The sequence below is a fragment of the Hevea brasiliensis genome, chromosome 13 (assembly GCF_030052815.1).
Source record: "Hevea brasiliensis isolate MT/VB/25A 57/8 chromosome 13, ASM3005281v1, whole genome shotgun sequence".
NCBI lineage: Eukaryota > Viridiplantae > Streptophyta > Magnoliopsida > Malpighiales > Euphorbiaceae > Hevea > Hevea brasiliensis.
Window position 1 is genome coordinate 76,741,114 of NC_079505.1, and position 144,179 is coordinate 76,885,292.

At 33.5% G+C, this 144,179-nt stretch overlaps 10 protein-coding genes, 1 long non-coding RNA gene, 2 other non-coding genes and 2 pseudogenes across 20 annotated transcripts; 9 read left to right on the forward strand and 6 right to left on the reverse strand.

Annotated features, from left to right (window-relative positions):
- The first annotated feature begins 2,954 nt into the window (after positions 1-2,954).
- LOC110663096 (uncharacterized) lies at positions 2,955-5,869 on the forward strand. The gene is made up of 2 exons (XM_021822317.2): positions 2,955-4,545; positions 4,685-5,869. The coding sequence occupies exons 1-2, from the start codon at positions 3,269-3,271 to the stop codon at positions 5,565-5,567; spliced, it is 2,160 nt and encodes a 719-aa protein (XP_021678009.2). The 5' UTR covers positions 2,955-3,268; the 3' UTR covers positions 5,568-5,869.
- An 869-nt stretch (positions 5,870-6,738) lies between these two features.
- Positions 6,739-8,199, forward strand: LOC131171930 (uncharacterized). Its single transcript, XR_009142580.1, has 2 exons — positions 6,739-7,007; positions 7,736-8,199. It is a non-coding gene; the product is annotated as an uncharacterized LOC131171930 (long non-coding RNA).
- LOC110663097 (elongator complex protein 2-like) lies at positions 7,638-15,347 on the reverse strand (annotated as a pseudogene).
- A 2,640-nt stretch (positions 15,348-17,987) lies between these two features.
- On the forward strand, positions 17,988-23,279 carry LOC110663095 (uncharacterized). 3 transcript variants are annotated; one of them, XM_021822315.2, is made up of 9 exons: positions 17,989-18,344; positions 18,438-18,515; positions 19,193-19,870; positions 20,129-20,231; positions 21,473-21,573; positions 21,663-21,837; positions 22,313-22,483; positions 22,572-22,672; positions 22,785-23,279. In XM_021822315.2, exons 1-9 carry the CDS (start codon positions 18,039-18,041, stop codon positions 22,836-22,838), a joined length of 1,767 nt encoding a protein of 588 aa, XP_021678007.2. In that variant the 5' UTR covers positions 17,989-18,038; the 3' UTR covers positions 22,839-23,279. The 3 variants fall into 3 exon arrangements, 2 of the variants coding, with proteins under 2 accessions (XP_021678007.2, XP_021678008.2); XM_021822316.2 differs by having other exon boundaries at positions 19,223-19,870; XR_009142581.1 differs by lacking the exon at positions 22,785-23,279 and having other exon boundaries at positions 17,988-18,344; positions 22,342-22,483.
- Positions 23,280-26,214: 2,935 nt separating this feature from the next.
- Positions 26,215-27,937, forward strand: LOC110663094 (auxin-responsive protein IAA32). 3 transcript variants are annotated; one of them, XR_009142373.1, is made up of 3 exons: positions 26,215-26,373; positions 27,324-27,765; positions 27,859-27,937. XR_009142373.1 is itself a non-coding variant. In XM_058131632.1 (2 exons), the coding sequence occupies exons 1-2, from the start codon at positions 26,229-26,231 to the stop codon at positions 27,584-27,586; spliced, it is 408 nt and encodes a 135-aa protein (XP_057987615.1). In that variant the 5' UTR covers positions 26,215-26,228; the 3' UTR covers positions 27,587-27,937. The 3 variants fall into 3 exon arrangements, 1 of the variants encoding a protein (XP_057987615.1); XR_009142374.1 differs by having other exon boundaries at positions 26,476-27,937; XM_058131632.1 differs by having other exon boundaries at positions 27,324-27,937.
- A 1,179-nt stretch (positions 27,938-29,116) lies between these two features.
- LOC110663093 (receptor protein kinase-like protein ZAR1) lies at positions 29,117-32,063 on the reverse strand. Its single transcript, XM_021822312.2, has 2 exons — positions 30,324-32,063; positions 29,117-30,163 (listed from the first exon to the last, which is right to left on the reverse strand). Exons 1-2 carry the CDS (start codon positions 31,801-31,803, stop codon positions 29,469-29,471), a joined length of 2,175 nt encoding a protein of 724 aa, XP_021678004.2. The 5' UTR covers positions 31,804-32,063; the 3' UTR covers positions 29,117-29,468.
- A 6,045-nt stretch (positions 32,064-38,108) lies between these two features.
- Positions 38,109-43,315, forward strand: LOC110663092 (probable phosphopantothenoylcysteine decarboxylase). Of its 3 annotated transcripts, none has more exons than XM_021822309.2 (3): positions 38,109-38,266; positions 41,593-41,940; positions 42,769-43,315. In XM_021822309.2, the coding sequence occupies exons 2-3, from the start codon at positions 41,596-41,598 to the stop codon at positions 43,060-43,062; spliced, it is 639 nt and encodes a 212-aa protein (XP_021678001.2). In that variant the 5' UTR covers positions 38,109-38,266; positions 41,593-41,595; the 3' UTR covers positions 43,063-43,315. The 3 variants fall into 3 exon arrangements, with proteins under 3 accessions (XP_021678001.2, XP_021678000.2, XP_021678002.2); XM_021822308.2 differs by lacking the exon at positions 38,109-38,266 and adding an exon at positions 41,339-41,481; XM_021822310.2 differs by lacking the exon at positions 38,109-38,266 and adding an exon at positions 41,385-41,513.
- LOC131168722 (pentatricopeptide repeat-containing protein At5g66520-like) lies at positions 38,291-41,485 on the forward strand. Its single transcript, XM_058132252.1, has one exon. It carries the CDS (start codon positions 39,679-39,681, stop codon positions 41,335-41,337), a length of 1,659 nt encoding a protein of 552 aa, XP_057988235.1. The 5' UTR covers positions 38,291-39,678; the 3' UTR covers positions 41,338-41,485.
- Positions 43,316-44,391: 1,076 nt separating the features above from the next.
- Positions 44,392-48,716, forward strand: LOC110663091 (uncharacterized). 2 transcript variants are annotated; one of them, XM_021822305.2, is made up of 12 exons: positions 44,392-44,582; positions 44,684-44,782; positions 44,888-44,972; positions 45,223-45,292; positions 45,629-45,689; positions 45,794-45,847; positions 46,133-46,289; positions 46,371-46,467; positions 46,539-46,648; positions 47,373-47,479; positions 48,060-48,170; positions 48,275-48,716. In XM_021822305.2, exons 1-12 carry the CDS (start codon positions 44,484-44,486, stop codon positions 48,389-48,391), a joined length of 1,167 nt encoding a protein of 388 aa, XP_021677997.1. In that variant the 5' UTR covers positions 44,392-44,483; the 3' UTR covers positions 48,392-48,716. The 2 variants fall into 2 exon arrangements, with proteins under 2 accessions (XP_021677997.1, XP_021677998.1); XM_021822306.2 differs by having other exon boundaries at positions 44,444-44,582; positions 44,671-44,782.
- Positions 48,717-52,318: 3,602 nt separating this feature from the next.
- Positions 52,319-55,210, reverse strand: LOC110663085 (reticulon-like protein B14). Its single transcript, XM_021822298.2, has 6 exons — positions 54,844-55,210; positions 53,868-54,061; positions 53,509-53,689; positions 53,109-53,238; positions 52,948-53,017; positions 52,319-52,840 (listed from the first exon to the last, which is right to left on the reverse strand). Exons 2-6 carry the CDS (start codon positions 53,977-53,979, stop codon positions 52,671-52,673), a joined length of 663 nt encoding a protein of 220 aa, XP_021677990.2. The 5' UTR covers positions 53,980-54,061; positions 54,844-55,210; the 3' UTR covers positions 52,319-52,670.
- Positions 55,211-72,188: 16,978 nt separating this feature from the next.
- LOC131168798 (putative glutamine amidotransferase GAT1_2.1) lies at positions 72,189-74,157 on the forward strand (annotated as a pseudogene).
- Positions 74,158-77,963: 3,806 nt separating this feature from the next.
- Positions 77,964-84,719, reverse strand: LOC110652152 (uncharacterized). Its single transcript, XM_021807682.2, has 6 exons — positions 83,965-84,719; positions 83,312-83,523; positions 79,820-80,108; positions 79,645-79,730; positions 79,473-79,564; positions 77,964-78,842 (listed from the first exon to the last, which is right to left on the reverse strand). The coding sequence occupies exons 1-6, from the start codon at positions 84,289-84,291 to the stop codon at positions 78,607-78,609; spliced, it is 1,242 nt and encodes a 413-aa protein (XP_021663374.2). The 5' UTR covers positions 84,292-84,719; the 3' UTR covers positions 77,964-78,606.
- Positions 84,720-90,509: 5,790 nt separating this feature from the next.
- LOC110632847 (sodium/calcium exchanger NCL) lies at positions 90,510-96,166 on the forward strand. The gene is made up of 7 exons (XM_058131633.1): positions 90,510-91,175; positions 92,482-92,673; positions 93,732-93,913; positions 94,050-94,195; positions 94,297-94,582; positions 94,672-94,989; positions 95,589-96,166. The coding sequence occupies exons 1-7, from the start codon at positions 90,776-90,778 to the stop codon at positions 95,835-95,837; spliced, it is 1,773 nt and encodes a 590-aa protein (XP_057987616.1). The 5' UTR covers positions 90,510-90,775; the 3' UTR covers positions 95,838-96,166.
- Positions 96,167-102,652: 6,486 nt separating this feature from the next.
- Positions 102,653-102,759, reverse strand: LOC131172251 (small nucleolar RNA R71). Its single transcript, XR_009142734.1, has one exon. It is a non-coding gene; the product is annotated as a small nucleolar RNA R71 (small nucleolar RNA).
- Positions 102,760-105,344: 2,585 nt separating this feature from the next.
- LOC131172389 (small nucleolar RNA R71) lies at positions 105,345-105,451 on the reverse strand. The gene has a single exon (XR_009142868.1). It is a non-coding gene; the product is annotated as a small nucleolar RNA R71 (small nucleolar RNA).
- Between the last annotated feature and the right edge of the window lie 38,728 nt (positions 105,452-144,179).

The window sequence follows — 144,179 nt, forward strand, 5'->3', positions numbered from 1 at the left end:
GTTATTGTTATAGATGTTAGCGCATAATGTTCATATAAAAGGCATGATCGCAAATGTGCTAATAATATGTTCAATAGAGGCTATGCATCGTGAGTTTGTGTTTACTTACAAGCAACAATAGTTTCAATGGAGAAAGTGTCATCTTTGCTTGACATAGCTAGAAGTTGAAGCGGCTCGCAATTATTCACAAGGACTCTCAATAACCTAAAAGTAGCTGGATGAGTCCCTTTGAACCTTAGGAAGATCCAAGATGGTCTTCCCAACCTAAAAGGGCGAGCAATCCTACAACATATATAGAAAACGCAGAAGAGCATTCATCAACTTTTGGAAGTTGATAAATGTCAGAACACTTTTGGAAGTACAATAAGGGTCTATATGACCTCTGGAAGCAGTACGATCTTATAGCACCCTTGGAAGCACTATAAGAGTTTTTACTAACGTTTGGAAGTTAAGAATGGAGAGATCATTAAGATCAAAAGATAAAGGAAAAACATAAAAGACTTAAAAGTCTGGTGAATTCTAGATGATTTTTTTAATGAAGTATAACCCTTTATATAGGGTCTTAGCAGTACAAGTACGTGCATGACTAACTCTTATCACAACAACAATGGATGGTGGAGATCTTATACAAAGATTATATACATGGTGGTGATTATCTACAAGACGTACAAGGTAGGTTTGAATGGTCATTTTTCACACCGTTTTATCTGTGGTAATACTCCATCTCAGGGTAGGAATGTATATGGTCGTGCTTTGCTTAAAATGGGCTTGCAACCATCTAAAGGGTTATAAGTGCTTCATGACTCTTATCCTTAGTTTAATGGCTTCTTCATGAGTCATTTTTTAGCTTTGTAGACTCTTTCTTCATGAAGTACTTGCTTAGTAATGATTAGTTGTCTTCTAGTAGCTCTTGTTGCTTTAGGTCTTTTCCATGATGCAAGTGCCTTTGAGTCACGTTCTTTAAGTATCCTTACATCACCAGGTAGAGGGTTGGATGCCTAGAGCACCATAAAAAGGCCAATCGACGGCATGCAATCCTTTTCCCTTCTTAGGTTTGCTCTAGGGCAGTATTCACAATTTATAAGTCGGACTGAATGCTTCATAGCCATTTATACTTGTTTTAAGGCTTCCAAGCCTTAGTTAGTCTTTCTTATGTCACATCAAGTCTTGGTGCCCCAAAATCCATTACTTAAGAGAAATGTCTCTGCGGAACGATTTTGCTATTGAATAGGCCTTAGGAGTTATTTTTACTCTTGGATAATACGTCGCAAAGACTAATTAGTAACACTTTCATCCCATGGCTAAGAAGATGGTTTATCTTCCATTTTAGCTCATTCCTTATTGAGAAGAATGCCAATCAGTCATTTATGATTGTTCCTAATTGTCCATCGGCTGCTTCCCTTTCTCAAGGTTTAGTAAGGACTAACAATGAGGCTTTTTAGCTGTTTCCATGCTTGGAACTTTATCATGTTGATCTTTAACTACTCTCAAACTTGGCATGATGTCAAAATAGGTCCTCAGACAGCCTTAGGAATTCCAATCACCCACTTTTGGAGCCTTTCTTAATCTATATAAAGGTTATTGCTTTTAGGGCTTCCCAAGGATTTTGGCGCTTGAAACTTTATTGCGCTTGACTCTGAATGCTCCCAAATTTTGCATGGTGTTGCACCACACCCTGAGGAACCTTAAGGAACTTCAATCGCACAATTTTCCCTCCTTTTTCATGGTAATCACCCACTTCTTCTTTATAAGCCTTCTTGCTTCATGGCATTGCTAAGGTTTTCGGGTTTGGCTCTCCCTTGTACTAGTCTACGATCACTCCCATCTCTTAACTCTAGATTCATCACATATAATATAAGGGGATATTTTCCCGTAGGAATTGCCCGCTTGTGGTTTATTCTTTTTAGCAATCGGCCACTTCCTCTGTGAGAGTTTTGTCGGTTGCTCCAAAGCACTTTCAAAGACTTCCATGCCTCTATGCTTTTTAGCTCCACTTTCTAATTAGTTTTAGCTTTGAGCTCTTGAACTTACGTGGCCAAAAGGACTCCTCTTGCATCACAATCAACCACTTAGCTCTCACTTTATGTGAAATTGACTAGTGCCTTCCCAGATATAGCAGCGATTGTCTTAAGGTGCTTTCTTGTAAGTTAGTGCCCAAAACTTAGTGATACTGAATTTTTCTTGTTATGAACCTTGATTAAGTAGAAACATAATGTGTCTATGATTCTTTAATTGTTGGAATCGATTAAGGCCTCATTCCTCTATTCGGAATAAATTTGAATCCCTTCAAAATTTCATGACTATCTCTCGAGATTTGACATGTGCTAGAGCGACTCACTTTGTTACTCGTATTTTCTGTCTTAAAATATGAATTTAAGGCAAGTATCAACAATTGTTCGAGAATCTTTAGGACAAGTGATGCTCTCTACAAGGAAGAAGTTGTGTGTATCAATTTATGATGCGTCTGTTGTTGAAGGCTTCGCAGTGCTTGTGGTCTCTCTCTAGCCTGTGATTATTGAAATCAGATTTCAAGCTTCATATTGATGATATCCTTTCGATGGTTGTTGGATTACAGCCGGCTAGGCTAGTGGTGGATGATATTATCCACTTTGAGCTGCAATTTTAATAGTATTTCCTTTGGTTTTGTGCCACGAATTTGTAATACAATAGCTCACCACTTGGCTCGATGAGCTTTGTTTATAGTTGATGCTACTGTATTTATGATGGATGTTCCATAGGCCCCTTCCTCATGTCTTGGGGGTGTTAATATATATATATATATATTAAAATTAAAATTAAATTAAAAAAATCAGGCCATAATTTTGGTTTAAACAAAGAAAATATTTTAACATTTTCTCTTAGACAATGAACTTACCATCAATATTTTTTTGCTACAAATTAAAGAGAATGATTCCAAAGGCATTAATCCAAATCTCAAAGGGATATATGCAAAAAATGAGCGAAGGGCAATACCCATGTCGCCCCCCAAATGGGGCCAATCAGTAAACAATCCATCTCACCTTACGCTGTTATCTTTTTCTTCTCTCTTTTCTCCACACACGCACACGCGCACCTTCCCTGATTTCTCTCCTCCCTTCCATAAAATTAAATTAAACTAATTTTCAATACAATAATAATAAGCAGCAGCGGCAGCTGGAGGTGACTGGGGAGACCAGAGACGGGGTGTGGAGTACCTATAAGAGCGTCAAGTCCCACTAATCGTTCCTCCTTTACTATCCCTCTCTCTTATATTTCTGCAACCTCTCCCATGGACCCACCACCGCCCCCTCAACCGCCGCCTGCTTCTTCCCTTTCCACCACTACCACCACCTCTGCCACCCCCACCAACACCACCGCGGCAACCACCTTGCCCCCTCACCTAGCCGCTACCAATACCTCCGCCGGAACCTACCCTGACTCCATTGATTCCTCTCCTCGCTCTCGCACGACTGATTCTTATTTTGATGACCCCCCTCCCCTCTCCTCAAAGCTCCGCCTCATGTGCTCTAACGGTGGCCACATCGTCCCTCGCCCCCACGACAAGTCCTTGTGTTACGTTGGCGGCGACACCCGCATCGTTGTTGTCGACCGTCACACTAGTCTCTCTTCTCTCTCCTCTCGTCTTTCAAATACTCTGCTTGACGGCCGTCCTTTCACTCTCAAGTATCAGCTCCCCAGCGAGGACTTGGATTCCCTTATTTCGGTCACTACCGATGAGGATTTGGACAACATGATCGATGAGTATGACCGGACTAATAATAACGCTGCCAATTCTTCCAAACCATCGAGGCTGCGTTTGTTTCTGTTCCCTTCGAAGCCGGAATCATCTCAGTCTATTGGGCCGATTTTGGAAAATAGTGCCAAGTCCGAAGACTGGTTCTTGAATGCGTTGAATGGGGCTACTGGGTTGTTGGATAGAGGGTTTTCTGATTCAGCTTCTGTCAATTGCTTGCTGGGTCTCGATGACGATGGCCTAAATGGGAATAATAATAATCTCGATTTAGTTGGTGGTGTTCGAGATGTGGAGGGGTCGCAGAAGAACGCGAAGCAAGGTCAGGATGTCCATTCTGTGCCGGATTCTCCGATGTTGGAGACTACGTCGTCATTTGGGTCTACTTCTTCTTCTCCTTCGCTTGCGAATTTACCTCCGATAAGAGTTCATGTGGAGGATGGAGGTGGTAGTGGAGGAGGTGGAGGGGTTAGAGGAGTTGTGCAGGATCAGAAGGTGGCGGGTATTGAGGATCAGTTTTCTCAGATTAATGTGGGTGGTGGTAGTGGAGCTGTTGGGCAGAAGCAAGATGAGGGTTTTGTGGTTCTGTCATCGCCACCGCCGATGCCAGTTTCTATCGCTATAACGGGTGTGCCCGTGGGCACTCCAGTGGTAGTCGGTGAGTATCAGAATCGGGTTTTCTCCGACGATGAGAGATCGGACCATGGGGTTCCAGTTGGTTATAGAAAGCCGCCGCCACCTCAAACACAGCAGAAGTCAAGTGGTGGTGGTAGTGGAGGAGCTGTTGATTTACCTTCTCCAGATTCAGTTTCAAGGTGCATATACATAACTCCTTTACATTTTATGCCTTTGATAAATGAAATGAAATATTTGAATGTTATGATCGCATTATTGGTATGGTGTAGAGAAATGATCAGAATTTGAATTGGGTTCTTGTTTGTTTTAATTTTTCAGTGATAGTAGCCTTAGCAATCCTATAAATCGACAAAAACCCATGATTTATCAAGATCAGGTTGTGCATATCCCATCTGGAGTCAGCAGGGTTCCTGCTAATCCTGTTGATCCAAAGCTCAATGTCTCTGATCCAAATCCTGGTGTTCAGATTCAACAACAGGTTCAGGATTCTGGATATTTATTTCAAGCCCTATATGAACAGCAGCAACAGCAACCACAACCACAACCACAGCAATTCATACCCGCTGGTGCTCATTACATTCAACATCATCCCACAGGGGCAGTGCCTATTTCTGCATATTACCCTGTATACCCTCCCCAGCAGCAACACCATCGCCAGCATCATCACCAGCTTGATCAGCAATACCCAGTGTACTATGTACCAGCAAGGCAAACCCAGGCTTATAATATGCCTGTGCAGCAATCTAGCATCAATGAGCCCACACCTACTGCCCCTTCCTCCCGCCCCCAAACACCTCCCAATCCCACAATGGGACCTCCTCCTGCAACTTATAATCCCATGAGAAATGCTCCCATTTCTAAATCTGAAATGGCGACTGGAGGCATGTATAGAACAACTACTGGCACACAACAACTAGTTCAGGTCCCTTCTAGCCAGCATCAACAGCAATATGTTGGCTACTCTCAAGTTCATCACCCATCTCATTCTGTCGCTCCTCCTTCTGCCGGCCCTGCTAATTATGCGTATGAGTTTGCTGACCCTTCTCATGCTCAGATATACTATACTCAGCCTCTTGCGCCCGCAATGCCTTCTCATTACCAAACTATGACTGCAGCTGCTGCTGTAGTACTGCCGGAAAGTTCTGCTCAGCTTCCCACTGACAACATCAAGCAGCAGGTTAGAACTTCACAGCCATTTTAGGCCCATTGGCAAAGGAGAAGAAGAAACAATTTTGAAAAAATGGTGTGGTTTACATTTTCAAATTTTATGTTTAGCATCTGTCTTTCTATTGGTATTGGTTTGTGGCTTTGTATTTGTGGTATATAATAAGGAACTCTGCTCATCTTTACCCCTTCTTGTATGTCATACTGTTACTGTCATAGGAAATGAAAGTGGTCTTGGATTATACTGTAAAAGATCAAACTTCATATATTGTGTGCTGTGCAGTTCATTATCAGTTACTGAATAAATGTTTATATAAGTGGTTAGAGCTTTCAATCAAATCTATGCGTCTCTTTGATTCATGAGGTATTGCATGCCCATTGCCTATGACCCTGTTACTGTGAACAGAGCATGACCAATTCAATCTGAAGCAATCCTTGGCTAAACCATGTAAGAAAGTTTTTGGGATAGCTGCAAGATGTTTCACCCTCTGTTTCTTTTATTTACTCATTAGAGTTCTTTCTTCCTTTTTTTTCTTTTCCATTTTCATATTGACATCTGAGTTCTCAAATTATTTTTTGAATTGAATTGAGTTATCAAATTCAATCGACAGAGTTGGTATTATTATTATTATTATTATTATAGCATTATTTTTATGATCTGAATTATTCAATTTACTTTTGCAGCCAACCTTTAGAGGAACATGCTTCATCTTATGCATATCTAGAGCTTCGCCTTCACCTGCTAATATTTATAAAGATTTTTTTATCGTCTCCCAATCATCTTTTTCTATGCTTAGGTGGGAATCATCTTGCCAAAATTTGAGACTAGCAGGGATTGTTCGAAGACGAAATGAGATGCATGTCCCGAAGTAGGGGACTCCATTCATGGTATGAAATCATACCCATGATTTCATTATTTGAAAATGACACTAACTTTATCAAAATTCTACATTATTTGGATTTGTATCCTGCATTGAATTATAGTTAAAATGAAAAAGTTTTGCCTAAGAAGAGAACAAAACCGAAATCGTATTTTTCAATAAGCTAATAAGATCAAATTTGGAGCTATTAATAATATTATTGATAATAAATCCAAAAACCATGCATCAGAAAGCACGTTGAGTGATTATCTCGTGTGAGTTTGCAAGTGCCAGGGGCCACAGCACATTAGATTCTCTGCGTTTTCTTTTTACTTTACAGGTTAGTGTTAAACCATGTACTAAAAGCGTCCAAGGTTATATGTTTACGTTTTCTAGATGGGATGGAAACCCAAACATGTGTTTAGCAAACTTTTATTTGTTCGTACCCTCTTAATCAGTTGCCTGCTGTTAACCCTTTAATGCCTTTAGACTTCAGGTTAAGCAAAAGGACTAGATGCTGATGCTGATGCTGACTCCCCTCTACGCCATCGTACATTTCTTGCCCATATTTTCTATAATCGAGACAAGACTAGTGAACTATTAACTCCGTGACTATGGTATCCTTTGCAAGTGGAGATGTAGTATTCTAGACCCGTAATTTTTATTTATTTTATTTTTTGTTTTTGGTTTGGTTCGTTGGTTTGGTTCTTAACAGTAAGAGGGATGGTTTAGACTTGACAATCTCAACATTCAACGTTCAAAACCTGAGGTGGTTATACCCAGGCGTGCTTCTAATTGTCTATGCTTGAATCTTATGCTAGACAAGCTTGGCGTTTAGTAATACTAAAATATTGCAGAATCATTGAAACGCTTCATAAGTCACGCCCACAATTACCGCCTCTTTCTGTGTCTCAAGGGCTGGCTGTTGCTGGTTGCCTTCTCTGGTTGACGTATGAGATTAGGACTCCTAGAAATTGCATGGTACAAAGTAGCAGTCTGTCTGCCTACCAACGGGACCACATACAGATACCTAGTCTCAAACAGCTGCTGTGTCTTCCCAAGTGCAAATTCATGATTGTTGATTTAAGGTTATTATATTGGTCTGGTAGTCTTTCTAAGAACAAAATTAAATAAGAAAGTGGGACTTAAAAATTATAATTAGCTACCCGAGTCAATTAAGATGATCTCATAGAAATAAATATCTCTAGTAGATATTTATCAAGCTGATTCATTAAAAGTGGTGAAGAGATTAGAACAAGCCACTAATTAATGGATGCATTACAAAATTGCCTATTGATTATACAAATTCGTTCATGTGATTACTTAACTCTCACACATTGATCAGCTCCACAAGAAGCTTGTTGCAAACTCTTGCTATCTTCACTCTTTTCGTGGTTTCTCCATGACATACAGTTCCCAGGAGAAACGTGGCACATGAGGGAATCAAGCCCTAGGGTAAGAGCAGCAGCTACATCTGGCACTGTGTACTCAGATCTTCTGATAGCAAGACTCCACAGTTCAATGAGTCTATCTTCCATTCCAACTGCTAAGAAACCCCTGGTTTCTTTTGATGATCAATTGCAACCCAAGAAAAAGGCAGTAACACTGCTTCTAAATTGTGGCAAGGTCGTCAACTGTTTAACTGAAGATTCTCTCTCTATGGCCCAGATTTCCACTGTCTTATCCCTTTGAGCCAGTTGCAAATTCATGACCATATAATTCTTTCGTGCACCTCCTGTCTTGCTAGAAGCTGATAACCAACCTCATCCACTCCTATAAAATATTGAAAAAAAAAAAAGAAAAGAAAAAGAATGCTCGATGATCAATTGTGAAGTTTCATCGTTCACGCCACGTTAGGCCAATTGATAGTGAATTAAAAATTAATTCCATCAGGTATCCAAGTCAACCTTGTCCATTCACTCACAGAGGATGATTAGTTTTATGCATTGCTGAAGGAGGAAAGCAGAAACTAATAGTCCCCTAACATGGATGAAAACTTTGAAAATTTACAATGATAATCATACAATCATCCATGCACACAAAAAGTGTAATAGTCCCCTAACTTGGATGAAAACTTTGAAAATTTACAATGATAATCATACAATCATCCATGCACACAAAAAGTGTGGTCGTGTTGGGGTCCAAAGTTCTGAAGCTACTAGATTCTACCGATTTCTGATTGTTCTTCAGACTTGGAAATACAACAATGATGAATAGTTCACACTTGCCATTCACTTCCTTGCAATCTCTTTAACCACACAAAATAAATGCAAATTGAAATATATTATAATCCTAACCAGGAATAGGAGAATCTTATTTTGTCCCAAACCCATCAATCTCTGACAGATCCAATGACAGAGGATCCAATAAAAGAATGCATCAATTCATTTTCTGAGTAAGGAGGACAAATAGCAGAATTTTAGCTCCCAAGAAATCCTCCTTATTTACAGATCCTCATTTTATATTTTTCATCGAGAAGATTCAATATGCTACAAGTGATCAACTTTTTGATTGGAAAGGCACATAATTAGGAAGAGGTGCATAAATGCACATTATGGAGTACCGGTTCTTTTGATTGTGAAAATGGAGAATTGGCCATCTCTTGAGACAGACAAAAGCACACTGTCATCAGGAGAGAATTCCATCTGTGTCACTGTTAAGCTATGAGACTGCAAGCGACCAACTAGCTTCCATGAACCCACTTGCCATAGCCATATTTCTGCTACTAATGCTGATTGGGCCTGCAAGACATACAGTCATCAGCAACAATTTAAAACTCCCAAACATATCCCAATTGCACACACATTGGGTGCCAGAGAAATAAAAAAGTTTTAGAAATAAAACATTAGGGCTCCTGGGAAACCATAGAAATAAAACTCCCAAACTGATTGTTAAATCATGACTGTTTCCTGCAAGACCATAACACCAGCCAGAGTGAGATGCAAGAAATGCTACTTTGCAAATCAATAATATCAACATCCTTCAATGCTTATTGAGTGCAACCATGAAGACACCTCTAAAATGTAATTCTTAGTATCTGATCAATATTGCGTTATTCACTTCCCATACATGCTTTACACCAGAAACATAATAGTCCAATGACAACAACAGATGACATCCAAAGCTGAGTTATAGAAACCAATGCAATAATAAATCTGCTCAAATACAAGAATGGTTGATGGTGAAATATTGGAAAAGAACAAGAAAAAAAAAAAAGATAGTAGCTTTGTGGCAACAAAATAAGAAATAACTATATGGTACAGAGGTTGAATTAAAGACAGCAACTAACTGCTGGCACATTTAGGAGACTTCCATGCCTAGAGTTCACCCAATTACATTTAAATAAATTAGCTGTTACGGTATTGGAAGACAAATATACCTTGCATGATGAAGCCACAAGCTTCCCTGAATCCCCTCATGATCACAGCATAAAGAAACAACTCATTTCCATGACCATAAAGTTTGTGAGACTCTGGCCACAGTGTATTGCATGCCAGATCTTCAACGAGAGGTTCAGGCAAGGGTGTCGAGATCATCATTCCCATTTCTGTGCGGAATCTCATGCACAGCTGCAAAAGAAAATCATTCATTGAATTAAATATAAAGCAGGCCAAATGGAAAAAAAAAAGGGTGTTTCTAATAGACTGAATTAGACACGTAAAACTAGATCAATGAAGTAGATACCTGATAATAGCTAGTAAGCTAAGCCAACCTAAACCAATAATGCATCAGATGTTTACCAAACTCACCTCTCTAGGAAGCAAATCATGTCTGAAGCTAAATGTGGCAAATGGGTGTAATGGATTGTGTACATGCATGGGGTGAAAATGATTCCTCTACCTATTCATGACCCATATGAAAGATAATATTCATATCTACCTAATCCAAGTCTACCCTAACCCTATCCTTTACCCAATAATTGTTAAATTTCAACTATGCAGTACTTGACCCATTATCCATAGTTACTAAACCTGGATCAAATCCATCAAATTTTTCAGTAATTTACCATTATTCTGCTATATGTAAGAATGTTAGTATAGTTTATACAAAATGATCTATTTGTAAAATAAAAAATCAATAATTATATTTATTAAAAAAAAGGTGAATCAAATAAATAGAAAAAAGAAACAATACAGGAAAAAAAAGATATGATGATAATAGGTATAGATGTGATCAAATAACAGATAAATAAGGCAAATAAGAACTGAATAATATAATTAGTAGGGAAAAAAGAAAGAAGCAGGCAGACAGGCATATGCAATAAGATATCAGTTAGAGAAATGATAGTGAAATTATGTGCCTTGTAACTTCTAATATATTGTAAATTTTAATATAGGTATTTAAGTATTGAAAATAAAAAAATAGAGATTTTGTTAGAGAGAGACTCACACTGCACGTAAATAGGTTTTCGTGACAGATCATGAGCAGAGATATTTGCTCCTAAAATTTGAACATCTACTTGGAGGTCTTCAGGAAAACTAGACCTTTGAGAAGTGGCATGATTCAATGTCTTCAAAAAACACAAAGGAGCTTCAAAAACTCTGGAAACTCTTATCTGCTCCACTAACAAATTGACTATTCCCCTTTCCACGGATGATCAACACACAGTTAATATCATGACCATGAACTTGAGGGCAGGCAATTTCATGCCAGGCCTCCCTATTTGGGAATGAAGCTTCATTTTGCCATGGGATAAAAATAAGAGTTGTCTGGATGAAAGATTGGGACATCAATAATTGATATGTTAAGTTCAGATGTAAGCTGTTCAAAATCACAACTCTTGTTTTTGTTCAGTGGCAAAAAAGCTATATCAAGTATCTACATTAAACAAAACTTTAAAAAAATTCCATTTAGACTACTTCTATTTTTCCATCATGACTGTCTGTATGGCTTTTGTAGTTTTTTTCCCACAATTATATTGTTTACTTTCTCTTCCATGAAGAAGCACCTTAACAGACTAAGGAATCACTTGCTTAATAGAATGCAGAAAGGTTCAGGGATGAGAAATGATATTGAATTGAGAAGTTAGTTTAATCATTTCAGGATAACCACAGGGGAAAAAACCCAAAATATACCATCAGATATGGCCTAACTTTAGCATGTTAAATGGCAATATTCACATCATAGACATCTAAGGTATGACATACCCACAAAAAAGAGTGACAGAAATGTGGATGTTAAGATGGATGTCTAATAACATGACAATGAATAATATTAGGAATGACCACACTCGTTATGTACCACTCATTAGGAATAAAATGAGAGATGGTCGATTCAGATGGCTTGATCATGTCCAGCATAGAACATCAAATGCCCTAGTAAGAAGGTGTGATAAGTTAGTAACAGAGAGAAGGAAAAAGGGGGGACCAAAAATAATGTGGAGGAAAGTAATATTAAAATATTAGTAATTTTTGGATATTGATGCGGAATTGGTTTTAAACAAAGCTGGATAGAGAAAAAGGATCTATATAGCTGATTCCAACTAGTTTGGAATTAAGGCTTAGTTGTTGCTGTATAGACATACTGTATACTTTTATAGTATGAACCTTAAATATAATCTCTTTAAAAAGCCTGTGACATTAAATGAATTTGTATACCTCCTCACTTGGTCTTTGCCACATTAAGAAGTAACAACAGAATTCAAAATTATATCCATCAACTGGTTCAATAAATGTAAGATGCTTTAGCTTTTCACTTTGTACAGTTTGTCAGGCAGAAAATAGACTATCTCTTTCGATACAACAGTTAATCCTCTAACTACACTCAGAACCATAAACCTGTAACTAGATACTTAATAAATGACAAGCTTACTCAAGAAACTACTCGGTAGCATGTGAAAAAAAAATCATCTGGTCATGACTAACTGATATATGTATTCACCAGACAATGCCCATTCAATGTCTGTCACAACAGCAAAGTGCCCAGATAGAACCTTTTGTTGTTGGCAATCATCCATGTTGACACCAACAATTTTTCATAAATGGAAAGCTCCACCATATCCATGTGCTAAAATTGATTTTCCATCTAAGCTCCAGTGATCCCCATAAAACCCTATAGCAGAATGAAGTAAATCCCCAACAGTGACCACATTCATTCAGATTACCAGATACCATTTTTCCTTTCAGGTTGCCAAATCATCATGGTCTTGTCCATTGAAGTAGATAAAATGTTTTGAGGTTGATGGTAGGTAATCCCTTCCACAGATGCAGTAAAAGGGGGTTGGCACTCTACTGAGTATACCCAGTCCTCATGTTCTATTAGAAGAGATTCTAATGATATCTGATGAGAGGATGAGCCAGCTATAGGACCTTCAGTATAAGATGCCAGACTTATTTCTTCTTTCCTGTATGCACCCTCATTATTGGCTATTGAACCTCGTAAAGCCATCTACCATATGCATATGCCTTTGTCATGAGATGAACTTACTAGCAGAATGCTATATGCTTCACCATCCATAAGTATAGGTAATGCGAAGTCCAAACTCTGGATCCAATTGGCATGTGCTTTCAACTCACAAGCACGAATAAACTGGACAAATAAGCATAAATAGTGTCACTATATTTTAGCAGCCAGCAGAAAAAAATATAAGGTAATATAGATAGGTATAAAAATTCAAGATTAGTTACGTTTCCTGTCCTCTCTCTGCAGTGAAGATGGACCCTGCTATCTAGTCCCCCCCATTGCAAGGACTATATACCCAGAAGTTCCAGGTACTTTTCTGCCCATGATAGAGCAACCATAGGCTTTGAACCAACAAAGTGGGTCTCTAGACATGACAATTTGCATTGACCTAAAACAAACAGAGGCTGTCACAAAAAATAGTATATTCAACTCTTTTACAGATGATAGCAAGCATGCAGCTTTTGCATAAACATTTTATGGAACCCAGAATCGGATATAAAATATTAATGCAGAATAGTACCAAATAACACGGGTGCTAGATATGTGTTAAGAATCCAAGCACTGTTAAGATGCCAAAGCTTGTAGTTCAGTTGCACTCTGCATTGCAATCATGATTCCTAGGTTCGAACACATCTTAACTTAAATTTAATGGAAGATTACAATTTTATTTTACATTTGTTACAAAAATATTTGTTACCTCAAAACAAGAAGAATGTTGGTATCTCTTGCATCATCACAGAAAACATCTTTTGTTATATACTCTACTTTAGTAGAGCTGAGAAGAAGTATCTGGATTGTCATGACATCTAACTTTGAAATCAAGAATATGCATGTCTCTTGTGCAGAAATCCTTTTAGCACAACATCATTAATTTTTAAACTGGCAAGCAGCAAAAAAAAAGGAAGTTCAGCACACTCAACTGCCCAAATTATAAGCAATTAGAAAACTAATTTTTCTTTTCTTTTTTTAAAGAAGAAAAAGGTCTATAACAAAAATAATCATGAAAACCGACTTCTATAACAAACTTTTGATCACATTTATGACAATATATGCCAAGAACCAGCAGGCTAAACATGCTCATATTTAAGTAGTAGTAGTGATGAAAGCAAACAAGAACAAACACTAAATTTTCACTCACCTCAAGGAGAAAAGGGAGGAGCAGTTCCCATAAACAAACTGTGCCATCTGAAGAAGTAGATGTAAAGATTGCTTTAGTTTGAGAAATCATAATTCCAGTGAAGCATGTAACACCCTTCTTGTGTAATTGTGGTTATTGTAACACCTGTCTCCACTGCAAAGAAGGCAAAGAGAAGATAAAACAACAACAACAACAACAACAATAATAATAATTATAATAATAATAACTTCAAAAGAACAACAGTCACCCAATTTCTTTCCGGTAAGTCTTTGATATTTTGAACTATAAATCCCTTAATAGTTAATACCACGTAGTAAGAAAGATTATTGCTATGATAGTTATGAGTCCAAGATATACATCCAAGAAATGTAATAAATAGAAAACTGCAACGTATTCCTGAAAACAAAGGAGCACCATTTTGATCAATTATAAAAACATTAGGATTCATTCAACTTTAAAAATTTTAAATTATAATTAAAACAGGCACCTTATTGTTAGCAAGAGATAATTTCCAAAGAATAATGGCATCATCAGCATCTCCAGACAGCAGATAACGCTGCTCCAAGTGTTCTGCTGCTGACAAACAACAATGTTCATTAAGAAGTAAAAATGAACCAATAGAGAAAAGAATGCAATGTTCTGATTTTTTGGTGAGGCATTTTACTTAATTCGTACTTCACCAAAAAAAGAACAGATATGTAATTTGCAAATTAGCTAAACTAAATAATTAAAAAGGAATGGATTTTAAAAATTCCCTTCTCATTTTTTCCCCATTTCTTAACATTTCTCAGCAACCAAACAAGAACAGTACTCGTTAGTGAACTTACTGAATTAAAAATTAAAACTTTTTCTAAAACTTTAATACTTAAACAAGTAAAACAAAGAAAAGGGTACCTCTAAAAACTAACATGTTGCTTGGAACCCAGTGGGTGCAGTTGTCGGATGCCTTATGAGCCGGAAGAGTAGTCAAATCTGAGCAGTCTGCTCCACAAAATTGTTGAAAGAAAGGAAAGAAGTTGGAGCACAAGATCATAGTATAAGTTTCAAAGACGAAAAAGAGAGGGGCAGGGACCTGAGGCAGAATATAGCTACGGCGTTCTAGGCACCGAAAGAAACCAAATCACAAGCGCCCCAAGAAACGTTGTTCACTATCCTGTTGCATCCTGCTCCTATAAACACTCTGTTTACATCAAATTCAACTTCACCTTCACTAATATTACCATTATTGTTTGTATACATGATTGTATGAGAATGTGGGAGAGAGAGGAGGAAGGAGAAAGAGCTCAAGTGACTGTTGCTTCCAGCAGAATAGAGCACCAATGGGGCGGCCAAAACTGTTAATTGCTTGCGTTCATCGTTCAAGGCAACGGAAATCGTTAATAGCACCAAAAGCGACAAGTGCTTGATCGTCATTGAGCTCGGCTCAAAATCGTTTTTCAAAAAAAAAAAAAGAAAACTTATTTTAATAGTTTTATAAATAAAATTTATTAAATTTAATTTTAAATTAATTTTTATATTCTTTAATTAATATATTTAAATAAGTATTTTTTTTAATAATTCAAACACCAATAGTCTATTTGATTTACTAAAATAAACAGTTAAATCGATTAAAGATAAAGATAAACAACTGAAAAAAAAAACTAATGCTTTTTTTAGTTTGAGAGAGGTGAAAAAATATTATTTTTTATATGTTATATATTAAATAAAAGAGAAAATAATAAAATTAATTTTTTTTTCTAAACTTTCAAAATTTTTCTTATTAATTTAAAATAATATAAAAGAAAATGAGAGTAAAAAATATAAAAACTAAATTAGGAATATAGTTTTCGACCATATATGTCATGACCTATTTTTTGGGCTAGACTGATATTAGAATTTAGGTCAGTATAAGACTCTCGAAACTCGTAGTAAGTCTAACTATTTCTAATTCAACCATAAAACTCATAAATATAATTCAATTTCAAAAAATCAAACGGAGTCTGACTATAAATTAAAATGTCCAACGGAAGCCTTAACTTATGTAGCTTAGCTCAAACTTGTAAATAAATAATCAAATGGGAGTTCAGCTCCCTCATTCAAAGGAATAAATATTTCATGCATCAAAACATTTCTACATAGATAAGGCTACAACTCTAAAAGTTTAATTAATATAACCCCATATAAGGATAATACACTATTATTATATGTAGAGTTTTGAAATTTAACAAAAGATAATAAAAGTAAACTGAACTTTTTTTTGTTTAACCTGTGAGAAAAGAAAGCAGGTTATTTTCAACAAGTCTATCTATCATATAAGGAAAAAAAATAGTTGAATAGGGGTGAACGTTGGACTCATAGAGTAAGATATTGATTTTAAATACAGTTTCTATAACTATTTAAACATAATACATTCCTATACATGAAATACAACGTTTACACATAATTTCAAATATTTTAAATAATATTTACACAAAAGATAATTTGAAGCACTCATACACCCGTGTATTACATTAACATATATACATATGGGAGTTGATCTCTGTATAGCTCTCTTAATTCCAATACTTGCCAGCGAAGTTAACTCAAACCGGATTTTCTCTTAATAATCAAAGTGCGGGGGTCAGCGAGATCAACTCAAAACCATATCACCCCGACTTATCCACATATAAGGATCTAGTCTCAACGAGTGAAGCTCCAGCAGCGACTATTCGTCCTGCCCATCTCTCTTCAGGTTACCTTAAGGCAACATCCACAATAATTTCATCAATAAAATATGCAAAACAAGGGCGTGCCTAACATTTAACTACACACACATACACATATATATATATTTATAAGTGAATATATAAGCATGCTTTAAATATATAATAATAATATTGAAATTATAAATAAAATCAATATCTACTCACAGATTATCCAAATGTCACCGGGGCAGCTGAGAACTAAATGGCCTAAGACACCCTAAGTTTATACTAAAAATCTAATAGAATTTCTTCTATACTTAGAATCTATTTAACTCGTAAAATAATTTAACTAACACTTCTCAATTCAAAAGTCCTCAGGTCCGCAACACAATACCCTTATTAGGCCTGACAAACTCGTTAATTCTCATGTAAAATAATTATTTAAAAATTTAGGACGTTACAATATAAATAGGAAAAATGTTACAAAAATAAGATATGAAACTAAAAATAAACTTTACAAACTTATATTCTTTTTCTATTTATTTGTTTATATAAGATAATCAAATAATATAAAGAAAAACAGAACTTTTTTTATTTATTAATTTTTTATTTTTATTACAAATTAAGAAATAAGAAAAAAAAGAGTAGTAGAATTTTGAAAAAATAATTACAAAAATGAGGTGGTTTCTATAATTACCATTTCTAAAAAATAAACTATTACTTTACTTTGTAAAAAATTTAAAACATACAATTTTTTTTAAAGGAACTTATACAATTTATAAATTTAATCTTATATATTTTTATAAATAAATATTATTTTAAATTAATTAAATATAGAATTGTTTATTTTTTTATTAATTTAAAATAATATTTTTTAATATTAATTTATAAAAATATTTTAATTACATATGTTTTAATCTTTTTTATAAAATTTTAAAATTTCGTAAAATAATTATTTTATAATGATTAAATATAAAAATTTATCTTTTTTGAGAATAAAATTTTATAATAACGACATTAGAATTTTTTATAAAATAAAAATAATTTTACTTTATTTTAAATGAAATGATTATAAAATTCAATTTTTTTATTTTTTATTTTTTATGTTTGTGAACCGCGCAGCTTTGTTTGCTTTGAGAAAAAAAGCGATGTGGGCGGCGAGTAAAGAAAGTAAATCTTCTTCCTTCTTCGTCGAATATCAGCCGTCGGATCTCATAACATGGACCACGTTTTGGGGATTTTAAAGGATTTTTTTTTTTTTAATTGATTTCACTCCAAACGAGATTCAAAGGAGTGGGCTTTTTAAAAGCGAAGCGGGGGAGTAAAGCAGACCCAGCGCTAACGGTCGGATAAAATTACAAAACTGACCTTAATTTCGTTATAAAATAAACTACAAATTAATGGTACCATAAGCTACAGTTAAAAACGCAAGAAATTTCGCAGAAATGGTAACCTCCACCTCCACAATCCAATCCGATTTTCGTTCCGCTCTCCACATCGCCAATTTCTTCATTTCACCACGCGCCTCCCGGACGCGCCGCCCTTTTACTAACCGACTGTTTCTTTCCTCTTCTAAAACTAAAGCGACGTCTTTTCCATTCAGAGCTTTCTCCACCGATTCTACTGACCCTGTGCTCCCCGTCAAGCTTCGTGAGAAGCCGCCTGTTTGTACTGCCGATGAGATCCACTATGTCTCCGTCGCCGATTCCCATTGGCGCCTCGCTCTCTGGCGTTATCGTCCTTCTCCTGAGGTCGCGTGCTCACTGTCAATTTCCCATTTCCGGTTTTCTTTTCTTTTCTTTTCTTTTTTGAATTTTTTTTAAGAAAACTGCAATCTTTTATAGGCGCCTCCGAGGAATCATCCACTATTGCTATTGTCTGGAGTCGGCACTAATGCCATCGGTTACGATCTCTCACCAGGGGTAATTGCTTTTTTTTTTTTTAATTTTTATTAATTAATTAGTTTTATTTCTGCCATAATTACCGGTTTTGGAATTCTTGGTGAGAATTTCCTCTGTACTTCACGAAACCTGTCCCTGCGTGGGATGGTAGTTCTTATTTGTTGGCCGCACATGAATCTTCGCTTATAATTATATATAAGGCTCACATTCCGTATTTGAAATCAATTTTTTGTGAGTATATAGCAAATAGGGTTTCTAGTCATGCTAAGATTAGAATGGCACTGCACATATGGAACTTGTGTCTGCTCGGGAACCAGAGGTTCCATTTGTAGTAAATTTGTATGCATATTTGGCTCATTGTCTATCACAAAACATTGTTTTACTTCTGGCATCATACTGCATCTTGACTGTTTGTTTTGCCTTTTGTCTGGTTGCAAGTCTGCTTTTAGCATAGATTTGATATCGTTACCTCTTTTTAGTTGAGGACAGCTTTCTGCATATAACTCTAGAAATGTTAAAACAATATAATCAGCTTTCCATTAAGTTACCTGCAGTAGTGCAGTTACAATGATCAAGTTGTTCTGTTCTCCTTTATAGCTTAGAGGGATCTGGATCTGATAAAACTTGTCAATTTGTGTTGTATGACTGTATATTCTCTACCATATGAAACTTCATCTTCTTACTCATGCGTGTGGCAGTGTTCATTTGCGCGATACATGTCCGGTCAGGGATTTGACACATGGATTCTTGAAGTTCGAGGTGCTGGATTGAGTGTACGGGAAACAAATCCAAAAGAAATTCAGCAGTCTGCGCATGCAGTCTCTGAACAGATGGAAGCTGTTGCTAAGACTGTAAATAATGGAGCCTTATCTAACAATCAGCAGCCAATTAATGTTTCCAGTGCCTTATTAGATTCTAAGGATTTTACTGTCAAGGAGGATCCAACAGTTATGGTAACTGTGTGGGATGAATCAAAGCTGGTATCAAAGTTGACTGAAACTTTTATGCGTTTGTCAGAAAGACTCTCTGGCTTCCTCAGTGAAGGCCAATCAAAGATTATTTCTGCTAAATTATTTGATCAGATAGCAAAACTTATAGAAGATTCTCAGTTATCTGAGCGCTTTAATGAGATAAGGGGGAAGCTTTTAAGCTTGTTAGAAACAAGACAAAACACAGTTATTGCTAGTCAAATCAGGGATCTGAGTGAAAGGCTTGTAAATATTTTTGAGGAAGGTCAAAGATCTGTTTCACCTCAGTTGTTTGACTTGCAAGAGCGTCTTTCCTCGACCATAGAAGATTTCCAGAAACAGCTTGACTTGATTGTGCAGTATGACTGGGATTTTGATAATTACCTAGAAGAGGACGTTCCTGCTGTGGTGAGGTGACATTTTGTCTTGCCGACATGCTATATTCATTGTTCAATTTTTTGGTCTGCACAATTAGCATATTTATTATAGTATGATACCATTCCTTGGGCTATCCTAATTGGTAACCATATCTCTCCTCTAATCTGGAGGTCTGTTATTCAAATTCCCTTTCCTAACAATTAATGGGAAAGAAAAAGATTATTCTTCTGTAAAAAAGTGATGAATACTCTTCATATGTAAATAATATATTCAAATATATCTGTGTAGATGGAATACATAAGGGCAGAAAGCAAGCCAAAGGATGGTAAATTGCTTGCAATTGGACACTCCATGGGAGGCATCTTGATATATGCTATGCTTTCACGTTGTGGTAAGATAAACCTCTACCATATTCTTGCAAGCTCACCTACTCGTTATGGATAGATATGGCAAGAATGCTTTGTTACTCTTTTTGTATTATCAGGCATGCTTTTGCAATAATGCTTTTTGCCCTTTTTGTGCTATTAGACTTGCTTTTCCATCACTATATTATGTCTCTATAGTATGGCATGCAACATTTGGACTCAGGTTTCATTTGGTATTAATATTTATATTCATTGATCTTTTTATATTGTAGAATTGATGATAAGACCAACTGTGTTTTAAATTGAAAGCTTAAGTAAGGAATTCAGGGGCTGGGTCATAATCTTTGAGGATTCAATCAAATCATGAACCAAAATAATCAAAAGTATTTTTAATTGTCAAAATCATATGAGCTCATCAACTATGTCTAATGGGAGAAGTTTAAAAGTAAAATATCATAAGCCTTCCTAAAAGTCTTTTCTTTTGGTGGTTGTGGATTGTATGGATTAACAAAAAGAAAAACATAGTTGTTTTGCTTTATTCTTATGTATAATGCATTATTTGTGTTGAAAATCCAAAACTTGATTCTGTCAATTTTGTCCCCACCTTTCAATTTTTTTTTTTAATTATATATCCAACTGTGGAGTGTTGGTGTCTACTGTTGCCATTGCTTGTATTAGACTTTATCTAGATGTGAAAGCTCTTCTAGGTATGCCATACTTATGCCAGTAAAACATCTTAAAAAAACATAATAATGTCACTTAAAAAAGAAAAAAAAAATGTCTGACACATGCTGCGAAGGCAAATGACGGTTATTGGAAATCTTAGCATTATATTCCAACAAAAATTGCTCCAGAAACAGCTCATCTCCAAAGAACTTTTCCCTCATTTGTCTGGTTGGAACTTCTGAAATAAATTAAAATAGGTCATGATAGGTTTTGGACAAACCCATTGTTCCAACTGGGGTAGCTCTTTACTATCTATCTTGTAATCCCCTTCTTTCAGACCTAAGAGGATTTTAAAATGAGTTTTCCAAGTTGTAATAACAAATTCAGGTAATTGGGTTGTCCTACTAGGAGCAAACAAGAATAGCCTTCATTAGTAGATTTGAATGCATGTGCAAAAAGATGAAATGTTTGTCATTTCTCCGGAGTGTCTATTCTCTGCTCTATAATTTTATATTATATTATCTTTTTCTTTTTGTTTTGGTGCAGTAAAGATGAAGATATGACCATGTTCATACTCATGTCCTATTTATCAATTTACTAGGTTGTGAAGGAAGAGACCCTGGATTGGCTGCTATTGTTACTCTGGCATCATCACTTGACTATACGTCTTCAAATTCGAGACTCAAATTGCTTTTGCCTTTGGTAGGTGGTCAAGATTATATTTGTGTACGCAAACTCTTTGTTTGCTATAACGGCTGTCTAGAAAGTAATATTGAGGAATTGTCATGCAGGCAGATCCTGCTCAGGCTCTTAGTGTACCTGTTGTTCCTTTGGGGGCATTATTGTCAGCAGCATATCCTCTTTCATCTCGCCCTCCTTATGTGTTGTCTTGGCTTAATTATCTCATATCAGCTGAAGACATGATGCATCCAGAGTTGTTAGAAAAGCTCGTCTTGAACAACTTTTGTACGTATCGGTACATTTGTTCCAGTTTACCTAAAATTTTACAGCTTTTTAGTTTTCAATGTATGTTTTTTGTATATGTAGGTAAGTTTAATTTAACTATAGGTTGATTCATGGATTGGATTTTGGCATGTTCTTCTGTGTACAGCGTGAATTACAAAGCCTAAAAATGTAAATGGACTAAGGAAAGAAGAAGACCAACTAACTTTTTAGTACATGAATGACCTGATTATTTTGTTGAGTAGGAAATATTTGTTGGCTACATTTGAAATAATTATGGAAAGGAAAAGGTTAATAAATATTTTTGTCGATCCCATTAAGCATGGGAATATTCTTTAATTAAGAAATCACTCTTTGCGCATCTTGGCTGCTATATTATTCTTAAAATTATTCCCTTTCCCCATTTTTCTTAATCTTTCTTGCACCTCTCTTCTTTTTGTTTTTTCGACAAAACATAAGGTCTGATCATTACTGGCAGGTACAATACCCGCCAAACTTATCTTGCAGCTTACAACAGCTTTTCGGGATGGTGGCTTATGTGATAGAAGTGGTAAATTTTTCTACAAGGATCATCTATGCAAGAGCAATGTACCTGTGTTAGCCTTAGCTGGAGACCAAGATCTAATTTGCCCACCTGAAGCTGTGGAAGGTATGTTAAACAGAGATGACTTGCATGTCTACCTTTAGTGGATATGAATCTTCCATGCTTCTTGCTTACAATTATTTGAATGCACCAGAAACTGTTAAGCTCTTCCCCAAGCATTTGGTTACTTATAAGGTTTTTGGAGAAGCTGGAGGTCCACATTATGCACACTATGATCTGGTGGGAGGACGACTGGTATGCACTTCCATTAGATTTTAAAATAGGAGAAGAGTGTAACATCTTGTTTGATTGTATAATTTATCTTCATTACTTTGCATAGTAATTTTCTTTCTATTGTCCCCCGCAGGCAGTGGAGCAAGTTTATCCTTGCATAATACAATTTCTTAGTCATTATGACTGACGTGATTGTCCAGGCAGTAGAACTTCATTACACACAACTCACTGCAGCACCAAGCATGATTTTACCAGTACACGAAATGCATGTCTTGGATAATTGCTGAAGTAGACATTTGCATTGATGATGAAGTGATTCATGGAAAAAGATTATTGGAGTCTAGATCTGAAGTTAAACACAAAAGGACTGAAGTTTAAATGAGCTTTGTTGCTGATTCTCAAAGTTGAACGAAAGTGCCAGCAGAAGGTCAAATAAAATAAATGCTTATGTTTTCTACATTCAATTCATCTGGATCAAGGTTAAATGTTGCTAACTTGCCTGTATATCAAAGTCAAAAAGAGGATACAAAATATATTCTTGAATAAATGAATTGTCCCTTATCCAAATTTTTGCACTCACTGTATCTTAGTGTTGCAATAAATCCTCAAATCAGTTGCTGTTGCACCATGCTTATATCCCATTAGTGCTAATTAGTAATTTCCTCTTGAGGAAAATTGTTGTTTCATTTTGAACTGCTGCAGCTATGATTTTTGTTTTTTTTTAATTTTATTTTTTTTAAAGGAGAAGGATACAGTCTAATTCGTTGAATATCCAAGCATGAAGTCCAAGCCGAGGGTATTAAATTTTAATAGTTGCTATAAGGTAAGATTAAAACCATTCTAGAAAGATTAGATCTTTATAAGTAAAGAAAGCACTAAGAGAATGAAAGTGGGTAAAGCCTGTGGACCCGAAGGAATACCAATTGAAGTGTGTAAATATTTGAGAGATATAAGAGTAACATGGTTAATTAAATTATTTAATAAGATTCTAAATTTAAAGAAAATGCCTGATGAATGGAGGAGGAGTATTTAAGTACCTCTTTTTAAAAATAAGGGAGACATATAGAGTTGTTCAAATTATAGGGGAATTAAACTTATGAGCCATGCTATGAAATTGTGGGAGAGAGTTGTGGAGCATCGACTACGTCATGATACTTTTATCTCTCTCAATCAATTTGGTTTCATGTTCGGTCGTTCAACTATAGAAGTGATATTTCTCATTAGAAGCTTGATGTAGAAATATAGAGATGTGAAGAAAGATCTACATATGGTTTTTATTGATTTGGAGAAGGCTTATGATAGTGTTTCAAGAGATGTTTTATGGAGTGTGTTAGAACAAAAGAGGGTATGTATTAAGTACATAAAGTATTGAAATTTATGTATGAAGGGGCAACTACTATTGTGCGCACAGTGGGAGGGAACACGAGATTTTCCGATCTCAATTGGATTACACCAAGGATCAGCTATAAGCCCTTACCGTTTTATATTAGTTTTAGATGAATTGACGGAACATATACAAGAGAGTATTCCTTGGTGCATGATGTTTGCGAATGATATTGTTCTGATAAATGAATGCGAAAAGGAGTTAATAGAAAGCTAGAGCTTTGGAGAAGTACTCTAGAGTCAAAGGACTTTAAGTTAAGTAGAACGAAGACAAAATTCATGCATTGCAAGTTCAGTGAAGGCCAAACTGGTGATAGGGAAGGAGTTAGTTAGGATGGAGTGGTACTGTCCCAAAGTAATCATTTTAAATATCTCGGCTCAGTCCTTCAAGTAGATGGGGGATGTGAGGAGGATGTTAGTCATAGGATTAAAGTCGGATGGTTGAAGTAGAGACGTGCCACGGGAGTTTTATGTGATTGCAAGATTCCTAATAAGTTGAAAGGAAAATTTTACCGTACAGCCATACGACTGGCTATGTTATATGGTAGTGAGTGTTGGGCACTGAAGGAGTCGTATGCATCTAAAATAAGAGAGAGTTGCAGTTATGAGAATGTTAAGGTGGATGAGTGACCATACTAGACTTAGATAAAGTCCATAATGAGAGTATTAGAGAAAAGGTAGGAGTGGTGCTAATTGAGGATAAGTTGAGAGAAGGGAGATTGAGATGGTTTGGTCATGTGAAGCGTAAACATACTGAGAGTCCAGTTAAACAAGTAGAGCACATTAGGTTAAAGGATAAAAAGAAAAAAAAAAAAAAAGGGTAAAGCTAAATTGATTTGGAGGAGAGTAGTACGATATGACCTAGAAGCATTACACATTTCTGAGGATTTAACTCAAAATCGTTTAAAGTGGAGAAAACGAATTTTGGGATAAAGGCTTAGTTGAATTGAGTAGTTGAGAAGGATACAGTCTAATTCGTTGAATATCCAAGCATGAAGTCCAAACCGAGGGTATTAAATATTAATAGTCCAAACCATTCTAAGCTGTTTGGGTATGCTTGTTTTGTGGTACATTCAGAGACGTTGGTTGACACTCACTGGAAGGATAAATGAATTAACATCTTGTAGATATTAGTTTCACTTTTTTCTGAGCTGAGCTCATTAGGCTTTAGTAGACTCAACGTGTACGTGCACGCTCAAATACAGCTTTTACTTACGGTATATATTCGTGGACTTGTCAGCAAACAAGTTTCAAAAGGAGATGCAGAAGGATGGTTCGCTGTTTTATGGTATATCATCTTACGGTATATACCCAATTTTATTTGCTGTTCTATGGCTGCTATTGTTGGCTGACATTAGTTTTGAAAAATGATTGCCATTGATTCTCGATTGTTCTTCAGAGTAGGTAAAATTTTTTTGTTTCTTCCCCTCTTGTTTCAAGTCATTCTTCGGATATTGAGCCAGCTGAAACAGTCCTAAACTTTTTATGTAGCTCGCTGCTAAGCCCTGGGCAAGCTGTTCAAAACTAGCTCAAGCCTTTGAAGCAATAATTCTGATTCATATAAGTGTGAACATCTCTTTATTTGGCTTAGCTTGATTTTTTTTTTTTCCTTGTGGAGGTGGTAAGGTATTAAATTCAGAGTTTAAACTTTAGAGATTGGATGGGAAACTGAAAATAAAGTTCCTTTCCCTCTCCATTCCATGGAGATCAATGGAATTTTTAATTATTTTTTTTTAATTTTAATTTTTAATTTCATTAAATTTTAATTTAATTTTAAATTAAAAAATAATATTTATATTAAAAATATTATAATATATAATATTAAATATTATAATTTTATTTATTAAAATAATATTTATATTTTATTTAAAATATAAAATAAAATAATTAAAAATTAAAAAAAATTGTAGTAGCGTCCAATCTTTAAATTTTTTTTAATTAATTATTTATTATTTAAAGAAAAGCTTAACGCTATTTTGAATAGCGTCCAGTTTTCCTTAAAAATTTTTGATACGGACATCCGGACCTTAAAAAAGTTATTATAGTTAGCGTCCCGTACTCATCTCGTTCAACTCAGCATAATTCACCTCTTTTTGATAATTACTTTCAAACTCATCTTTTTTTTGTATAATTTTTTTTTTATTACACCTTTTTGTCAAAATCCCTCATATTTACGCCTTTATGCAATATTATAATGGATTCCAACACATCAGGCTTCTTTCTGAATCCTTCTGCCCCTCACTCAGTTTACTATCAGGCAAAAGAAGATGATGGTATTATAGATCTGGGCCTTAGTCTCAGAACTTTGCAACTTGAAGCTTATCATCCATCAGCACATTGTACGAGTCTTGATCCTTTATTTATTATTAGTTGTTTCTCTTTTATTATAGTCAACAGCCAAAAAAAATCTCTCACATGAAGTTCATCTTAACACTTTGCAGGACCATCTTTTGAAGGAAAGATATCTAATTCAGGAAATGATTAGGAAAACATTAATAGATAGGAGGAATCGATTAACACAGAAGTAGCGAGAACATATAAAATTTCCCTGAAAGGAAAAGAAAATCACCAAGTTGTCATGAGAGAGAGATGCTTATTAGATGATGACAAAATTTGATTAGTGATGCATGTGCTTTGCTTACTTGCACTGTTCCTTACCATATATAATCTTAATAATTATGTTACTATAAAGCAATCACTTGTTTGGAGAGTTCTAAAGTCACTAGAGGTCCTAAAACGAACCAGTCATATTTGTTTAGATAAATGGGCCATTCATTCTAAAAGAAATTGAAACAAAAGGCTGCTGAGGCTGAGTCTGGCCGTGCTATATCATACTAAAGTTCAATCTGGACTAATCTAGTTACAGAAAACCACATTGTATTTGGAGAGCTTAGAACAAGCTAAGAAAGGTTAATGGAACAAATAATAGAAATACTAAACTGACTTGGAACAACAGAACAGATATAATAGACCACAAAGCTGAATCTAACTTCAGCAGAAAAATGACTGAAGGCATTGCAGGGAGACAATTATAGGTAGAGATAGGACACATTTGGAAATTCACTCCCCTGTCTCCGCAACTATCAATAACGTATTGATAAACTTCAAGTTTCGACCGCAAATTTAATACCAACGTAATTACGATATTGAAATCAGAGGAGTTATCACAGTATAGTAGGATTATACTGATTAATTACATTTTTCATTTCATTTGAAGCTTAAGAAGAAAATTATATTGTCTATTCACTAAGACAGGTCTAACCAGTGTTTTTTGTTACGTATGTATCAGTCATGAGTCAGGAGGGATATGGTGAACTGATGGCCTGGCCTCAGGCAAATCCGTCGATGAAACATTCAAATTCAGGATATGAAGGAACTACACGACAAGAATGCGATGAGGAGGCAGAGGGGCTGCAAAGCAAAGAAAGTTGGGCTTATGTAAACGTGAACATGGATGGGGTAGTTGTCGGCAGGAAAATTTGCATGCTAGATCATGGTGGTTACTCCTGCCTCGCAGTTCAACTAGAAGACATGTTTGGGCAAAATACTTAGCCTTGGGAGCGTGACATTTTTCTGACTATAAAATTAAATAAAATGATTCAAGATTCATTAATTGTTTTAGGAAGACATTCTGCAACTGGGTTAAGGCTGTTCCAGCCAGGGTCTGAATTCTGCTTGTTTTATAAGGACAGGGAGGAGAACTGGAGGACTGTTGGTGATGTCCCTTGGAAGTAGGTTCTTTATTGCTGTTACATAACTATGTTTCTTCTTTGTATTAGATAAGACATAGTAGTTCAGTGAGATATTTTTCTGAATCTTGACAGGGAGTTTGTGGAAAGTGTGAAACGTCTAAGGATTGCACAAAGAAAGTGAACCTTGTCTACCATATTCTTGTGCAACTTGTATTCATCTCTCTCTAATGGTTTTAGATTGCTATGATCATGAGGCAAACCTGATTGTCAACTTTTATCTTGAAAAGAAAGAAGGTAGACTTTAGGCAATGCTAATGTTTATGTTTTCAATCAATCTAGTAATACGTGTTGTAGTGCAAGAGATGGGTTCAAATCTTTAGCTTGAAAAATGCATAAATAATACTCAGGGAGTTGATTCTGTAAAATCTTCTTTCATGGGTGGCAGATCAATTCGGGTAAATCACCAAGAACTGAATTAGACAGGTGATAAGTGAGCTACAGCTGGAAAGAATTGACTAAAGACATTCCAACAAGAATCTGAGTTAAAGTCAAACAAAATTTAATAAACTTAATTATTTAATACCAATCAAATCCAAATAACAGCTAAGAACTTTGTCCTTGATTGGTGGAGTCCCAGTCTCTACGTTCCCGTCACATGGTTTGGTGTCTGTTTAAGCACGAGACAGTTGGGAAACAGCTTCAAATGTTAATTTAAACTTGATGTCTGAAGCAGAACAGGTAAATGTAAACAATAACAATAACAACAAACTTTTACCCTTTATTTTTTATTATATATTATCAACTTCACAACTGGTACTAATTAACTAATTATAGCTTAGGCTTCAGTTTCACTCTCCTATTATCTGCTTTCTTGAAGATCTTTATTATGTACAAATGGTATGATTGAATCTTGTTTATCTTTTGGCAAGAATTTTTTCTTTAAGAAAGAGAATGCAAATTCAGCACAGAAATCTGGACAAAGAATACCTGTACCACAAAAACAGAACTTTATGCGTGATAAAGATAGCACTTGAAAAAGATTTGATTTGACCAATCACCTAAACAACCGCAAGGTGCTTTTCCTAAATAATGGAAGAAATGAAAGAACGGTAATGGAAATATTCTCATTTTAATAGAATAAGCAGAAAAAAAAAATCTTTTTTTCCAGATTTAAATATATCTGGCTCCGCATTCACATGGAATCAGTTTTCAGCAGAAGATACAAGCAAAGAAAATTTTTTTCACGGCTCTTGATCAGTCTTTTATGACCTTCATAGTCAACTATAACAAGGATCTTTCTGTTTTTTCCATGTGACTGTGATGGAAATATTTAATCCATGCTCCATTACTCAATAATTATTGTTTCTTATTACAAAAAGGGAAGATGAAATAAACAATCAATTAACTTTTCATTGACAGTACAACAAAGAGACAAAGGTCTGCAATAAGAGCAAGAAGAAGACGACATCCTTTTCTTTCGCATATACATTGAGAATAAAAAAGCAGTTGCCGCCTCTCATGGCAAATTAGCGATAGCATGCTCCAAAAACAGACCCACCAACAACCATCTAGCCCTCATGCAATGACAAGAAGAAAAAACCTACCAAAGACAAAGCCATGAATTACACAGGTCTCATCTTTTAGTTTTACACACCTTCAACTGATAGGGGTACGTGTTTTCACTGTAAGTGCAATGAACAATTTATCTTGAAGCCCCTATTCAACGAAACTAAAAGAAGTCTTCAAGAATCAGTATGCCTCAAATTCTCAGTTCCACTCACAACCAATCTGCCCAAAGCATCAGAGACATGCCTCATTGTAGGTCTCCTTTCAGGGCTGCTGTGAACACAAGCCATTGCTATCTTTAGAACTGCAATAATTTCCTCTTCCTTGTCCACATCTGGAGATAAATATGGATCTAAGACATCTGCAAGTGGTTTTTGCTCTTCAATGCAAAGCTGAATCCAGTGAACAAGATCCATTTCTGAGGTACCCACATGGACCACTGGGGATCTTCCTGTTATCATTTCTAGTAAGATCACCCCATAAGAGTAAACATCCCATTTCTGTGATGGTTTTACCACTTTAAGTGCTTCAGGGGCCTGGTAGTAAGATCCCAAATTTGCGGATGAAACTGTAGCAACGTCTGAGCTAGGTGCACTCTTTTGTTGCCTTTCTTGCAGTTTCTCTGTGGCAACTCGATTAGATTGCAGAGTTGGGGACCCTCCAGCAATATTTGCAAGGCGTCCAAGTCCAAAATCAGAAATGTGTGGATCCATGTTATGTCCCAGAATTATATTACTTGGCTTCACATCTCCATGAACATACTTTTTAGGGCTGAATTCATGCAGATAAACCAAGCCATTTGCAATTCCCTTGATGATTTTCAAACGAACAGACCAAGATAACGCCGCGAATGAAACCATTCCAGGCTTCCCTAAATATATTAAGAAATAACAGAAACAGTCAAAAAAATAAAAGAAATATCAGGCCAGTAACCAAAACCCCATTTAAGAAGCCAAAATTACTATCATTAATGGAAATGAGTGAAAACAGAAATGTGTTTTATTTGCTGCAAAGGGATTTCTAGAACTTACCATGAAGCGCAGTTGCAAGACTTCCATTAGGTATATAATCATATATTAGCAACTTCTCATCAACAGACCAGTAATACGCTCTGAGTGTTACAATATTAGGATGCCTTAGCTTTCCAATTGCTTCTACTTCTGTCTGGAATTCCTTAAACCTTTGAGAGCCCCCTTCTCCCAATCTTCTCACAGCTAAAGTGAGCCCATCTTCAAGCACAACTTTGTATACAATCCCAATTCCACTCTTCCCCAAAACAAAAGCTGAAGCCTTAAGCAGCTCATCTAAATCAAAACCTACCTGCGTATCCAGTGGCACGAGATCATGCTGCTCCACATTCTCAGATAGAGAATCAGACTCATCCTTTCTAAAGCACAAGCACTCCTGCCTTACTTTCCCTCCGTTGCCAAAAACATAACCAGTTTCATCTTTATCCTTACTACAAGCACAAACCCTTGAATAACAATATGAAAATAACAACCCTACAAGGCAAATTCCAATTGCATCACTCACAATGATTGCAATAACAGCACTCTTACTCAATCCTCTTCCTTTCTCGGTCTTTCCACCATTGTTATTCAAATCTTGAGGCGGGTAGTTACTTGGCAAAAAGGGAATTGATGAAGGTGAACTTGCACTAGGAGTACTGGAAGAGCAAGGGTTTTTCAATGGAGGACCACAGAGCCCAGGATTTCCTATAAATGCCGTGGGTCCTCTGTTCATTAGTGCACCATTTTGTGGTATTGGACCACTCAAATTGTTGTAAGTCAGATCAATGTAAACCTTCTCAGGAAGGTTTCCAAGACTAGCCGGGATTGAACCAGTGAAGAGATTATGTGACAAATCAACAGTTCCTTGCAAACTAGACAAATTTCCTATGTCACTAGGAATTGAACCATTGAATTTATTGAATGAAAGATCAAGTTTTTCAAGAGAAACCAAACCAGTACCAAAACCATCTGGCAAAGAACCAGTGAAATTGTTTTGGCTTAGATCAAAGGTTCTAAGTCTCTTGCATTGAACAATTGACGTGGGTATTGACCCATTGAAGAAATTCTGTGATAAATCCAAGCTTTGAAGGTATTTAAGCTTGCCAAACTCATTTGGTAAAGTCCCAGATAAGGCATTCCCATAAAGGACCAGACTCTGTAGCCCTTGAGCTTGAAAGAGCTCGGCAGGTAAGCTACCAAAGAACCTATTATTCCTCAAATTTACATGCCTGAGGTTAGAGAGAGACCCAAGAGAAGAAGGAAGAAACCCATAAAGTTTCTTCTTTGGAATGCTAACAGAGACAACTTTTTGCTCCTTGCATGTAACCCCATTCCATGAACAAGGGGTCTCATCAGAGGAGTTCCAGTTGCTCAAAGACCCTTCTGGGTCTTGATATATGGACTGCTTGAACGAAATAAGTGCAAACCCTTCATTGTTCAAAGAACTCACTAGTCCATGAGAGTTAAAAAGAACAAAAACCAGCAAAATCAAGAAAAACATTTCCACAGACCAAAAAAAAGAACAGAAAAGTGACCGTTTAAGACCAGTGTAAAATGTTGCAAAGCTGAGGGTTCACAATTCTTACCTTTCAGTATCAGAAAACCAAAGAAGACTGAAGAAAAGCTTGAGGAAGACAACGAGCCTAGAGAGAGAGCGCGCGTGAATCGTAAAAGGTGAGATGGTGTTCAAGAAAGGTAAAGGGTCCTGCATAACTAGACCTTGGGAAGATAGATAATAAGAGTGAAATGAAAACAAAATGGAAAAAGAGGAGTTAGTGAGAAAAACCATACTTTATAGTAGCGGACAGTAATCTTTTTTCAATTTCTAGTCAGGCCAATTTATCGTGATATTTAAAAATGTTAGATTTCATATAATTAATTAAAAAAATACAATAATTTAATTTTCTTTTTTACTTTTTTATCTTACCTTGAAATTAAATATAAATATAAATTTAGATTCCATTGTTCCACAAAAAATAATTATATATAAAATAAAAAATTTTTTAATTATTTAATTATAATATTAAATTAATAATATTTATTTATTTCATATATATATAAATATGTTTACATTTTAATAAAATTTTTAAAATTTAAAAAATAAAAAATAATTTTCTTTTTTAAAAAATAAAAATTATTTTTCTTTAATTATAAAAATATTTTTTATTAATTAATTTTTTTAATGTTTTCAAATATTAAAAAATATTTAAAATTTTTCGTAAAATAAATGAATCTTAAACTAATTTAAAATTCAATTTCTTAGTTTATCCAAATTTAACAACAAAGCTTAAAGATAAGGATAGAAAAGCATGGAATGAAAAATAAGCGGTGAGGATTGAAATTGCCAGAGATAGTGAATTGGAGACTCATGATAGTCCCACATTGGCCATCAACCGTTAAGGGGACAATGCCATGATTACGGTAACCTTGACCCCAGCCAAGTCATGAGCCATTATATCTACGTATTATACAATCTTTAGCGGGCCCCACATTTCTACAAGTGACCATAGAATTGCAAAACTAGTGGTCCTGATCTTTCCTAATTGGTGCAACCTTATTACACCTTGTGAATGTACACAATGTGTAAACATTTTTCTACTCCTCAATCAGTGAACTGTCTCGCGATAAATTGGCCATATAAACTTACACGTGAACTACGGAAATTGCCCTTTTTGACGAGCGGGCAACGGCATTGCCGCATAAGAGTTGAGCCCCACGGACAATGGCCTCTTAGCACTTTATGGAAGACGTGAAACGAACGCAACTTAGGATTTACTTAAATTATTATTAGAGTTTAAATAATTATGTAATTTTTAATTATTTTTTAATAATATTTAAAAATATTTTTTAAATAATATTTAAATCATATTTTAAATAAATCTTAATTATTATTATTATAAATGAAAATTAATTGGTATAATTAATCACACTATGAAATCTAATGATTTAATTTGCAATTGTCACGACCCGACCTATGAACCGGACGGGCATTAGGACCTGACCCAGTCTAAAGCTTTCGAGGCCCGTAGTAAGTCATGTTATTTCTCAACTTAATTCTAAGGCCTATTTGGGCTCAATTTCAAGAATTTAACCTGACAGAATCCAACCATAAAATGAACCATTCAATAGAGAGTTTTTGACTCGTTCGATCTGTAAACACAATATATAATAAATTAGGGAGCTCAGCTCACTCTCCACATGCTCATAATATCAAAAGTCCAATGGGAGCTCAGCTCCATCATCTCATCTAGTCATACATACAGTTAATAATTTTACAGGTCCAACATAACTTTTATAATACAGATCTAAAATAAAAATAAGTACTTCTAACACATACGGAGTCTAAAATTTAACTCAATTGAATAAGTACATTATATACTATCAATGGACTTGCGAAGAAGAAGAGCAGGTTAGCCACAACAAATAATCCCTCTGTAACCTGGAAAAATAAATGAACAGGAGTGAACGTTCGACTCAGAGAGTAAAATACCAATTTTAATAATAATCTCTATAACTATCAAAAGCAAATGCACCCAGTGAAGTGAAATGCAACATCATCATAATTTTCATATCATAACAGCAAAAAGGTAATTTGGAGCACTTACACACCCAACATTGTCAAGCAATACATATATGGGAGTTGATCCCCCCATACAGCCTTCTTAATCCAACCTCTGCCAGCTAGTGTCTCTCAAGCCGGATTTTTGCTTAATAAACCAAATGCAAGGTCCCAGCGAGTGTCTTTTAAGTCATGTCTATCCCGAAGGACTGAGTCCCAGCAAGTGTCTCTCAAGCCGTGTCTACCCGCCCTGTCCATATCCAATACCATACCACGCGCACGCTACGCACGCATACTGCTCCAAATTACTACAAACAACATCCATTACACTTCAACAATTATGAATGTAATATAAAACGTGTAGAGTGTTTAACTACATAGATACATATTTATAAGTAATACATAGGCATACTTGAACATATAATAATATTGAAATTACAATTAAAATTAATATTTTACTCACAGACTTAATTTGAGGTCACTGTGGCAGCTGGATGGAGGAGGAAGGCTGTCCCGGCTCACCTGACAATTTTATTATAATTATTTAATACATTTAACTCAATGCAAACTAAGAAAAGATCAAATATGTTCCAAGTCGTATCGAAAATCTAGTAGAATCTCCCAAATACCTAGAACCTACCCAACTTGCAAAAGGGCTCAAAATGCACTTCTATATCCACAAATCATATATCTACAACTCAATGACATTACATAGCCTCTCCTGAGCCCATCAAAACAGTCAACAATCACAATGTGAAAAATTACAGTTTAATCCTTATAATTAACCCTTTTTGCAAAAACTACCCAAATGAACTCTAAAAATTCTAAAACTTTGCCCCGCGGTCCTTAGCATTATTACTAAGCTAATGCAAAAGGAATTATAATTTTCTAAGTTACCATGAATATTTTATAGATTTTTAAAATGAATTCAAGCACTAGATAATTAAGAAAAAGTAAGGTTCGGGTTTACCTATGCCGATTCCGACCCCGGGAACGCGCTCGGGACATCTGACAATAGTAGGGTAGCTAAAATTTTGACCAAATTCCGAGACTTTTTTGGTAGCCTATTTGCTCAGCCTGAAATTTACAAACTTGGGCAACCGTTGAATTTTTCCGAATTGAAGATACCTACACGAAGCCCACAACACGGGGGTTAGTACAAAATTTTTACGGAATTTTCTAAACTCATTTAAAAATAAAAATTGTCGAAAAATTTGAAATTTATGTCGTGCTCGAAATCTAGCCCAAAAGTCGAAATGGGCTAAAATCTTCAATGGATTTAGATGATTTCGATTCGAAATACAAAATTTTGAATTTTACTGAAAAGCGAGGTCAAAAATTCGGAAAAATTCCATAAAACTCGAGAAAAATCGTAGACTCCAAATATATTTTTAGTTTTGCCACGTGGTCTTTAAATTAATTTTTAAAAATCATCAAAGTTTATATTTTCGGAAAATCGAACCCGATTTTTAAAATCCGAAAAATCTCAAAAAAATTCCTAAAATTTAAATAAAATTTAAAATACCAAAAATACTCATAAATAATAAAAATTAAAATCTTGGGGTGTTACAGTGGGGTTCACAGTTTGCGAGAAATTTAGCCCAAAAGTCGAAATAGGCTAAAACTTCCCAAACAAAAATTGGGCAAACTGCTCGATGGATTTTGTTGTTCTAGGTGTCTATGGAAAGCTCTCGAGGTGTAGATGAGTTTTGACACAAGACCCGATTTGATCAATGGTCGGATCGGCCGGATTTTGACCGGGAAAGCGAAACGGCGTGCGCGCGCTGGGTGGGTTTCGCGTGACTTTTTCGGCTGCCTGGAGGCTTGTCGACGGCAGGGGAGGGGCGGGGGAGGTGCGCAGGAGTGAGGGGGAGGGCTGGGCAGTGGCTGGGCGGCGAGGGGTGAAGGGAGGAGAGAGAAAATGAAGAGAGAAGGGGAGAGGGTCGCTCGATGTGGGAGGAGAAAAGAAAAAGGGAAGGGCCAGTCCGATTCGACCTGTTCGATTCGGTCGGTTAGATTCAAAATACCTAAAAATTAAATTTTTACTCTGCATTGGGATCGAAAACGAGACCCAAAAATTTTAAAAAAATTCTAGAAAACTCAGAAAAATTCATAGAATCTAAATATATTTTTAGTTTTGCCACGTGATCTTTAAATTAATTTTTAAAAATCATCAAAGTTTTATATTTTCAGAAAACCAAACACGATTTCTAGAATCCAAAAAATTTCAAATAATTTCTCAAAATTTAAATAAAACAAAATATAAATAACTAACCATAAAATAATAAATTTAAAAATTATGGGTGTTACAGCAATCATCTCTCTTTTTCCCATTTATTTATAAGAAATTCATAGACTAATAATTTAGCAATTAAATTTCCATCTCATAATAAAAATATAAAATATTAAAAAATTTACTCATTTGAAATTTTGTTTAGAATTATATATATATGTTAAGCCTTAAAAATAATTTTATGAAAATATATACTTAAAAAATTATCGTATAGTATAGTTTTTTTATTTTTACTTTTTATATTTAATTATATAAAAAATAACTTATCATATTAAATATTAACTTTCATTTAAATCAGTTTAAATTTTAATTATTAAAATTTTATCTTCAAATTATTTTTATAATATATTTTCAAGCTCTTAAATTTCTCCTCATTATAATATAAATAAAAATTAATCTTTTTATTAAATAAAAAGACTAAATTATTTTTTTTAAATTTAATATATATTTCAATAATTATTTTAAATGTATAATAACCTTTTTATTTTTATTTATATAAAAATTAACTTATATATGTATATAAAATAAATCTTAAATTTGATTTTATAAGAATATGCTTCCTAATTTACTAAGACTACCTAAAAAAATCATATAACATATATATTTTTTTAAAATTTTACTTTTTATATTTTACTATATAAAATTAACCTATCACATTAAATATTAACTTTCGTCTAAAAACTAAAATCAAATTTCATACAACAATATTAATAGTTATTTAAATTTTTTTCACTACATTTTTTAAGAATTTAAAATTTTTAAATTTCTGATAATTATAATGTCTTTAGTTATTTATTTTTAATTTAATTTTTTATAAAATAAAAAAGAATGAATTATTTTTTAAAAAATTATATATATAATAATTATTTTAAATATATATTGACCTTCTTTATTTTTATTTTTATACAGCTCCTAGATTGACGACACATGGACATCCACAGCCAAATGTGACTGCACACATGGAAGGAGCTATACCCACTTGGTCAGAAAATTAAACCAGGGCATTTTGAAAGGCTATCGACCTATTTCCGAGCGCAACTTCTCAGAATTTTGCTCAAAAAAATTTTGATATTTTAAAGTAACGAAAATAATTATATAGTTTAATTCACTTCAAATTATTTCGTATATTTAATTAATATTTTTATCATATTGTTATTATTTCACATAAAAAGTAATAAAATAAAATATAAAATAATTAATAAATAAATTTAAAATATTTATTTATTTTCATACATTAAAATAAAAAATATATAAAAAATTATTATTGACCACGTACACCAATAATTCTCTAATTAATTTTATTAAAAGAATTTAATTTAGATAATTTATAAAAAATTTTATACGTTTAAAATAAATTTCAAAATGTAACATTCATTAAAATCTTATTATCTGAAATCTTTTTTTTTTGAAATTGTTATTTGCAATATTTAAAATAAAAATAAATGTGTTTATATTCAATTTTATACTTATTTATAAATAAATATAATTTACGCAATAATATTTTTAATTTTCATTAAATTAATTGAATTTTTATGAGATCATACATTTTTTATATAAAATTATTTTTGAAAAAAGAGTTTTTGTCGAATTAAATTATAATAATTTCAAACTTTTAAATGAAGAAACTTAATATAAATAGAATTCAGCTGAACTAAATTAATTTATTTTAAAACTTTTTAAACATATTTAATTTAATTTAATGATATTAAATTTATTTTTAAAACTATAATTTTTGAATTCAAATTGTAACCAAATCCAGGAAAAAAATTCTAAATCACAGTTTAAAACAATATAATATTTAAATTTAGTAATATTTAAATTATAATTTAACAATTAAAAATAAAATAAATTAAATTAAATTAAAAATAAATAATATAAAAAATATTATTAATAACGGAAAAAAAAAATAATACACAACTTTTTCTCTCTTCATCTACCGCCGGTTCATTGCGATCAAGTCCATCACACTGCTTTCGCACTTATTTAAAATCTCGGACCCCGCTGCTACCATCTACCGTCACATCTAACAAATTCAGCGCTTTCCTTGGGAGCGCAAGACTCGCTAAGAGAACTGGCGGCGACTGAGCGTCTCCTCGTTATTTCATCGAAAAGGTATGCTTGCTGGGATCTTGGTCAATTTTTACAAATTTGAGCAATTGATCTTTGCTCCATTTTAGAATTTTTGCAATGGATAACTGGTCTTTCTTTTCTCATTTTTCTTTTTACCAGTTTATGTGGCTATTAAGGTTTGTTTATCAAACTTGGTTTTCTTGATTTAATGTGGTTTCTTCTCTTGTTTTGGTGTTTTTTTTTGTCCATTTGGTTTGCATTTTCTTTTTTGGATAAAACGGAAAGAACCATTTTGATTTGTAATTGATTTCAATTTTCAAGAGGATGTGAGTTTATAATGGGCTTACTTGTACCTCAACAAGAGTTTCGTCTGATGGGGCACGATGATTTTTCACATAGCCATAATTATGAAAGGCTATTGAAATTGTTTGCTTGCTTAGCCCATCACCTGTTTGATCATTTGTCTCTGAAAAGTAGGGGAGGTCGCTTGGAGGCAATATTGTTTTTCTTTTTAACAGACTGAAAGGCTCATAAATAAGCTGGAGGTGCTGGTTAAAATTGGGTGGAAGAACTTTGATGAGTTGCTTTTAATTTTTGTAACGGTTCTTTAAAAACTTCATTTTGGCTTATTGGCGACCCGGTCAAATCTAGTGTATAGCATAGAGAATCGCTAAACCGGTAAGACCCGGTTCGTGCAAACTACGTCGTTTTGGACAAAGATTAAAGGAAAGAAAATTGGAAGGAGCTCTAAATCAAATCTGCGGATAGTCGCGATTTCTTTCCCGTCTTTCCTTTATCTACCTTGTCACTTCATGATTCACCGTCTCACCGAATCCGGCATCCTCAGGATCCGGCTACGGCTGGACGTTGAAACTCCGGCGTTTTTTTCTTTGGGACCAATGCCGCTTCTTTATTTTTGTTATTAAACCCTTTTCAAGTTCACCTGCAATTTTTGGTTAGTTTTCATGTAATTTCAAGAACTTTTATTGAGCTAATTTTGACACATCCTAAGAACAAGTACTTCATCTGTTACATTAATGCTCTTCAACTCTCAGCCTCAGCCCAATATGTCTGTCTCCTAATCACTAATCCTTTCTTTTATTACTTTGTGGATATAAAAAAAATAATAAATAGAGAAAATAAAAAGAATATATGTATTTTTCATTATATGAGGAAATAAATAGAAAAGATTTGCAGACCGGATTTGAAAACCTGATTGTGGAGTATTGGATTGGTGAGCAATTAGTGTTGTGCCGTCGTGCCAATTATGATGGGGTTCTTAAACTCAATTTTTTCCGAGATCAAGGAGAGGAGTGAGAGATTATAGGCATGAATCATATGGGTTTTGGAGAAGGTGGCGATGGAAAGGTACAAGCGGTTTCGGGTTGGGGGGGCATAAGAATGTGGAGGGTGGGTAATATTAGGGGCTCATTTGGCGCTTACCCAATTTTCAAATGTTAGTTGAAGAACCGATTCCTGCCAACTCAGTAACAACTTTGAGAGCCCTACAACAATACCTATTCCATCTATTACAAAGTTGCAAAACCCTCAGAAATCTATCTCAAATCCACACCCAAATACTTATTAATGGCTTTTCCCAGAAAAATTATGTTGTTGCTAAGTTACTTTCATTCTACATAGCCTCTGGTCATCTCCTCTCTGCACACGAAGTATTCAAAAATATTAAAAACCCAAGTGTTACTCTATGGAATCAGATGATCAGAGGCCATGCTCGAAGCGAATCGCCTCAAAAGTCTGTTATACTTTTCAATCAAATGAGAGTCGTAGCGGTGGAGCCTAATGGGTTCACTTATTCGTTCCTTTTGAGTGGTTGCGCTAGGTCAGGATTGTTGAGAGAGGGCGAACAGGTGCATGGAAGAGTTTTGGTGGAAGGTTATTGCTCAAATGTGTTTGTGCAGACGAATTTGGTTAATTTATATGCAATGGCTGGTGCTGACTTTGGAGTTGGATATGCACGTCGTGTGTTTGATGATATGGGTGATAGAAATGTTGTGAGTTGGAATTCGATGCTTGCAGGGTATATGAGGTGTGGGAATGTTGATGAGGCAAGGAGGGTTTTTGATGAGATGATGGAGAGGAATGTTGTCTCTTGGACGACTATGATTGCAGGGTACGCTCGAAATGGTAAGAGTAGGAAGGCATTGAACTTGTTCAGTGAAATGAGGAGAGCCTGTGTAGAATTGGACCAGGTGGCGTTGGTGGCAGCACTATCAGCATGTGCTGAACTGGGGGATTTGAGATTGGGCAGGCGGATTCACTCGTATATTAAAGAGACATTGAATGGTAAAAACCGGTCCTTACTGATTTCTTTGTACAATGCACTTATACACATGTATGCTAGCTGTGGTGTGATTGAAGAAGCTTATGAAGTATTTAGATGGATGCCACAGAGAAGTAAGGTTTCTTGGACAACCATGATCAGTGCATTTGCAAAACAGGGCTATGGACAAGAGGCGCTTGCTATTTTTCAATTGATGCAAAGCTTGGGAGCCGAAGGAGCAAGGCCTGATGAGATAACCTTCATAGAAGTCCTAAGTGCTTGCAGCCATGCTGGACTTGTGAATGAGGGTCGCCAATTCTTCATAGACATGATTCAGACTTGGGGCATTAAGCCCAGAATGGAGCACTATGGATGCATGGTTGATTTATTGAGTCGGGCTGGATTGTTGGATGAAGCACATGATCTCATTGAGAACATGCCCATGAAACCAGATGTTGCCATCTGGGGTGCTTTACTCGGTGGTTGCAGAATTCACAAAAATGCTGAGCTTGCTTCTCATGTGGCTCCAAAATTGGTTGCTGAGCTTGATCCTGACCAAGCAGCTGGTTATCTTATGCTCTTGGCAAATGCTTATGCCACTGCTAAAAGGTGGCAGGATGTTGCTACTGTGAAACAGAAGATGGTTGAGATGGGTGTGAAAAAGCCTGCTGGCCGAAGTTGGGTTCAAATAAATGGAGTAATTCACGATTTTGTAGCAGGTGACACGGCTCATAAGCATGCATCTTCAATCTCTGAGATGCTTGGCAAAATTAGCAGGCAAGTTACGTGTGTTAGCGACAGGCCAGACACGGATAGCATTTTCAGCTGTTGATGAGTAGGACAGTGTGGTGGTTTGGTAGTTATCCTTCTTTCATGATAGAAAAAAGCATGAGTGATAATACATGAGTGCAATAATGTTGTAATACATTGAAGATTTGTTTTTATGCACAAGTAACTTGGGCTGTTGTTACCGATAGTAAGTTTTTGCGTGAATTTTTTAAGTTACTAGTGAGTTGTGATTTGTTTTTTGGACTTCTAAACTCTGAGTTGTATTTTTTTCAAATTACTGCTTGCATTGGTTGGATAGGTAATGGCATGCTCTGATCCAGCAACCACACAAAGGGAGTTAGTCCAGGTAACTTCTGCTCCAAGGAAACCCAGGATTCTGCTTGGTGCTAGTGGAAGTGTAGCTGCTATAAAATTCGGAAATCTCTGCCATTGTTTTTCTGATTGGGCAGAAGTAAGAGCTGTGGCCACAAGGGCTTCTTTACATTTCATTGATAGAGCCTCACTTCCTAAGGACGTTGTTCTTTACACTGATGAGGATGAATGGTACAGTTGGAATAAAATAGGAGATAGCGTCCTTCACATTGAGCTGCGACGGTGGGCTGATATCATGGTTATAGCCCCGTTATCAGCAAACACACTTGGTAAGGTAATAAGTACTATGGGACTTTGAAAGTTTGTCTCTCACCCTTAGGGAATTTCACTGAAATAACAATGTTGACTAAATTGCATTTGAGCCCATTATCCTAGGAGAAATCCTGTTTTAGTTTCTCTCCTGAGAAATCCTGTTTTATCTGTTTGTTATTTCTGCAAAATTACAAAGATTTGAAGCTATTGTTTCTGAGATTTTCCTCAATAGACTTTTACTTGCAAAGTCATGTAGATGAAGTTGTTTGGCCTTGTTTGCACAGTCACATATGTTGTTCGCATCAATATCGTCATATATTCGAGTTGTTAACATATCAACATAATGTAATAAATGATTTGGATTCAATATCTCAGGTTAAACAATTTTGGTACTGTTGCTTTCTACTTAATAATTTATTAAATTGAAAGATTGGCTTGTTGGGATAAACGTTTAGTTGAGTTAAGCTGAGTTGAGTAGAAAGATTGGCATGTTCATGTATGATTAATATGCTTCTACGTTGTCTCTTAATTAATTCAAGTTGGTTTCGTGAACTGGCTAGAATGGGTTGCCGATAGTCACCAGAGAATGAATCATGGCAGTAACCCTTTTTAGGCCCCTCTGTGTTAAGATGTCATGATATGAGACAGGGCTTATGGATTATTGTCTATTTGTATATGTCGTACATACGAACTCAGTTCATCAGAGTAATAGAATCTTTGAGAATGATTTTCCCTGTATGCTTGATATACTTTTTTTTTTTTAACATATGCTTTCTAATTAACCTCTCTCTCTCTCTCTCTCTCTCTCTCTCCTATTCTATATCTTTCTTTAATATTTGTCCCAATGCAGATTGCGGGGGGCTTGTGTGACAATCTGCTGACCTGCATTGTCCGAGCATGGGATTACGAGAAGGCCCTCTTTATCGCACCAGCCATGAATACTTTCATGTGGAAGAATCCTTTCACAGAAAGGCATCTCATGTCAGTTGATGAACTTGGAGTTGCCCTCATTCCACCGGTCACAGAAAAGCTAGCTTGTGGTGATTATGGAAATGGTGCGATGGCTGAACCCGCCCTAATCTACTCCACCATAAGACTCTTCTTGGAGACACGGACTCAACGGGGACGTGGAAGAGTTGGTTAGTTTAATGGGAATGCTTTGTTGTTGCTGCTCTTTTCATCTTCTAATAGTTAACATTGTTGATCTTGTGAATCGTCGATTGATGTAAGTCTCATATGCTGCATGAAAGGAGCACCAACTCCCACCCCATATAATAAAAGTCTCTTCATACATACGCAGTACATCTAACGGATTTTGTATGCCTCGAAATACTTGTAAGATTTCATTTGAATTGCATGTTGTCAATGGCACTCTGGCCATTTCTTGCACCCTTAAATCCAAGGTTTCGGGCACATGATATGGGTGTTCCTAGGTTCATTGGATCCGATGCAATCTCCAAGCAGATGGTGTTATCAGGCCATGTTTCTCAACAAAGGTGGTGTGCACAGTTTTATTGGATTTTATTCGAACAAAAAAAAATCATAGCGATAATATTGAAGTAAATTTATTTTACTGTTTTAATTTAAGTTTTGATTATATAATGTTTTTCTTTAATTTTTTAAATATATTATATATTTTTAATATAATTATATATTTATATGTAATTAAGATTATAAAATTAAATATTATATAATTAAAAAATAATAAAAAGACGTAATTATATGATATATTGTTTATTAATTAATTATATTTTAAATATAATTTTTTATAAAAATAAATATATAAAATTATTTCAAGAATTAAAATTAAAACTGCAGTAAGAACTGCATTGATTCGAAATTAAAACACTAAATAATCGTACTGTATTTTGTCAAGTATTGATCCCCCATCAGACCTAGAACTAGGACCAGAAAGTACTGCAAACAAAACAAATATTAATAATTATATAAAGGTTTTATTCAGTAAATGATTCTTTGTATTTATCTAACTAATTTTATATTGATAAAAAGTATTTTTATATCTAAATAATTATATATTATAAAGAGTTTATTAAATATTTATATAATATGTTTGATAATTTATAATAATTAAAAATATTTAATTATTAAAATATAAAATAAATAACATCTTAAATATATATAAAATTATAGATGTAGGTGTAGTTTTATTGAAAAAGTTTTGAGTGATATAATTATTTCAAATCGTTGGATAGAGAGACAATAATATAAATGAAAAGAAATTTTAAATATTAAAATTTTTTTTGACAATTAGATATTATAAACAAATAATAAATTAACTTATGACTTTTAATATATTTTAGGAATTATTTAAATAGCAACAGTCAAAATAAATAAGAAAATGTAAATATGTGAGATTTTTTAAAATATAAGAGAATGAAATGTTAATAATCATAAATACAAGAATAAATAATAATTATTGAGAACTATATTTCAACTTATTAGAGGTAAAAGATAAAGCTTTCTCAATTCCGAATATATGTTTATGTCCTCTTTGCCCCACAAGAAGAAGGGATAAATTTAAAGTAGAGATTGAATTTTATCGAGATGAAGACAATGATGGAAGCTTGGATTCCAGCGTTAGTTGAAGGCATACATTCCACCCCCACTCAGGCCGTCCTTTATCTCTCCGGCGGTGCCTCTCAGGTTTCTCTCTCTCTCTCTCTCTCCCCCTCTAATGGTACCTTCATTAAGAAGTGATTATCATGAGAATTCAACTCAACTAAGTGATTAGATCTTGTGACTAGGCGCTGGGCTGGTTGATGGCAGTGCCCGGTGCTACAAATACAGTGCTTGAAGCTCTGGTACCCTACTCCAGAATGTCCATGATTCAATTACTTGGCAAGGTTCTCTTCACTTCCTTTTCTAATTATCATAAATTAATTACTTCATCTTGGATTTTTTTTTTTTTGGAATTTTTGCTTATTTTGCATTTGTTTTTTCGGCTTCAGGTTCCTACTAATTATTGTAGCCAACAAACAGCAGAGGAAATGGCCTTATTGGCTTACAATCGCGCTCTTAAGCTCTCTAGTCCTGGTAAATTAAATCACTAACTAATGTCTCTATCTCTCTCTGTTTTTTCTCAGATGATGATGCGCAGCGCTTTTGATTGTCGCTGGTAGAACGAAGGTTTTTAACCTATATGATGATATGATTTTGATGTTTACTTCAGTAGCCAGCTTGTCCACACATCTGGATTTGCAGAAGCACTAGGCATTTTTTCTGAAGTTGGGATGGTTTAATAAATATTTTAATTTAATATGGGCTCTATTCATCTGCTGAATAGGTTATCCAGTTCTTGGTGTGGGTTTCACTGGTTCTCTAGCTAGCACGCGGGCCAAACTTGGTGATCACAGGTATCGTTTATTGATAATTTATTTTTTTCTATGCAAATGTTCCTTGTACAAGTGAATGGAAATTTGATTTTGTTTAGAAGTTCAGCTTTAATTTTTCCTCTATATTCATATCTTCACTTGAGATTTTATTGTGGTTTTCATTAACCTCAACTAATTTATTTGCAATAGTAAATTTATTTCCATGTGACATAAGTGAAGATGATGAGAAATAGGATGACTTGGGATGAAGTGATAAATAATGATTCAGCTAGCACTGGACCTCTCTATACATGTAACTATGCAGCGTTTTGAGTGATCTTTGACCTTCTTAACTCCATAATTTCATTGCCTTTATAGATTTCACTTGTCAACAAGAACATCTGACCGACTTTGGGTATCTAAAGTTACTTTGTCAAAGGTAATGATAGGTGGCCTCCTTCCTCCCTTTTTTCCTTTTTTTAAACAAAACTCAACCTTTTGTGTTGCAATATTCATGAATACTTTTTTACTGATTTCATCTAGGGTCTGCGAACTCGAGAGCAAGAAGATACCATTTCAAGTCATCTCTTACTCGAGGTTTGTAACAATCACATGTATTAATTGCATATTTTTGGTTAAATAGAATGTATTTGCATCATTCATTGTTTATATTGCTTATATGGAGTTGGTAGAACTTCCGAGATCTCAAAGTAGGTGACGTGATGTGATGGCTATTTGCTGCCAACTCAATCCTTTCACTTTGTTTTTTTCCCTTCATGTCTTTGAAAGTACATCATGTTTGATTATGTATGATAAATTTGTTTCATTTCCTTGGTAGAATTTTGTTATTTATTTTTCTTTTGGCTATATTTTTGGTTACAGGCCATTGCAAATGCTTGCAAAGTCCAGGCAACATTTGTTTCTAATTTGACTGAATCTGATGTGTCTGATGAATTTGAAAAAAAATTTACTGAAGATCAAGAATTGGAACAACTTCTAAATGGGCAAATATGCTTTAAGGTTTATCCGTTTTCCAGTGGTATGGCTTGTTCTTTGGTTGAATAAATCCCAATTACACTGACTTATGTCCAGTATTTATTGTAAAATAGTTGTTTTGCAGTGATGCATACGTCAAATGAAGAGAGAAAGATAATACTTCCTGGTTCTTTTAATCCATTGCATGAAGGTCACCTCAAGCTCTTGGAAGTTGCTACAAGGTATGTGTTTATTTCAGACGTTTTTAAGGATTGTTCTAGTTGCTTCTCATTGATAACTCATTTTTATGCAGCATTTGTGGCAATGGGTACCCATGCTTTGAGATCTCAGCAGTCAATGCTGACAAACCTCCACTTTCCATATCGCAAATCAAAGATCGTGTCAGGCAATTTGAAAAAGTTGGTGAGGCTCAATATTTATATCATTTCCAGCTCCTATATACTTGCATATTGTGTGGATTACTGGTTTTACAAGGGTTTGGACACTGTGTATTTCTGGGTGGATGATGCAGTTTTTCATATGACATGTATGTGGATGGTTCATGAATTTCAGTTATGAATGATACAGGGATGGATGGGTGAATTTTTGCATCGAGGATTGGGTAAATTAAATGCTTAGAGAACAATGTTGAGTTAAAAGTATTGTAAAAACTTCTACGTGCTATCTTGAACATATTATAATTATCATTGAAATAGCCATGTAGCTTTTGATAGGAACTTGCCTACTTGTGACCTATAATTATACAGCTGAATTAAAAGGTGTCCTAAGAGTATCGTTTAAGCTGTTGTTGGACTCAAAGTATATGGAAATGATATTTACTTCCTCATGTGAGCTTTAAATGTATTTTATTGGATTGCCTGCTATTTAACACTCTGCAAAATTTCCTGTAATCCTTTATTAGAGTTTTGTTTTTGTTGGTTTTTCCTACCTTTTCACACTGTTTTTGATGATGATATTTTTTTCAAAACTCATCCTTCAGAATTTTGTGTTATCTTTAGCTTCTTTTTCGTTCTGGTTTTACTGTTTAATTTCATTTGACAATTGAAATATGGCTTGAAACTAAATTGATTAGGAAATGTTATTAGCTGTTCATTGGATCATTATTTGATAAGTTTTTGGATGGCAGGGAAGACAGTAATTATTTCCAATCAGCCCTTTTTTTACAAGAAAGCTGAGCTTTTCCCTGGCAGTGCTTTTGTAATTGGTGCAGACACTGCAGCAAGGCTGATAAATGTATGTCATCAAATTGCTCTAAATAAAATAAGCATGATATGCATTCTAAAGTTGGTATACAATTCTAATGATACACACACATACACACACAGAGATTCCATAATGTTCTAGAAATTTGTTTACTGTTGTATGCGTGCTTGGATTTAATTATCTTTCTGTGAAGGTTTCAAATGAACTTCAGGGATTCAGTACTTGCTATTGATTATTTTCCTAATGTATTATTAGTTTGTTGAATATCTGTTTCCCTAGATGGTGAGGTAGAAGACTGCCAGTCATAGAAGGGACTGACCACTGCTTTTTGATTGGGCATCATGCTACTCTTTACTAATAAGGAATTTCCGCCTTGATACTTGTAAACAATGATGGGAAACATATAACCATATGTGCTCCTAAAATATGACTATAAAGGTGGCTTAGAACAAATTTTTATTCTTACTCTTATATTTGACTCTTCATGAGAAAGATTTATATTTGGCTTCTTCATATGGCAGCATGGAGCAATGCCTTAGTTTACCAATTTTTGTCCCTTTTTTGATTAACTTGGACTTATGTTGACTATTTATTTCTACTACTTTTCCAGCCCAAGTACTATGATGGGGACTGTGGGAAGATGCTAGAGATACTCATGGGTTGCAAGAATACAGGATGCACATTCCTTGTTGGTGGTCGTAATGTAGATGGTGTGTTTAAGGTGTGCCCTCTTACTTGAAGCTTATGAAAGTGTCCACTTGATATTTATCTATTTTATGTCCATTTGGAAATTTTATCAATGTGTTTTTTCTGGTCTTTCTGAAGGTTCTTGAAGACTTTGACATTCCGGAGGTGTTAAAAGACATGTTTGTCTCAATACCAGCTGAACAGTTCCGCATGGATATTTCGTCTACCGAGATAAGAAAGAGGAGTGGGATGTGAGTCTGACATGCTGCAACATTTACCCATTATATGATTCTTGTAACGCTGATGAAGATGATAAATATGCATCTGGGGAAAAATCAGATAATATTATACTACACAAGTCTTCTGCATGTTAAAATAATCTTCTGCATATACAGATTTATCAGAGTCAAACCAAAACCTTGGTATCTCTACAAAGAAAGTAACACCGGTAAATCCATTATCCTGTTCCTGCCTCATATTTGCCCATTTTGACATGGACAATTGTGGTGGTAGGAATTTAGTTTGTATCCTGAAAGACATTAGAGTGAATTATCAATAGAGAATTTTGTTTTTTTCGTCAGTCAGCAATTGCGGTTGCCATGGAATGCAAAGATCTTCCACATGGCTATGGAGTGCGAATTCTCTTTTCAGGTGGCTGCAATTTCAATTTGTCCATGGATTGTTAATTGCATTCCGTTACCCTTCTAAATTATATGAATTGTCAATTTTATCCTTTTTTTGATTTTTATTCCCTCTTTTGGACAAAGCTTGAAAACTGAAAAAAGACAAATGAAATGTCGGTGCCACGTGGAGGCTAAAAGAAGAACAAAATTCTGTGGCTTCTCTGGTGGAAGAGAGCTTCTTGGGATAAGAAATGTCTGGCTGTGACTTTAATATACAAATGATAAATGCAATTATATATTGATGGAACATGATAATCTAAATCTAAATCTAAATCCAAAGCAAACTTTGACGATATTTGTTAATGTGCAAGTGACTGTTGCATTAACAACCTAGTATATCTACAACTGAATTCTCTTGCAAAATGGTCCAAAATGAAACTTCTACTGTTTTATTGGCATGCCAGAACTGAATTTGTTCACATGGAGGCAGACGGACGGAAGGAGAGAAGAGCTCAACCACCGCAAGCTGCACCGCACCCAGCTGCGCATGTAGAACCATGTGTATCGGTATGCGTAGCAGAGGTTTTATCCTTGGATGCGCCACCTGCACAAGAGAAAATGATAGCCGTAATAATGGATAGAGTGATTAGTGCACCCCACCATAAGAGTAAAGCTTCGCTGCTCAACCCTTCGCCGCCGCTTCTTCCATACCCCCCTATCGCCTCTTTCCATTCCCTTACCATATCCAATCTCTTTCTCTCTCGGTAAAAGCCAGTTCTTGTTTTTGAGTTTTAACAGCCAACACCACACCGATCAAAGGATTGTTTGATTTGCATTGACCTTTTTATGCAGGTGATTTAATAATGTGAAAGAGGGGAAAAAAACAAGAAAAAGAAAATGCTGACTACCATTCCCTCCTCAAACCCTATCCAAAATAGGCTGCCTTTTGTTGACATACGATGCTAATTTTAAGTATAAAGTCCTTAAAAAACTAATTGGTGCTGTCGGTGAAGTCCTTAAAAAACCTTATAATTATTTTAATTTTTTAAATTAACTAATTATTATTTTCTTGAGAAGAAAAAAAAATCATTATTCGTTTTTATGTATAAATAATTAAAAAGGATAAATCAAAACGGGAAACAATTATAAAGCTGCTGCTTTATGGTCAAATTAACTTTCTGATGTTGAATATCGTTGAAAGGGCATAATTCCAACACGTGTAAGAGCCACTGGGAGCAAGGGTGGCAGATGTAGCTGAAGGACGAGCCCAAGTAAAAGCAGAAAGAGGATTGAACCCTGTCAAGAAAAGGGGAAGAATCAATTTTCAAGTGCGCTATATATATATAAAGAAAAAAATCGTGATATAAAAATAATTTAATTAGTAATTTTTTAATTACAATATTATTCGTTCATTTTTTTTGGGTTAAAATTAGATACATTCATTAGAGGAATCAATGTACATGGCCTAAGGTCTAATACATAGTAGATGCAATACAACCCATCTAACAAAAATCAAAGGGCTAAGCCCAAAGGCCACTTGAATAGAACCGTAGAGTTCGGCAATTGGAAAGTTATCTGAGCAGCGCTGCTTGCTACTATACCTTTCACGGCTCTATCAAGACCGCCGAGAAAGCCCAACCCCAACGGGTCATCAACAACCAACAGGAGAAAGAATAAGGGTAACCGCTTCCTCTAGTAGCCATGCATGGGAAAGAACAGGAGCAGAACAAGAAGAAACCCATTTCCATAACATAGCACCCCAAGCTTTGGATTTTGAAACCATAAATAAGAATGGTTTTAGGTGTGGGATGTCAGTCGATAATTTGAGTTTTCTACAGACGACTCCACTGATGTTGCTGTGAGCTTCTGAAAAGTAGTCAACGTGCCAAGTAAGCCTGTAAAATGAAAAAATGATGAGGATAGTGGCCTTTTAGCCAGCTACTCTAACGCTCAAGTTAGAGGTCTGTGTTGAGAGAATGAAAATTAAGTAAAGAGAGCTTGAGTAGTGATTAATGACTATTTCTCATATTTATAGATAAAAAAGACAGATAGTCGTAATATCTATATGCATGAACTGCATGAATCTCAAAAATTGAGTAAATATTTCGAAATTCTCTTCTAAAAATCCGACCTTATCATTGACCGGAGTTGCTATCACTCAATAGGGTTGATGCTCACTCGGACAGGCGAGCATTGCCACTATTCTTCTTTCTTTAGCTTTTCTTATGCTCGGTTTGGGTTGCCCGGGCGATCTTTTGCTTAGTCTAGAATGTGCAACCAATCATATGAGCAATCTTTCGTTCGGTCTGACTCTTAGATGGGGCACTGATATTTTGACTACCACATCGAATTCTTCACCATATATATACACCACATACATTCATCTCTCTATGACATGCTTAGTTTCTGTTCACAGTACAATTAAATTTAACAACATAGAAGTGATGCCTTCAATCAATGTCAATACTAACATTTCTCTCCCATTTTGCGATTGTAGTAAAGATACGCACTTGAAGAGGTCTTAGACAACATGAGATTCTGAAGGTGTAAGAATTATGAGGTGAGTACAAAATATGATGGCGAGATTTTTTTTTTTTTTCTGTTAGTGCGTTGCTATTGGGGACGATTTAATTGATATATATATGGAAGTTAGGTTTAGTGAATTGGATTTTGGAGATAGTTAATCTGAAATAATAAAAGGAAATTGTAATTGCAAATTATTTTGCATCGATTGATCCTCGTGTGCTAGAGCAATTGAGTTGGATTATTGCAGATTTATTATGAAAATTGAATATTATGAAGAATAAAACAGGTATCTAGATAAATAAGTTTTAGCATAATATTATTGTAGTCATCTTCAAATTATGAGTTCTCGAGCTTAAATATCAACCTGAATCAATTATTTAAAAAAAAAAAAAAACCCTAGCGTGTGAGAAGTAGAATGTGATGAATTAATGCAGGGACATTGTTATGCTTGTTTTGGATTTTAATAATCAGGTGAAAAAGTGAGAATAATTTGTATAGGGAGAATTAAGCTAGGATGAGAGTAGGGAAGAATATTTTACCCTGTGAAATTGGTATGTGAAATCACAGTGCTGTCGTTGGAAAAAAAAAAATAAATTACTACTTAGGTTATTTTTATGGCAATATTTTTTTTAGAAAAATTATTATTTAATTCCTTTATTTTATTGAAACTAATTACTTAAACCTTCTATTTTAAAAATACTTTAGTTAATCTTTATATAAAAGTTCCGTTTATTTTTTAGTCCTTCCAATTATTATAGATATTAGTTTAAATTTCTTTTAATTCACACAATTATGTATTCTATTATTTTTTAAATCTTGAACTGTTTATTACTGGTAATAATAATTTCTTCATCCTTTAAAAATATTGACTAATAGAAAATTTGATTTAATTTGAATGAAGATACTAAAAAGTAGAACGAACAAAAATATAAATTATATATTTTTCAAAATAGAGGATCAAATGGTAAGTTTTGTTAAAATAAAGAGACTAAATAATAATTATTTATTTTTCTTTAGTGATGATTATATTAAATTGGCCAAAAAAATCAATTCTGTGATCATTTTCATATGTAGTTTATATTGAAGAGTATTATTACATATACAAGTACAAATTTTATAATAATTCTCACAATGATGCAACCTTCAAGCTTGCTCTCTAAAACAAAGAAGCTTTTCTATTTTCTCTAGCAATTATATTCCCTGCTTGCTAACAAATTAATTACACAATGATGGGCACTTCAATCATGTATAATTCTCACTTTAATTTGTAACTATCTTTTTTCTTTTGACAACTTAACTATACAAAGCTTGAATTTGCAAGCTGAGATCCCCAGAGAAAATTTTTTGCACTCTGAAAACCATTTCCAGGTTAAGAAATTCCATGTTTAAGCCAGCTTTTTCTCTTTTGTTGGTCCTCTTGGGATCTTGTCAAGAACTTTGGTATTAAATTTTTCAAACAAGTTCTTCATCTCTTGGCCGCTTCTTCCAACAAAATTATCCACCTGGTCTTCATATCGCTCATACAAAACTGGCAATGTCGCCAAGCACAGATAAACTTCATCCAACAAATAAATCATCGCAAACCCAATTGATTAAATTCAAGTAGAGAAAATAAATTTTAAGAAATTAAAAACAGATGAAAGAAAAGCCACAAGTTCTTACCAATATATAAAAGTGTCAGAGTGCTGCATAGTGACCCCAAAGCTGACAATATCCAGAGACAAGCTATGGCCTGAAAACAAAGTGCTCAGGAATGAATGTACAATAGAACTTAGAAAATGGTTCATAATTTAGAATTTGTACAGGACAAGAGATTTGCATACCACAAAGAAAGTTATTAGATCTTTCCCACTTGAAATATAATATAAATTTGATAGTAATTGGTTGATTTGCCCAAAGAAGAATTTCAATGTGGATTCTGGCAACTCTATATCATCAACATCAGGAGGATTTCTGAAAACAGAGAGGTTACTTGTTACAACTCACCAAGCACCAATATCATGAGCACATGTGACAATAATTAATAATGGCAAAAATTATAATGAAAGTAATTGAATTTTTCGTGAACCGTTAAATTATTTTTCCTGTTAAATCCTCCTTTTGTATTAATAAAAAAGATATATATATATATATATATATATATATATATATATATATATATATATATATATATATATTATTTTTCCCTAAATAAATAAATAATTAAGGGCAAGTTCTGGTTACCTATTGATGAATCCTGCGGTATTAGACCAAATGAAGAGGATGGCCATAAAAAGCATGAGCAAGTGACAAAGAAGAGTAACAACATGATACTCCACAACTTCAAGAAGGAACCATATAACCGTGAAACCAGTTAGGATCCCTGCTGATAAATACTTGTTCTTCCACAGCAGTATGTCAGCAACTGCAGGTCAAGCATCCACATAAACAAATTATTCCATTACATTTTCTACAAAAATTAATGATTTTTGTTTTCATGATATTGGGTCATCTTCAAATTATATATGCGAGATTATAACCCAATTGGAATTAATAAAGTAAAATAAAAAGAAGGAGAAGAAAAAGAAAACAAAGACCCTTACCATGCCCTCCTCCAAGAATGGCATGTAGTGATCTTCCATGGCTGAACAATTTTCTTGAAGGTGCAGGCTGGTTGTCATCAGAATCAGAATCATATATCCCCCACCTCAGCATGATCGGTTATGTTTCATGCTTAGTACCGTATAAAGCTATGATCTAGTTCCATATAAAGGGTTTTGGGTTCTATGCTTGGAATCTAAGCAACTCATCACAATGAAGAAAGGTATGGCTTTAGCATGTCTTACAGGTTTGCTTTTCATATTCTACCTTGATAGTTTTTCTAATTTCAGGATTCATCCGAGTTGCAGGGAATAAAACGCATCAATCAGAATTTTTTTATTATATATATATATATATATTGAAAATCTTAATACAGAAGGAAGACGTGTTAGAGATTTCCTAAAGCTTATATCTTTTATTGTGCTGTAATTTCCCTTGAAAGTCTTAATATGAAGGTTATAGATTAATTTTCATTCATTCTTCTTGAACTCTGATAGTTGTTTCAACACTGTACTCAAATTTCAATTTGTATTACATAAGTATTCAACTTTAATTTAACACACACTATTCAAAAAGTCATTCAATTATTGACATTTGAATACTTTTGTGATATTAATTGAAATTCAAGGATAATACCAAAATAACTCTAAAAATTTAATAACAATGGGTGATAATTAGCCAAATTTTTTTTTTAACTTTTCCTCCAACCTATTTAAAAAAAAAAAACAAAGTTTTATTGATTTTCACATTATGGCCATTTTGATTAAACTAGCGTACATGTGCATCTCAAATCTACATTCCAGTAAACTTGGAAGCAATGACGGACTTTGGGTAGTGAATTTATGTAGTCCATAAAATTTTGATGATCACTAATTTATGGACTATATATAAGTTAACATAAATCAAAATTTATAAAAATAAAATTAAAATCAATAAGCCCAAATAAAATATTCTAAGAGGTGATGATGAGGATGGTACCCTTGGGATGAAGTGTGCTTCATTGCTTTGTTGGGATTTGTCTCCCTCTGTTTCTGGTTTGTGTCTTTCATCCCTTGTATTGGGTTAAAGGGTGATGTTATGCTAATGTAGTGCAATTGGGTATAAGTTTGTTACGTGCGACAGATGCTTGTGAGAAGTTGTTTTGGTAAATCATTTGAGAGTAGGAAGGATCTTGATGAGCAGGTGCTATTGTCAGGGAGCAGAGGAGGGATTAATGAGCAAGAAGTTGAGGGACAGGTGCTTGTAAGCTGGTTTGAGAGTAAGAGGGATCTTAGTGAGCAGGGGAGTCAAGGGAGAAACGGAGGAAAGGAGAGATTTTGGGGAAACAGAGGCAAGGAGGTGACTATTTATTGATCTGCGTTTAGATCTACCTCTCCCTACTCCTTGTATATTGTGTTATGTGTTTGAAATTTTGAAATTTATTTTTATATTTTTCATGATTTTATAGATTTTCTTATTTTTGGTTTTGATGATGAATAGAGGGTAAAGGTGGATCTATTTGTGAACGATTTGATGATGCCGTTGGTCGGGAACGAGTGGTGGTCTTCGAAGATGGTAGAGTAGCGAGGTTGAGTATGCAGGTTAAAAAGGTTATGTTGGGCTACAAGGGAGGCAAAATAGGTATGGGAGCCGAACGAAAAGAAAGAGGGAGAGAGAAATATTTTTATTGTTAAAATTTTATGTAACAGAGAGATTTTTTTAATTATTTTTAATTCACCTAAGCATATTTATATTGGCTTAAGTAATTTTAGGTATTGTTAATTTGAAATTTAAATATTTTATAATACAAATTAAAGTTTAAAAATGGTATTGAACACTCAAAGTTCAAGAATGTGGTTGAAAATGAACCAAAATTGTATCATGTTGACTGGGTGGCTGGTTAATGCAATTTTTATTATTCCCATTCGAAAATACACTAGAAAATTTTATGGGCTTGGAAATTGATTTTAACTTTTATCTAACCCATATTCAAAAAGAAAAAAAAAATACAAATTTTTGTTGATTTTCACATTATGGCCATTTGGATTAAACTAGTGTATATGTGTAAGGCAACGCCATACTTCATTAAACTTAGAAGTAATGATGGACTTAATGGAGTTGGCAACGGCTACCACCGTCTATGGATATATATTTAATAGATTTTTATATTTAATTTTAAAAAATTTATTATATAAAGATGATTTTTTAATTAATTTAATTAAATAAAAAATTAATAAGTTTATATTTTAAAAATTTTAAAAATTATTTTTGTTAATGTAATTAAATTAAAAAAATATTTTAAATTTTTTTTAAATAATAAAAAAATAAAATTTTAAAAAAATTCTAACTATTCAACTCAACTCAATTAAACTTTTATCCCAAAAATTTATTGGGGTTGGCTATATGGATTCTCTTTCTCCACTCTAAACGATTTTGGGTTAAATCCTCGAAAATGTGTAAGACTTCTAAATCATGTTGCATTACTCTCTTTCAAGTCAGTTTAGGTCTACCCCTTCTTTTCTTTCTATCATCTAACCCAATGTGCACTACTTGTCTAACTGGAGTCTCTGTATGTCTACCCTTCACATGACCAAACCACCTCAATCTCCCTTTTATCAACTTATCATCAATTGATACTACTCCTACCTTTTCTCTAATACTCTTATTATGGACTTTATCTAGTCTAGTATGGCTACTTATTCACCTTAACATTCTCACCTCCACAACTCTCATCTTAGACACATATAACTCCTTCATTGCCCAACACTTACTACCATATAACATGAGCGGTCGTATGACTGTACGGTAAAATTTTCCTTTCAACTTATTGGGAATCTTGCGATCACATAAAACTCCTATGGCACGTCTCCACTTCAACCATCCGGCTTTAATCCTATGACTAACATCCTCCTCATATCCCTCATCTACTTGAATAATTAAGTCGAGATATTTAAAGTGATTACTTTGGGGCAACACCATTCCATCCAAACTAATTCCTTCCCTATCACCAGTTCGGCCTTCACTAAACTTGCAATGCATGTATTCTGTCTTCGTTATATTTAACTTAAAGCCCTTTGACTCTAGATTACTCCTCCAAAACTCTAGCTTTCTATTGATTCATTCTCTCGTCACATCTATCAGAACTATATCATTCGCAAATATCATGCACTAATTGATACTCTCTTGTATATGTTTCGTCAATTCATCTAGAAATAATATAAAAAGATAAGGGTTCACAGCTGAGCCTTGGTGTAATTCAACTGAGATAGGAAAATCTCTTGTGTCCCCTCCCAATGTGAGCACAATAGTACTTGCTCCTTCATACATATCTTTCAATACTTGTATGTACCTAATAGATACCCTCTTTTGTTTTAACACTCTCCATAAGACATCTCTTAAAACACTATTATAAGCCTTCTCCAAATCGATAAAAACCATATGTAAATCTTTCTTCGCATCTCGATATTTCTCCATCAAGCTTCTAATTAAAAAGATCACTTCCATAGTTGAATGTTCGGGTATGAAGCCAAATTGATTGGGGGAGATAGAATTGTTATAACATAGCCGATGTTCCACAACTCTCTCCCACAACTTCATAGTATGGCTCATGAATTTAATTCTCTTGTAATTTGAGTAACTCTGTATTCCTCCCTTATTTTTAAAAATAGGTACTAAAATACTCCTCTTCCATTTATCAGACATTTTTTTTTAGTTTAGAATCTTATTAAACAATTTAGTTAACCATGTCACTCTCACATCTCCCAAACACTTGCACACTTCAATTGGTATTCTATCGGATCCACAGGCTTTACCTACTTTTATTCTCTTAAGTGCTTCCTTTACTTCTGAAGATCTAATCCTTCTAGTGTAATTCAAATTCTTTTCTATTGCTCTTTAGTCTATATTCACGCTATTATCACTTTGACTATTATTAAAAAGGTCATCAAAATAATTTCTCCATCTTTCTTTAATACCCACATCTTTTACCAACATTTTTCCTTCTTTATCCTTAATGCACCTAACTTGATTGAGATCTTGACATTTCTTTTCTCTCCTCCTTGCTAATCTATAAATATCTTTCTCCCCTTCTTTAGTTTCAAGTTTCTCATATAGTTTTCAAAAGCCTGTGTTCTTACTTGACTAATCGCCTTTTTTGCCTCTTTTTTTGTTATCTTGTACTATTCATAAGCCTCATTATTATCACACTTAGGTAATTTCTTATACCATTCCCTCTTTTTCTTCACTGCCTTTTGTACATCCTCATTCTATTGTCATTTCTCTTTTGGGGGTAGTCCATGGCTTCTAGAATCTCCAAGTACTTTTTTAGCTACTTCTCTAACTTTGATGTCATCTGTATCCACATACCATTGGCCTCTAGATCCAGCTTCCATGCTTCGAACTTGAGAAACTCATTTTTGAACTTCACTTGCTTTACTCATTTGAACTCCCACCACTTTGCTCGAGTGAAAATATTTCTTCTAGTCTTACTTGAATTATTCCTAAACTTTACATTCAAGACCACTAACTGATATTAACTTTTTAAAGCCTCTCCTAGAATAATCCTGCAATCCTTGCATAGAGTTCTATTTATCTTGTTGGTTAAGAGGAAGTTAATTTGGCTTGTATGCTGTCCACTTTTGAAAGTCACTAAATGTGACTCCCTTTTTATAAAGTAGGTATTTGCTAGTATTAGGTCGTACGCTATGGCAAAATCCATGATGTTTTTCCCCTCCTCATTTTGGCTACCAAAACCAAAACCTTCATGAACATTCTCATAACTTTACCTATCACTTCCTATATGTCTATTTAAATCTCCATCGATGAGAACATTCTTTTCATTCAGTATGCTTTGCATTAGATCATCCATGTCTTCCCAAAGCCTTTTTTTACTCTCACTATCTAGTCCTATTTGTAGGGTATAAGCACTAATTACATTTATTGTTTCTCTTTCTAGTACTAACTTTACTAGTATAATTCTATCTCCTACTCTTTTTACAGCTATTACGGTATCTTTCAATGTCCTGTGTATGATCATACCCACTCCGTTCTTGTTCCTCTCCTTTCCGGTAAATCACAGTTTGTATCTTGAATTACCCACTTCCTTACTTTTTTCTCCTACCCATTTAGTCTCCTGAATGCAAGCAATATTCACGCTTCTCCTTTCCAAGGTATCCCCAAGCTCCATTAATTTTTATGTAAGTGATCTAACATTCCAAGTACCAACCTTGATTCTCCTCCTATCCTGTTCCTTCCTAATTGATCTCATTCTATAATATCTTCTATTGTTCTCTATATCTATCTTGTATTTTGTTCTACTATCTGTTTTATGGACTAACTTCTTTACCCACAACCGTTCATGATGTGGGAACCCTTGCTTATTTAACACCACACCCTGGCGCCGACATGATGCGTCGCTTTCTGTGAGCGCCCTACACCCTTGCATATTTCTCACTACACCCAGGCTCTGATGTAGCGCATCGTAAGTAGAGAACGTTCTAAAGTTTATATCGTAAGAATCCATATAACGAGGTGTGACGAAATATTTACGCTAGTTGTCACCTACCGCAACTCTCCTCTTTTATCCGGGTTTGGGACCGGCTAAGTACAAACTACTTAGGCGGAGTTTTTAAAAAAATTCTAAAAAATAATAATTTTTAATTTTTAATTTAAAATAATTTAAATTTAAGCATATTTTTAATATAGTTTTTCTTATCTCTTTTTGGACTCTCTCTCTCTCTCTCTCTCTCTCTCTCTCTCTCTCTCTCTCTCTCTATATATATATATATATATATATATATATATTAAGTCTAAGCACTGGACACCGCTTTCCAGTATTAGCTTTAAAGTGCGCCCAATAGTAAAAGATAGACTCACCAATGACATTAACGTTACAGCTGCTCTGGCAGCAAAAACACCTTTGCTGAGAGTAACGTTCGTTGCTAAAGACTACCATTTTATACCACATGACAATTTTTTAAACACCATTTTACATATATATATATATATATATATATATATATAATTCTTTATTAATTGCTCCTGAAATATAATAGAAAAAGAATTAAAAAAAATGTGATTAGATTATGGAAGAGTCTTAATCTTAATCAACTCTTCTCTAGTCACTAACTAAAAATGCATATTCTCATAATAATATTTTCTTATGATTTCATCCAACCAAATCTTATCCAATCCCATATAATATATGAAAACTCATTTAATACTCTTCAGAAATTTTCATTTTTATTATAAAAAATTAACACTGCTTTATCAAATATAATGCATCCTTCTAGTGCTTGATAAGATTATTGCATCTCATCCTTTTCATTTCATTGACTTTATTTTTATTGATATAAAACATCTTTGTAATAGAGATATATAGCAACTTAATTTCTGTATTTGTTGGATCCAAATCATTCATAACATTGGCTACATTTTCATTCATGAAACAATTATATATCAATCAATTGTGAGAAATAGTTTCACTTTATTAATAAAAAAAAAGTCGTAAAGTGTAAAAAGCTTATACAATATATTTAATAATTCCTTCCGAATGGTATATTAATTATGAAATCAGGGATAAAATTAAATCCCCATTTAATTACATATGTCCACATCATGATGAGTTAATAATCGACATTAGATCTTTGAATAAAGAAGTCCTTATGTATTACTCGTCCTGTTATATTTTAAGTAATCAACATTAGATCTTTGAATAAAGAAGTCCTTATGTATTACTCGTCCTGTTATATTTTAAGTGCTTTTTAAGATTTTTACATATTGAATAATTTTATTTTTATAAAAAAATTAATAATTAATTAAAATATTCTCCTATTTAATTAAAATAGAGAAAGGTAATAGTAAGAAATAAATATATTAGGATAATAATAGATAAAGATAAAATTTTAAAAAAATTGATAATTTTTAATTTTCTAAAAAATAAATAAAGATAAAGTTGGCAAAATTCATGGCCTGCTATGTAGTTAAGTCGAATTCAAGTTATATAGTTCTTCTATCATTCTATGAACCCTTCGAAAATTATTGGAATGAAGTTTGTATTCTAAGCTTTTTCATTTATGAATATGTTAAAAATTATGACAAATTAATTTTTTTAGTAATGAACATGGTAGAAATTTATGAAAAGAAGATTTTTTTTTCTTTTTTTATAACGATGGCTATTTTAATTATTATGTAATTCACTAATCATATAATTTATGAATAATTTTTAATACTTTAACTCGATGTCTTATAAAGATAGGTTGTCTCGATATCTTATGAAGATAGGTTTACTTCTAATTTTAAATAATTTTTAAAAAATATAGTTAATATGATTAAATAACAAATTTATTTATTTTTTCTTAATGTATTCTCCACTTTTATTGTTCTATTAAAAGTCAAATAAACCATGTTACTAAATTGTTCTTGAAAGTAGATTTTATTTTTCAATACATCTTAAATAGAGTATATTAATAAATTAATAAATAAATTATTATTTAAAAAAATAACTGATAATTTAAGACAGATAAAAAAAAAATCTATCTTTGTAAGACTAACGGAATATTTAGATTCTTTTATTTGATTGAGATATATTTGGTAAATCTTGTATTTTAAATATTTTTTAAAAAATTGATATATAATTCAAAATTATAATAATGTTTGAATTTTTTCTATTAAATTCAACAAAACATAACAAATTCAATCTAATTTATTCAATCAAAATATTTTAGAATTATAAATATATTATGTCAATTCTGAAAGACGTGCCTTTAGAATTTCTTATTCATCAATTATAATTACTTTTATTTGAGAGCATTTAAAGATTATTTTAAAATCTTGAATGTATTAAATTTAGATGAAATTTTTTAAAATGGTGACGTGTTGAATTTAAATTAATAAAAAGCAATCCTGAATGGCAAGTAACAGCCGTTGTACTACCCATGCACAGCATGGGTAATTTATAATTTATAATTTAATTTTTAATTATATTTTAAATAAAATAAATTATTATTATAAAATTAATTTTAAATTAAAATTTTTTATTTAATTTAATTTAAATAAAATTTTACCTATCATAATAATAAATTTTTAATTAATTTATGTTATAGTTAATTAAAATATCTATTTAATTTTTTATACATCTATTAAGAGTAATTTTTATGAATATTTTGTTTAAAATGTAATTAAAGTACTTTATATAAAAAATAATTTAAATTTCATAAAATTTTTATATTTTATCTCATAATTTATATAAATTGATATTTATTTTTTATAAATTATAAATATAATATTTTTTATTATTAATATAATAAAAAATTATCAAATTGCTAATGATGAATTGAATTATTTAATTTTAGTAATAATGAAAATATATAATATTATTATTAATTAAAAATAGTATTTTATTATATTATTATTAAAATTACAACATCTAAATGTAAATTTTTTTTTATTAATCTCAAATTTTTTTATAAAATAATTATTCGACAAAAATAGTTATCACTTTACATGCATAAATTTGTAATATAAAATAAATACATTTTATAAAAGTTGTAATTTTAAAATATCATAATTTTTTATTATTAAAATAAATACTATAAATACATATTATTTTTTAAAAGGCAAATTTTATGATTATAATATTATAACTTTAATTGTTCTTAATTATTTTTATTTGCAGCTAGATTTTCAATATTATTATATTTGTAATTTATATTTAAAATTCTACTTCTATATAAAAATATAGTTAAGAAATAATTTATGCACTAAGATATAAATATTTAATTAAAATTTAAAAATAATTTTGATGAAAATTAATTATAATAAAATATTGATAATTAAAATATTAATTATAATTTTATTCCATATATATAATTATGATGAAATAAGATATTCAAAGTTTAGGAAATATTAAATAAGAAAATTTAAAAAATTAATAATTAAATAAATATTAATTAGATATATTTAAATAAATAAATTTTGAGAATAATAACTAATAACTTTGAAAGAAATAATAAAATATAAAAAATATTTGAGCACATTTAGGTAAAATAAAAATACTTTGAAAGAATAGTACTTGATGTGTATTGAAAACCTTATATGATACTATATATTGACAAAAAAATAAAAATTATTTAAATAAAAAATAATTTATAACTAAATATTATTGAATTAAAAAATGGTAACAAAAACATTTAAATTTAATTTTTTTAAAAGTAAAATATTTTTTATTTACTTGGCCATTTCAATTAAATTGCCATAAGTTGGCCATAATGATGATGATGATGATGATGATAATAATAATAATAATAATAATAATAAATACTAATTAATTTTAGGAAAGTAAAATAAAAAGAATATTAAATTATTAATATAAAAAATAATATATACTAATTACAAATAAGTCAAATCTCTATATTTTATTTTTATGACTTTTTATATAGACTACACTTTTATCTCTCAAATTTTTTAACAATGCAATAAAAATATTTGTTAAAGATATGAAATAATTTAAAATTGAATTATATGATAGTTGATTATTAGATCACAAATTAATGATTAATTTTTTTTAAACTAATGGCCATCAATGATCTATTATTATTATTATAGAGGATAACATTTGGTACATAATGTTTTTACAAAAATGAATTTATAAAAAATTAATATAAATAATTTTTAAATATTATATTTAATCATAAAATATCTTAATTTTTAAAAATCAAAATAAAAAAATAATAAATTAAATCATAAAATATTAAAGTAATATTATTGATGTGGCCAAACCGCAAGTGCACGGGTCGTACAAGTAATATAGAAAAGATATCGTTCCCACGAGGAGTTGTGTTAATGGTTGAATTTTTTATATAAAAAGTTGACTAATTCAAACTATTTTTGAAATTAAAGCAATAAATTGATGGATATTGAAGTATGAATTCTATATGTGTAAAATTAATGATCTATTCAACAATGTAATGATTTAACTAAATTTGCACCAAATTAAAATAAGCAAATTGAAATATGGCAAGATTTAAAATGGTAAGCAATTAAAATCAATTAGAAATTAACAATTATAAAAAGGTGATTCTGGAGTTGGGGAGTTCATATTCAAGCTATTTTGAAATTTTTAAATTGGTTATCCAATCTTGTGGAACTTATGGGTTTTAAGGAGATTAATTCTTAAATCCTTTGAATACCCTTTCGAGTGGGACAAAGAGTGCCTTAATCAATCTAATCCTACTTTCGTGGAGTTAAAGTTAATCAAGACCCATTAAGTTCCTTAATTAATCTGTAAATCCTCTTAATCCTTAGTCTATTTCTAGATCTAAGTTAATTAAGTCCAATTTCTTGATTATCTATCACAAGGCTTTCTCCTTTCGGTGCCTCAACCATGGATTAAGAACATCACTTAGTGGGATCCTACACTAAGCATGTCATTGAGCACACAAGAAATGAATAAAACTCATTAAGACCACAAAATATGGATTACCCAATCAAAATCCACAAAATATCTCAAATATTACATCCCTTACTCCAGAATCAAATAAAACTACTCACTATCCATAATATTTACAAGATATTCTGAGTTAATATGGAAATAAAGCTTTAATCTAAGCTAAGAAACAAGAAACCCAATACTAGAAAGGTAGGAAAAATGCAATAAAGGAAAGAAAACTCCAAATCTGATTGGAAATGGTGTGGGAGATGTTTTTGACTCTTCAGCTGCTGCCCTCTCCTTTTCCTTTTTCTTCCCCTCTTTTTTCTTTTTTTTTTTTCTAAAATGGGATAAGGATCTATTTATAATTTTTTTCTGACAAGGAGCCATAAAATGGTGTGTTTGATGTATGATTTTCTGAGGGAATCTTCTGCCAGCTCATTATAAAATCTTTGTGGGACTGCATAAGTTATGCAGTCCCTTATACAGTTTTCGGCTGGTTTCTGGCTCTCTTCTGCGAAACTGCATGAGCAAGGTGCAAGAATGCATAAGTTATGCACAATTCTGTGAGGTTGCATAAGGGAGGCACGAATCTGCATAAGTTATGCGGCAACTTATGCAAATTTCGGCAAGTAGTTGGGACAGTTTCTTCTCCTTATGCAGAACTGCATAACTTATGCGGCAAGTTATGCGCAATTTGGCCAATGCATATTTCAACTTTGAAACTTGTTTTTGACATCTTTGGCTGTAGAAATCACTCCTCAATGGCAAAATCTTTTTAGTCCTTCAAAAACACTATTTTTCCTACAAAATAAAGTAAAATTACAAATTAATCCAAAAATTGGCAATTATGAAAAACTATCTAAATAACTAATGAAATTAACTAAAAGTGACTAATAATCAAATAAAATAGCCATGAAATTAAACCTAAATGACTATGCAAAATGTATGCATCAATTATAAATAAGAATAATAATTACAAGAGAAATTAAAAATAATAATAATTAGTATTTATAAATTAATATAAATAATTTGTAAATATTACATTTAATTACTAAATATTTTAATTTTTTAAGAAATAGTAATTTGAATCATAAATGCTAAGGTAATATTATAAATAACAATGATAATTAAAAGAAAAATAAAAAAAATTAAATAATAATTAATATAAAGAAGAGTATTTATAATTAATTATGAAATCATAAATTAATAGTTAATATTCCTTAAATTAATGGTTATCAATTACCTTTTATTATTATTATTATTATTATTATTATTATTATTATTATTATTATTATTATTATTATTATTATTATTAAATGTAACATGTGATGAATAATATTTTATATAAATGAATTTATAAAAAAATAGTATAAATAATTTTTAAGTATTATATTTAATAATAAAAGGTTTTAATTTTTTAAAAAATTAGATTTTAAAGAAAATAATATTTTAACTAAGAAATATTAAAGTAGCATTATAAATGCTAATAATAATTAAAAGATGAATTAAAAATTAAATAATAATTTTTATTTACAGAATAATATAAATAATTTATAAATATTGCATTTAATTATAAAATGTCTTAATTTTTAAAAAATAAATTTTAAATAAATAATAATTTAAATCATAAATTTTAATGTAGTATTTTAAATAATAATGATAATTAAAAGATAAATAAAAAATTAAATAGTAATTAGTATAAAAAAGAATATTTATAGAAAGTGACACGTGATAAATTTTTTTAGTAAAGTGTTACATGTCATTTTCCTGTGAATACATTCCTTTTATATATATATATATATATATATATATATATATATATATATATATATATATATATATAAGGATTGTATTTAGAAAATTAAATTATATAATAATTATATATTACAACTTTCAGAAAATATAAAAAAATAGTCATTAATAAATTTAATTAAAAATTACCAATTGATATAAATATGATAGATTTAAAATCTTACCTCCTTTTGAATTTATTTTATAAAAATATGGACCACTTCTTCATCAGAAAGTGAAAATACAATATATATAAAATTAGTATATGTTTTTAAGGGGTAAAATTAATAAATTAGTTCAATTAATTCTTAATTTTTCCTTTCTCTAATTAAATTGAACCTTTCAGGTATTTATAATAATAATAATAATAATAATAATAATAATAATAATAATAATAATAATAATAATAATAGTTATTTATTATAGTATTAAAGTGTAATAATTAAATAATTTATAACTTATATATGTATAATTAGAAAATTAATAACTTAATCATAATTTAAAGAAATTATATAATTAATTAATAAAAAATAAAACTTCAATATATATATATATATATATATATATATATATATATATCATGACCCAACCTATGGGCCGGACCGGCACTGGAACCTGGGCCAGCCTAAAGCCTCCGATGCCCGTAGTAAGCCTAACTATTCTTCAACCCAACTCTAAGGCCCATTTGGGCCCAATTTCAAGAATTCAATCGGATAGAGTCCGAGCATAAAATGGACCATTTAATGGGGAGTTTTTGACTTGTCTGACCTGTAAACACAATATATAATAAATTGGGGAGCTCAGCTCACCCTCCACATAATCAAAATGTCATAACTCAAATAGGAGTTCAGCTCCCTCATCAAATCCCATAATGCATACAGTTAATAATTTTACAGGTCCAACATAACTTTTATAATACACGCCCAAAATAAAAGTAGGTGCTTTTAATACATGCGGAGTTTAACTCAATTGTATAAAATATATTAAATACTATTAATGGACCCGTGAAAAAGAAGAGCAAGTTAGCCACAACAAATAATCCTCCTGTAGCCTGGAAAAATAGATGAACAGGAGTGAGGGTTCGACTCAGAGAGTAAAATATCAATTTTAACCATAACCTCTATAGCTATCTAAAGCTAATGCACCATATGGAGTGAAATGCAACATCGTCATAATTTTCATATCATAACAGCAACAAGGAAATTTGGAGCACTCATACACCCAACACTGTCAAACAATACATATATGGGAGCTGATCCCCTATACAGCCCTCTTAATCCAACCTCTGCCAATGAGTGTCGCTCAAGCCGGACTTTTGCTTAATAAACCAAATGCGGGGTCCCAGCGAGTGTCTCTCAAGTCGTGTCTACCCCAAAAGACCGAGTCCCAGCGAGTGTCTCTCAAGCCGTGTCTACCCGTCCTGTCTATATCTAATACTATACCACACATACGCCATGCACACACACTGCTCTAAATTACCACAAACAACATCCATGGCACTTCAACAATTATGAATGCAATATAAAACGTGCCTAGTGTTTAGCTACGTAGATACATATTTATAAGTGATGTATGGGCATGCTTGAACATATAATAATATCGAAATTACAATTAAAATTAACATTTTACTTACAAACTTGAACCGAGGTCACTGTGGCGGCTGAGCGGAGGAGGAAGGCTGTCCCGGCTCACCTGACAATTTCATTACAATTATTTAATATATTTAACTCAATACAAGTTTAGAAAAGACCAAAGACACCCTAAGTTGTGCTGAAAATCTGGCAGAGTCTACCCTATACCTATGACCTACCCAACCTGCAAAATAGTTCAAATAACACTTTTAAACTCAACCCATATCTTATCATCATTATATGGCCCCTCTTGGGCCCTCTAAACCAAGCAATAATCACAACATCAGACAACTCAATTATAAGACTTTAAAACTAATATTTTTCAAAGACTATCCAAACTAACTTTAGAAATTCTATAAACCTGCCCCGCGGTCCTTAACAATATTATAAGGCTATTGCAATAGGAATTGTAATTTTCTTATTATCTACGAATATTTTATAAATTTTATTCTAACCCAGTACAAGGTAAAAATTGAGTAATATAGTGTTCGAGTTTATCTATGCCAAATCTGACAACTGGAACGCATCCAGAATGTCTGAAAATGATGGGGTAGCTTATAATCTTGACTCGGTCCTGAAATGATTCCAGCAGCTTATCTGCTCGGCTCGGCTCGGCTCGAAATTACAGATCCGAGCGATGATCGAATTTTCACGAAATGAAAGTACATACGTGAAGTCCACAATACCAAAGTTAGAATAATATATATATATATATATATAAATAATAATAAAATAATATAATATGATTAATACTAATATTAGTTATTTATTAATTATACTATAAAGAATATAAAAAAAATAACCAAAATTGAATATTAACATAAATTTCTTATTTTTCATTACTATGAAAATAAAATTTTATTTCATTTTTTCATAATTCATTATATATATATAACATTCAATATATAATTAAAAAAATATTTTTATTAAATATGTGTTAAATTAAAATAAAATTAAGGTAAATTAAAATTTATTAAATATATAAAAGAGAGAGAGATGACAAATTATTTAAGAGAGAGAGAGATGATAAATTATTTAACTCTATATGATAGAAGGATAAAATATTTGACTCCATATGATAATTTTTATAGTGTAATTCTAAATTATTTTATTAATTTTAAGATGTATAATTCTTAAATTTTTATAATTAAATTAAATAATAAAAAATTTAAGAATCCATAAATGAGAAATTTATAAATTTTTGAAATATATCTACTATTTTTAATTAGTTAGTTATAAAAATTATGATAATAATGGTAATAGTGAAGATATTTAAAAAGAAAGTGTTACATATTATTTCCCTCTAAATACATTGCTACTTTATATATATATATAAGAGAATTATATTTAGAAAATTAAATTATATAATAATTATATATTACAACTTTCAACAAATATACGAAAATAGTTATCAATAAATTTCATTAAAAATGATCAATTAGTATAAATATGATAGATTTAAAATTCTACCTCCTCTTGAATTTGTTTTATAAAAATATGGACTAATTCTTCATTAGAAAGTGAAAATGCAACACATATAAAATTAATATATGTTTTTATTAGGTAAAATTAATAAATTAGTTCAATTAATTCTTAATTTTTCCTTTCTCTAATTAAATTTAACTTTTTAGGTATTTATAATAATAATAATAACAACAATAACAATAATAATAGCTATTTATTATAGTATTAAAGTGTAATAATTAAATAATTTATAACTTATATATGCATAATTAGAAAATTAATAACTTAATCATAATTTAAAAAAATTGTACAATTAATTAATAAAAAATAAAACTTCAAGTGGGGCAGATGTGCATATATATATATATATGTATATAATTTTTCTAAATAATATATATATATGTATATAATTTTTCTAAATAATAATAAAATAATATAATATGATTAATACTAATATTAGTTATTTATTAATTATACTATAAAGAATATAAAAAAAAATAATGAAAATTGAATGTTAACATAAATTTCTTATTTTTCATTAATATGAAAATAAAATTTTATTTTATTTTTTCATAATTCATTTTATATATATAACATGTAATATATAATTAAAAATATATTTTTATTAAATACGTGTTAAAATAAAATAAAGTCAAGGTAAATTAAAATTTATTAAATATATAAAAAAAAGAGAGATGACAAATTATTTAACTTCATGTGATAATTTTTATAGTATAATTTTAAATTATTTTATTAATTTTAAGATGTATAATTCTTAAATTTTTATAATTAAATGAAATAATAAAAAATTTAAGAATCTTTAAATGAGAAATTTATAAATTTTTGAAATATATCTGCTATTTTTAATTAGTTAGCCATAAAAATTATGGTAATAGTAAAAATAGTTTAAAGAAAATTAGAATTAAATAAAAATAGAATTAAATACTTAATATAAAAGACAATAATTACTTACATTAATTATTGTAATTGTTAAATATAATAATTTTTATATAGTAAGTGTCACGTAACAGCACTAAAATTTAGAGTGCCACGTGGCAACAATAAAGGAAAATCTCTCTGCTTTATATTGTGGCAAAGCAATAAATTCAATTTAATATTGTCATTTGGCATATTACAACTTTCAAGAAATATAGAAAAATAGTCATTAATAAATGTAATTAAAAATTACTAATTGATATAAATATGATAGATTTAAAATCTTACTTTCTCTTAAATTTGTTTTATAAAAATATGAACTACTTTTTTATCAGAAAGTGAAAGTACAATATATATAAAATTAATATATATTTTTATATGATAAAATTAATAAATTAATTCAATTAATTCTTAATTTTTTATTTCTCTAATTAAATTGAACTTTTCATGTATTTATAATAATAATAATAATAATAATAATAATAATAATAAAAACAATAATAATAATAGCTATTTATTATAGTATTAAAGTGTAATAATTAAATAATTTGTAACTTATATATGCATAATTAGAAAATTAATAACTTAATCATAATTTAAAGAAATTTTATAATTAATTAATAAAAAAATAAAACTTCAAATATGACAGGTGTACATATATATATATAAATATATATAAAATTTTTCTAAATAATAATAAAATAATATAATATGATTAATATTAATATTAGTTATTTATTAATTATACTATAAAGAATATCAAAAAAATAATGAAAAGTGAATATTAATATAAATTTCTTATTTTTCATTACAATGAAAATAAAATTTTATTTCATTTTTTACAATTTATTTTATATATATATATATATATATATATATATATATAACATTCAATATATAATTAAAAATATATTTTTATTAAATATGTGTTAAAATAAAATAAAATCAAGATAAATTAAAATTTATTAAATATATAAAAAAGAGAGAGGACAAATTATTTAACTTCATGTGATAAGAGGACAAAATATTTAACTCCATATGATAATTTTTATAGTATAATTCTAAATTATTTTATTAATTTTAATATGTATAATTCTTAAATTTGTATAATTAAATGAAATAATAAAAATTTTAAGAATCCTTAAATGAAAAATTTATAAATTTTTGAAATATATTTACTATTTTTAATTAGTTAGCCATAAAAATTATAGTAATAATAGTAATGGTAAAGATATTTAAAAGAAAATTAGAATTAAATAAAAAATAGAATTTAATATTTAATATAAAAAATAATAATTACTTACATTAATTATTATAATTATAAAATATAATAATTTTTATATAGTAAATATCACATAAAATATAATAATTAAAAATATCACTAAAACTTAGAGTGCCATGTGACAATAGTAAGAGAAAACCTTCTTGCTTTATATATATATATATATATATATATATATATATATATATAGTAATATAATTGGTATATGTGGCAATGCAATAAATTTAATATTGTCATTTGACATAAATATATTAATTTTAGAATCTTATGTGGCAGTTCAGGAGAAAACTTAACTATTTTAAATGTTGTCACGTGACATAAATATAAAAGTTTTAGAATTTTATGTGGCAGCACCAAGAAAAAAACCTGTCTGCTTTATATATATATATATATATATATATATATATATATATATATATATATGATTAAGTTTGACCTAACTAAAAATAACGCGCTCAATCTATTATAAATTAAAATATAAATATATAAAATCTATACACATATCTTAAGTTCATAATAAACTGAATTTAAGTAAAAAAATTCTCCAACTATAATCCATTTCTTACGTTAACACGCGATGCCAATGTGCCTCTTCTTCTCCAATAAATTTGAGGAGGAAAAAAAATACATACATAACATCGATCGCAAAATCAAACTGAATATATATCTCCACAGATGCTTGCCATTTTTATTTTTTGAAAGAAGCATTAATTGAGAGTTAAAGCTTTCAGAGTTGAATTTCTCTTTGCATCTCTTCCACAGCTACAAAGCTTATATAAATACCTAAAGCTCCTCAATGACTGCGTCTACCATGGCTAATAATTCAGATCTTTCAATGATCCGTCCAAGGGTTCTCATTGTCTCCAGGCGAACCGTTCGCAAGAACAAGTTTGTAGATTTTGTGGGTTCGTTTCATTTTCCTCTCTTCATCATCACGTCGACGTTTCATCTTATAGTTTCATTGCATGATTAATAATCAAGGTTCAATATATATATAAATCAAAGTCCAATTTTCTGCATATTTGATGGATTCATGCATATGTGTGTATATATATATATATATATATATATATTTGCGCATTTGGGAATGGATAGATGAAATTAAATTATCTTTTCTAACTTATAAATGAATATACATTAAAAAAAGCTCATGTATTATAATCATTTTATTGCTTCAACAACTAATATCTTATTTGATTGCTCAATTCTGTAATTATGATTAATTCTTTTTGAGAATTATGATTTATTATAATTAATTTTATTTCCATGTACACCTAACATCTTAATGGATTGCTTTAATTCTTTAATTTTGCTCAATATATATATACAATATTTTAATTAGTGTCAATTTATCCAAGTAAGAGATACATATGACATAACTCACGCTAAATCAGTCATATAAATGATTTTTTTGCCTCTTGCAATTTAATGAACATGAGAATTCCATCAAGATCTTATTGTAAACTATGGAGCAGTGCCAGTGATAGTCCCTAGAGTAAGCGGAGTGCACATGCTATTGGAAAGCTTCCAGCCTATTCATGGTGTCGTCCTCTGTGAAGGTGAAGATATTGATCCATCCCTATACGATGCAGAACTATCTGGGTTTTCACCAGAAGAACTTGAAGAGATTAGGAAAGCGATTGCAAGTGATATTTTGCCATTGATAGAGAGAAAGACGCAATTGAATTAAGACTTGCAAAGCTATGCCTTGAAAGAAACATACCATGCCTAGGAATCTGCAGAGGGTCACAGGTCCTTAATGTTGCTTGTGGAGGTACTCTATATCAAGATGTGGAAAAAGAACTCGCCAAGAAAATCCCAGAAGAAGAAAGAGTGATGCATATAAATTATGAAGATTATGATGGTCATAGGCATCCAGTGAAGGTTGTGGAAAACTCTCCTTTGCATCAATGGTTTAAAGATTCATTGCAGGAAAAGAAAATGGAAATCATGGTTAATAGTTATCACCGTCAAGGTGTCAAGAAATTAGCTCAACGATTCGTGCTAATGGCTTTTGCTCCAGATGGTCTGGTTGAAGGATTTTATGATCCAGATGCCTATAATCCTGAAGAAGGAAAGTTTATAATGGGACTCCAATTTCATCCAGAGAGGATGCGCCACCAAGATTCAGATGATTTTGACTGCCCTGGATGCCCAGCTGCATATAAGGTACAAACTCAGGAACATTTTCTTTTATTTTATGCTCCATTATCTTTCTGTAACTGATACGAGAACAGAAATTAAATACATATGGTTATTCTGTAGGAATTTGTGAAGGCTGTGATTGCTTATGAGAAAAAACTTAATTGCTCTACATGCATACATAAAGCTCCCACACTCAAACCAGGAATTGGAGACGAAACGAAAAACCATTGTCAGAAGTTTCTCAATTGCAAGAAACCTGTACAATTCAGGAAGGAGTATCGTTTTGGGCCAAGAATCAGAACTGGAAATTGGAGCTGAATTTCTTGAGGTTGTCTACTAAATCTTGTTAATTATTTTGAAAAATATATCCCAGAAATGATTTAATCTCTCTCTTTTTTTTAATGTTTGAAATGGGTGCAGGCAAACACTCCACTGAGTTTGCAGCAAGAGAACAGGCTAAAACAGCATACAGCGAAAAATTGAAGATGAACGAGGAGAGGGAGAGAGTTGCAAGGATTATAATGGGAAAAATGTCAATTGGGCAACTATCTGATCTCTTTTCCTTTTATCACATGATGGAAAAAATATGCTCGGTGGCTTTGGAGATGAAGATTCAAGACGAGGTTGAGTTATAAATGTTAGACAACAAAGAACGTTTAATCTAATATAAATATAAAAGTTAAGTCAATTAGACTCTTAAATTGACAAATTGAATGAATTTATAATAAAATATATAAATTATTATTTAATCCCTGAAATTTTACAAAAGTAATAAATAAGTTTTTATATTTTTTTTCAAAATTTTTAAAAGAATTTTTTTTCAAAGAAATTATTTTCAAGAAAAAATTATGTTGAAATTGTTGAATAAATATATATTTATTGAATTTGTTAATTTTAATTTTCAATTTTTAGGTGAGATTGACAGAGAAAAATGAATTGATGGTGTTTTTTATTTTAATTTTCAATTAAATTTTGTTTTTTACCATTTTAGTTTAAGGAAGAAAGAATGAAGAACATAAGGAGAGAATGATTCATTTGTAATTTTTTATAAATTTTGAGAAACAAATTGTAAATTACCAAAATTTTAGGCTTCTATGTGTGGTGCGCATACAGCACAAGTCTAAATTTATGATAAATTATTTTAATTTATTAATTTCAGATTTAATCGACTTCACATTAATAAATTATAGACGCACTCGATACATTAAGAAATACTGCATTTATCCTTTATAAAAAGATTAATTATTTTTTAAATTTAAGGATGAGGAATGATAGAGATGTAAGAAAAGATTTACACATAGTTTTTATCGATTTAGAGAAGACTTGTGATAGTGTTCTAAGAGATGTCTTATGGAGAGTGTTAGAACAAAAATGATATCTATTAGGTACATACAAGTTGAAAGACATGTATGAAGAAGCGACTATTATTGTGTGCACCGTGGGAGATGACACCAGAGATTTTCCTATCTTAGTTGGATTACACCAAGGTTCAACTGTAAGCCCTTACCTTTTTACATTAGTTTTAGATGAATTAACGAAACATATACAAGAGAGTATCCCTTGGTGCACGATATTTGCGAATGATATAGTTCTGATAGATGAGACGCAAGAAAAAGTCAATAGAAAGCTACAGTTTTGGAGAAGTACTCTAGAGTCAAAGGATTTTAAGTTAAGTAGAACGAAGACAAAATACATGCATTGCAAGTTCAGTGAAGGTAGAACTGGTGATAGGGAAGGAGTTAGTTTGGATGGAGTGATACTGTCCCAAAGTAATCACTTTAAATATCTTGGCTCAGTCCTTCAAGTAGATGAGGGATGTGAGGAGGATGTTAGTCATAGAATTATAGCCGGATGGTTGAAGTGGAGACGTGCCACGGGAGTTTTATGTGATCGTAAGATTCCTAATAAGTTGAAAGGAAAATTTTACCGAACAACTATACGACCGGCTATATTATATGTTAGTAAGTGTTGGGCACTAAAGGAGTCGTATGTATCTACGATAAGAGTTGCGGAGATGAGAATGTTAAGGTGGATGAGTGACCATACTAGATTAGATAAAATTCGTAATGAGAGTATTAGAGAAAAGGTAGGAGTGGTACCAATTGAGGATAAATTGAGAGAAGGGAGATTGATGTAATTTAGTCATGTGAAGCGTAGACATACGGAAGCTTCAGTTAGACAAGTAGAGCAAATTAGGGTAGAGGATAAAAAGAAAAGAAGGAGTAAACCTAAACTGACTTGAAGAAGAGTAGTACAACATGACTTAAAAGCATTACACATTTTCGAGGATTTAACCCTAAATCGTTTAGAGTGGAGAAAGATAATTCATATAGCAGACCCTAAATATTTGGAATAAAAACTTAGTTGAGTTGAGTTAATAAGAGTATACACATGAGAGTATTCAATAATTTGCTCTTAACTTTTATGTTTTACATTAAATTAAAACATGCTGAAAAAAAAAGAGATAAATTAAACTTTTATACTTTCTTTTTACATTAAATTCAATAATTTGCCATTATTATTTTTTTTCTAAAACCAGCATTCATTTATCAGAGAAGCAATAAGTCAAGAGCTACAAGAGACCGAACACCTCCTCAATTTGTCCCCCTGCATCAGCACTGTACCATCCTTAGCTAGAGCATGTGCGACGGCATTACCCTGACGACGGCCATATGACCAAAATCTAAATTAACATTTACTTTCAAGCGAAATCTATATTTATAGAGTTCGCCTTTGAAAAACCAAGAGAATTAAAACTGACCAAAAATGCCACCACAACATTAACTATCCTTGAGATCAATTACAAGTAGGACGCTAAATTTTTATTCCCCGCAAGCTCTCAATAAGATTGGAGCGATTCACCCGCTCATCCATGCACACGCAAAATAAACACATCTGAGCAAATAAGCTTATATTGTACATCCTTATAAACTCCCAGCTCAATCCGTTTGAAATAAATTTGAATTTACCTACTTAGATTTGTGCTGTTATAAATGGATAAGAAGTTCTTTTCTTAATATTGAAGTTTTTCTCTCCCATTATTAGGGTCCTTTCTTCTCTTAATAAGGTTTTTTTATTTTTTTTTTCAGTATTAGATGAATGTTTTAATAGTTTAAAAAACAGTATATATTATTAATTTCTTTTAATTAGAGATTTTAAATTTTAAGTATGTATAATAATTTTTGATTAACGAAATATGATAATGCAGTATGTTTCTCCATTAAATTTTGATAATTTAAATTTTTATGTGAATTATAAAGATAATATATTTTCGTAGTATTGCAAATTATTTTTTTTATTGTTTAAATACAAAAAGACCAATTATTGTCTAAAATATTATTCTCCTACACACAAATTAGATAAATAAAAGTTTTCGATTATTTATATTTATAATTATTTTTTTTATAAAAGTATATTTATTAATAAATTGTTAAATTTTTTAATAAAAAAAATTACACTATCTTTCACTTTGTTAAAAAAAAAAAATCTAACGAGCGCAACAAACTAATGAGTTTTAGTTTATTAATAAAGTTTTTAACTTTCAATTTTAATTAAAATAATAATAAAAAAAAAAAAGTTAATGCTCATTGAATTTGACGTTTGAACACAAATGCAGACCAACTCGCATGGACGGACTCTTAGCAGCCACGTGCATGATGCCAAGCCATTTATTCTTTAAAATGCTTAAAATAAAAGAAATCCAAAACTACAAACTACCGTACAGCCTATCAAGCAAAGACCAGTCCTAGTCAAAATATGCCATCCTCGACATACGACTGCTTAGAAGTCAGAATAAACTATAAAAGATACAAATGCCCCAGAATCCAAACGGTATGCATCTTGAAATTCAAAGGAATGGCACCCAATAGAATTTCTATGAAATTTAGAATATCTGAATTCAAATCCATTTAAAAATATTGTTATTTAAATTCATTATAAATTTTATTTCGATTAAAGTTTAAGAAAAATTATTCTTTAATTTATATAAAATTAATGATTTAATCCTCATTAATTCCGTCGTACACTTTCATTACTTTATTTTTTAATAAAGTTTTTTCATTACTCTCTCTCTCTCTCTCTCTCTCTCTCTCTCTCTCTCTATATATATATATATATATATATATATATATATATATATATATAGACACACACACACATGAAAATACTCAAACCAGATGCATCGAGAGCTTTTAACCTTTTCAATTTCATGAATGTTATCTCATAGGATCAGAGTCATATATTCCAGTAGTAAACAAATTAAAAAAATGTACAAATTATAGCCATACCCATAAGTAGCGAGAACACACCTAGCAAAATTTAGACAAACACCATTATTGATTAAACACCAAGTTTATAATAGGAATAACATAGTAGAGAATGAATATGCTTCATTCTTAACTCTGCTCATAAACTAGAAAATAAAAACCCATAAAAACTGCCCTTTTACGTAAAAGGCCTAATCAAATCATTTCTTTTAATAATTAAACCATTTTTAACACATTACTCGTCAGATAACATAACAGTTGATTTTAAAATACACATCTGGGGCAGGCTCAAACTTGACAATACAACCTTCCTATCAAAATCTCCTTGTAGATGTTAAAAATACAATATTACGCGCCAAATACGGATCAGCAGGACAGAAAAAAATGCCTGGTTTATCATGACATACCCATCATCATATAAATATTTTGAAGAACAACCAAGATAAAACTTGCTTTCACTGACAGTGGGCCGAGTCACTTTTTCACCTTGGTTCAGTTTCAACCTTCAATAGCTTATCCAAACACTAAGCTCCAAAGTATTCATTTCTGCTTGAGCCTTATTGCACTGCCGCTCCTTCCATTCCTAAGCAGCCTTCTCACAATTGTCCTTTTTTCTTTTTTCTTTTTTTTTTCTTTCCTTCATTTCTCCAAGATAAATTATTATAAGGGATATAAACCAAGAATATTACAGCCGACTCGACTTCTCATCTTGATCTCCATAAATTAAGGGATTTTAACTCACCTGAGTCGAGAATGTACGAAGAGCATCAGACTAACAGCTTCAAAGAATGGTTGGAGTGAGGTAACCATCATATCTTTCTATCCCCTGCGGCAGAAAAACACAAAATCTGGATGATTGACCTGAAGCAGTCTCAACCAATTGTCAGCAACCTGCAACAGAGAATTTGCCAATTGGCGTTCATTTCCCCCATTAGGAGTCCACAAGGACCCCTTGAACTTGAATGATGCAAGACCAAAAACAGGCAAGCGCATCTTAGGCACACCATCCATCTCACTGGGATATGCCACCACTGGGGCCTGAGCAGTTTGTGAAACTGCCAAGAAGGTTAGCACAGTAAGTTTTACAAAAGCAGCTGAGGGATAATTAATTGTATTTGACAGAAACATACTCAGCAATTAATTACGTTAATCATCAGGCTATAATTCAAATCCACACATAGTAGGTGACAGCACAACAACTTTTCTTTGGTTGTTAAGTGAAATTTTTTTACATGTGATAGATAGATAGCAATGTGAACTACCATGATGTAGTTTAGAGTCATAAGAGCTCACAAAGAACAATGCTAAGCAGAATATAAAAAAAAAAAAAAAAAAAAAAGAAGCAGTGTAGCTAAAACCAACTAGTTTAATCGGAGAATGAATTAAGCTGAGTTGAATATGGTGGAAGTCAAAGCTTCTAAACACCCATCCTTAATGGTTACTGTTTTTGCAAGTAATACTATTTTTACAGGAAAGGGAAATTTATAAAGTTGTAGAAGAGGAATCATTTTTAAATAGAATAGTCCTATATTCTGTAACTAACAACTGAACCACACATAACTTCCAACTGAAAATACTGACAGGAAGACTACTGCAGAAATTAAGCCAGAGAATTGTCATCATCCCACAAAGTAACAAAAATACATAAAGGTGCCTACAAAAAATCCATGCCAGTGTTTTCTTACCTCCCAATGGTGTATGAAGAGAATGGTATGTCAGAAAGCAAGCATCCAGGTCTTTCAATGTTGGTCCGGTTGGTATCCTGTAAATTGGATACCTACAAATTTCCAAGAGACCTGTAATTCATACATGAGCATGTAACATTACTAGCAAATGCAACACTAAAATGATGAATACCAGGCCACAGAAATCCAGCTTGATGACAGTAAATCACAACTTCTTAATGTCTTCAACCCAGGGAAACGCAAGGCAAGATCTGATATCTGTGCCAATGAAAATGTTCAGGAAAAGGGAAGCAGAGAGTATCCTAAAAAGAGGAGCAGACACTTAAAAATATAAAACGAAGAATGACCTTATCAGCTAACGGTTCCCGGCTGTAAGGAGGATCTTTTTCAAGATACTCAAATAGCAAGCAACCTTGGGAATTCATAGATTCACCTTCATCACTAGAAAAGTCCTCTTGGCGGGCAATATGTTGATCTCTCAAAGACAATATATCCATTCTAAGAGGAACATCATTTGTCAAATGGTGATGATTCCATTGTTCCCTAGAGCCCTTCAGTCCTCTTTCAGGTTCACAATCACTGCTACCATCACTACTTGAATCCCTGAAATCACTATCACTGTCATCACCCAGTCTCCTGTCATAAATGGGTCCAATCAGCTCTGCTGTATTAGTGCCAGCCTAATAAAAACAAACAGGAAGAAAGGGAAGAAAAAACAACCAAATGCTTAATCCAAAACTACAGCAGCCTAAAAATGTACAGATACGAGGAGAAGAACAAGAACAAGAAGGGGGTGCAGGAGGGAGGGGTAAGCGGCCCATCTGACCCATAAGACTCAACCTATATCTCAGAGGAATTAAATCTCAGTCTCACTGAATAAATAGCCATTTATTATGCTCAGCCACATATTAGGAATTTTGTTATCGTTCAGCATAATGAGTGATCTTGTACACCTTGCAAAACAGTCGGTGATGGCAGCATTGCCGAGCCCATTCATTGAAGATTAAGGCATCAAATTAATTTTGAAGGTGAAAATCAATGGAATCAAGAATTTATCAGATGACAAAAAATAATTAATGGGATATAGGATTTCTCTTGGATGTGGCTGGAGATAGAATTGAATGCAAAAGGAAACAAGTAGAGAAACAAAAACCATGCAGCAATGTTAATTGATTGAGTCAATGTCATGTTAAGATGGCATGGAATATGAAATCCTCTTTAGTGACCTGCCTTAGCATTATCACAAGCAAGCACACAAGCAGAAAGACCACATAGTCACCTCTTGTTACAATCTCATTGCAAGAAAACTTGTGTACCATATTGAAAGTATGAGATTTCAATGTGGGGTATATATGAACCTGGGCTCTTCAACCTCAATAACTAACTTTTGGGATGTGATTCTCCTAAGTTCATATCAAGGGTATTAAAGCCGTCCACTATGACTCTCATTTGCAATTGTGCGGCGCAAGTGGTGACGCTAGAATAGCAATATTCGCCTGAAGCTAGATTAAGCTAGTGCAAAGCTAGCCGGCGTGGGTGTAGGGGCTGTAGAGTAGGGGTGAGCATTCGGTTCAAACCTAACCGAACCGAAGCGAATCAAATTATCAAAACCGAATTACATATTTTAGAAACCAAACCAAACCGAAATGGATGAAAAATCGAATCGAACCGAACCGCTCTATTTCGGTGAGGTTCGATTCAAACCGATCGGTTTTTATTTTTGATTATTTTTTAATTTAGACTTGATTTTCAAGTTATTTTGTTTAATTTTGATTTTGGTTTGAACCTAATAACCATTAATCAATAAAATTAAACAATTTATATATAAAAAATTAAATATAATTCATAAATTTTTCATAAAAATAAATTAATTCGGTTCGATTTGATTCGATTTAAATATATAAAATTACTATTCGGTTCGATTCGGTTTAACCGATTTTTTTCCCTTCAAAACCGAACCAAACCGAAATAATCGAAATTTTTATAATATAAAACCGAACCTAACCGATTGAACCGAATTGATTCGGTTCAGTTCGGTTTTTCTGTTTGAACCGAAATCTGCTCATCCCTACTATAGAGCGTGGTGGAATGTTAAAATCCCATTGCAAGAAAACTTGTGTCCTACATTGAATGTATGAGATTTCAATGAGGGGTATATATGGACTTGGGCTCTCTAAACTCAATAGCTAGCTTTTGGGGTGTGATTCTCCTAAGTTCGTATCACCTCCAAACCCATTAATCAATCAAATTGGATTTTATTTTCAAATCACACATTCACATGTGCTTGAACATTGCATTTCAACATGAAAACCAAACCTAAGAATAAAACCCAAAAATTCAGATTCAGCGTAGCATTTTCCTAGGGCTATGAAGCCATTAAATCAAAGTGATTAGAAGGCAAAGGAGTTTATGATATACACATTGCTTAAATGCAATTTTAATAATGGGAATAATACCCAAAGATGTGCCAAACCAGCAGGTAAGTTTGGCCAGCCAACTGCTATATAAGAACTTCTAAATATCTTGAAAGAAAAAGAATTAGAAAACACCTCAATAAAATCCTTGCATAAATAGTTTATCATATAGGTGTACTATCTATAGATATAAATCATAGCATCAGCCACAATCAAAATTATGGTCCATGTTACAACAGTGTAACAATCATGGGAATTGCTGCAGAACTTTTTTTGGTATAACAAATTGGTGTAATGCATGCATTCACTAGAAAATGAATAAAATGAACAAATTAAAATGAAATTTTCAAGTTCAAAGTGAAAAGACACAAAATCTAACATTTCCTTGTCAACTCCAGTTATGATTCTAAGAACAATTTGAAAAAGATGGTTATTTTTTTTTTTCAATTATATTTAGCAAAAAGTACCAAAAACAGATAAAGAGTGTAAATTTTTTTGAGCTAAGATATTGCTTTTGGTGAACACTATCACACTAATTCTTTTAAATTATAAGAGATTTGAATATCTTTAGCACAAAATATAGAAGCACAAGCCAATTATGCAAAAGTAATTGCATAATTTTTCAGGCTTTTAAAGCTTGAATGCGCAATGGTGTATGCATTATGATCTTACCTATACTTTCTCCTAACTGCATTAAATCACAGGAAAAATGTAAAAGGCCCCATATAGGCAAATACATTTTCAACTCACGAACAGAACTGGTCATCTAGCAGGTTCAGGTTCAAATTCTTCAAATTTATCAGGAATTCTTTCACATACAAATTTTGCAAGTCCTAAAAATAATAACAATTTAATAAATAGGTACACAGCTTCACCTTCCTCTGATAATACCTTGAGCAATTTTTCAAACAGGACCAAATCATGTAAGTGTAATATTGATGCTTTAAAACATCAAGCACTTTTCCAATACAAAATTAAATGAATCCATCATCATCTGGTGTATTCAATTTCAATATACAAATGTCCTATTCATGTTCTTTTGACATAAAGTTGCGCTTAAAATATAAAGATGCAGACAAAGTTAGCTGTTTATACATGGACTACATATACATATAAGAATCTATGCAAAAATAAAAGCAAACACTGTCGATAAATATTGAATCTAGAGAGAAAATGAGCGTCCATTACATAAACTAAGCACCCAAGTATGGCTCTATGAGGCAAAATTTCAATGAGAAGAAAAAAATCATGATCCAGATTCTGTCAACTGATAATAACATGTAACCAATGCTAAGTTGCAAAGGAGAAAAAAAATGACAGTGAATAACACACGAAATGCAATGATTAATTAAGCATTACATCCTTGCTCAACACATGTTTTGTAACACATTAAACAAACAGAAATTATCAGAGATCTTTAATTACCTCGATTTCGCACATGGCTTTATAGACTCTCCATATATTTGAATACCAGACAGAAACGGTACATAGTACTGAACAACAGAATCGCTGTCATTCAAAATTACAGGCACTCCTGCACCATAAGCACTCCATTCCTTAAAAGACTCCCACAAATCCCCGAGTACAAAGTAAGGCTGAAGTTCCGAATCACAATTCCTCCGGCCCCGCATTGTTGTCTGCCACCAGCTTATCAGAGTCAGTATTTCACAAACTATGTAAATGCTTTTTGTTCTTATAAACCAATAAGGAGAAAATAAAGAACTGAAAGTGGATTTCTCATGCATTTTCAGGTGATTCCACTTGCTTTCCTGGGTCTTCCACAATCCAAACAGAGGTCTCATGTTTCATATATTTCATTTATTAATATTATCAAAGCAACTAAGTGAAACTTGGCTCATCAACTGCACGTCATTCAAAATTTCATATAAAATGTTGTATTACAGTAATCCATCCAGTCCTCAAGGAAGACGGGAAAATCAATATGAAAATGCAAATAATACTAAATATTCCGTGTTAGTTTCCTCAGTTTCTGGCCGACCAAATCAGCGTAAGTTTTCCAAGGAAAAAAAAAAAACAAAAAGAAGCAGAAGAGAGGAAGCAATCGAATGCTAACAAACCTTAGATAAGTACTGAGCCGGCACAAGTGGCGTAATAGACTCCAAAAACCGCTCCAAATTACTCAACGGAGAAACCACAGGATCAGAGGCCGGCACGGAAAGTGGTTTGGGAGAATCCTCAACAGCAGTATGGTACTCAGGTTCCCTATCTAACAGTTTTTCCGCTTTTTCCTTGACCAAAGGCAATTGACTCGCAGTGACATCGCTCTGAGCTCTGCGCAGTTGATCATTATGTTGATTCTGGTGTACCCTGCGAGCCTTCGCCGGTTGGTAAAACCGATCCTCCCCGCGACCTCGCGTAGTCAACTGCAATCCAGCCCCCAACATTTCTACACCCAATCCCCCAAATTAAAAAAAAAAAAAAAGAAGAAAATGGGGCACCTAAATCCTACAAATTAATTTCTTATACTCCGGTTTAATCCTCTGAACAGCGAGATTCCAAGTCAACGAAACGAAATGCAAGTGGCTAGTGGATTGGAAATTCAAAACAAGGACGAACTTATCACCAAACGGTATTGAACGATTTCTGTAACGACAGGGTAGTGAAAAAGGAGAATCGGATCGGAGGAGACGATTGAAGAGAGTGGTGATATTAAAACCCTAAAACGGACACGATGGATCTAAATAGTAAATAAAAAGTCAGAGAGAGATTAGAAGGAAAACAAAGCGATGACAGGAGAGAGGAAAAAGAGAGACGACCAAAAGCTTGGCTCCGTATAAAAATGGAAAGGCAGAGGGAGAAAGAAAGAAAACTATTTTTTTAAAAGAATTATTTTTTAACTTTAAGATGAGGAAAATGGATAAAAATATTATTAAAAAAAAAACGTATTTTTGAGCTGCCCATGTTTGACAAGATGCATCACCTATCTTCTACCGAAAAGACGATTTGACCCCTGGCTTAGGCAATAATGTTGAATTTTTTAATTAATCACGTGACCGTATAATACATGTGGGTAGAATTCATTTAAGCATCAACTTTCTATTTGCTTATCTAAATCACTGGGTAAATATTGTCAACCAACGATAGAGAAAACTATAATTTTAATAGTTGTTTATTTTTATTTTTATTTTTATAAAAAAATTAGAGAAATTAAATTAAAAAATAATTAAATAAAATTATTAATATAATTTATTTTAATTAAAAAAATAAAAATATTTAAACAAATTCGAAGGAAATGCACATCCTTTAATAAAATTACAATAATTTTATCCAACTTCTTAAATTTTATAAATTTAAACACAAATTTATAATTATGTGAAATACTTATTAGTGAATTTTTAATTGGTGGGAATTTGAGGGAGTTTATTTAATTTATTTCTCAACCGACTTAAGGGAGGATTACGTTGACACGAGTGATGAGATGAGTGTTTGACACGTGTGTGATTGATTTGAGGGAAAATGAACGCCTGTCTTTTTCTTATCCCATTCGATTGCCTCGAGAAAAGTTTCATTTTTTTCAATTGTGAAAAGGAAAAATTAATAAAAATAATTAAACTTATTTACTATATTTTACTTTTTTTATCCGAAAACATTATTATAAATAAATTTTAATTTAATAATATTAAATAACAAGAATAAATTGATTGGTTGTTAATTAAAAATAAAAAGGACTGATTTGTGACTTTTATTAAACCTGAAGGACTAACTTAAATTTATTTTGAACCCATGCATGGACGTGTATAGTATTTTTAGCATTGGTGGTAAGTAATGACTAAAATGGAAAGAAAATAAATAGAGAGAGATTTGAAAAGTGGTAAGTGGGGAAGGATGAAACGAAGGAGAATAATTGAAAATGAGTGGAGGTTGAGGTCCACAAATTATAGAGAGATTGGGAAAAGGGAATGGCTGGAATGGATTGGAATATGAATAATTATTAGTGTTTGGAATTGGAGGATGGAAAAAGATAAAATGCTTATCATCTTTGCATCCAACCATAAAATCCTAACATTTATTATCTTAGCAATACAAGACGCGGAAGGCAGTAGCTGGCTTCATCGAAAGGCCTACCATCAGCCCACCACCTACTCAAATCTGATTTGACCCTTGCATCAGCGTGTGGAGATCTCCGTCTCGAAGTAGCTGGCTAGCTGCTGCAATAAAGAGCATGCGACATTTGCAGCTCAAAAGCCATGCCAAATTGCCAATGGTCCCTCTTCACCTTCTGCTCTCCACTCTTTCAACCACCTGATTTCTACGCTCATTCAATTAATACAGTATCAACTTTTCCATGCATCAAACTAATTTCTTCGTCTCGGTTATTAATTTGTCTGTGGTCTCTAAATAATCTTACTTTCATTTAGCAATCAATATCTCTAATTTAAAATGTTTGATAAATAATTAAATATTATATATATTATTAATAATTTTTTTTAAAATAATAATTCAAAACTATAAAATTAAAGTTGAGATTTCTATATCACTAGTTGATGATCAATTATTAAAAATACTCTAATAATAGTTTATAGAGAATCATAAGTAACTCGCACGTTAAAAGATGTTGATGCTGAAGCACGTGAACTAAACATTGAATTTAAAATATACTATTAGATATAGATCTGTATCAGTTTATTTTAAACCATTAAAATTAATTGGTGGGTGATGAGTTCATGCAACCAGGGGAAAAAAAACTACTATCGTCGGGGCAGCGGCAGCCTGAAAGTATGGCAGAAGGACAGAAAACTCCGACCATGTGCCTGCCATAAAAAAAAAAAAAAATATATATATATATATATATATATATATATCTTAAATCTGAGTGAAGCACCAAATAATGGACAATTGAACATACTCTCACGTAGTCACGTGCAGAATTCATTGTCAATTCTCCACATTTTTTTCTTTTCTTTCAGTGCTTTTTTTTTTCTTTTCTTTCCACATTGTCAATTCATTTTTTAGCATTAGATGTAATTTTTATATATTGTAATTGATAAATAATTTCAATAGTCGAGTATTTATATGATAATACATGTGGGATAATGAGGGTATGTGTTCTCTAAGTGAGAGATAATACATGTGTGGAGCTGTGTAGTAAGAGAAAGAAGATGATTAGGAGCACCGACGGAGCAGGCAAAGCCTAAGCAATTAATTTATTTAATTAGAACATAAGCAAAGGTGAGCGTATGATATTATTTGTTCATTTTAAAGGGTGGCTTGGCAAAAATGTGTGATAGGCAGCAAAGGCAACGTGTGAAGTGCCTCACAACCGCAGAAGGCACAGATGCAGTTGGTGCTTGAAAAGGACGTTCCTCCTTTCTTTTTTACTTTCATCTTATGGGAAGTTTAACAATTCAACTTCCCGTCCGGAAAATTTAACAATTTCCCCACATTTCCATAGTCTTCTCCATTCTGGAGTGTTTGAAGTATAATTAATTGTGTCTCTGTTAGTATTCTTTTTCCTGTATCAACTTGGACTTCACTATGCTGGACAAGAAATGAAGCCCCATCCAAAATTGCCCACCTTTTCCTTGTGTGAAGTTCGGTGAGATCCAGTTTACCATTTCTATGTCCGCATATCCCACACTCTGTTGTTTATAAATGGTAGATGGTTGTGATAATGATGTTCAGAGGATACAATCGGATCGGAGAGCGGAGGAAGATGATACGAAATTAAAGATATCTCTCAGAAAGATACCATTTTTACTCATGATTCTCAAAGCTTTTGTATTCTCGTAATTGCAAAGCCTTCAAAAATCCGAGTCCTCCTAGCTAGCTTTACCAGCTAGGTGTAAGCGGCTGTATTATAAATCCTCTAGGTAAAACAAAATTCTAGTGCGCTTAAATCTCTCGCTGCAGCTTTGATATTAAGAAATAGACCCTGGATAATTTGAGGAATAGGAGAATCATTGAGAACTTTAACCCGTGTAAGATAATCTCCTTCAATTATGGCACTTGAATAACCTCTGCTTTTTGCCAAAATTTGACACTTGGAATGACACTTGCCATGATTAAAAATTGATAATTTTAGGGAAAATTATTATTTAATTTTTATATTTTAATAAAATTAATTATTTAATTTTTATGTTTTAAAAAATATATTATTTTATTTTTATATTTTATTTTTGTTAAATTATTTAATTTTTTAAATTAATTTTTTATTAATTAATAATGGTCAAAATATTATTTAGTCTCTCTATTTTAGTGAAATTAATTAATTTTTATATTTTAAAAAATACATTAATTAATTAATATAATTTAACACTGTTAACTATTTAGCTCTATAATTATTTTATATACTTAAACTATCTTAATTCTCTCTATCTTGTTTCTCTCTTATCCTCCTCTCTTCAAGTTTATTTTCTTTTACACCCACACTCTTACCCTGTTCATTCTTTTTTTATTTTCATCCGTCGATAAAAATGGTGCAAAGTATCTATAAAAAAAGTTAATTAATTTTCTTAAATTTTTAAATAATAAAAAATTATTTTATAGCAGAAAAAACACATAAAATAATGTCCAAGAAATTGAAAATTTTACAAAAATGTGAATTCAAATTTAACCTTATGTAGTAAAATTTCTATTTTTATTCAAAAAAATATTTTTTAAAATATTGTATTTTTAAAATACATTAACTAACCAATTAGTTTCACTAAAATAAATGAATTAAATAATAATATCTTTGAAAATATAAGGATTCACTAATTAGTTTTCTTCAAGAAGGCTAAATAGTTTTTTAAATTGTGTAAATAATGAAAAATTTAATAGAAATACTAAATAATTTAACAGAAGCAAAATATATAGACTAAATAGTATACTTTTTAAAATATAGAGATTAAGTAGTTAGTTTTATTAAAATATAAGAATTAAATAGCAATTTTTCATAATTGTATTGATAAATTTTATTGTAATTTATCTTTTTTAATTATAAATTTAATTATTAATGTTAGATAATATTTAACTAAATAATTTTATTTTAAAATATATAATTATTTAAATTTAAAATATAATAAAATAAAAGAGATTATATTAAATATAAATATAATTTTAGTTTATTTTAATTCTATCAATTATTTTAGTTTAGATAAATACTACTAAATTTGTATATATTATTGTATAAATTAATATAATAATTAAATTTTTTATTAAAATAAATATTTTAATCAATTACAATTTACTTAATTTATATTAAATAAAAAATAAATTATCAATTAAAGTTTACTTAATTTATATTAAATAAAAAATAAAAAAATAAATTATTATTATACAACACGCGAATAAATGATTAATTTTAAAATTAATTAAGAAGTCATATTTCATTAGAAAGATAATGCACATTATAAAAATATGGATTAAGGCTCAATATTTTTTTGATGAAAAAATAAATCTTAAATATGTTTAGGTATGAGTATTTTTTTTTTTATAATTATTCAAACATATAATGTTTAGATATTTTTACTTTTAAGGCAATTAATATGCCAATATTTAAAACAATATTTTCCCTTGAACTTCAATAATATTTAATTAAAATTTTAAGGTGGATTATGATATTATTTTTTCTAAACACCATATAAGTGTGTAAATTAAAAAAATAAAAATAAAGCAAACAAAAGAAAAAATCATAACAATAAAATTTATGTTTTTTAATATATTAACATAGATCTATATAAATGGATTGTCATCTTCCACGATTAATAAAATAATCAATCAATTATAAGATTAAAGCTACTACCCATTAACTTAATTACACTAAATAGAACACTTAAAATAAATTGTTCACTATAAATACATTGTCTCATCTTGATATCAACCAATATACCTACTATTTTAATTGCATCGTAAATCATTAAGATGTCTTCAATTATATGAGTAAGAGGCATTTCATCCGGATAAGAATTCATTTATTTTGAATTATATACAATTTTTTTCACGTTAAACTGAAATCTCTTCATTTTCATAAGAATGCAATATACAATAATTTCTTCTTTTTAGACTGTACTCTTTCTTCACCTTAAGTTGAGGCATCTCGTCCTCCGTAAGATTTTAATAGACAATAGTTTTTTTCTTATTGGACTATGCCATTTCTTTACCTTAGACTGAAATCTCTCTCTCCATAAGATTGCAATTGACATAAACTCCTTATCAAAATAATTTCTCCACAATACTCATATTTATGGTGTTCATCCATCACTTAAAATAGAGTAATATTTATTTCACTCAAATTAAAAAAATATATCTTTCAAATCTATTAAGATTTTTAGTCACAAATTTAATTATTTTCTTGAATTCTATTAATTTTTTTTCAAATATTTAACAAAATGACTTAATTAAATCAAAATCGAAATTATATATGTCTTTAGTTTAGCCATTGAAACATTCATTTCTAAATCAAAATGTATAATTTTTTTTAGAAAAAAAATATATAATATTTTTAAGTGATAGAACTATTAACTTTTAGACACAATCATCAGCTTCTATAAAGAAAAAATAATATTGGTTTTCAGAATAATTATAAGAATCCTTGCTAAATTAGAAAGACGACAATCTTTTATGCGTTTTGAACATTTTGAATATGCATACCTAACTTGAAAAAGATAATTTTTATCCTAAATCTGATCTGACCAAGACTTCTCTTATGATGGGTTGGAATCAGGGAAATAAATGAATAAAATAAAATCATAAACGGGTTAGTTAACTAAGTTTTTCCTTACTTTTTAAAAGAAAAATCATAGTCATTGACTCATTGTATCTAAGTCTTCCTTCAAATGGCATCAGTGCATCACCATCACTTCCGCGCCCAAAGTTTTGGCTTCTTTCTCAGCAAATATTACCAGCTTCCACTTTTCTTCGTCTCATGTACCCATCTCATCAATAACAATGCCTGCTTACAAACCTCACCACCACTTCTTCTTCCTCCCCATCCTTTTTCCGATCCTCGTCCTTGTCTCCACCGTCCATTCCCGGCCCATCTCCACGGCTCAGCCCTCCGACCTGATTTCCGATGGGGTCCACTACTCCCTCCGGAGCCCGCCTTACATCCTCCTCGATCCGTTCTCTTCTGAGGAATCCTGTGAGCAGACCTATGGCTTTATGCCCTGTACCTCCACTGCGCTTGGTAACGTGTTTTTGATAATTGTGTATGGATACCTCATGTTCTTAGCTGCTACCTACTTGTCTACTGGTAGCGAGCTATTGCTTGAGATTTTGGGCCCTGGAATAGTTGGTGGCTTGTTTCTTCCTTTGCTTGGCGCTGTTCCTGATGCAATGCTTATTCTTGGTAATAGAGATTCGATTTCATCCGATCCGATTCTATTCTATTCTATTCGTTTGTATGTGATTTTTTTTTTCCCCTTTAGTTTGGTTTCCTGGAAAGTATGGGAGAAAGAAAGAAATGAAAGAAGAAGGGCATCCCATTTTTTCCAATTTTTAAAAATTTGTTTCATATTTATTCAATTTTGGTATATCTTTTCCTCTTGCTTTTGATGTTTTGTTGTCCTTCTCTCTTTTTCAATAGTCTATTATTACAAAAATTCAACTCAACTCAGCTCTAGTAATAAATGTTAGTTTAATTTAGTAAATAAACGGTTTATGATGAAAATGATAGTGTAATTTTATATTTTTAATAAGAAATAAATTATTGCATAAGCTATATTTTCAATTAATTAAGATTTAAAGTTAGCAGTTTATTATATTTTAGATATATTTAGTTGAATTTTACGGTAAAATTTATTTCATTTACAAATGAATTTCATGATAAATGAATTTCTTTGTTTGATATATTTTATATTAAATATGAAATTCTTTTAAAATAAAATAAATTTTGTGTTTGAGATAAATAAAATAAAATAATATATAATAAGAGAATAATTTTATCACTTGAAACATATATGATTTTACATATATGATTTTAAGTTTAGAATTCTTTTATAAATTCTATCAATTTTGATGAAATTTGATTTAAGTATAATAAATTATATGAAATTAATTATTAAAAATTTCAAACAAACTTTTATTTAAATCAAAAACTAAAATTTTAAATTTATAAATAAATTTCATAAAATTTTATAAAATTCATTTATACTAAACACTGTCTTATTTGTTAACAATTAATTCCTATAATTTTAATATTTATAATAATTTAATCTCTAAATTGTAATTAACTACTTTATTTTATGATTAATTAATAGTGAATTTTTACATAATGATTATTCTATTAACATAAACATGCTTTAGAGAGTAATTTATATTTTATTAAAACAAATTCATATTTTAAGAATTAAATTATAAAAATAAAATATCTTAAATGTTAATCGTACCCTATTCATTTAATTTTGAACTTATAAAAAAAATCATTTAATTTTGCCTCGCAGAATTGATTTCTACACCAATTTTAAGTGCCAATGATTGTGATTGTACCAACATTTGCTATTAACACTATTTCCAGCGATTGATTATACCACTAATACATGTTGAATTTTATATCTGGGGAAAAAATCCTAGATTTTACTTCAGAGCTTTTGGGTTTTGATATGTATTGTATATTTTTCTTTTATTTTTGATTGACCATTTCCTTCTCTCTGTAGCATCTGGACTTTCTGGGAGTACAGCAACAGCTAAAAGCCAGGTCTCTGTGGGAATGGGCTTGCTGGCTGGGTCAACCATCATGATACTTACTGTTATTTGGGGATCCAGCATTGTTGTTGGCAAATGTGACCTTCGAGAGACAGATTCTGTTGCGATAAATAGACAGATCACAAAGGGATTCAGCTTAACTGGTATGTCACTCTTATTGCAATTTACATAAACATAAAAGATAGAAAGAATTTAGCCAAGTTTAAACAGAAAATAGTTGTACATAAAAAAAAAAAAAATCTAGTGTTAGGATTAGGTCAAATATCATTACTGTTGGAAAACCTTGTGACTTTGTTAGCAGCTTGCCAAGTGCAAGTGCATGTGCACACTGAGACAAAACTCTTCTGACCAACGATTGCCAAAAAATTCTGAAAGTTATCAATCTATATGGTGTGCTCAATTTTTGGGGAGTTTTGAATCAAATTGAATAATAGTACCAAATCATTAAAATCACACCAAAATTAAATTCATTTTATTATTTTAATTCGATTTAATTCTTCACTAAAGCTCGAATAAGGATTCAACGAAAAATCTATTATACGCATATATATATATGCACAACATTTAATATATTTTTAAGTAAAATTACCACTGTTACAAATGCCTTTTTTCACCTATAAATAATGGAAATAATGGTAATTAACAAGAGCCTTAAGAATGGTCATTACGTTATATATTCGTTATTTAAAATCATGAGCCTATGTATGGCTTTATTTTCAATTATGAATCTAAATGATTTTGTCGAATCTTAAATTTGGCATTTCGATGGCAGTTCTGCCACTACACCGGATAAGGGTTGAGGAGTGAAAGAATAAGTAGATGAAAATATATTTGGAGTGAGCTACTGGTTGGTAGGCAGTGAGAGAGCAAATATGCAGGTATAGAATCAAAATAAGATAGGGTTTGAAGAGTGAAAGAATAAGTAGATAAAAAGACTTTTTGAAGCGACCTAATGGTTGGTAGGCAGTGAGAGAGCAAGGATGCAGGCAGCTAGAGATTTAAATATTGCACAAAATCAAATAGGGGAATTTAAAATATATATGAAATATTATAATGATATAATCAGCAGACAGAGGTTAAAGTTTATAATTTGATGATTACATTCTACATATTTGTGATTGCTATATTCTGAAAATCTAGATCTTTTTTCTACTTAAAAATAGCACATGCCTTCACAATCTAGAATTTCTGATGGCTGCAGGCACCGGCGTTAGCACTGATGTTTGGACTTGTTATGCTGCGAGGATAATGGTTATATCTCTTTTCCCATTTGTTATCGTTCAATTTCCAGAACTCCTCAACTCCACTTCAGGAAGGCACTTGGCAGTCTTGATTGCACTTATTATATCATTATTAATGTTGATTTCTTATTGCCTTTATCAGGTACCATTTTTTTTTTTTTTTTCCATTTATTATTCTTTTTCTTTACACAATAATAAAAATATATATAGGCTTTGCTTGGCCCTGGATGGGATACCCCTCCTATACTCTTTTTTCCCTTTCACATGTGATTGTGCAGGTTTTTCAGCCATGGATCCAAAGGAGACGACTTGCGTATGCAAAGCACAAACATGTGATAGCAGGAATTTTGAAGCATTTAAGAGAACGTTCTATGGGAAGGTTCCTGACTGATGATGGTCAACCTAACAGAGATGTAATTGAAAAGTCAGTTTTTTAACTCTCAAAATATCTCTTATTTGGCTCGATCGTTGTCCTGCTTTTTATCTATTATCTTTTGTAACTGTTGACCTTCATTACCATTACAGGTTTTTTTATGCTATTGATGAGAATAAGGATGAAAAACTCTCAGCTTCTGAATTGAAAGCGCTGGTCTTAGGAATTCGGCTTGAAGACATTGATGACTTGGATAGGGATGATGCTGTGGATAAAATAATGAAAGGTTTTGATACATCTCTTGATAATTCTGTTGATCTTGATGAGTTCATCCATGGTATCTCGAAATGGATTGAAAAGGCAAAGCGTTCTGTGGCAGCCATAACCGACTCTGGCTCTCGCTCTCAGGCATTTAAATTTATAAATGATTTTCATGCGGTAAGTACTGGGTAGCACTATGGTGACTCTCTCTAGTTGTTACAATTCCAGGGCCATGATTTTTTTTTTTTTTTTTAATTCATGAACAGAAAACAAAGAGAGAACATGCTCTTTTGGGGCCTGAGGATCGAGTCGACGATCAAAGTGATGAGAACGTAGAGGGTGTTGAAAACCCCAGATGGATCTACACCAAAGCAGTATCGTTGTTGTTATTGGGAACCATTATTGCCGCTGTATTTGCAGATCCTCTGGTGGATGCTGTTAACAATTTTTCTGTTGCAACAAGTATTCCTAGTTTCTTTATCTCTTTTATTGCACTCCCCTTGGCCAACTCTAGTGACGCTGTGTCAGCAATCACCTTTGCTAGCAGGAAGACAGTCAGAACTGCTTCCTTAACATTTTCTCAGGTTTGTTTCTCATTTGCTCCTCTTGATTTTTCTATTTCCCCATTCTATAAAGTGGATTGACTGTCACCTAAAGTAATTGCAAACTCGAAGGACATCTGCTAATCCAATTTTTTCTGGCATACTCTTCAAGTGTCTGATTTAATGTTTCAAAAGAAAGTACTTACAATACTATTTTGAACTTCTGGTTGGTTTCTTTAAGCATGCTAAAATTTGGATGGAGGTTTTACAACTTAGATGGAATGACGGAAAACTTTATTTTGATTAATGCTGTTGGTTGTATACAATAGATAGCAACTGGGTTTTGCTTGGCTGGCTAGTATATAGGCAAGAACTTCATTAGTACAGGTCATAGGTTTGCGACCATGGTCCTTTTTTCAGGAACTGGAGAAAAAAAAAAGAAAGGAAAATCACCTAATGCATGCAGTTGAAAATGGAAGATAAAATAAAAAAAAACAACTTTTGGGGGGAGCGTGAACTGAAGCATAAATTTGAATGTGCAATCATGCATCAAGATGAGAAGCAAGTTGCACATAGTGTTAGTTTAATTGGGCAATCATATAGCACTAGCAAAGTTCCAACTTATCTTTTTTTTTCTGCAGCTATATGGAGCAGTAACCATGAATAATCTCCTTTGTCTATCGGTATTCATGGCGATTGTTTATGTCAGGGGGTTGACATGGGACTTTTCATCTGAAGTACTGGTTATTTTTGTTGTGTGCATTGTGATGGGTTCTTTTGCCAGCTTCCGCACTACATTCCCTCTGTGGACTGCTTCAGTGGCTTACCTCCTCTATCCCTTCTCACTGGCACTGGTATATGTTCTTGTATATATTTTGGGTTGGTCATAGGCTCATGAAAGTTTAAAGTTTTGTGTGTTGGTACTCTGATGATGTTGGATGATTCCTGCTTGATATTTTGTATGTAGAATTAATCAAACTAGACATTTACTCGCCTTTTGCGCGGGTATTTTTAGTTTCTGAAATTATTAATAGAACAAATAATGAGAATATAATATCAGAAAGTTAAAAGTAAATTAAAATATAGAAAAAAAAATGTGCTAAATTAAATAGCTATTCCTCAACATCCAATGGAAAATTGCTATCAGGACATTTCTGCATTATTTTTTAATGTCCTTGATCCATTGTCGCAGCACTCTCAACTGCCAGAATTGCACTTCTAATGATAGTCTGTTGCTTTAGTAGAAATTCCTCATCCAAACCGATCCATTTTCTGTTGGAGCAAGAACAAGCAGGACCATCAAAGTATTGAGGCCTTTCTTGGGAACCATGGAATGGATAATGGCACCAAAAAATTACAAATATACAGAAGTTAAGAGAACTACAGGGTACTGCAATGATAAACTAGGCCATGGAGGCTACGGAAGTTTGCTAAAAGGCAAGTTATCTGATGCCCGTCTTGTGGCAATGAAGGTCTTAAAGAAATCAAAGAGTCCTCTCCATAAGTCCAGTCTTTCTACTCTTCGTCAATGGTACAAAAGCGAGCAAAAGCTGAAAACGTTTGTATCATGAAATTTCGAATGGATACCAGAAACCCTGCCCTGCCTTTCTTTAAAGTCTACTTTTCCAAGGGATTATTGGGTGCTTGTAGAATACATACTCTGTCAGGAAAGAATATGAATCAGAAAAAAATTTCATATTTAAGAGCAAGTTTTTGAGCGTGAGGTAAGGTAATGTTTTTTTTTAAGTAATAGTACATATTAGACTTATTTAGGAAGAAGGTTTTGTGGAAAGTTTAAGATTTTTGGAGGTTTTCAAAACTTTTTAAAATCTCAATTTCTCAACACACCAAATTGAAGTGTTGAAAATGTATTTATAAATATTAATTTTTTTATTAACGTGTGTTGCATATTCATTACAGGCATTCGGAATTTTATTTTCTTATATGCACTTTAAAAAATAAATCTATACTAATTAATTAATAAACCTTAAAATAATTAAACTTTTTTTTTACTTAATTTATGTTATTAATCACTTAATGACTAAAACTCTCAAAGCATATCCATCAATTTGTGTGCAAGCTTTGATTCTTGAAGTTAGAATTTGCATTAATTGACAACAATTTTGTTTTTTTTAATTGTTTTTTAATGGTGATAAGATTTACATTTTGCATTTTATTTTATATTTTTGGTCTGAATAACAAGCAGAAAATCAAAAGTTAACCAAATTCTACAATTGCACTAACCTAATGTCAGAAAAAATGCAAGGAATTACACATTATACCCAATATCAATATCCTTAGCTCGAAATATGAAGATCAAGAGAGTCTAATGCTTAAAGGTTTCAAAAAACATTCTTCATGGAAAACTATGCTTTCAATCCAAAATACATCATACAAACATATAACTCAATGAAAGCAATGAGGGTAACTAAAATAAACAAAGCAAACAAAGTTTTAAAAATTAATTTTTAAGCTCGGCCCTTGGCATTAGAGGGCATCAAAAGTTAAACATCTAAAACAAATTTAGATTTAGAAATTGTGTGAAAACATAGGCATTCTTCGATCTATAGTAATAAAATCAAATAAACAAAAAATAGAAAATAAATAATTTAATTTAATAAAGAGAAAAAGATTAAAATAATAAAATATTAATTAAAGTAAATTGCACCGATCATCCCCAATTTACAGAATTATTCAACTTTAATTTATTAAAATAAAACCTCCCAATTTTATTGTTTTAGAAAAAGTCATCCTAACCTGCAATAGTTGGTTAAAAACATAAAATTACTCCTCATCTTTTTTTTCTTTTTCTCTCTCTTACCTTTATGATTAAATTAATTAATAATTATTATCTATAAAATTATTTTATTTTAATTAAATTTATTAATAAAATTATTAATTATACATGTTATTTATTACTAATTAAAAATTAATTTGTAAAAACCAAAAAAAATAATAATATAGTAATAAATTTTAAATTTTAAATAATATTTTATTAATATATATATTTTATCAATAGTTTAGTTTTATATTAAAAAAATAAACAATAATTTATAAATTTATCTTGGTTAAATATTAATTTAGGGTTAGTTTAAAAAAATGAATTTGACAAAGTGTTATTAGAGGTTAAAGGGACTTTTTCTAAAATAAAAATAAAGTTAATAAATTTTATTTTAACAAATTAAAATTGAATGATTAAAATGAAATTATCACTTAAGTTGAGAGATAGTTGGTTCCATAATGAAGTGCAATATTAGTTTTGAATGTATTGCTTATCAATAATTTTTAGCTTTGGGCTTTGATGATAGTTTTAGATAATAGAGATTGGAGGCTTCCACAATAGACACATCAAATATGCATACAGATAACTGGTTTCACCCCTTGAATCTTGAGGGAAAAAGAATTTCATTTAATCAACTTGAAAACTATTTTAGCATAAAAGTTATGGCCTCTCTATTTCATTTTAAGAGAGACAAGATATTTCTGATATCTTTAGTTGGTCCAAATATTATTAAAAATTAAAATGTTATAGAAGAAACAAACAAGAGAGATACAAGTTATTCAAATTAGAGCTTGATTGAGGACATTATCTAAAAAAATAATATTAATAATTTAAATAAAATAAAATTAGCTTCAACCAATTAAAATTATTATTTTACTATTTTAAATAATAAAATAATAAAAAATATTTTGAAAAATCTTAATGTTCCCCTCAATATAGATTATGGGTATACCGTTTATTATTATCGTCATTGTATTTTAAAAATACTAAAACTACACTCATTAAAAATTTACGGACCAAATGACAATTATCATCCTTGCATTCAAGAAGTTGAGTTTATGTGTATCAGTGAGGGTTCTGAATATTTTTTAGCAAATGAATATGATTCAAACCTGTAATTTCGATAAAGGCCATGTGCTTGCTCATTTACACCATCAATCCCTTGTGAAGTTTTCTGGGAAATTGATATTTAGGTAAAAATATGGATAGTATTCTTTGTTTTTGAATGGGGCAGTAATACACAAAATTTCTTTTTATTAATTTAAAAAATCTTACCTTTTCTTCTTGCATTCCTTTCAATCATAGTGTAAATTAGTTCTATTTTCCCAAGTCTTCCATGTCAAATTTCCAAGTCAACTGACGTGTTTAGCTGATCAAGAGTCAAGACCATCTCCATAGCCCACAAATCGTAGAGATGCAAGAATGAAGAGAATTACGGACCTAGTTGGTGACGCTAATCCTTATTTTCCCCCCTTCATTTGGGCTTGGGATGGGTGGTTTCTCTTTGATCATTCTGTTTGCACTCTTTCACCCTGCTTTGTCCTTTCTAACTCCTTGCCCACCTTTTCCATGTGGAGAATTGGGTGAGATCACTTTCCCCTTCACCAACAACGAAACTGATGAGAGATGCGGTCCATTTCTGTTGGATGGCTGCAACTAAGAAATTAAGAAGATCAAACTAGGGAGGGGATCTCAAAAATGGTATCAAATTTAAAGCATCTCCTATTCCAAAAATCTTCACACGAGTTATATTTCTGTTATAACAAGCACGCAAATTTAAGGCACACACATAAATTGCACAATCACACAGTATTGAAAAGAGAAGAAAAATAATACAGGATTTAACGTGGTTCACCCATAAGGTTTACGTTCACGGGCAAGACAAGAGAAAAAATTCCATTATGATGAAAAGAGCAAGATACAATCAATCAAAACTCTTAAACCCTAAACCTAGTGTGTTTCCCGAATATCTCACAACTCTACCGCAAAGTGTAGAATATTATAATATTTATACTAGTCCATACTGCGAGTGCGTTACCCCCGCACCCCTAAGAAGATCAGTGGTGGGCTTCGGGCCCGGGCCTATCGGTCCGTGCCCTCCGCTACCACCACAGATCTCACTTTTTATTCCAATTGGGTCGTAGCGCAAAATTTTCGAGTCGGGTCATAATTTGGGTCCATAAAAAAATATATCCAAATTTCAAGCCACAAAAATAATAATTCTTCCCCTTGGCTTGAATTCCCTCAATCATCAACAAAATAAACCACAAACACTCTGTCTTGCCATATGCCCTCACAAGGACATTACTGAGCACTACAAACACCAACCAAGTCAAGGCAATGCCTAAACTTGCTGACTGGGACTTCCTTGGTCATCATATCTGCTGGATTATCATGTGTAGAGGCTTTCTGCACAGCTACAGTCCCCTGAGATATAATGTCCCGAATGAAGTGATATCTGACATCAATGTGCTTAGTTCGCTCATGGTATATCTGATTTTTTGTGAGGTGTATTGCACTCTGGCTGTCATAAAAAACTGTTGCCTTTTTCTGTATCAACCCAATATCACCCACCAAACCTTGTAATTATAAAGCTTTCTCTACTGCCTCTGCTAAGGCCATATATTTGATAAACACATTTTATATAGGTATTTTAGGATAGTTTTGCATCCATTTTGCCCTTTTTAGCTTTGTAATTTTGAGCTTTTAATGCTTATTTTAGTTAATTTATTAATTTTAGTTTCATTATATTTGATTTTTGGTTTAATATTTTTGATAGGCTTTAATAAGGTTTAAAGGCAAAATGGTCCATATAGAAGAAATTCAAAGTGATTTGGAAGCTTAAAGTAGTGTAAAAAATGAAGAAAATTTGCCTAAAGAAGAAGACCAGCCGAGATTTTCAAGGGCTTCAACATGCCCCGTACTGAAGGTCATGTGAAGAAAAGAGTCAGCCAGCAGGAATCCACATGAGGCATGTAAATTCAACACTGGGTCGTGTAAACCAAGATTTTGGAGCAAAACACGTCGAAAGTGTCAAGGACTTCAACATGCCCTGTGTAGCTGGTCGTGCAGAATCTAAAGGCTCCTCCTCCGAACCAACATGAGGCATGTGGAAAATAACTTAAATCAACATGAGGCATGTAGGATGGCGCTGGAAAATTTGCTGACATGGAAAAATTTTCTCTTTTCACATCTTTTACACATTTTGTCTTTATCCCTTTAGAGGCCATTTTTAGGGCAAAGTTTGAGGGGATATATAAGCATCATATTCTCATTTTTACCATAAGGAGGAAGGGAGAGAAAAAATCAAAAGAGAAAGGTTAGAGGAAACTACGCCATTTTTGGAGGAAGAACACCTGCAGAGTAACATTTTCCAGCTTCCATTTTCAAATATTTAGACTCTCTTCTTTTGGGTTTTTTCATTTTTAGTCTTATTTTCATATTTTCTTGCTCCATTTCATATTTTCCACTTATAAACACAAGTATGTGTGAGTAGATACTTAAGATTTCAGAGTTGGGTATAATGATTTAAGTTTTATTTATGGATTTGGACTGATTTTAACCAGATTTTAGTATATATAAGTTTTGATTATTATCTTGTGTGCTTATTCACATACCTATTGTTGGTACCCTTTAGGTTTTGTTCTTAATCTTAGATTGAAGGATCGAGAGGTGAAAATCTGTGATAGATAATCAAGATAATGAACTTAATCGCCTAGTATTAGAAATAAATTAGGGGGTTAAGAGGAATTTCAAGTTAATTAAAATGCTTAAAGGGTTTTGGGTAATTAAACATCGCATGAGAATTGGGTTTAGTTTCCTTTAAAACACTATTTAGTTTGCTTGAAAGAGAAATTAAAGGAAATCAGAATCAACTTCCTTCAAACTTGTATTTCCCTTAATCTTGGCTTTGCATATCCAAATCCCAATGAAATTTACTTTATGAACCTCAACTCTAGAATCAATTTTTACCATTAATTAATTAAATCTTCTGTCACTTGCTGAAATTTTAGTAAATTAGTATAATGCTTAGAATTTTAATTGCTTAATTCATTATAATTTCCTTAATTTCCCAATTTATTTTGCTACATCTCTTACTTTACTTTTAGAACACATTATCGATACCCCAAATAATCGTGACTTTTATAGTTTGGTACTCAAACAACAAATCTCTGTGAGACAATTTCTTTTCTTTACTACTACTTGCGGAGTACGCAAATAAGTTTTTGACGCCGTTACCGGGAATTTGTTTTTGTTTGATATTAGACGATTGATTGTTTGGTTAATTTTGGGCATTTTATTTATTTTATTTTATTTTAATTTCTTTTCTTTATCATTTTACTTTGAGATTTTCTTATTTTGATTTTTTAGGTACATATCTTTTATATGAGAAGGACAAAAAGTGCAGAAATTGATTTAATTTTTGATCCTAAGATGGAAAAGACAGCTAAAGCTTTAAGAGTATAGTCTAAAAGAAGAAAAGCTAAACTCAAAATTCAAAGACAGCAAGAACGACAACAAGAGCAACAAGTGATAGAAGTTATGGCAAACAACAACAATAGATCAATTAAGGATCATGCTTTTCCTAGTTTTTAAGATTTTAGGCCAAATATTACAAGGCCTAGGGTGGAAGCAAACAACTTTGAGTTGAAGCCCTCACTTTGTCAGATGGTTCAACAATCACAGTTTGGGGTAGGTCCTACTGAGAGTCCACATGTGCACCTTGCACATTTTCTTGAAATTAGTGACATGCTGAAGATAAATGGAGTGTCAGATGATGCCATCCGGTTGAGATTATTTCCTTTTTCTTTGAAGGATCGTGCTAGGGAGTGGTTGCATTCATTACCTCCGGATTCAATAACTACTTGGGATGAGTTGTCATAAGCTTTCTTGGCTCAATACTTTCCTCCTAGCAAGACTGCAAAATTGAGAAATGAATTAATTTCTTTCAGACCAAGGGATGATGAGAGTCTCTATGAAGCTTGGAAGAGATACAAAGATCTTCAAAGGAGATGTCCACATCATGGAATCCCTAAATGGATGCTAGTTCAACATTTCTATAATGATGTTTCTCCAGCAATTAGAAGTATAATTGATGCATCTTCAGGAGATGATCTTATGGAGAAGTATGAAGATGAAGCTTATTCAGCATTGGATAAAATTGCGTACAACAATTATCAATGGTGCTGTGAAAGAAATGAAATGAAAAAGCCATCAGCTAGTGTATATGAGTTAGATGCCATGAGTATGTTCAATGCCAAATTTGATGCCTTAACGAGAAAAATAGATAAGTTAAGCATGAAGGTTGATTCTTCAATTGGAGGATCTAGTCATGTAGAAGATGTTGGTGCAGGAAATATGCATTGTATCAATGATTTTCCTTCTTATGGGCAAGAATTTGGAAATAAGCAAGTTGATTTTGTTGGGAATTACAATCAGAAGCTAGTTGGTAATCCTTTTTCTGTTACATATAATCCAGTATGGAGGAATCACCCTAACTTTTCTTGGGGAGGTCAACAAGGACAGCAGCAGCAAAATTATCAACAACCTCCTAATTTTTAGCAACAACAGCAGAATTTTCAGCAAAACAGAGTACCACCTAAATTTCCACCATAAAGGAATCAAAATGCACTTGTTCCACAACCACCACTTCAGTTTTCAAACCAAGATTCAATTTTGAAGTCTATGATGGAGAATTTCTTAACTGCTCAACAAAAACAAGGAGAAATGATTCAACAATTAACTTCAAGGATAGACCAGCTTGCCACTCATAATAGGATGTTGGAAAACCAAATAGATCAACAAGCAAGCTCTTCTAGCAAAGCACAAGGAAAACTTCCAAGTTAACCAGAGAATCCTAGAGAACATTGCAAGGCAGTGATCCTAAGGAGTGGGAAAATTGTGGGAGATAAAAAGGAAGATGAGATAGAAGAGGAAAAGAAGAAAGAAGATGAAGACAAGAATGAATCTACTTCAAATCATGATGAAGTTAATGAGGAAGCAAACAAGAAGAAGGAAGTTGAAAAAGAAGAAGAGGAAAAGTATGTGCCTCCATTACCATACAAGCCACCATTGTCATATCCTCAGAGGTTTCAGAATGCAAAGCTAGATAAGCAGTTTGGGAAATTTTTGAAAGTTTTGAAGAAATTATACATCAACATTCCATTTATAGATGCAATTTCTCAAATGCCCTCATATGCTAAGTTCCTGAAAGAAATTTTGTCAAACAAGAGGAGACTAGAAGATTATGAAACTGTGGCATTAACAGAGGAGTGTAGTGCTCTCTTACACCTAAAAGTGAATATTTGGGATAGATAATCTTGCAATAAACTTGGTTTTCTTGGTGTTAGAGATAAGCTAAGAGAATTAAGGGGACTTTCCAAAATCAATTAGCGCTTTAATTGGGTTTTTGTTAGGTTTGAAATACCGTGAAAACATGGTTTGATTTAATGAAAATCAATTTTGAAATGCTTGAAAAAGGTTTCAAAAATTTAAGAATTGATTTGCCTCAAAATTGCAACACTCATGTGCTTGGCTAAATTAGGGATAAACCACATGCAAACAATATGGAAAATCCAATCTCTAGAATCACTTTAATTTTTATCGAATTTAGATTTAATTCCTCCAAATTTCATAAATAGCAAATTTCAATTTAAATCTTGGTAATCTAGTTTAATTAATTTAGTTAATTGTTTGATTTAGTTTAAATTCCTCAAATACAAATTTTAATTTCAAATTTCATTTTTAATATCTTTAAATTTTGTCATTCTAATTAGCTTATCCTTTTATTTCCAATTTAAGCACAATTCCCTGTGGGATCGATATCATTTTTTTTAAAACTATACTACTGTGACCCGTGCACTTGCGGATTACACATATCAAGTTTTTGGCGCCGTTGCCGGGGAATTGTTTGTTTTTAAGTTGGATTTTAATTGTTTTAAGCTAATTAGAATTTTTATTTTCTTTTATTTTCACTACTGTTCCTTGTGTTTTTCAGGTACTTTTCTTGTTTATGAGACGATCGAAAAGCACAAGTGATACTGAATTGTTGTTCAATCCTGAAATTGAAAAATTCTGTCGAGCTAACAAAAAGGAATACAAGAGAAGAAAGGAAGCAGAAAAAGAAGAACAACAAAGATTTGAGCAAGAGGAGACAATTGAAAATATGGAGAATCAAAATAGAGCTATTGGTGGAAACAATGGAGGAAATGAGCAAAATAGGCAGAATGAAGTGGTTAACCAAAATGATCCTCAGAGAAGATCCATGTTAGATTATGCTTTTCCTAGATGTGCAGATGTGAGAGATAACAGACCTATCATTGGAGCTAATCAATTTGAGTTAAAGACTAGTCTCATTCAAATGGTTCAAAATTCACAATTTGGAGGTAGTCCACTTGAAAATCCTCATTCTCATTTGAAGAAATTTTTTATGATATGTGGCACACAAAGACAACCTGGAGTCTCAGATGAAGTGATTCGGCTCACCTTATTTCCATTCTCTCTTCGGGATTCAGCATTGGAGTGGTATGACTCACTTCCACAAGCTACTATAGCTACTTGGGAGCAGCTATCTCAAGCTTTTTTATCTCAGTTTTTCCCACCTGGGAAGACTACTCATTTGAGGAATTTGATGGTAGCTTTTAAGCCAAGGGATGATGAAACTTTGTATGAATCCTGGATGAGATTTAAGGAGCTTGAAAGGCAATGTCCTCATCATGAAATACCTAAATGGATGATTGTTCAGAATTTCTACACCAGAGTTACTCCAGCCATAAGAAACACAATTGATTCACAAGCAGGAGGAGATTTCATGAGAATGACAAGTGAAGAATGCTATGATCTATTAGAGAAGATTGCTCATAATACCCATTTGTGGGGAAATCCTAGAGCACTTGAGCCAAAGAAGGCTGGAATTTATGAACTTGACTCGGTTAGCTACATGAATGCAAGATTTGATCAGTTGACTCAACTTCTTAGTGATTTTTGCACAAAGGCAACAACCTCAACTCCCACAACTATGCAACAAGTTGCCTACACAGATGGAACTCAAAGTTGTGGAGTTGATTACTCTTCTTATGGTGATGATTATTTGCAAGAACAAGCTGCTTATGCAGGAGGTTATCAACAAAAATCTATGGGAAATTCTTACTCTAATGTGAACAACTCAACATGAAGACCACAAGCAACTTTTGCTCAACAAGGTCAAAGCTCAAATTATGCTCATAACCAGCAGTATATGCAGCAGAATAGACCTCAATTTCAGCCTCAATTTCAGCCCACAAGGCAGCCACAACCTGGATATCAAGCAAGAGCACAAAAATCTCTTCCACCTCATAAACCGAAGCCAACCTTGGAAAGCATGATGGAGAAATTTTTTGCTGAATAAAGCAAGATGAATTGCAAATTGGAGGAAGAAATGCAACACATAAGACAAACCATGGATCAATTACAAGTTCCCAACTGCATGTTGGAGACTCAATTGGCTCAACAAGCAGACTCATCGGGAAGCAAATCCTATGGGAAACTACCTAGCCAACCACAAAACCCTCATGAACAATGCAAGGTTGTGACCTTGAGAAGTGGTAAGAAAGTTGGTCAAGAGAGTGAAAACAAGAGAGAAGAAAAAGAGAGCACAAAAGAAGAAAATTCAATTGAGAGCAAGAAAAATGAAAAAGAAAAAGAAAGCAAAAGTGAGCAAGATGAAGGAGAGAAACCATATATCCCACCTGAACCTTACAAGCCCACCCTTCCCTACCCTCAAAGATTCATCAAGCATAAGCTAGACAAACAATTTGGCAAATTCCTTGAAGTGCTAAAGAAGTTGTATATCAATGTGCCATTCACTGAGGCACTATCCCAAATGCCAAGTTATGCCAAGTTTTTGAAGGAGATTCTTACCAACAAGAGAAAGCTAGAAGATTATGACACCATCAACTTGGGAGAGCAATGCAGTGGTATAATTCAGAAGAAGTTACCTCCCAAACTCAAAGATCCGGGTGTGTTTTCCATCCCTTGTCATATTGGTGATAATTGTGTGGCAAATGCCTTATGTGACCTTGGAGCTAGCGTCAGCCTAATGCCTCTTTCAATATATGAGAAGTTGAATATGGGGGAGTTAAAGCCCACAAACATGCATCTTTCATTGGCTGACCGTTCAATTAAGTATCCAGAAGGCATTCTAGAAAATGTGCCTATCAAGGTTGGGAAATTCTACATTCCGGTGGACTTTATCATTTTAGATATGGAAGAAGACACAAAAGTTCCTATCTTATTGGGGAGACCCTTTTTGGCAACAGCTGGTGCATTAATTGATGTAAAGGGTGAGAAATTGACACTTAGAGTGGGAGATGATCAAATGATATTCAACATCAATCCTACCATGAAAAGGAAACATGAAGAAGTTGAGTCTTGTTTGCGGGTAGACATTATTGATGAGATTGTTCAAGAGCATTTCAGAAAAAGCTATCCACAAGACCCACTTGAAAATTGCTTAGTCCATGGTGGGAGCATTGATGATGACAATCATAACATAGCTGCTTTTGCACAACATTTGGAAAGCTCTCCACCACATCCTGAAGCCACAATTTTTCAACTTGAAGAAGTGCAAAATTTGGAGATCAAACCACCATCATTAAAGGTAGAGGATGCCCCAAAGGTAGATCTTAAACCTCTTCCTTCCAACCTCAGGTATGCTTTTCTTGGACCCAATGGAACATATCCTGTTATAATTAATGCATGTTTGACTGATATTGAGATTGACAAATTGTTGAGAGTTTTGAGAGAATATAGAAGAGTTTTGGGTTATGCAATTGATGACATAAAGGGAATTAGTCTAACAGTTTGTATGCATAGGATTTTCCTAGAGCCAAATAGTAAACCTTCTATTAAACACCAAAGAAGATTGAATCCTACAATGAAGGATGTTGTGAAAAAGGAAATCCTAAAATTACTAGCTGCTGGAATTATTTACCCCATTTCTGACAGTGAGTGGGTTAGTCCTGTGCATGTTGTACCAAAAAAAGGTGGGGTGACAGTTGTTAAAAATGAGAATAATGAGTTGATACCCACTAGAACTATTACAGGTTGGAGAATGTGCATAGACTATAGAAAGTTGAACAATGCCACAAGAAAAGACCATTTTCCCCTTCCTTTTATGGATCAAATGTTAGAGAGATTAGCCAAGCATTCATTCTTTTGTTACTTAGATGGATATTCTGGTTTCTTTCAAATTCCAATCCATCATGATGACCAAGAAAAAACTACCTTTACCTGTCCCTATGGCACCTTTGCCTATCAAAGGATGCCATTCGGATTATGTAATGCGCCTGGCACATTTCAAAGGTGCATGATGGCCATTTTTTCTGATTTTATTGAAGAAATTATGGAGGTCTTCATGGATGACTTTTCAGTATATGGCACTAATTTTGATTCATGCTTGACTAATTTCTCTAAAATCTTGCAGAGATGTGCTGATAATGATCTGGTGTTGAATTGGGAGAAATGCCACTTTATGGTCCAAGAGGGGATCGTTTAGGGCATTTGATCTCAAATAGGGGAATTGAAGTGGATAGAGCTAAAATAGAAATTATTGAAAAAATGCCCCCTCCAACCACTGTCAAAGGAGTGTGGAGTTTTCTTGGACATGCCTGGTTTTACCGGCGATTTATTCAGGATTTTTCTAAACTTGCTAAACCCTTAACAAATCTTTTGAATCATGATGTTAAATTTGATTTTAATCAAGATTGTATGGTTGCTTTTTGCAAGTTAAAGACGGCATTGACAATAGCTCCTATCATGCAACCCCCGGATTGGACTTTGCCATTCGAAATCATGTGTGATGCAAGCGAGTTTGCTGTTGGAGCTGTCCTTGGCCAGCGAAAAGATAGAAAACCTTATGCCATTTACTATGCAAGTCAAACCCTTAATGAAGCTCAAGTTGATTATGCTACAACTGAAAAGGAGTTCCTTGCGGTAGTATTTGCACTCAATAAGTTCCGTTCTTATTTGGTCAACTCAAAGGTGATAGTTTTCATTGATCATGCAGCAAAAAGGTATTTAATGAGCAAGAAAGAAGCTAAATCTAGGTTGATTAGATGGATTTTGTTACTTCAAGAATTTGATTTGGAAATAAGAGACAAAAAAGGTGTTGAGAATGTGGTGGCTGATCACCTTTCTAGGATAAAAACTGAAAATAAAGATGATGAAATTGTACCAATTGATGAGTTTTTCATGAATGAGCAGTTGTATGTGTTGAAATCTGCACTTCCATGGTTTGCTGATATTGTGAATTTCTTGTCTTGTGATGTCTTGCCACCTGATTTATCTTGGCAGCAAAAGAAAAAATTCTTACATGATGTTAAATTTTATTCTTGGGAAGAACCTCTTTTGTTTAGGAGATGTAATGATGGAATAATCAGGAGATGTATACCAGAGGAAGAAATACATGATGTTATTTACCATTGTCATTCTTCTGAATATGGTGGTCATTTTAGTGTCTCAAAAACTATTGAAAAAATCTTGAATCAGGTTTCTATTGGCCTAAAATGTTTAAACATGTGAGAGACTTTGTAAGCAAGTGTGATAGGTAACAAAGGGTAGGCAACATTTCCAAGAGAGATGAGATGCCCCAACAGTCCATATTAGAAGTAGAATTATTTGATGTGTGGGGAATTGATTTCATAGGGCCATTTCCATCCTCTTATGGGAATAAATATATCTTGGTAGGGGTGGACTATGTATCTAAATGGGTAGAAGCTATTGCTACACCTACCAATGATGCAAAAGTTATGGTGAAATTTCTGAACAAATTTGTTTTGACCAGATTTGGTGCCCCAGGTGCCATAATCAGTGACGGTGGTAGCCATTTTTGCAACGACCAATTTGAAAAATTGATGAGAAAATATGGGGTAAAGCATAGGATTGCCACACCATATCACCCTCAAACAAATGGCCAAGTAGAGATCACAAATAGAGAGCTTAAGCAAATCTTGGAGAAAACTGTCAAAAAGTCCAGAAAAGATTGGTCCCTTAAATTAGATGACACTCTTTGGGCATATAGAACAGCCTTTAAAACCCCCATAGGAATTACACCTTATAGGTTAGTTTTTGGGAAATCATGCCATTTGCCCGTAGAGTTAGAACATAAAGCTTATTGGGCCATTAGAGCAATCAATTTTGATTTACAAGCTGCTGGACACCAAAGACTTTTGCAACTTGATGAATTAGAAGAATTGAGACTTGATGCTTATGAAAATGCTAGGATCTATAAAGAAAGAACTAAAAAATGGCATGATAAGCATATCAAGAAAAAGGACTTTAAAGAAGGAGATTTGGTTCTCTTATTCAATTCAAGGTTAAAATTTTTTCCAGGAAAATTAAAATCAAGGTGGTCCGGTCCATTTAAAATTGTAAAAGTCTTTCCTCATGGTGCTGTGGAAATTTTTGGCAAAAAATCTGGTAACTTCAAGGTAAATGGGCAAAGGTTGAGGCACTATTCAGTGGGTGAGCCAATTGAGAAGATAGCAACTTGCTATCTCTCTCATTCTCCATAAAATCTTGAGTGAGTATTGTAACACCCCTATTGGTATAGCCTGGTATATTTCACTGTTCTGGTGACCGGTGTCAGTCCGGACAATTAATGGGATTAGGGCCACACTTAAGACAACTTGAGAAGCCATAAACACAAATAATTAGTAATGTTTAATAAGTTAACTATAAATAAGAAAAACAGAACATAAGAGGTTAAACGAGCCGAGAGTCACAGCGATGAGTGACCTCCTGAACGCAGCTGAAGTCGTTTTAAACTCAAATTTCGAACCGTAAAAAGTGATGCTGCGGTCCTTAGGACCCTTATGGACACAGTGGAAAAGAGAAAATCATGAAAAAGAACTGTTAAGTCAGTCAAATAATTAGGTCAGGGAGCCGGAAGAAATATTAGATTATTTGCAAACCGGGATGAACCGGCGAGGGGCAATTTGGTCAATTGACCCCGAGAGCTGACTCCTGACCTAATCACAAATAAAATCGGAGAAAAGAAAATTTCGGAATCGATAATTAAATTAAAGAACTAATAGAAAAATTAAAAAAAAAAAAGAAGAGAAAATGAAAAAGTTGAAAAGTTGATGACATCATCATGATGATGTAACTATGACCTCATAATTAATTTTAATTTAATTAACTAATTGACTAAGTCAAATTAAAGACTAAAAACAAAATTGAAAAGCCAATTTTTTTACTTCTTCTTCTTCTTTTTTTCCCTCTTTCCCGTAGCTCTCTCCTCTCCCTCTCATTTCCATGAAAAGCCACCATTAAAGCTTGCATACAAGCTTTAATTCTTCCACTCAATTCTCATAACTCCCCTAAAATACCCTACTAAAGCTTGTTATTACTACTAAGAAGGAGATTACAAGGAAAAAGAAGAGCAAAAGTTAGGGTTTTGAAGATTTAAGAAAGGTTAGTGTGTTAACTTGTTATTTTACTTCTTTAAATGCATATGCAATGGTTGACATGAGCTTAGGATTTATGAAATGAAATAAAAACATGGGAGAAGGACCAAACTGAAATTCAGCCTAGTTGAGTGGAGTATGAAATTGAATGGTTTGATGCATTAAAATGAGTTTAAAAGCTTTGATTAGTTGAATGGTTAGGACTAAGTGCACTACTTGTGGTTAAATGCAAGAGTTAGTAAGATTAGGGTTTGTAGGCTAAGGTTTGTGAACCAAAATTTGGAGAAATATATAAATGGCATGTTGGACCTATTGTGAAGTGAAATAATGGTCAATTATGACCAAATAACTTGTGTGGGAATGATAGGAAACTAAGTTAAATTCGGAGGTCCAATGGTCATGCTGCTGGCAGCATGACCAAACCCACTGAAGGACCAAAACTCAAATTTTACAAGCCTAATGGATATGCCACCAATTGGAGATGAAAATAGACATAAAAGAGCACAATTTTCATTAAGGAACCATTGCCAAAAACTGACCAAAACTTGGTGAAACAATTGACCAAAGTGAGTTGATAGCAGGCTGCCACTGCACTAAACTGACCAAATGAACAGTAACTGTTCATTTGGTCATAACTCGAGCTAGGTAGGTCAAATTGACCTGAAATTTTACCAGCAATTAGATATGATATAGACCTAAAACTTTCATGAAGAACACCAACCCAAATTAGGCCATTAACTCATTCAAATCATTGAGCAAAGTTAAAATTTCTGTACTGAAATTCTGCAGATTTTTAGTTGAGCAGCAAAGTTTGGATAGCTATAACTCTCTCTAGAAAACTCGGATTTAGGCGATTCTTGAACCGATGGAAACCTAAGACATAGTACAACATTTCATGTGAAGAAAGTGAAACCAAATTATGAACTTAACTTGATCAAATAATTGACCAAAGTTGGACCAAAAACCTGCCAGCACCTAAATTGCAGTATGAACAGTGCACGTGAACAGTAAACTTATTTTGGCCATAACTTGAGCTACAAAACTCCGATTGAGGTGATCCAAAAATGAGAATACACTTAAGACATTAAGGAACATTTTCTATGAAGGAAGTTTTGTCAAATTCCAACAGTAGATCGACCAATGGAATAGTGCAACTTCGGAAAACCAAAACCGAAAATTGGCAATTTTGCCAAAATGACCTAAGCTTTAAACAAATGACCAAAACCAACAAGTTTGGTGACCAAAATGTGGTATGTGGGTGAAGTTAGAGTTCCCATACCTATTAAGCCTTAGAAAGTCAATAATTTGACTTGAATAGTGCAGTGAATAGTAACCCGAAACACAAAATTTCGAGAACGTCAAATTTAACACGTTAGAGTTAGGTAAATGTGAAGCTAAGTTTATTTTGAATTTATTTTAAGTTCTAGTACTGAAACATTGTAAAATTGTGTGTTTCAGTTGAAAAGAATATCGGGAAGGAACCCGAGGAACCGAGTCGAGGCTAAAGGACGACTCGTTTGAGGTTTGTGCACAATATTACTATGCTTTAAAAAAAAAATTCATTGATTAAATGAATGAAATATGCATATTATTGTTGCTTTGAATTGTTGAAAGTATTGTGACCTTATTTATGATGTTTTGATTCAAATTGTGAAATTTATTGTGTATATTTGAAATGACAATATTTAGCAAATTGTTAAGATAAGTTTTAAAACCACAGTATCATGACCATATGTTTGAACACCTCACTAGCGCGACTAGTGGGGGTAATTAGTTTCGAATTTTGATTCCTTCTCTGGAGAAGTGTTGAGGTGTGCCAGTAGAAGAGGATGTGAATGGATATCCATATATTTGAGCTAGCTAGCCTTGTGACATGATTTCTCTTAGCCTCTGGCTATTGAGATTCTATTTGTTTGAATGGCATGATTTAAGCGTGGGTTTTTTGAAATTTGTTTTGATACTTTGAAATAAACTTGGTTTACATGTAAAATCTTACAATGCATGATTGTATTTAATTTTCATGTTTAGTCAAATTTTTGAATGAATGTGCTTTAAGTTTTGCATAAAGATTATTTTAGTATATTGTGCACCACTGAGTCTTAGTACTCAGCGATAGCTTTTATTGCTGTCGCAGATACAGAGATTAGAGGAGTAGTGATCGAGTCTTGAGGTGTGTGAAGTCATCACTTGAAGTCTTCGGGTATAATTTATACCCTAATCAGTAAATATTTCTTTTGATGTATATATTGCACATAAATGTATGGACATGTACATGGGTCTTGAGCAGCTTGTACAAAGTTTGTATAAAAGTTGTAATAAATTTTAGTTTGGACTTCTGAATGTAAATTTTAGTATGATGAATATATAAATTGTTTATCTTGAATGGAATATGAATAAATGATATTGATGGACAGATTTTGAAGAAATTATTGAACTTGTGAATTTGAGAAATTGATTGAGATTGAGTTTGAAATTGAAGTAGTGGTTGAAAAACTTTTAGAAGTGCTTTTACAGGTATTCAAGAGCGGTTTTCTCAAAATACAGAGGAAACTCACAAAATTTTTATAAAATTTGCGGAAAACTAAAATGGCCAAAAATATTAATTAGTTTTAATTTCAACTAAATGTTTTAAATACTTATTTGAAATGCTCACCACTTGTCAAAGATAAGAAAATTGTTTTAAAATCCCTTGTAGGGTCCTTAATGAGTTATCGGTAGGTGAAGTTCGTAGTTCATTAGGTATTCTACGGATCATGTTATGCCTTACAGGGGTAAGGTGTGACATGTTTTAGTGGTATCGAGCAAGTTTTTGAATTATGTTTTCAATTGTGAATTTGTGTCTTTTCTTTGTTAAGTACAACCGCTCAATGTCCATATTTGTTACATACGATGCATTACATCATGAATATGAACTAAGGGAGGAAATCTCCTTGTGTTACTTGTTCGAGATACCCTAACTTGATGAAATGGAAGAAGGGGATCGCTCGTTGAGCGATGCTGAAGCCGAGGCACAAGGGAAGCCCGGCTTTACCGAATGTCGATGGGTCAAGCTGACCTCACAAATGCCGCAAATTCCCGCATTCGGCGAATAGCGACAATGTTTCAACAAATGGCTGGGGTATGCTGCTAAAGCTCCACCCCAACCACATGGCACAACCACCGCCTCCAGAGACAGTTTGATAAATTGCTAAAGTATGGGGCTGCAGAATTTAAAGGTACATGGACCCTTTAGAGGCGAGCAATGGCTTGAAAGAATGGATGAGTGTTTAAGAAACTGCATCACAAGATGAGTGAAGTTGGAATATTACGTGTCGCTCTGCAAGGGGATGCGTATGATTGGTGGAAGACCATCCCCACCCAAGCGTAACCACGGTCTTGACACAGGATGACTTCATCAGAGAGTTTAGGCAAATACATCCCGGGATGCATATGTTGATCAGAAAATGCAAGAATTTTTGAGCTTAAAACAAGGAAATCGATCAGTGGCGGAGTATGAGAGGGAGTTCTCCCGCCTGAGTCACTATGCGGAGAGTCTCCTTACTACCAGTAAGGCGAGGTGCAAGAGATTTGAAACGGGTTTGAAGCCCAGCATACGGATGCAAGTTGTAGGATTTCGACACAAAGAACTTCTCGAGCTTATGTCTCAAGCACTTGAATTGGAGAGAGTTGAAGCGAAGCAAACCAGTGAAGGAAAAAGTCGAGAAATTAGAAAAGACAAGGGGAAAAATCAGTTGAGCGAGTTCGTGCTACCTCAGGAAAGAAAAAGAAGTTTAGTGGACCCAGCAGGGTCGATGTGGCGATTGGCGAGGCGATTTTCTCGTCGAGACCCCTAGGTGCAGTCGGCCAAACAGGGGTTCACACCGCCCGCCGTGAGACTTGTGGCAAGATTCATGGGGAGTGTTATTGGGCCACTGGAGCTGTTTTAAGCACGGAGGCAAGGGTCATTTAGCAAGAGACTGTACTAGTGCTCAGAGATATGGTCTAGCTCCTACTACTGCCGAGGGATCTATTCAGAGTCCTGCTCCCAGAGGTTCACGATCGGCGAGGAAGAGGCGGTAGAGGCACCGCCAGCGATCAGGCACAATTGGTCGATCGAGACAAGGAAGTGCTTCAACGAGAATCTACGCAATGAAACAGAAGAGGTGAGACTTACGATGTGGTAGTGGTACATTCTCTATCTCGATCAAGAAGTATTTGTATTGTTTGATCCGGTTCAACCCATTCATATGTTAGTGCTAGCATAGTTTGTTCACTTGTCATTCCATGTGTGCAAATGGGTTTTGAAGTGCTAGTAACTAGTCCGTTAGGACAAGAGGTCCGGTCAACAGAATCTATAGAAGCGTCCTTTGGTGATCCAAGGACATGTTTTCTGTCGAACTTGATTGAAATGCCCTTTAGAGAGTATGATATCATCTTGGGCATGGATTGGTTAGCGAGCATCATGCTATGATTATTTGATCGAAGACAGTCACTTTTGGTCTCCTTTGTGCGGTGATGTGGTAATACAGGGAGAGGCATTTATCGCCATCAAACATCATTTATTTTGCACTAGCGAAGGATGATTAAAAAGGGTGTGAAGCATACTTGGCACATGTGATAGACACCCGTGGGGAGTCGAAGACTAAGGGACATCCCTACGGTATGTGACTTTCGGATGTATTTCTGATGAATTGCCGGATTACCTCGAGAAGAGAGGTGCGATTTGAAATTGATGTTATGCACGGTGTGGACCCAATCTCCATAACGCCATATAGAATGGCACTGCGAGATTGAAAGAGTTGAAAGTGCGGTTGCAAGAGTTGCTTGACAAGGGCTTTATCCGCCTAGTGTGTCACCTTGGGGAGCATCGGTGTTGTTTGTAAAGAAGAAAGATGGCACTCTCGCTTGTGTATTGATTATCGGCGATTGAATAAGGTGACAATAAAGAATAGATATCCATTGCCCGCATTGATGACTTGTTTGATCGGTTGAGGAGTGCGGTATGTTCTCCAAAATTGACTGAGATCGAGTTATTATCATTGAAAGTACAAGAGCAAAGTATTTCTAAAAGCGCCTTGAACCCGCTATGGCCATTATGAGTTCTTGGTCATGCCATTCGGTTAACTAATGCTCTACTGCTTTTATGGATCGATGAACACTATTTTCAGACCATACCTCGACCAGTTTGTTGTGGTATTCATAGATGATATATTGGTCTATTCGAGGAATGCGAGAAGAGCATGATAGACATCTCGGATTATCTGCAGACTTTGAGAGAGAGCGACTATATGCCAAATTGTCGAAGTGTGAATTTTGGTGAAAGAAATATCTTTTTGGGGCATGTAGTATCGAAGAGGGCATTAAGGTAGATCCAAGTAAGATTAAAGTGTCCTTAATTGGAGGCCACCAGAAATGTCACGAGATTCGTAGTTTTAGGTTTATTTGGATACTACAGTAGATTTGTGAAGGATTTTCCATGTTGGCATCTCCATTGACCAAGCCGCTTAAAAAGATGTAAAATTTCGGACGGATAAATGCCACAGAGTTTTGATGAATTGAAGAGATGTTTGATGAAGCTCACCTAACTTTACCTACTCGGGTAAAGAGTACACGCTTTATAGCGATGCTTCTCACAATGGGTTAGGTTGTGTGTTGATGCAAGATCGAAATGTTATTGCCTATGCATCACGCCACTAAAACCGCATGAGAGGAATTATCCGACACATGATTTGGAGCTTGCGACCATTGTGTTTGCTCTTAAGATCCGGAGACATTATTTGTATGGGGAGAAGTGCTACATCTACACAGATCATAAGAGTTTAAAGTATTTGGGCACACAGAAAGAGCTGAATTTGAGACAGAGGAGATGGTTAGAGTTGATAAAAGACTATGATTGTCTGATAGACTATCAGCCAGGGAAGGCTAATGTTGTGGTGATGCCTTAAGTCGCAAGACTATGGCAAGTCTACGTTACTCCTTTGTCTTTGGTACATGAGTTGAGATCATTGCATGCCACTTAGAGATTAACGATGATGGGCGATACGGTTGCATGGCATGTACAGCCGGTGTTGATTGATCAAATTAGAATGGTCGCTCGGAATGATCAAGTATCGAGTTGATGGAGGAAGTCCGGCAGGCAAGAAACCGAATTCTCACTCGAGAGATGATGGTCTATTGCTACACCAGGCGAATGTGTGTTCCTAATGATGTTGAATTGAGGAGGATCATTTTAAAGGAAGCACATGAGTCTCCTTTACCATGCACCGGTGGTACAAAAATGTATAGAGGGCTAAAGGAGCATTCTTGGTGGATGGGTATGAAGAGAGATGTGGCGGAATTTGTATCCAAATGCCTAACTTGTCGACAAATGAAGGCGAGCATCAAGTACCGCTGGTTGTTACATCCACTACCAATACGAGTGGAAATGGGAGAGAATAACGATGGATTTTGTGATGGGACTTCCGAGGACACGTAAGAGTCATGATGCGGTATGGGTCATTGTTGATTGACTAAATCTGCTCATTTCTGCCGATCGGATGGACTACGATTTAGAAAGATTGGCCAAGTTATACATCGATGAGATTGTGAGATTGCATGGAGTGCGATCTATCGTATCGATGCAGATCCTAGGTTCACTTCTAGATTAGGGTAGTCTTCAGAGAGCCCTAGGAACTAGATTGAACTTCAGTACTGCATTCCACTCACAGACAGATGGCCAATCTGAGAGGGTAATTCAGATCTTGGAGGATATGCTACGGGCTTGTGTGATTGAGTCTGAGGGCAGTTGGGATACACGCTTGCCTTTGATTGAATTTGCTTATAACAACAGCTACCAATCAAGCATTGGGATGTCTCCATATGAAGCTTTGTATGGCGTAAAAATGTAGAACCCGTTGTGTTGGGATGGCGTGGGTGAAAGAAAGATGATTGGACCCAAATTGTTCAAAGAACCGAGGAGAAAATCCGGGTGATCAAAGATCGACTTAAAGCTGCATCAGATCGTCAGAAGTCCTACATTGATTTGAAGAGAAGGGATATTGAGTATGCAGTGGGTGAGAAAGTTTTCCTCAAGGTTTCTCCTTGGAAGAAGATTATGAGATTCGGCAGAAAGGGGAAACTGAGTCCTCGTTTTATCGGGCCATATGAGGTTCTGGAAAGAGTGGGTCCTTTGGCATATCGGTTGGCACTACCTCCAGAGTTGGAGAAGATACATAATGTCTTCCATGTGTCTATGTTGAGGAGGTATCGATCAGACCCATCTCATGTACTATTAGTAGAAGAAATAGAAGTGAATCCAGATCTCACATATGAAGAAGAACCCATAAAGATTTTGGCTTATGAGGTGAAGCAGCTACGGAATAAGCAGATACCGTTGGTAAAAGTGCTGTGGAACCATCATTCGGGCCAAGAAGCTACTTGGGAACGAGAGGAGGACATGAGGAGACAACACCCACGCTATTCAGAGAGATTGATACTGGTAAAATTTGAGACGAAATTTATTTAAGGGGAGAATTGTAACACCCTATTGGTATAGCTGGTATATTTCAACGCTCAGTGACCGGTGTCAGTCCGGACAATTAATGGGATTAGGGCCACACTTAAGACAACTTGAGAAGCCATAAACACAAATAATTAGTAATGTTTAATAAGTTAACTATAAATAAGAAAAACAGAACATAAGAGGTTAAACGAGCCGAGAGTCACAGCGATGAGTGACCTTCCTCGAACGATCATGAAGTCGTTTTAAACTCAAATTTGAACCGTAAAAAGTGATGCGGGTCCTTAGGACCCTTATGGACACAAAGATGGAAAAGAGAAAATCATGAAAAGAAGCTGTTAAGTCGTCAAATAATTAGGTCGTGAGCCGGAAGAAATATTAGATTATTTGCAAGCGGGATGAGCCGTGAGGGCAATTTGGTCAATTGACCGAGAGTGACTCGACCTAATCACAAATAAAATCGGAGAAAAGAAAATTTGAATCGATAATTAATTTAAATAACTAATAGAAAAATTAAATAATAAGAAGAGAAAATGAAAAAGTTTAAAATTTGATGACATCATCATGATGATGTTACTATGACCTCATAATTAATTTTAATTTAATTAACTAATTGACTAAGTCAAATTAAAGACTAAAAACAAAATTGAAAAGCCAATTTTTTACTTCTTCTTCTTTTTTTTCCTCTTTCCCGTAGCTCTCTCCTCTCCCTCTCATTTCCATGAAAAGCCACCATTAAAGCTTGCATACAAGCTTTAATTCTTCCACTCAATTCTCATAACTCCCCTAAAATACCCTACTAAAGCTTGTTATTACTACTAAGAAGGAGATTACACGGAAAAGAAGAGCAAAAGTTAGGGTTTTGAAGATTTAAGAAAGGTTAGTGTGTTAACTTGTTATTTTACTTCTTTAAATGCATATGCAATGGTTGACATGAGCTTAGGATTTATGAAATGAAATAAAAACATGGGAGAAGGACCAAACTGAAATTCAGCCTAGTTGAGTGGAGTATGAAATTGAATGGTTTGATGCATTAAAATGAGTTTAAAAGCTTTGATTAGTTGAATGGTTAGGACTAAGTGCACTACTTGTGGTTAAATGCAAGAGTTAGTAAGATTAGGGTTTGTAGGCTAAGGTTTGTGAACCAAAATTTGGAGAAATATATAAATGGCATGTTGGACCTATTGTGAAGTGAAATAATGGTCAATTATGACCAAATAACTTGTGTGGGAATGATAGGAAACTAAGTTAAATTCGGAGGTCCAATGGTCATGCTGCTGGCATGACCAAACCCACTGAAGGACCAAAACTCAAATTTTACAAGCCTAATGGATATGCCACCAATTGGGGATGAAAATAGACATAAAAGAGCACAATTTTCATTAAGGAACCATTGCCAAACTGACCAAAACTTGGTGAAACAATTGACCAAAGTGAGTTGATAGCAGGCTGCCACTGCACTAAACTGACCAAATGAACAGTAACTGTTCATTTGGTCATAACTCGAGCTAGGTAGGTCAAATTGACCTGAAATTTTACCAGCAATTAGATATGATATAGACCTAAAACTTTCATGAAGAACACCAACCCAAATTAGGCCATTAACTCATTCAAATCATTGAGCAAAGTTAAAATTTCTGTACTGAAATTCTGCAGATTTTTAGTTGAGCAGCAAAGTTTGGATAGCTATAACTCTCTCTAGAAAACTCGGATTTAGGCGATTCTTGAACCGATGGAAACCTAAGACATAGTACAACATTTCATATGAAGAAAGTGAAACCAAATTATGAACTTAACTTGATCAAATAATTGACCAAAGTTGGACCAAAAACCTGCCAGCACCTAAATTGCAGTATGAACAGTGCACATGAACAGTAAACTTATTTTGGCCATAACTTGAGCTACAAAACTCCGATTGAGGTGATCCAAAAATGAGAATACACTTAAGACAATAAGGAACATTTTCTATGAAGGAAGTTTTGTCAAATTCCAACAGTAGATCGACCAATGGAATAGTGCAACTTCGGAAAACCAAAACCGAAAATTGGCAATTTTGCCAAAATGACCTAAGCTTTAAACAAATGACCAAAACCAACAAGTTTGGTGACCAAAATGTGGTATGTGGGTGAAGTTGGAGTTCCCATACCTATTAAGCCTTAGAAAGTCAATAATTTGACTTGAATAGTGCAGTGAATAGTAACCCGAAACACAAAATTTCGAGAACGTCAAATTTAACACGTTAGAGTTAGGTAAATGTGAAGCTAAGTTTATTTTGAATTTATTTTAAGTTCTAGTACTGAAACATTGTAAAATTGTGTGTTTCAGTTTAAAAGAATATCATGAAGGAACAAGATGAACCGAGTCGAGGCTAAAGGACGACTCGTTTGAGGTTTGTGCACAATATTACTATGCTTTAAAAAAAAAAATTCATTGATTAAATGAATGAAATATGCATATTATTGTTGCTTTGAATTGTTGAAAGTATTGTGACCTTATTTATGATGTTTTGATTCAAATTGTGAAATTTATTGTGTATATTTGAAATGACAATATTTAGCAAATTGTTAAGATAAGTTTTAAAACCACAGTATCATGACCATATGTTTGAACACCTCACTAGCGCGACGAGTGGGGGTAATTAGTTTCAATTTTGATTCCTTCTCCGAGAAGTGTTGAGGTGTGCCAAGAGAAGAGGATGTGAATGGATATCCATATATTTGAGCTAGCTAGCCTTGTGACATGATTTCTCTTAGCCTCTGGCTATTGAGTTTCTATTTGTTTGAATGGCATGATTTAGCTGGGTTTTGTGAAATGTGTTTTGATACTTTGAAATAAACTTGGTTTACATGTAAAATCTTACAATGCATGATTGTATTTAATTTTCATGTTTAGTCAAATTTTTGAATGAATGTGCTTTAAGTTTTGCATAAAGATTATTTTAGTATATTGTGCACCATCGAGTCTTAGTACTCGTGATAGCTTTATTCTTTGTCGCAGATCTGAGATTAGAGGAGTAGCGGTGAAATTCTTGAGGTGTGTGAAGTCATCACTTGAAGTCTTGTATAATTTATACCCTAATCTGAATATTTCTTTTGATGTATATATTGCACATAAATGTATGGACATGTACAGGGGTCTTGAGCAGCTTGTACAAAGTTTGTATAAAAGTTGTAATAAATTTTAGTTTGGACTTCCTGAATGTAAATTTTAGTATGATGAATATATAAATTGTTTATCTTGAATGGAATATGAATAAATGATATTGATGGACAGTATTTTGAAGAAATTATTGAACTTGTGAATTTGAGAAATTGATTGAGATTGAGTTTGAAATTGAAGTAGTGGTTGAGAAAACTTTTAGAAGTGCTTTTACAGTATTGAAGAACGGTTTTCTCAAAATACAGAGGAAACTCTGTCAAAATTTTTATAAAATTTGCGGAAAACTAAAATGGCCAAAAATATTAATTAGTTTTAATTTCAACTAAATGTTTTAAATACTTATTTGAAATGCTCACCACTTGTCAAAGATAAGAAAATTGTTTTAAAATCCCTTGTAGGGTACTTAATGAGTTATCGGTAGGTGAAGTTCGGTAGTTCATTAGGTATTCTACGGGATCATGTTATGCCTTACAGAGGGGTAAGGTGTGACAAGTATGGTCAAGCTAAAGACCTAAACTTAGCATTTTTGTGCATAACTCACAATTTTTCATTGATTCTTTATTTCTTTCATATATTTGTTTTAAGTTTTTCTATACTCCTTATTAAGAGTTTGACATTGTTCTAATTTTCTTGTGCAGATGGGATACAATTCATTGCAAGCAAATGAGCATTAAAAATTTTGCTTTAGTTTTAGCTTTAAATTTTTAGCTTTAAACTTTAGTTTTACATTTGTTCACTTACCATTTTCCTCTTTCTATTGTTGAGTATTTGCTGGTGCATATTGCTGGATTCATTACCCTTTTTGTTAATTTTAAGAGAAAATTTTTCCAAATTTTGACATCTTGGTTTAAAAGGAAAATTATTTGAATGTGGATGTGTGAATTGGTGCTTTGAAAAAATTATTTTTTATGAGTATTTGATGAACATAACAGGTTGAACAATTAGAATTCATGTTATGAAGGTTTAATCATTTGAAATCTAATTTGTTTTAATTTTTTAGGTACTCTCTAATTCTGTCAAAATTGGGCAGCAGATTTTACAACCTGCGACATAACCGGTTTTGCTTGTGTCGTCGCTTGTGTTCACTGGGCACATTTTGGGCAGATTATTTTACAACCTGCGACATAACCGGTTTTGCTTGTGTTGTCGCTTGTGTTCACTGGGCACATTTTGGGCAGATTATTTCACAACTTCCGACACAACCCCTATCCTTATGTTCTAACTTGTGTCATTTGTTTGTTTTGCAGGATAAGAACTCACTTCACCAGAATGGGCCAGCAGCTACCCCAAGCCCAAGCCTAAAAGCCCACTAACCCATTTTGATAAAAAAAAAAAAACTAACTAAACCAAACCCATAACCCATAGCCCAAGCCCAAAACCCAAACCTAAAGCCCATAACCCGATAAACCCATTCCCTTCTTCTTCCTCTCGGCTTAGCCCCGACACGATCCCCTCTTCACCGTCACCTTCGTCTTCACAGTTACCTCCACCACCAACCATTTCTCTTCTACTTCTTCCCATTATTCTTCTTTTTCGGTCCCTTTTCTCCATTTCCCCATGCCCGATTCCCCACTCTCCTTCGAAAACTCCCCTCCCCATTCCTCACAGCTGCCGCAGCCCCAAACCACTCCACCCATAAATGCCGACTCACCGGCGGCCCATTCTGGTGACGCCCCCATCGCTACATACAAGAAGAAAAAGGCGAAAAGCATTAAGCCGCACAAATCAACAAGCGGCGTCAAGAGAAAGCGACGCGAACCGGCCACACAACCCCTCCCTGTCCCGCCACCAACTTCTGCCGCACCTGATGTTCGACGTGGAATCCCAAAATCGGCGGTCAAGTGCCCAGGGACATCTAAAGGTAACTTCGCCATTCCCTCATCTTTGCCTACTGCTAGACATTGGGTGTTGCCTACTGCCGAAATGAAAAGAAATAAGGCAAAAGTCGAAGCTCGAAAAATGGTTCAAACTCGGTATTTGGATGTGTTTACACTTAAATCTTTGAAAATATATGATGAAATGCAGACTCTGTTAGATGCTTTAGGTTGGGTGTGCTTCGCACATAAGCAGGAACTGGTTTACCCCATTCTAGTGCAGGAATTTATGGCCTCCCTGTCCACTAGTAAGCATAAAAATGACTTGGATAATGACTTGACAATCAATTTTAGATGCCTTGGTCAAGATAGGGTGCTGTCTATGGATGATTTTCACCACATATTCGGCTTTCCAACTGATGGCTTTCTCAAAATGCCTACTAGCCAAAGAGATTATAACGGGTATGAATTTTGGCAGTAAATTGCACCTTCAACAGGTACTTTCAAACCGGGGCACAGTAAAGCCTCTAAGATTGCGAGTCATTCCTTGAGATTACTTCAAAGATTAATTGCAAATACAATTTTGGGACGAGGAACTAGTGTTGGCACAATGTCTCAATATGACTTATTCTTTTTGTGGTGTGCAAAAACTGATAAAAAAGCTTCCCCTGGTTATTATTTTTGCCGTCATGTGATCCGCCAAACTACTAGGGGTACTGGTAACATTGTATTTGGAGGTTTGGTCATACCCATTGCACATTATTTTGGCTTTAATCCTCAAGTTCACAAGTGTGCTGCTATTCCAACTGGTTTGCTATTTTTGGATGGACCTCATTTGGCCAACCAAAAATTTTATATCAAAAATGAGACTACACAGCTCTATGAGATTCCTGCACCAACAGCAACACCACCTGGCTCTCCTACTGCAATTAGCTCCTCTTAAGCATCTGAGAAACCATTTGAGCAGCCCTTTACACAACCTCCACGCCAGGCTCCACCAGCTGCCCAACCTGCTTCCTCAACAACTTCTGGATCATCCATGGCAACCCTTCTGACATTCATGGAGAATCTCAGTGATGAGATCTACTCTTTTCGGCAAATGACGGATGTCTCTTTTCAAACATTAAGGGATTTAGCTGATATATATTTGGATAGAAGTGCTGAAATGCAAGACGAGTTGAAAGTCATGCGAGCTAAGCTGGAGCAGATCGAAACAAACCAGGCACTGATTTTGAGCATCATCTCTCTGCAGCAACCACTAAAGGCACCACCACCTCCACAAGATGGCAAGGGCAAAGGAGTTCTCATACCTGACTGACCAGCTTTTATTCTCCATTTACATTTCATGTCTTTAATTTCGTTGCTTAATTAATTAGTATTTTGAACTTATTTAGTTAATATTTTGCTTGTGTTGTTTTTCTTTTACTTGAACCATTTACTTATTCAGTTTTTTTTAGTTCCTCATAAAATACATTTTTCTTTTATATCTTTAGTACATTGCTCACTTGCTTTGATTTGCTACTTCGGATTTACACTTGATGGCTATATTTTTGAGCTTAACCTCTCTATTTCAACTTTTTGAGTTTAATTGATTTAATGGATTCCATTGCACTGTTTCTTTTGCAATGAGTGCAGCAGCTGTCCAAAATTTATTTAATTATATTGGCTGCACTTCAATGAGGTAACAATTCTCATCTCAGCTTGTGTCACTTTTAACACAAGTTGTGCTATCGCTTATGCAACAGGGTAATAATTCTTTATGCACATGTGAGCCACCCATTTTCTGCACATATAGCCAAATTATCCCATTCCTTGCAACCTTTTAACATTGAGGACAATGTTCATTCTGAGTATGGGGGAGAGGGTAAATTTTTTGAAAAAATTATTTTTCCTTTTTCACTTGCATATAGTGACATACTCATTCATTACTTCATACTTGTACATATTCACATATATACACTTGCATATAGCTTCATACACTTAGTTACGCATACTTAGTTGCATATAGATTCATTATACATTTATACATTCATGCATTTCATTTTGGATTTTTAAACCAGTCTTTGAATTCCATAAGCCACTTATTCAAGCAATCCAACTTGTCTTTAGATGGTTAGTGGAATGAAAGTTCCAGCTGGGTACAAAGTCTTAAGCATTATTCTTTCTCTTACTTAATAGCTGAAAATTAATATATTTATCTAGGTATGCAGATTCTTATTAGTTATTTTGAGTTTTGAGTGTCTGGATAAGCCTTTAAGGAAGAAAATGGTCCTTGTCGTCTCACCATTCCTAGAACAAGCATCTTAGATCTTTCAAAGCAAAATTTTTAACTTGCATTTGATAAGAATATGATTTAGGCATTCCTTCATATTTTAAACCTCACATTTAGCCTTAACCTACCTTAATTTCATTTCAACCCTTGCAAACCCCCTTGAACCTTAATTCCCTAATTTCTTTAGAACCCAAATCATTTACCTAGCCATTAAACCTAAACACTACCACCTATTTATGAGAATAATATTTTAGCAATTAAGTGCATAAAAAAAATAATAATGATAAAAAAAAAACTTGGAGGATTGAAACATCTTGAAAAAGTGCTAGAGTAATTGTGAAAAGTTGATAAAAAAAAAGGGGTCACCAAAATATCCCAAAGGTAATTTTGGGTGTGACATGAAATAGGGACACATACAAAATAAAAAAAAAAAATATAAAAGTAGTCCCTTTATATAATCATTGTGATAGCACTTGAGATTCATTGTGAATTTCTTTCCTCTTGATAAAAAAAAAAAAAGGATGCACTTTGAGTTTCATGATTAATATTATTCTCATATTTTGTTTACCTTATTCCCTTTCTTTGTTAACCACAATTTTACCCTATTGGACCCCATTACAACCCTTAAAAAGACCTAATGATTCTTTGAAAAATGCTTGTTACATTAGTAGAGTTAGATCTTTTATGCTTGCATATGGGTTTGGCAATATAATCTTCCATACATTACTCACCATCTATTTGAGACACATTGGCTATCTATTTCATTTAGGTTTGCTTTGGCACAATTGACTCTTGTAGCTGGTTGGTATTTGTTGCTTGGGTTGATTGGTTAATTCTTAGCTATTTTGTAATTGTTGAGAGTGATTGCTTCATTCTTTGTGCTTCGCTGGTGGGAACTTGGAATGTTGGTGGCTAGAGGTAAGTTGGTGGTTTGGATTAGTGATTTTTGTGTTTTCAAAAGACTGATTCTATTCCCTTCCAAATGAGTTTTAATGAAAATTTGCTTGGGGACAAGCAAGAGTTTGAGTATGGGGGAATTTGATGCATGCATTTTATATCATCATTTAGGTGTAATTTTTGCACACAATTTACCCTTGTTCATAGCTATTATTATAGATATTAACATATATTTAGTCAATTTTATAATTTTCACACTTCTTAGTTTAATTTTTGGAATTTATTTGTTTTGTAGGTTAAATTTAGAGAAATCAGGTGTATTTTGATCAGAGTAGCTATTTGGAGGAGATTAAAGTTGAATTGCAAAATTTTTTGAAGTTGAGTAAAAAATGGCCGAGAGTTACACAACCTGCAGCACAACCGATTTAGCTTATGTCGCAGGTTGTGTCGATCGTCAGATATTCAGGCCGAGAGTTACACAACCTGCGACACAACCCGCGACACAACCGATGCAGCTTATGTCGTTTTTACTGGAAATGGCTGACGTGGCATTTTCGTTACTCTGATTTTATATCTCACTTTCTCTGGAATCTTCCACCTTTTTACCCATTCTAGGGCAGACCCTTAACCCATATAAAGTCTCCTTTATCATTTTCTTTCTATAAGGAAGAAGAGAGGCATTTTTGGCAAGAAAAGAAGGAGAGAAAGAGGGAGCACGTGAAGCCATTTCTGCAGCAGCAGCAGGGGCGTTCTGCACTCATCCAGCGGCAGATTCTTCTGCGTTTTTCTGGGTTTTTCTATTCCTTAACTTAGATTTCCATTATTTCTTCATTTATACATTTGGGTTTGTTTAGAAACTATGATTAGTGAGTAGTTGTTTGAGATTCTAGAGATGGGTTTGTAAATATTGTTTTGTATTGTAGTTTTGAACTGATTTAGCCATTTAAATGAGAATTGTTACATTTTGATTTATTGCTTGTGTGCTTATTGCCTTGCTTGATGAATGGGGCCTCATTAAGTTAAGTTTTAATCCTTAATAGATGGACTGAAAAGTGAATATTTGGGATAGATAATCTTGCAATAAACTTGGTTTTCTTGGTGTTAGAGATAAGCTAAGAGAATTAAGGGGACTTTTCAAAATCAATTAGAGCTTTAATTGGGTTTTTGTTAGGTTTGAAATACCGTGAAAACAGGGTTTGATTTAATGAAAATCAACTTTGAAATGCTTGAAAAAGGTTTCAAAAATTTAAGAATTGATTTGCCTCAAAATTGCAACACTCATGTGTTTGGCTAAATTAGGGATAAACCACATGCAAACAATATGAAAAATCCAATCTCTAGAATCACTTTAATTTTTATCGAATTTAGATTTAATTCCTCCAAATTTCATAAATAGCAAATTTCAATTTAAATCTTGGTAATCTAGTTTAATTAATTTAGTTAATTGTTTGATTTAGTTTAAATTCCTCAAATACAAATTTTAATTTCAAATTTCATTTTTAATATCTTTAAATTTTGTCATTCTAATTAGCTTATCCTTTTATTTCCAATTTAAGCATAATTCCCTGTGGGATCGATATCATTTTTTTTAAAACTATACTACTCTGACCCGTGCACTTGCGGATTACACATATCATTTACCAAGAAAGGAGGTGTGACCATTGTGAAAAATGAAAACAATGAGTTGATACCTATTAGAATTGTCACAGGATGGAGGATGTGCATAGATTATAGGAAGCTTAATAGTACCACTAGGAAAGACCATTTTCCTTTGCCTTTTATTGATCAAATGTTAGAAAGGTTAGCAAAACATTTATATTTTTGTTATTTGGATGGGTATTCTGGTTTTTCCCAAATCCCAATACATCCTAGTGATCAAGAGAAAACCACATTCACATGTCCATATGGCACGTTTGCATATAGAAGAATGTCTTTTGGATTATGTAATGCACCAGCTACTTTTCGGCGGTGTATGATGGCCATTTTCTCTGATTTTATTGAGGAAATTATGGAAGTTTTCATGGATGATTTTTCTGTATATGGTTTTTCTTTTGATAATTGTTTATCTAACCTCTCTAAAGTGCTTAAAAGATGTGAAGAAACAGATTTGGTGCTAAATTGGGAGAAATGTCATTTTATGGTGCAAGAAGGCATTGTTCTTGGACATTTGATATCACATAGAGCAATTGAAGTGGACAAGGCCAAAGTAGAAGTGATTGAGAAGATGCCTCCACCAACTTCAGTGAAGGGAATTAGAAGTTTTCTTGGGCATGCTGGTTTCTACAGGCGATTTATAAAGGATTTTTCAAAAATTACTAAACCTCTTACAAATTTGTTAAATCATGATGTTCCTTTTAATTTTGACCAAGCTTGTTTTGATTCTTTTAACAGGTTGAAGGAAGCTCTAACAACAGCCCCTATTATGCAACCTCCAGATTGGTCATTGCCATTTGAGGTTATGTGTGATGCTAGTGACTTTGCTGTGGGAGCTGTACTTGGTCAGAAAAAAGAGAAGAGGTCTTATGCAATCTATTATGCCAGCAAAACTTTAGATGATGCTCAAGTAAATTACGCCACCACTGAGAAAGAATTTTTAGCTGTGGTATTTGCTATGAAAAAGTTTAGATCATATCTGGTTGGATCAAAAGTGATTGTCTATACAGACCATGCCACCATAAGATATTTGATGAATAAAAAAGAAGTAAAGCCAAGACTGATAAAATGGGTTCTATTGCTACAGGAGTTTGATTGAGTTTGATTTACAAATTAAAGATAAAAAGTGAGCTAAAAATGTTGTAGCGAATCATCTATTAAGGATTAAGTATGAGAGTAAAGATGGAGATGAAGAGGAATTGCCAATTAATGAGTTTTTCTCGAATGAGCAATTGCTAGTTATTGTTGCTGCATTGTCATGGTTTGCAGATTTTATCAATTACGTGTCATGTGGAGTTCTCCCACCAGATTTGAGCTATCAACAGAAAAAGAAATTTTTGCATAATGTGAAATTTTATACATGGGAGGATCCATTGTTATTTAAGAAATGTAATGGTGGCCTAGTTAAAAGGTGCGTGCCTGAAGAGGAAATAGGAAACATTTTAAAGCATTGTCATTCTTCTAACTATAGAGGTCATTTCAGTGTGGATAAAACAGTGGCTAAAGTACTTCAAGCTGGATTTTATTGGCCACACATGTTCAAAATTATGAGAGAATTTATTTTGAGATGTGATAAATGTCAAAGAGTGGGAAATATTTTAAAGAAAAATGAAATGCCACAACAAGGAATTTTGGATATTGAGTTATTTGATGTTTGGGGCATAGATTTCATGAGACCATTCCCATCATCTTTTGGGAATTAATATATTTTGGTAGGTGTGGATTATGTGTCAAAATGGGTTGAGGCCATTGCTTCCTCTACAAATGATGCAAGGGTAGTAGTGAAATTTTTGAAGAAGTTCATTTTCACTAGTTTGGAGCGCCAAGAGCTATAATCAGTGATGGTGGATCTCATTTCTGCAATAAACAGTTTGAAAATCTTTTGAAGAAATATGGGGTTTCTCATAAGGTAGCTACACCTTACCATCCTCAGACCAGTGGGCAAGTTGAAGTATCTAATAGGGAATTGAAGAGAATTTTGGAAAAAATCATTAATCATTGATGTAAGGATTGGTTATTGAGGCTAGATGATGCATTATGGGCGTACAGGATAGCTTACAAGACACTCATTAGTACTACACCTTTTAAGCTAGTCAATGGGAAATCATGTCATTTGCCAGTTGAGTTAGAACACCAAGCATATTGGGCAATCCGAACTTTGAATTTTGATTTAAAAAGTGCTGGAGAGAAAAGATTGCTTCAATTAAATGAACTTGAAGTGATAAGGTTGGATGCATATGAGAATGCTAGGATTTTTAAGGAAAGGACTAGATTTTGGCATGATAAGTATATTAAAAGAAAGGAGTTTAAAGAGGGTGACCTGGTTCTGTTGTATAATTCTAGACTTAGACTCTTTCCTGGGAAGTTGAAATCAAGATGGTCTGGTACTTTCAAGGTTGTCAAAGTTTATCCCCATGGAGCTGTGGATATTTGGAGTGAAAATTCTGGGATTTTTAAAGTTAATAGTCAAAAGCTAAAGATTTATATCATAGGCCAGCTCATTGAGAAGGGAACAAATTGTTTCCTTGATGATCCACCAATTTACTAAATTAAGGAGGGTCAAGCTAATAACCTAAAATTAGTGCTCTTTGAGAGGCACCCAAAATTTTTCCTTATACTTAATTTTTATTTTTCTTTTATTTTGTTTCATTTTATACCCCATTGAACTCAAATTTGACATTAAAATTTCTTTCTGCAGGTTAATGGAGATTTTTAAGCAAATGTGTATGCTAAATTAAAGAAATAAGTGTTTGGGAAGTTGCTGAACCTTATATTTGTCTTCCATGATGCATATTATTCTTAACAAAGTCAAATCTGAACTAATTTAAGCTTTATGTCTGATTGCAGCAACATGGTGGAGTGAAAGGCCATTTTTGTTACAGCATTTTGAGGAAATTGATGAGAAATATAGGAACTTTCATGGTAATCAATAGCAACATGCTTTTGATTTTACTTTTTGGGTAATTAATTTTGATGTATTGCACTGAAATTGAAATATTAGCCATTGAATATTTTGTGAAATTTCATGATACAATTCTGCAGAAATTTAGTCATGTAAACAGTGTCTGCAGCAGAATTTTATTCGTTGTTCATAAATTTTTAATGATAAGTTTGGGGTTGAATTTGGGTGTTATTCCTTGTGGCATGATTGTTAATGTGAATATTACTTGAACAATGTTTTAGTTTGTGTTTGGTGGGTTGATGGATTTTAATTGTTTTTAGTGATTAATTGGGTTTCAATTGGATTTTGAGTGAAAATTTTGTGCAAATTGTGTTTTGGGTTTGGTTTTAGTGTGTTTAGATCACATTTTTGGGTTGTATATCATGTCATTTAGCACTAGGTTCAACATGATGTATGCTGGGGGTAGTGTCACCACCAAAATATGTTCTTAGCACTTTAAATTGCTAAAAATATAAAACCTGCCGAGAGTTTCAAGGGGTCTCACATGCCTCATGTAGAACCTCATGTATAATCACACAGGACATGTAACTTTTCCCTTTTATTCCAACATGTCTCATGTTATTCATCTTACACCAAATCACACAGGGCATGTCACCCCCCAATTATTCCCAACATGCCTCATGTTGGACCCTAGGTATGTCAGCACTTAAACCTTTACCCTAGCCATCTCATTCCATTTTCATCTCATCAACTGCACGACTCAAAAATCTTCACTGTTCCTTCCATGGTGCGCACCAAATAGCCTTCAACCCACATACCAAAGCTGCGAGCCATAAAAATGGCTACTAACAGTAACCCTTCAACCCCAACACCAAATCCTACACCACCCAATGCTCAACCCGAAACACCCATTTCGGCCCTAAATCCCCAAAGTCCTGATATGAACCCTAACTCTCCCCCTCGCCAATCCTCTCATTCCACCCCTAATCCCGACAATGTAATCCAAGACGCCACACCTCCCTCCCAAAAACACACAAAATCCACCCCTTCAGCTGTGTATGAGACACGAAAAAGAAAGAAATCAGTTTCTATTTTTTCTTTATTTTTATTTGTTTCATGAATCTTAAGTTGGCTTGGTTCATCATTGTTGGCTGCATTAATTTCTTTTGCTGTGCTACTTGACTTGTCTTTGCAATCCAGATTCCTTTAATCTCAGTTTCTATTGGCTATTGTAATAGCATTATTAATATTGCTTTTTGATAGTCATATAACTGGATTATTGAAAATACAGTAGCTGCTCTTCTGTTAGCTATGACAATCCAGCATCTAAGGTAACTTCTGGACATTCACATGCCGCATGCTGACATTGCTTTACTTTACCATGCCTCATGCTAAGGGTTATGCTCTCCTATGAGCTATTTGAATTACTTCCAATTTGCAAACTTTTTGAAACCCACCGAAATTTTCATGAAGCATGACATGCCCTATGTTGCTACCAGTGTCAGTTGCTCAGCATTCAGCACAGGGCATGTAAATTTACCTTTACTTAACCATGCCTTATGCTTTTTGATCAACATGCCTCATGCTCCAAATACTTAAAAATAATATGCCTCATGTACATATTCTGATCGTTCAACACTAGGCATATATATTCTACATGGTAACTCTTTTCCACTCTTTCTTGGTTTATATCTCTTGAGCTATCATTTATTGATTTAATCTACATTCTTACCACTTCGATTAAGCCAATGAGGACATTGTCTCATTTGAGTTTGGGGGAGGGCAAAATTTTTGCAAAATTTTTAATCTTTTTTTTATTTACATCACTCAAATTGCATTTCATTTATACTTAGTTACTTAGTTCACATATACCATACACTTACACCATGTAAATATATACACTTGCACATAAATAACATATAGATTATAAATAGTTTTTTCATTGTATTCATTTTAGGAATCATGCAAACATAAAAAAAAAAAAAAAATTTACCTAATTTTTATAAGATTGAGAATAATTTTAAAAAGCAATTGAGCTTGCCTCTAGATGGGTTTGATGGATTGAAAGTTCTGAATTGGTATAAGGCTATAAGATTCTTATCTAGGTTTATATCTTTGTAGACACCATATTTTGGCTGACCTTCGAAGATAAGGATCTTTTAAAATTGAAACTTTATTATCCGTTCTCGACCGATGTCCCAATCACAGGTAGCTTTTCCGAACTTACTGATTGCTCGTCCGTGGAACAAATCGATCTCACGCTCAAGTTAGATTGTTTTCTGATCTCTTGGTCTTTATTAGATGAGTTCAAGTCAATATTGGGTCTCTGGACCATCCAATCTTGCCTGCTGTTGTTCACCGATCTCTCTATGTACAAATATTACAGAAATTCATTTGACTAATGTTGTGATCGGGCTTCTCGCGTGAATTCCCCAGATATTCCTCAAAATGAAGTTAAGGTTTTTATCCGATCTAATAATGGTTTCGACCTTAAAAGTTCAAGTCAGTGTCAAATCTTTGCAATTCTAATATTCTAAAGTTCCATTCGGTATTTGGTCATGGCTCCGTTCGATCTTATATTCGCATGTAATGTTTTTCTAATCTCTTGGAGTAATTTGATATCTTTTGATCAATAGTCACTCTCAGGTTTAATGTTCAACCACATTCAATCAATTAAGTATTTGGACAGTTTGGTTTGGATGCTTTCCGATCTCATCAAGAAATTGAACATAAAAGACTTCAATTCATTTCAAAAATAAAATATATACAAGTCAATTAGCGAGGGGGGTTTTCTCCTCCCAGTGCCCCAGTTACATTCCTCTCTCCCTCCTCACCCTTGTGCTCCTCATCGTTGTCCTATTTGGCCTCTGGGATGAGCTTATCCATCCAGGAAAAGTCCTCCTTAGGCTAACGCTTCTTTAGTTCGGACAAGAGGTCGTTATGGGCATTTACATATGCCCCAACCTCTTTTGTAGTACTCTCCTCCTCCTTTGCTTGGAGCTCCTCCTTCTTCGCCCGAAGTTCCTCAGAAAAATGAGGAGATCGACAGATCGATCAGCCCAGGAGGCTTCAAGTTCCCGCTCCACTTTAGCTATCCTCTCTTCGCAATACTTCACTCTATCTTCCAGTTTGACAATATAATCATTGGCAGTGGAGAGCTGAGCCTTTGCAGCTGATGCATCCTGGACCGCCTTAAGAATCTCCTTCCTTAAGACGTGGGCTTTTTCTCTAATCACGTGTTGGTTTACAATAGCCTCCAAGCCCAAACTCATTATTTGAGTTAGAATATCGTCAATACTCTCCTCAGCCAACCGGTTCTAATCTTCTTGGAAGCAGATGGAAGCGCCCATGACCTTAGCTAGACCAGGATTCCCTCGAGTGGAACGGTTTCTTTCCAGCGATTGGATAAGGGGTTGAGCTCCTCGAGAGAGCATTCTAACAGTAGGGCCAGAAGACTCCCCTTCTACATTGGACGAGATCAGAGGAGGCGGACATTCAATCTGCTGAGGTGGAGAGACGACGACCTCTACTTCTAAGACCGGCTGCTCCTGAGGTCGAGGAGGGGAGATCGGTACTTCTACCAAGTCTTGTCGAGGTGTCTGAGCAGCGGTGGTAGTAGCCTCTTTCATCGCTCGTACCTTTCGAGAGACCTCCCTCTTTCGTTTGCGACTTCCTTTGGAAGCGTCACCACCCTCCATTCCTGCATAAAGAAGAAGTCAGTGAGTTCGCTAAGATTGAGAAACTAGAGATTTGGATTGTACCTGTAGTAGGACCGAGGTCAGAAAGCTGAAGCTCATAATCTTCGTCGGAGATCAGCTGCATCATCCACCATTTCAGTTCGGCCATGACCGCACCTAAGCATGAATATTTATGGGTGGCCACCTGAGTTTTTAATTCTTTCACCATGGCGTCTTCGTCTTTATTTAAAGTAAGCTTCTTAGGGACTTGGGGGACCAAATAATTCCAATTACGTGGGATCCCCTCAAAGCCGTCCGATTCTAGCTCCTAAGGATGAAAAACTGATCCTTCCAGTTCTTCAGCGAAGAAGGGAGATCGGTGAAGAGCCCGCAGTTTGGCTTTGCCTGAAAGAACTAGAATTCGTTATCCTTTCTTCAGGCAAGCCTATGCAGTTCGGCAAAGACTCTAACCATGGGCTCCAGTTTCTTGGCTCGGCAGAGGCCTCAAAAGGCTACTAAAGTCCGTCAGGAGTTCAGATGCACTTGAGCTACCGAGACATGATGGAATTTTAGGATGGCCTTGAAAAATCCATCCAAGGGAAAATGGAGCCCGGACTTCAGCTGCTCCTCGTACACTATGATAAGATCGCCTTCTTCAAAGAAGTGATCAGCCCGAAGATCGCCATGGCTTCTAATCAGTTTAAAAGAGTCGATCCGCAAATTGTATTCTTGACTTATGGATTGTATATCAGTCTCTCTAAGGACTGACGGTAGCTCATCAACTGGCAGGTTCTCCTTTCTCAAAGACGTTGCTCGCTTCAGTCTCGTAGCTGGACCAGTAACCAGAATGATGGCTGTGTTGGATCGTTCACCTGGTCTAATCACGTATCCTTCTTCCGAGGTCCACGAAATATGGACGGAAGGCAGGCTCGTAGCTCTCTAACCCTCGGTACCACTCATTTTCACAAAATAAAAAGGAAAATTAACCGAGAAAAGATCAAAACCCTTACGAAGTGTGAATCAGTGCCTGAAAACTTTAGAAAGCGAGGGGAAGTGTTGAAATCGCTAGGGGAAGGTCTAAAAATAACATAAGGAAACAAATGACTCACCTTTCCCCTATTAATACCCATTTGAGCATTAAATGCTCACGAAGTCCCAAGTGACGCATCGGTTAGCGGAACTGAGCTGCCTCCTTGACACGTCGCAAGAAGGTTCTAGAAACATAGTAAAAAAAGTCAAATAAATGAGATCGGTCAACTAAGGTCATCAGATTAAACAAATTTCCAAACCCACAAATCGGCGAGTGGCGATTCATCTAGGGATCAGATCGAGTACACTTATCGGAGATCGAAAAAATAACCAATACAATAACAAAACAAAAACATTCAAGAAAAATTTTCATTTCATTTCCAGAAGATCATATTACATCAGTTGGGCGATCTCAAAAGATCTGATTACATCATTTGGGCGATCTCAAAAGATCTGATTACATCAGTTGGGCGATCTCTCAAAATCAGCACTACATTCTGCCTAACTTAAGACTATTCCGAAGCCTAGAATGGTGGCCTATGTCAAAGGCCAGTCTTATGACTGAATCAAAAGATGTTTTTGACCAGAAAGCCAGCAGTAAATACTGGGCAGATGTACAGCTCAGATGAGGTGACTATGACTCTCATGATATTGAGCGGTGTCATTATTGATGTCATCGACCAGGATCGAGCTGCAATCGGGACCCTCGAGATGGTAAGGAACCAAGTGAACTTCAAGAGGTGGTCACCGATATTAAGATTGAAATTAGCAGTCCTCTTGTCAGATATCGGTTTACGAGCTATGCCGATGGGCCGATCTGAGATTAGTGCGTTAGTTAGTTTTGACCTTGATCGGTTAATTAGTCCAGTTCCCTCACCATCATCGGATGACACCCTCATGAACATCTGCTCATCGGAGTTGCTCATTTTCAGGAAATGAATAAAGAAAGCATTCGGAAAAAGATTTAAGTGGTTGTCATGGGAAGTATTCTTGTCAAAAAAGCCAAAAACTGAAGAATGAAACATTGAAGGTAGTTGTGAATATGCAAAGGAAAATCCCTCGGCATATATATAGAGCCCCAACATTTATTGCATACAGAACCTGAAGCGGACGCATCAGTAACTAAAGAATTTATTGCTTTGACCAATACAAGTTAGATAGAAAGGAAAGATCAAGAATGAGAGAGATCAGGAAAATAAGAGGGGACCCGATACAAGAGATAGAGATTGGAATAATGACCCTAAAACGGGACGGTCATAACGGGAAGATTGGAAAAGCGAGGAACGACTCGTAAGATCAGAGAACTCAGGGAGTTGAATAACTACCAATCATGGCCTTTAATTAGCTTTCCCCACCGCTAGATTCGAGTTAGTTAAAGCATTGCAAGCATGATCAGATCCTCAGCGCACATCTCATTCGCAAGGACACCCTCTTAGCCGCCAGACGCCAAAATGGTTAAAGCAGCCCTGTACATCCCGATCTACACCGTTGATTATAATTGTAAGGATGAATTTGGAGTCCTCATATCAAAAGTAAATGACAGAATCGATGCCTTTTATTCCCAGCCTTTGGATCCATTTCATAAGGCGAGTGTCACACCTTACCCCTCTGTAAGGCATAACATGATCCCGTAGAATACCTAATGAACTACCGAACTTCACATACCGATAACTCATTAAGTACCCTACAAGGGATTTTAAAACAATTTTCTTATTTTTAACAAGTGGTGAGCATTTTCTAATAGGTATTTAAAACATTTAGTTAAAATTAAAACTAGTTAATATTTTTGGCCCATTTTATTTTTCCGTAAATTTTATAAAAATTTTGGTACAGTTCTGTCTGTATTTTGAGAAAACAGTTCTTCAAATACTTGTAAAAAGCACTTCTAAAAATGTTTTCTCAAACACTACTTTAATTTCACAATCAAACTCAATCCATTTCAACAACTCCACAATCATTTCAATCAATTTCTCAAGTTCAAAATTCAATAATCCTCAAAATACTAGCAATAAATTTCATTCAAATTAAATAAAATAGTTCCACTCATATTTCATTAGAGACAAAACAATTTATATATACATCATTACAAAATTTATTTCAAAGGAAATTCAAACTAAATTTTTATTACAAACTTCATACAAACTTTGTACAAGCTGCTCAAAACCCATTTACATGTCCATGCATTTATATGCAATACATACATCAAAAGAAATATTTACAATTAGGATATAAATTATACTCAATAACTTCAAGCTGAATGATCTTTAATCCTTAGCAGCTCAGTCTGCTGCTCTTCTAGTCTCTGTATCTGCAACAGCTATAGAAGCTATCGCTGAGTACTAGGACTCAGTGGTACACAACATACTAAAATAATCTTTATGTAGAAATAAAATCACATTTATTCAAAATTTTAACTGAACATAAGAATTAAATACAAATCATGCATTATGAGATTTTAATCCCAAACAATTTCATTTTGAAGTATTAAATCACATTTCATAAAACCCACAGTTAGATCATGCCATTCGAAACAAATAGAATCTCAATAGCCAGAGGCTAAAGAGAAATCACATCACAAGGTTAGCTAGCTCAAATATATGGATATCCATTCACATTCTCTTCTACTGGCACACCTCAACACTTCTCCAGAGAAGGAATCAAAATTCGAAACTAATTACCCCCACTAGTCGTGTTAGTGAGGTGTTCAAATATATGGTCATGATACTGTGGTTTCAAAACTTATCTTAACAGTTTGCTAAACATTGTCATTTCAAATATACACAATAACTTTCAACAATTTCGATTAAAGCATCATAAATAATGTCTCAATTCACTTTTTCAAATCATTCAAAACAATATGCAGTAAATAATTTATAAAAATTACACGTTGTGCACAAACCTCAAGCGAGTCGCCTCTTGGCCTCGACTCGGTTCCTCGGGTTCTTTTCCGGTATTCTTTCCAACTGAAACACACAATTTTACAATGTTTCAGTACTAGAACTTAAAATAAATCAAAAATAAATTTAGCTTCACTTTTACCTAGCTCTAACGCGCTTAACTCGACATTCTTAAAATTTTGTGTTTCGGGTTACTATTCACTACACTATTCAAGTCAAATTATTGAATTTCTAAGGCTTAATAGGTATGGGAACTCCAACTTCACCCACATACCACATTTTGGTCACTAAATTTGTTGGTTTTGGTCATTTTCTCAAAACTTAGGTCTTTTAAGCAAAATTGCCAATTTTCAGTTTTGGAGTCCTAAGTTGAACTGTTTCATTGGTCCTTTTACTGTTGGAATTTGACAAAACTTTCTTCATGGAAAATGTTCCCTATTGTCTTAAGTTTATTTTTATTTTTGAATCACTCTAATTGGGGTTTTGTAGCTCAAGTTATGGCCATTTGAATCATGGCTGCCGGATTGGATTCAACCCAGAATTCTGGGCAATTTTTGGTGCTGGCAGATTTGGGTCACCAACTTGGGGTGGCCAAATGACTTGGTTAATGGTATAATTTAGGTTTGTGTTCTTCATGAAAGTTTTAGGTCTATATCTCATCTAACCATTGATAAAATTTCAGGTCATTTTGACCTGCCTAGCTCAAGTTATGACCAAATGAACAAACACTGTTCATTTGGTCAGTTTGTACAGGGCAGCCTGCAATTTTCTAACTTTGGTCAATTTGTTCACTAGGTTTTGGTCACTTTTTGGGCATGCTTCCTAAATGAAAATTGTGTCATTTAGTGTCTATTTTCATTACCAATTGGTCCCATACCAATTTGATTTGTAAAACTTAATTAGGTCACAAATGACCATTTATCACTTCACATTAGGTCAAAGACACCATTTATAAGTTTCTCACATTTTTGTCTCTAACCCTAAGTGTCCAAACCCTAATTTGTCTAATCATCACAATTCATACAATCTAAATATACAAATCACATATACAACATCAATTCACCAAGATTTCATGTTTAACCTAACTAAACAACATCGAAATTCTAGGGTTCCATGGCTGCCAAATTTTCTCTTCCCTTATTCAAACATGGTTTTCTTTATTTCTAATGTAAATTCATCATATTTAAACTTAAATTCATGAATTCAATAAGAATCTAAACTTGAAGTTGCACTTACCTCAATTTGTAGATTCCCTAGTTCTTCAATTCTCTAAGTTTTCTCTTCTTTCTTACTCCCAAAGTGTTTATCTAGGTCTAAGGGTAAGATTTAATGTTGGGATTTAGGGGATTTATGGAAAGGAACCAAGGAATTCCAAGCTTTTCTTCCTTAAAAATGGTGGAAGTAAATGAGAAAGAAAGGAGAGAGACTTGGGCGGCAATATGGAGAAGAAGATAACTTTCGTTTTATTTTTTTTCCTTTTCTTTTATCAAATATTTAACCTATGGAAGACCAAAAATATAATTAATTAAATATATTAATTATTATTTTTATGGCATCATGCATGATGTCATCACCTTTTTTTAACTTTTTCATTTTCTCTTTTTTTTTTCTATTTATTTTTCTATTAGTTCTTTAATTTAATTCTCGATTCTAAAATTTTCTTTTCTCCGATTTTATTTGTGATTAGGTCAGAGTCACTCGGGTCAATTGACCAAATTGCCCCTCGCCGGTTCATCCCAGTTTACAATTAAATCAATATTTCTTCCGGCTCCCTGACCTAATTATTTGACTATCTTAATAGTTCTTTTTCGTGATTTTCTCTTTTTCACTATGTTCGTAATGGTCCTAAGGACAGCGGTGTCACATTTTACGATTCGAAATTTGAGTTTAAAACGACTTCGCAGTCGTTCCCGAGAAGGTCACCCATCGCTGTGACTCTCAGCTCGTTTAACTTCTTATGTTCTATTTTTCTTGTTTATACTTAACTAATTAAACATTACTAATTATTTGTGTTTATGGCTTCTCTAGTTGTCTAAAGTGTGATTATAATCCCCTTAATTGTCCGGACCGACACCGATCACCGGAACAGTGAAATATACTAATCTCTGAATAGCTATGGGTGCTGTCTCCTCATGTCCTCCTCTCATTCCCAAGTAGCTTCTTGGCCCGAATGATGGTTCCACAGCACTTTTACCAACGGTATCTGCTTGTTCCGTAGCTGCTTCACCTCATAAGCCAGAATCTATATGGGTTCTTCTTCATATGTGAGGTCTGGATTCACTTCAATTTCCTCTACTGGTAGTACATGAGATGGGTTTGATCGATACCTCCTCAACATCGATACATGGAAGACATTATGTATCTTCTCCAACTCTGGAGGTAGTGCCAAACGATATGCCAAAGGACTCACTCTTTTCAGAACCTCATATGGCCCAATGAAACGAGGACTTAGTTTTTCCTTTCTGCCGAATCTCATAATTCTCTTCTAAGGAGAAACTTTGAGGAAAACTTTCTCACCCACTGCATACTCAATATCCCTTCTTTTCAAATCAATGTAGGACTTCTGACAGTCTGATGCAGTCTTAAGTCGATCTCTGATCACTCTGATTTTCTCTTCAGTTTGCTGAATAATTTCGGGTCCAATCATCTTTTTTTCACCCATGTCATCCCAACACAACGGGGTTCTACATTTTCTGCCATACAAAGCTTCATATGGAGGCATTCCGATGCTTGATTGGTAGCTGTTGTTGTAAGCAAACTCAATCAAAGGCAAGTGTGTATCCCAACTGCCCTCAAACTCAATCACACAAGCCCATAGCATGTCCTCCAAGATTTGAACTACCCTCTCAGATTGGCCATCTGTCTATAGGTGAAATGCAGTACTGAAGTTCAATCTAGTTCCTAGGGCTCTCTGAAGACTACCCCAGAATCTAGAAGTGAACCTAGGATCTCTGTCTGATACAATGGATACTGGCACTCCATGAAGTCTCACAATCTCATCAATGTATAACTTGGCCAATCTTTCTAAACTGTAGTCCATCCGAACTGCCAGAAAATGAGCAGACTTGGTCAGTCTGTCAATAATGACCCATACTGCATCATGACTCTTCTGTGTCCTCGGAAGTCCCATCACAAAATCCATCGTTATTCTCTCCCATTTCCATTCTAGTACTGGTAGTGGATGTAACAACCCGACGGGTACTTGATGCTCTGCCTTCACTTGCTGACAAGTTAGGCATTTGGATACAAACTCTGGCACATTCCTTTTCATACCCATCCACCAGTAATGCTCCTTTAGCCCTCTATACATTTTTGTGCCACCAGGGTGCATGGCAAAAGGAGACTCATGTGCTTCCTTCAAAATGATCTGCCTCAATTCAACATCATTAGGAATACACATTCTGCCCTGGTGTAGTAGTAGACCATCATCTCTGATTGAGAATTCTGGTTTCTTGCCCTGTCGGACTTCTTCCATTAGCTTCTGATATTTCTGAACATTCTGAGCAGCCATTCTAATATGATCAATCAACACTGGCTGTACATGCCATGCAACTGCTATCTGCCCATCATCATTAATCTCTAAGCTGGCATGTGATGATCTCAACTCATGTACCATAGACAAAGGAGTAACCCGCAGACTTGCCATAGTCTTGCGACTTAAGGCGTCAGCCACAACATTAGCTTTCCCTGGCTGATAGTCTATCAGACAATCATAGTCTTTTATTAACTCTAACCATCTTCTCTGTCTCAAACTCTTATGATCTGTGTAGATGTAACACTTTTCCCCATGCAAATAGTGTCTCCAGATCTTAAGAGCAAACACTATAGCTGCAAGCTCCAAATCATGTGTCGGATAATTCCTCTCATGCGGTTTCAGCTGGCGTGATGCATAGGCAATGAATTTCGATCTTGCATCAATACACAGCCTAACCCATTATGAGAAGCATCACTATAAACTGTGTATTCTTTACCCGATGTAGGTAAAGTCAGGACTGGAGCTTCAGTCAAACATCTTTTCAATTCATCAAAACTCTGTTGGCATTTATCCGTCCACTGAAATTTCATATCTTTCCTAAGCAGCTTGGTTAATGGAGATGCCAACATGGAGAATCCCTTCATAAATTTACGGTAGTATCCAGCTAAACCCAAAAAACTACGAATCTCTATGACATTTCTGGGTGGCCTCCAATTAAGGGCAGCTTCAATCTTACTTGGATCTACCTTGATGCCCTCTTCTGATACTACATGCCCTAAGAAAGCTATTTCTTTCAGCCAAAATTCACATTTCGATAATTTGGCATATAGCTGTTTCTCCCTCAAAGTCTGTAGTATAATCCGCAGATGTCTATCATGCTCTTTTGCATTCCTCGAATAGACCAATATATCATCAATAAATACCACAACAAACTGGTTGAGGTATGGTCTAAAAATAGTGTTCATCAGATCCATAAAAGCAGCCGGAGCATTAGTTAACCCGAATGGCATAACCAAGAACTCATAATGGCCATAGCGGGTTCTGAAAGTAGTTTTAGAAATACTCTGCTCTTGTACTTTCAGCTGATAATAACCTGATCTCAGGTCAATTTTGGAGAACACAGCTGCACCCCTCAACTGATTAAACAAGTCATCAATGCGGGCCAATGGGTATCTGTTCTTTATTGTCACCTTATTCAACTGCCGATAGTCAATGCATAACTGGAGAGTGCCATCCTTCTTCTTTACAAACAATACTGGTGCTCCCCAAGGTGACACACTAGGGCGGATAAAGCCCTTGTCAAGCAATTCTTGTAATTGCACTTTCAACTCTTTCAATTCTGCAGGTGCCATTCTATATGGCGTTATAGAGATTAGATCCATACCAGGCATAACATCAATTTCAAACTGCACCTCTCTTTCTGGAGGTAATCCTGGCAATTCATCAGGAAATACATCCGGAAAATCACATACAGTAAGGATGCCCCTTAGTGCTGGACTCCCCACTTGGGTGTCTATCACATGTGCCAAGTATGCTTCACACCCCTTTCTGATCATCCTTCTGGCTAGTGCAGCCGAAATGATGTTTGATGGCAGTAAATGCCTCTCCCCATATATTACCACATCACCGTACAGAGGGAGACCAAAAGTGACTGTCTTCAATCTATAATCAATCATGGCGTGATGCCTGGCTAACCAATCCATGCCCAAGATGATATCATACTCTCTAAAGGGCATTTCAATCAAGTCTGACA

Excerpts from the sequence above, each read along its gene's own strand:
- LOC110663096 (XM_021822317.2), top strand. The coding sequence starts at position 3,269 with ATGGACCCACCACCGCCCCCTCAACCGCCGCCTGCTTCTTCCCTTTCC. Across the intron at positions 4,546-4,684 it reads TCTCCAGATTCAGTTTCAAG|TGATAGTAGCCTTAGCAATC; the intron begins GTGCATATACAT and ends TTAATTTTTCAG.
- LOC110663095 (XM_021822315.2), top strand. The coding sequence starts at position 18,039 with ATGGTAACCTCCACCTCCACAATCCAATCCGATTTTCGTTCCGCTCTC. Across the intron at positions 18,516-19,192 it reads GTTACGATCTCTCACCAGGG|TGTTCATTTGCGCGATACAT; the intron begins GTAATTGCTTTT and ends TGCGTGTGGCAG. Across the intron at positions 20,232-21,472 it reads TGCTATGCTTTCACGTTGTG|GTTGTGAAGGAAGAGACCCT; the intron begins GTAAGATAAACC and ends TCAATTTACTAG.
- LOC110663094 (XM_058131632.1), top strand. The coding sequence starts at position 26,229 with ATGGATTCCAACACATCAGGCTTCTTTCTGAATCCTTCTGCCCCTCAC. Across the intron at positions 26,374-27,323 it reads TTATCATCCATCAGCACATT|TCATGAGTCAGGAGGGATAT; the intron begins GTACGAGTCTTG and ends CGTATGTATCAG.
- LOC110663093 (XM_021822312.2), bottom strand. The coding sequence starts at position 31,803 with ATGTTTTTCTTGATTTTGCTGGTTTTTGTTCTTTTTAACTCTCATGGA. Across the intron at positions 30,164-30,323 it reads TCTTGCAACTGCGCTTCATG|GGAAGCCTGGAATGGTTTCA; the intron begins GTAAGTTCTAGA and ends TAATATATTTAG.
- LOC131168722 (XM_058132252.1), top strand. The coding sequence starts at position 39,679 with ATGTTAGTTGAAGAACCGATTCCTGCCAACTCAGTAACAACTTTGAGA.
- LOC110663092 (XM_021822309.2), top strand. The coding sequence starts at position 41,596 with ATGGCATGCTCTGATCCAGCAACCACACAAAGGGAGTTAGTCCAGGTA. Across the intron at positions 41,941-42,768 it reads CAGCAAACACACTTGGTAAG|ATTGCGGGGGGCTTGTGTGA; the intron begins GTAATAAGTACT and ends GTCCCAATGCAG.
- LOC110663091 (XM_021822305.2), top strand. The coding sequence starts at position 44,484 with ATGAAGACAATGATGGAAGCTTGGATTCCAGCGTTAGTTGAAGGCATA. Across the intron at positions 44,583-44,683 it reads TCTCCGGCGGTGCCTCTCAG|GCGCTGGGCTGGTTGATGGC; the intron begins GTTTCTCTCTCT and ends TCTTGTGACTAG. Across the intron at positions 46,649-47,372 it reads CAGGCAATTTGAAAAAGTTG|GGAAGACAGTAATTATTTCC; the intron begins GTGAGGCTCAAT and ends TTTGGATGGCAG.
- LOC110663085 (XM_021822298.2), bottom strand. The coding sequence starts at position 53,979 with ATGCTGAGGTGGGGGATATATGATTCTGATTCTGATGACAACCAGCCT. Across the intron at positions 53,690-53,867 it reads CATTCTTGGAGGAGGGCATG|TTGCTGACATACTGCTGTGG; the intron begins GTAAGGGTCTTT and ends CTTGACCTGCAG. Across the intron at positions 52,841-52,947 it reads TCTGACACTTTTATATATTG|TTTATCTGTGCTTGGCGACA; the intron begins GTAAGAACTTGT and ends TGTTGGATGAAG.
- LOC110652152 (XM_021807682.2), bottom strand. The coding sequence starts at position 84,291 with ATGTTGGGGGCTGGATTGCAGTTGACTACGCGAGGTCGCGGGGAGGAT. Across the intron at positions 83,524-83,964 it reads CGGCTCAGTACTTATCTAAG|ACAACAATGCGGGGCCGGAG; the intron begins GTTTGTTAGCAT and ends AGCTGGTGGCAG. Across the intron at positions 79,565-79,644 it reads AGCTGGATTTCTGTGGCCTG|GTATCCAATTTACAGGATAC; the intron begins GTATTCATCATT and ends GGAAATTTGTAG.
- LOC110632847 (XM_058131633.1), top strand. The coding sequence starts at position 90,776 with ATGCCTGCTTACAAACCTCACCACCACTTCTTCTTCCTCCCCATCCTT. Across the intron at positions 92,674-93,731 it reads AAAGGGATTCAGCTTAACTG|GCACCGGCGTTAGCACTGAT; the intron begins GTATGTCACTCT and ends TGATGGCTGCAG. Across the intron at positions 93,914-94,049 it reads TTTCTTATTGCCTTTATCAG|GTTTTTCAGCCATGGATCCA; the intron begins GTACCATTTTTT and ends GTGATTGTGCAG.